This window comes from Trichosurus vulpecula, chromosome 7 (genome assembly GCF_011100635.1).
Source record: "Trichosurus vulpecula isolate mTriVul1 chromosome 7, mTriVul1.pri, whole genome shotgun sequence".
NCBI classification, from domain to species: domain Eukaryota; kingdom Metazoa; phylum Chordata; class Mammalia; order Diprotodontia; family Phalangeridae; genus Trichosurus; species Trichosurus vulpecula.
The window spans coordinates 156,216,459-156,359,482 of record NC_050579.1 but is presented as its reverse complement, the minus strand read 5'-3'; the positions used below and the strand labels follow the sequence as shown (position 1 = coordinate 156,359,482).

The 143,024-nt window shown below is 39.0% G+C and overlaps 2 protein-coding genes across 5 annotated transcripts; both read right to left on the bottom strand.

Annotated features, from left to right (window-relative positions):
* Positions 1 to 22,145: 22,145 nt before the first annotated feature.
* On the bottom strand, positions 22,146 to 43,407 carry DDO (D-aspartate oxidase). 4 transcript variants are annotated; one of them, XM_036766888.1, is made up of 5 exons: positions 43,202 to 43,407; positions 39,517 to 39,693; positions 38,328 to 38,436; positions 34,144 to 34,320; positions 22,146 to 25,731 (listed from the first exon to the last, which is right to left on the bottom strand). In XM_036766888.1, exons 2-5 carry the CDS (start codon positions 39,680 to 39,682, stop codon positions 25,164 to 25,166), a joined length of 1,020 nt encoding a protein of 339 aa, XP_036622783.1. In that variant the 5' UTR covers positions 39,683 to 39,693; positions 43,202 to 43,407; the 3' UTR covers positions 22,146 to 25,163. The 4 variants fall into 4 exon arrangements, with proteins under 4 accessions (XP_036622783.1, XP_036622784.1, XP_036622786.1 ...); XM_036766889.1 differs by having other exon boundaries at positions 43,311 to 43,407; XM_036766891.1 differs by lacking the exon at positions 39,517 to 39,693 and having other exon boundaries at positions 43,202 to 43,405.
* A 14,577-nt stretch (positions 43,408 to 57,984) lies between these two features.
* On the bottom strand, positions 57,985 to 89,744 carry SLC22A16 (solute carrier family 22 member 16). Its single transcript, XM_036768919.1, has 7 exons — positions 89,329 to 89,744; positions 87,683 to 87,800; positions 81,821 to 82,364; positions 77,144 to 77,271; positions 73,332 to 73,441; positions 70,893 to 70,992; positions 57,985 to 58,197 (listed from the first exon to the last, which is right to left on the bottom strand). The coding sequence occupies exons 1-7, from the start codon at positions 89,727 to 89,729 to the stop codon at positions 57,985 to 57,987; spliced, it is 1,614 nt and encodes a 537-aa protein (XP_036624814.1). The 5' UTR covers positions 89,730 to 89,744.
* Positions 89,745 to 143,024: the final 53,280 nt, after the last annotated feature.

Below are 143,024 nucleotides of genomic sequence, written 5' to 3'. Positions count from 1 at the left end.
AACAATTCTAAGAAATTCCACCCCTAGAGGCTGGACCCCTGTCTCTATTTGCTGGGACAGGTGGCCTCACAATCTATCCCAGAATAAGTTTACCCAGTACTAGCATAGAAACTACAGAATTACCTTATAGGGAAATTTGAATGTTAAGATGACGGCATGGGAGTAGGCTAGGGGAGGGGGAGAGGGGAAGACCACCTGATTTCCCCGAAATCATATGATTTACAGGAAAACGAAACTTAGGCCTAGTGAGGTCTACATCCTAACTAAATTTGTACTATTTGAGTATTACCTTGCCTGATTTATTCATGGGAAGCTTTCACAATCTTGTATCCCACACACCCCCTCTCACCACTTCTACTATTCTGTCAAAAGATATTTGAAAGGAAATGAAATGAAGAATTAAGTACATATGCAGGGTTTAGAGTTGATAACCCTTCCTGTATGTAACAGGCTTAAATCAATATCCCACATGCAGCCTCAATGAAATTAGATGGTCTATGCAGTGCACTATACTAGTTGACAGTCACATCAACCCTCACCCTTTTCTATCTGCTACTGATTTATTTCCGTATTAGTTCTTATTCTGTTAGAAATACCAAGAATTTGGGGCAGCCATGTGACTCAGTGAGTAGAGTACTCTGGAGTCAGGAGGACCTGAATTCAAATCTGACCTCAGGCACTTAACACACTTACTAACTGTGTGACCTTGGGCAAGTCACTTAACCCCAATTGCCCTGCCTTCCCCCCTCAAAAAAAAAAGATACCAAGAATTTTACCTGGCCATGAATGAATTTAGGAAAAAAAAAAAGATTTTTATTTCACATCATTATTTGATGGGTGACTCAGCCCCTAAACCAGGCACAAGCACACCTTAAGCTAGTTACAAAAGTCCTCTTATAATTCATCCAGATTCGAATTTCCTGCCTTGCCATTCTAGGGTTCACCAAACCCCACCCCTTGATTACATCTTCCCATTTCCACATTTCAATTCCCCCCTCCCTTCTCATCTTCACTTTTCCTTATACTTAAATAAAGGAAAGGCCAAAAATACTTCTAGTCTCCTCCCCTTTTGTCTGCATCAGATAGCATGAGAAAGGATTTTCCTCAATTGCTAAGATTACAGACAAAAGTGTGAGTATGAAGATTCAAACCCATGATATCAATGATAAAAGTCCCATTATTTGATACACCATCTGGGTTAATGGGCTTCATCCTTTGTGAATGAGACCTAGCTTGGCAGCTCTTTTTGATATAAAGGAAGAGGCCTTTTCAGAACAAAGAAAAGTAGTAGATAGGCTGATTTCCAGGTGGCCAGCATCCCCCACTGCCCCCTAAAAGCAGTTTTATCTCCTACATTAGCCATCACTATGCTTTCAAATCATATTTTCATAAAATTTCTGTGGAAACAATATTCAATCATACCTTACAATTCTAAGGACTAATAAGGGACTAACGCAATCAAGAGGAAAGTTTTGAAATTCCCTCATAAAGTAATAGAAACATACAATCCTGCTCAATTATCTAACTCCGAGCCCCCATCTCAAGTTATAAAGTGAAAAAAGTTTCTGTCTCTCTCTGTCTCTCTCTCTATAGAAATTCCTTGGTCTCTTAAACTAAAACAACATCATTGTTATTGCTAATATAGCTTATTTCACTAATAAAAAAGTAAAACAAAGCCATAAATAACCATTATAACAAGCAAAGTTCAGAGCCAGAGTCACCACTGTGCTCTTCAAAAGCAAGAGAAAGAGCTATGGAATAGAATAGTCTTACCAACACTGATACTAACTCTGCAACTCAAGAAACACTTCTCTCAGAATAATAATTCAAAGTCCCCCAAGAATTCTCTGCAGATTATATTCTCCATAACATATTCTCTCCCCAGAATAAGAGTTAAACTCAATTCTCCCAAAAAATCTCTTCAGTCTTCTGTCTCTCTTTTAAAATTTTTATTGATGTTTTGTTTCTACATTGTACTTCTAGCTTCCTATTTATTTCAAGTTGTTACCTTTTTTCCTTTAAGTCTTCTCTTCACTATCCCCTCCCTAAGCTGAGAGTCTGTTTTGCTTATGACTAATCCTTCCTCGTAACCTCCCTATTATACTCCTCTTTTCCTTCATTCTGTTCCTATCTCCATCTCTGTTGAGTTGAATATATTCCTACACTAAATTGTTTGTGCGCATTCTAACCTTTCTTGACTAGTTTGCATGAAATGTGAAATAAATGAAAATTATGTCAGAGATGCTGTGGGAAAATATTCATATCTCATACATTACTGATGTCACTGAAAACTGATTCAATCATTCTGGTGGCAATTAGTAACAGGAATTATAAAAATGTTCATATCCTTTAACCTTTTAATTCCATTTTAGAAAATAACCCAGAAAGAAATAAAAGAAAAAAAGTAATTTCTACAAAATGTTTATAACAGCACTGTTTGTAATATTGGAAAATTAGAAGGAACCTAAATGTTCCATAAAAGAGGAATGCCTATGCAAATTCTGGTGTAATAGTGTAATGAAATACACTAATAATAAGTGCGTAGATTATGCCAATAACACGTATATGACAATTTTAATGGAACAATTTTATATAACAAATTTAACCAGGAAAGGCAGAATTTAAGATAACATACACAGATAATATTAACATATATTAGCTACATAGCTAATTATAGCTACATAGGAATGCAAGCATGTACATTTTAAAAGTTAGACAATTTCTAGTGATATTAAAAGGGCAGCTAGATAGAATAGTGAATAGATCACCAGGCTTGGAGTTAGGAAGACTTAAGTTCAAATATAGCCTCAGACACGTTCTAGCTATGTGATGCTGAACAAGTGACTTAACCCTGTTTGCCTCAGTTTCCTCATCTGTAAAATGAGCTGGAGAAGGAAATGGCAAACCACTCCAGTATCTTTGCCAAAAAAAAAAAAACCAAATGGGGTCACAAAGAGTCAGACACAACTGACAACAGTAATACTAATACAGTTTGAATGGGCTAAAAGTTCATTTTTGTTCTGTAAATTTGTTTAAGTTCCTAAAATAAAAAAGTCAGCAAGTATCTAGCCCTGTTGGGCCAGGCTTTTGAGTAAACCGAATGAGTGGCCACCTAAGTTTACAATGCCTAAAATTCCCCCACTGCCTATTAATTCCTTTGTGTCTTGCAGATTCATTTATTTTTGGCCTTTAAAAGTTCCTAATTAAAATGAAAACACCTCTGGAACGAATTAATCATTTATATCTGCTAACACTATGGCGAAAGGGGTGGCTTCATTAAGAAACAAGAATAATAGCTTGTAGTTATGTAACTCATCTGACAACCATGTGAAGTAAATATTGCGAATTTTGGAATCATAAGATCACAAATGGTGACCTAGAAACCACCTCTGGCTTAAGCTCTGGCAGCTCACTGCAAGGCACTGCAGAGATAGTGCACAGAAGTAATTGTCTGCTGGGGGACTAGCATTGAAACCAAAGACAAAGTGTCTCTTACTTGACAATTTTGCCGAGTCAGGCCCCGTGCTTCTACCAAAATACGTTACTTTGCTATGATATTGCTGCAGAAGGCAATGCTAATCACTAGTTTTCAGTTCTTAAGGCAGAGGTTTTGGCTAATGGAAAACACTGTTCATGTGATTGATACTACTCCAAAGACATCACCTTCCAATCACCTGTTTTATCGTCTTTGTTGATGGAAAATTTTTTGCTGTTCGGTAATTTCTGACTCTTCATGACCCCTTTTGGGGCTTTCTTGGCAAAGATACTGCCATTTTCTTCTCCAGCTCATTCTACAGATGAGGAACTGAGGCAAACAGGGTTAAGTGACTTGCCCAGGGTCACACAGCTAAGATGTTTTTGAGGCAAGATTTGAACTCAGGAAGATGAGTCTTCCTCACCACAAGCCAGGCACTTTAGCCACTGCACCACCTGGCTTGAAGAACAGCAGGATCAGCCCTAAGATTCCATGTTTTCCTTGTCCATTTCCAATTATCGAGAGCTCACTCCTTCTTAGAAAAAACCCATTCCACCATTAGATAGTTGCAACTGTGAGAAAGTCCTTGCTTATACTGAGCCCCAAGTGGTTTTCCTGAACTTTCTTCCATTAGTCCTGAGTTCACCTACCTTCTAGAACTAATACAGAGCAAGTCTTCTTCCATGTGACAACCACTGAAATATTTGAAGACAGCTATCATTTCCCTCCTAAGCCTGTTATTTTCTGGGTGAAATATACCCACTTTCCTCAACTCATCTGCAAATGCCTGGTTTCCATCTCTTTCCTCATCCTATTTACCTTTCTAAGAATGGTGTCCAGCTTGTCAGTGTTTTTCTTAATATATAATGTTCAGAACTGGAAACAATAGTCCAGATGTGTTCTCACCAGGGCAGATTATCACCTCCTCTCCTATGAATACTATTATTAATGCAGTCTAAGCTTTTTTTTAATTTTTTCATTTTGTGCATGCTGTTAGCTCATACTGAGCTTACTCTTTTTTTACTTAATATGGGGAACACCTAGTAAGGAAACTTCTTCTGTCAAGCTGACCGACAACTATTCTATAAGATAAATCTTAGAAAATTTTACTATTATAAATACACAAATTAAAAATAAAGGACATATGAGGAGAGATGCTGTCTGAATCCAGAGAAAGAAGTGATAGATGTATAGAATAATTTTACCTATGTATGTGTGTGTATATCTATATACATATAGATATACACACCTATTTGTGTCTAATTACAGGGGGAAGAGGAAGAGGAGAAAGGGGGAAAAAGAAATTTAAACAATAACTTTTTGGATATTTGGAGAGAATAGCAAGTTGTACATAGTAGATTTGCAATCATATTTTTTTATTGTACAGTATTATGGAAATGCTTATTTTGTTCCATGAATTGAAAATAAAATATTTAAAAAAAAAAAAGAAAGAAAATTGCCTGGGGCACCAAGAGGATAAAGGACTTGCCCAGGGTCACACAGCCATTATGTGTCAAAGGAAAGACAAAAACCCAGGTTTCTCTGCCCCCAAGGTCAGCTTTCTATCTCTGTCCACACTCCAAGCTTCCGATTCAGGACCAAGTTTATAACAGGTCTCTTTCACATGAACTATTTGCTATTAAGCCAACTCTCCCCTAAAACTTATTTTTGAGTTAAAAATTGAATATTTTTTCAAACAGACACTTCTAACATTTCATTACCACATAGTCACGCTTCACATAATCGTGTCATCCAAGGAACTCAAACTTGGTTCCCTTCTGAATCCATCATGAACTAATTCACAGAGGTAATGAGGACGTGAAATTTAATCTTTCCTTGACTTTTCAGGGAATACAATTACCACCAAGCTGTAACTGGTGATTTTTGGCTGGTGGTACACACCCATACAGTGAAGATGAATTACAGTGTGCTGAAAGAGAGCATGTTTTCCCATCATGCCGTCTCCTTTCATGTGGGTAGGAAAAGAAAAATGTACAAGTGCTAAAAGGTAACACTGCTTTCTTCCCCTGGGAAATTTGTTCACTTTAAGCTAGTTTATTCTGCCAGTATTTTACTTTTTGAAATGCAGAATGTAGCAAGGAGGGGCTGGGGGGAGGAGAAAAACTAAGAGCATTTCTGCTAAATGGAAGGGAAATTAAACCTCGAGAAAATAGGAGGGAAAATGGTGAAAACATCTGCTCTCAAACTTTTATTGCTGTTCACTCAAGAAATGCATTAAAAACAAGTGAAAGCTATTTATTTCTCTGAGAAAATGATTTAAAAATCACTGTAAGAGTTTCCTAGTCTCTGTGGCACTTGGTGGAAAAAAAAGTGTTTGGCTGAGACAGCTGGAAAGTGAGTTTCAGTCTTGGCCATGTCACCAGATCCTGGAGGGTCTTAGGCAAATCCTTTAAGGTCATTGTATCTCTGTTTCCTCATTTGTAAAAGGAAGATAGCAGTACAGCTCTTAATGTGGGTTTCATCACAGAGAAGATCAGTGAAATGGAAAATGGGCAACATCTTCATGCCAAAGTCTCAGAAACTCACTACCTATCAATGTCAGAGGAGTCACAAGTAGCAAGCAAGTGGTATGTGCCAGACAAAGTCAAGTCAACAAGCATTTATTAAGCACCTACTGTGTGCGTATAAATGCTAGAATAGGTAGCCTGGTAGCCTGGATAGCCAGGCCTAAGCAAGCTGTAGCAAAGGGTAGAGGGTCATATATAAATACCGGAGGTCAGATTGCTCTGGAGTCAGTGCTGAATAGTAAAGTTCAACTCAAGTGTGCATAAGTAGCAAGGTCTAGTTAAGGAGTGATAGTAAAAAACAAGCAAATGTGGTATCCAAGGAATGGCCAAGGCAGCAGGATTAGGCGGCAAATTGAGAACCAAGAAGGAACCTAGAGTTACAAAGGCTTGAGTAAGAGCTTATCTCTGTGTCTCTTCCCTGCTCTTGGGACTCTGTAAGTTTAACTTGACTGGACAGCTATTTTTTATCAAGAGAGTAAATTCCATGAGTACAGGGACCCTATTCTCTCTAAACTTCATAGCTTCCCCTCTAATACTCAGTTCTTAGCGAAGTACTATACAGTAGGTGCCTAATAAATGTTTGTTGAGTGAATTGAATTTTCTGAATAAATGCTCCATAGAGAAAATGAATAAGATATTCTGTGGCACTACCATCATTAATATCTTCAAAAACAGCTACTTTTGGTCATCTTCAAGGTATCTCTTTGCCCTCTATTGCTGACCAGAATGAGGGTCAGAGTCTTTTGGACCTATGACTATACTAGAAACAACTGTGTGTCCTGAATTAAAGACCTGAAAATTGTGCTTACAGAACTTTATTTTTTATTTCATTTTTATTTTCAGATCCAAATTGTCTTTCTCCCTCTAACCCCTTCTCCATCCACTGAGAAGGCAAAAAATGCAATGCCCATTATGTATATGAAAGCATGCAAGGTATATTTCTTTATTGTTGTTTTCAGTCATTCCTGACTCTTTGTGACCCCATTTGGAGTTTTCTTGGCAAAGATACTGGAGTGGTTTGCCATTTCCTTCTCCAGCTCATTTTGCAATTCTGCCACATTCCAAAGAGAGGGAAAAGGCAAGAGAAATAAAAAGAAAAAAAAGATTCTTGAATCTGTACTCTGAGTCAATCAGTTCTTTATCTGGAGGTGGATAGTAGTTTTCATCCTAAGTCCTTTGGAATTGTGGGGGATCACTATAATGATCAGAATTACTAAGTCTCTCACAGAAGATTATCGTTACACTATTGCTGTTGTAAATTGTAAATTTACAAAATAGCGTATTGTAAATTTCTTCCTGCTCACTTCACTTTGCATCAGTTCATAAAAGTCTTCCCAGGTTTTTCTAAAACCATCAATCATCATTTCTTACAGCATGATAGTGTTCCATCACATTCATATACTAGTTTAGCCATTTCCCTTTTGAGGGGAACTCTCTTAGTTTCCAATTCTTTTTCACCTCAAAAAGAGCTCTTAAAAATTTAAAAGGCTATGTCACCTCAGGCATAATCTTTGCAGCAAAAGTCAAAGCCTTAGAAATAGAATTTTTTCAGAGGGATGAAAATGGTTGTTCTCCATTCTCAGAGTTTGACTGAATCATAGGATTCAGAACTGGAAGGGACCTTAGAGGTGTTCTATTCTATTCACGTTATGGATGAATGATCTGAGACTCAGAAAGGAAATATTTCAAAATGGAAATTTCTGTGGAATCTCCAAAAGTGAAAATATCTTTGCAAAAGATGGGCATCCAACCCTATGGAGCAACTGCCATCCATAAAGCCTACACCAATGACTCTTATTCTTCTATTTGGGGAGACAGACATAGCCCATAGCTAACCTAGAACACAAAAATTCCTAAGAAGTGTGGCTTCCTGGATGATTCTACTCTTCTTGGCTAATATGCTGTTATAGAACAAGGATTGGCCTTGGAGTCCAAAGACCTGGGTTCAACTCCTGATTCTGTCATTTACTAGTCATAGAACCATGATCAAGTCACAAAATCTCTCCAAGTCTCAGTTTCCTCATTTATAAAGTAGGCTTTAAGGTGGTAATGGATCCTGGAGTTAAGAAGATCTGAGTTCAGATTCAGCCTAGGACTTTTAAGTAGCTGTGTGACTTTGAGTAAATCACTTAACCTGTGCCTGCCTCAGTTTCTTCTGTAAAATGGGTATAAGAATAGCACCTACCCCAGGGTAGTTATGCTAAAAAGAGATATCAGGCAACTAGGTGGTTCAGTGGATAGACTGCTGGGCCTAGAATGAGGAAAGGCTGAGTTCAAATCTGACCTCAGACACTTACTGGCTGTGTGACTCTAGGCAAATAATTTAACTTCTATTTGCCTGTTTTCTCAACTGTAAAATGAAGATACTAAAGCTCTTATCTGCCATGGTTGTTGTGAAGATCAAATGAGATAATATTTGTAAAGCATCTAGCACAGTGCCTGGCATGCAGTAGGCACTATATAAACGCTTGCTCTTATAACACTACTTGCATTACCTAGTTCATAATTTGAAGATCAAATAAGATAACGGATATGGAAACATTTTGAAACCAAAGAGCCTTATATATGGGGAAGCATGGCATAGTGGATAGGAAGGCATCCTCAGAATCAGAAAGACCTAGATTAAATTTCTTATTCTGACATATACTAGCTGAGTGACCCTGGACAAATCACTTAACTCCTCAGAGACCCAGTCTATTCTCTGAGTATAAATTGTAGAACAGGTATCAATCTCACCCATGAAGGGAGTTTCCTTATATGTTCCCTAAATCAATAGAATCATGGGTTCTGAGCCTCAAAAAAGCAGCATTATATAAACGTCAGCTATTGTTCATTACTGTGGCCTGTGTAGGGATCCCTTTCCCTTGACTCACAAAGCCAGCTCCTCAGCTCAAGTACACATCAACTTTTGCCTTGACCATTGCAATGGTCTCCTAATTGGCCTCCCTGCCTCAAGTCTCTCCTTACTCTGATCAATCTTCCACAAAACTGTGGAGATTTTCTGCAAGTGCAGACATGACCACATCATTCCCCTGCCCAATAAATTCCAGTGGTTTGTTTCCTGTTACCTCTAGGACAAAATACCAATTTTGGTTTGGCTTTTAAAGTCCTTGACAACTTGAGGTTCCAACCTCATCATACATTATTCCTATATTACTCTTCTTACATTGCACAGTTCAACCAAACCGGTCTTCCCTCTGTGCCTAATAAATGAGATTCCATTGTCTCTGTACCACTCATCTCCCAAGCCTAGCATGCACTCCCTCTTCATCTCACCTTACTTTAGCAAAATGTGGTCTTCCTGCAGGCAGGGATTGTTTAATTTTTGTCTTTGTATGCCCAGCACCTCATACAGTGGTTACACATAGTAGGTGCTTAATAAATGCGTGTTGTTGAATGAAATTTTACTTACATGCAGTAAATCATTCAACAAGTAGCTGTGTACAATTTTTTAAAACCACACAACTTAAGTCCTTCTTCCCAATACCTTTCCTGATTTCCCCAACTGCTGGCACCCTCCCTCACTAACCACCTTCTCTCTAACAATCTTAGATTTATTTACATTTATCTTCAGAAGGGTAACCTGGAGGCTGGAAGACCTGGGTTCAAGTCCTGCCTGGATTAGTCAATTACCTTCTCAGTGCCAGGCAACTCTCTAAGACTATAAGTTGCAGGAAAGGGGCTGCCTTGCGTTGACAGAGGCAGTGTCCCTTTCTAAGAGTTCCCTATGCGGATGTAATCACAAATCCAGCCCTTACCTCTATTATAAGAGGTAGGGAGAAGAGTCCTAGGGGGAAAAAAGAGAGGACGAGTTGGAAAAGAAGGGTGACCAAGAAGAATCAAGAAATTTGGTTGGAAAGAAGTGAGCAGGTCAGTAAGATAAGCACTTATTAAGCAGCTACCACGTATTGTGCTAAGTGTCCAGGGATACAAAGAAAGGCAAAAACAGTTTCTGTCCTCAAGGAGCTTCCAAGGGGGAGAAAATATGTAAACAACGAAGAACAAACAAGATATATACAGGATAAGTTGAAGCTAATCTCAGAGAAAAGCTCCTAGAATTAAGGGGGACCAGGAAAGTTTTCCTGAGTAAGGTACGATTTTAGCTGAGATTTGAAGGAATCAAGGGAAACCAGGAGACAGAAATGAGGAGAGATAGCATTCCAGGCATGGGAGACAGCCAGTGAAAATGCAGTCAGGAGATGGAGCACCTTAAGTAAGGAACAACAAGGAAGCTATTGTCACTGGTTAGAAGAGGCACGTGGTGAGAAGTAAGATATTAGAAGACTGGAAAGGTGGGAGGGGGAAGGGAAGGGAGCAAGCCTTTATTAAGCACCTACTATGTGCCAGACACTGTGCTAAATGCTTTACAAACATTATCTCATTTGATCCTCACAACAGCCTTGTGAGGTAGGTGCTATTGTCACTCCTTTTACAATTGAGGACACTGAGACAGAAACTGAGGTTAAGTGATTTCCCAGGATCATGCAGCTAGTAAGGGTCTGAGGCCAGATTTAAACTCAAGTCTCTCTGACTCCAGATGGAGGATGAAGGCAGGTAATGAAGGGCTTTGAAAGACAGAGGATGTTAAATTTGATGCTAGAAGTGATAGGAAGCAACTGAACTTTATTGAATAAGGAAGTGATAGGATCAGACCTAAGGCAGCTAGGTGACACAATGGATGGAGTTCTGAGCCTTTAGTCAGGAAGACCCATATTCATAAGTTCAAATCTAGCCTCAGACACTTACTAGCTGTGTAACCCTGGCTAAGTCATGCAACCAATCCTATTTGCCTCAGTTTCCTTATCTATGAAATGAGCTGGAGAAGAAAACAGCAAACCACTCCAGTATCTTTATCAAGAAAATCCCAAATGGGGTCACACAGAGTCTGAAATGACTGCAAAACAAAAATGGTCAGACCTGTGTTTTAGGAAGATCAATTTTACAGCTGGATAAGAGTAGGGATAGTCTTGAGTCAGGGAGAGCACTCAAAAGGCTATTGTAGTAGTACAGGTGTGAGGTGATAAGACCCTCACCAGGGTGGTGGCAGTGGCAGAGGAGAGAAGGAAATATATACACAAGATGTTATGAAGGCAGTATCCACAGGACTTGGCAAAATATTGGATGGAGGGAGGGTGAGAGAGAGTGAGGAAGTGAGAATGACACCTAGGTTGTAAATCCAAAGGACTGGGAAGATGGCAACACCTTTGACACTAATAAGGAAATTGGGAAAAGAGAAGTGCTCAAGGGAAGATAAGTCGTGCCCTTCTGGACCCTACCCCATTTCATTCCAGACAGGGCTGCCTTCTCACTAAGGTGAGAAGGCCCCAGGGAAGATCCATTAGCAAGAAGGTTTGGGAAGGGAGAAAAGAAAGAAGCAGAGAAGTTTACCACGTTTATACAAGCTGGGTGTATTTCGGTAAAACCAATGGGTGGTGTTTGTTTGTTTTTTCCAAGACAAAGCAAAGGGAACTCATTCTTTGCTCAAGACTTTCCTAGGAATGCATCAGTGGTTAGATCCAGAGGTGTTCTAAAATCAGTTTGAACTGCCTATCCCAAGATGAATGGTTGAACACATACATCAGAAATCGGCAAACACCACAAATCAGGGCTTGATTTATTGTTTTGCTGACTATCTAGCATTAGGAAAATAATGAAGAAAATGTGACACATGAAAATGAAACTGAAAAGTGTGCCCAGCATACTTTTTTTTTGCAGTGAGCTGGTTGTTAAATATTTATCAGCGCAACCCTGGTTGGACCCCTATTTATATTCCACTTTGGCTATTCACAGGATCAAAGAATGTGACCTCAAGATCCCCCAGGTTATTGACTACAGAAATTGAAATTCCTGATAGGAGTATTTTAAAAGTCTCAGTGGAAATTGTAGTTTGTAATAGAAGGATATATTCTCAGTGTTCAAGCAGATAGAGGCATCATAACAGAATTCCATAGTAGGCAATAAAGTCCCTGTCATCCTGATGGTAGCAGTTTAGCCCTGGAGATGGTGCCAAGATGAAAGCTGTTTGTTCTGTCTGCCCATCTGGTGGAGACTGGGGGGTGAAGGAATAAGCCATGGGAAGGCTGAAAGGCTAAGAATCTCACCATTCAGAAATGTGTGATAAACCAGAAATCCTGAATGGAAGAAGAGTCATATGAGGAGCAAGGCTATGATGATAGAAAATATCTTTGAGGAATAGGCAAGTAGTTTTGATGGAAGGTCCTCTGGGCCAAGACAGAAAGTGAACGCTCTGGGACAGGGATAGGACCAAGACCCAACTAACATTACACACACACACACCCTCCATGGATAGAGAGGAACTGGCAGTCCCCTGGTCCTTAGCCTGAACTCATATTCCATTATGTACACCTGAATGGACATACCCATTAATATGTCATAGTCATAGCCACCAAAAGTCACAGATGACCTTGTATAAGGTCTTCGACAGACCTCTTCCAAACATATAAGCAAAGAGGTACAAAAGTCCATCTGAAACCAGCCCTCCCTTAGGGGTGGGCATCATGCCAACCTGATGGGTAGACAACTGGATCTAAGTATTAGTGTCCCATGCCTGTTATTCGTGGATTAATTCTAATAGCTCTGGGTTTTAGTGGCAGCCAAGCAAACAATTTATGGGAGAATCAGTCAAGGTGACTGACCCACTTGGCATCCAAATTATTATATTTTGCAACAATACATCTGCCTACCAATTGCAACATGCAAGAATGTAGATGATAATGAAGCTAAAACTAATGAAAAAGAGGAAAAACAGTATCCAGAAAATCTGTCATTGACTGAGGGGTTGGGCAATCCACAGGCACGCTAGTTTCCCGTGATCCAAATGGGTGATACTGAGCCACACCCCCTCAAAAGGATATTTCCATGACTCAGTGCAGCTATGACTAATCAGCTCCATTTCCCAAGCTACAGTAGTCTTTTCTGAATTAATCAGTTTTTAAGAAAAGTATGTCCAGTTTTAGAATATGAAGAAGTATGGTATGGCCTGGGAGAGGTCAGCCCTGACAGCAATGTTGAATGTGTTGGTTTTCTCATGGATTATTTTTGTGGATCTGAATAGTTCAAGACAGGGGCTGGGTTAAACTGGTTCTTCAGGTTGTCAACTATGCCTTCTCCCTCCAGCATCATTGGGAAGCTGGAGGGTGATCCAGCAGATCCGTAAGAGGTGCTGTTCAGGCTGAGAACCCAGAAATGAAGCTCTGTAAAGTTGGAGGAATACCCCTGCAGGTCTTACACAAAGGAGGGATCATCTGTCCCCCCCAGGCCCTTGCATCAGCTTCCCGTCATCCTCATGTGGATTCATATTCCCTGCTGACAGATTATATGACCTAAGAATGCAAACCTTCCTCAAATTTGGCATTACCCCAATATGGGAAACAGCAGATGTTCCTATAAATGTTAGATGAAGGTTTGGATTCGTTCAGCATGCTTAGCAGGATCCAAGGAGTAGATAAGAATACCATAGGGAGAAGCCACCATCCTCAGTCCAGTAGGTCCATAAACACTGAGGCTGTGACACCCTGAAAAAAACCCGTGGAGATGATGCACAAGCCTAATGACATCATCAATCAAACAATATTTATCAAGAAATTACAATGTTACAGGTATATCTAATCTTTTTATCTGTCTGTTGTCCTCACTATTTTAGAACGTAATATTCTCCTTGAGAATTGAGATTATTTCATTTTTAAAAATTTGCTCCCTGATGTACAGTACCTGGAACACAGAAGGTGCTTAATAAATACTTGTAGATTGATTGATTCAAGGGGGAAAAGACGAAATCTATCTTAGAAAACTGCAGTGACTTGGAAAATACTGAAAACCACTGGAGTGGGAGAAGCTTTAGGAAAGAAATACAATTCACTTAGTGAAGCCATTCACAAGAAAGATAGTGGAGTCATACCAATGCTGATAAATAATAGCTTTCACTTAGGTGATATTTTATAGGTATAAAGTAATTTATTTACATTACCTCACCTGATCATCCCAACATCCTTGTGAGCTAGGTAGCGTAAGTATCATTGCCTCATTTTACAGAAGATGAAACTGAGGTTCAGAAATGTCCGGAGACTTATCTAAGGTTCTGTACATAGAAAGTGGCTGATCTGAATCTGAGTTTTCTGACTTCGAATTCATTTTGCCTCCCATCATACCTATCTTACAGAGTTGTTTAGATTATAGATGATCAAAAAGCTTCTGAAAATTGAAACATTACGCTGCTTCAGGCACTGTGCTAGGTGCTAGGGACACAAATACGAAGAATAAAACAATCCTTATTCTCAAGGAGGTTACATTCTAACAGGACAATTAACCCAATATTCATCTGGGTTGTATCAACTGGGAGGCTTTCTCCCATTCATCTCCTCTTCATACATAAACTAGGCTGTAGCTTCCACCTCCACTTCCACCCAACCCAAGGTTCAATTTGGTGAATGACAGCAATCCCACTAATTAACCCAAGTAATCTGTGATCTAGTGACACTGGCCTTCTTGATGGACCCTCTATCTCCACGGGCTGTGCATTTTCACTGATTGTCCCCCACGCCTAAAATTCTCTCCTCATTTCTGCTTCCTGGCTTCCTTCAGGCTCAACTAAAACCCCACTTTCTGTAAGAAGCCTTTCCCAATCCCTCTTAATGCTAGTGCCTTACCTCCAAGATTATATCAATTTAACATATATATATCGTTTATACATAGTTGTTTGCATGTTTTCTACCCCCATTAGATTGCATGCTCCTTGCAGACAAGTACTGGATTTTTAGTTTGTTGTTGCTGTTTTGACTTTCTGTGTATCCCTGGTATTTAGCACAGTGTCTGGTACATAGTAGGCACTTAATAAATGTGTATCGACTTTGACCCATTACACTTGGGTATCGAGGGAAGGGGTACTGGCCTCAGAATGAACTTGTTGTAGACTATCATGGTAGCTTGGCTGAGCTGGAAGCAGTGAATCTGCTGCTTAGCCATCACCATTCTAACTGGCGAGCTGGGGGAGTGTCAAATATCTCCTTATGTTTTTGAAGAAACCCCTCTACATTGCCCAATGGTGTACTATTTTCAGCGAGGATGTGGGTGGCTCAGGGACAGCCTGCCTGCTTGGGTGAGACACTGCAAAAATCATGGAGAATCCCCGGGAACGTAGGTTTTAAGCAAGCATCCTGATTTTTACTTTTGAACATTTTTACATTTATTTTTCCTGCTTAAATGCCATTCTAGCAGAGAACACAGATTGCCAGGGGCTGCTGAGGCTTTTTTCTCAGCACAATCCAAATGCATACATTTCTCAAACACTGTAAAAGTGAGCTCATTTGTATTTAGAGCATATACACTCCCAAACCTCAAAACACAGTTTTGATTTCTGTTCACATACACAGAAATAAACACCTGCTATACACCTTTCATCTTCTATGAGCAATTTCTAAATTTTAAAATTCATTCGATTGAGTACATTTTGATACAAGAGCTCCCTCTTGTGGAAATCTATAGAAAATAAGGGTATATATTTAAATGTGCATGTATGTGTGTAATGAACCTTAGAAATCATTTGGTCCGATTCTCTCATTTTTACAAGTGAAGAAACTGAAGCCCAGGGAGGTCAAGCAATTAGTGGCAATATTGGAAACAGGACGACTATCTTCAAGTATTTGAGAACTGCCATGTGAAAGAATTCCAGCGCAACATAAGGAAAAAAAACCCAACAATCAGAGCAGATCCAAAACAGAATTGTCTATGATTTATCTGTCATCACAGGACTTTAGGCAATGCCCAAGTGACCCCTATTGGGGATACTATGGATGTTCAAGTAAGGATTGGATGAGACTATCTCTGGAAATCTACGAACCCAGATCCCTAGACTTCTGCCTATATCAATGTTGTTGTTTTCACTGCATAATACTAACATACAATCATAGACTGTTAGAGCTTTAAGAATCTAAAAGAGTGGTCACGTGGGACTGCTAACTACTCCCCAACCTTACCTTACCTTTTCCCCCCACCAGACATTTTCAGAAGCTATTCTCCCAGTCCTGGAAAAGATTCCCTCCACAACCATTACCACAATCAAGGAAAGGGCTAAATTGTAGCGTGGTAGACAACAGATGCTGTCAATAACCTTATCAAGGGCACACACACCCCTCCCCCTCTCTCCTTCCCTCTTCCCCCTCCCTTTCCCCCTTCACTGTCTTTCCCCCTCTCCCTCTCCCTCCACCCTTCCTTCTCCCTCTCTCCCTCTCCTCCCTCCCTTCCCCCTCTCTCCTTCTTCCTCTCCCTCCCCCTCTCCTTTTCCCTTCTTCCCCCTCTCCCACTACTTCTCTCCCTGTCCCACTCAGCCTGCCTGGAACCAGCAGATGAAAGCATAGAGAACACAAACTCCTGGACTGGTACTTTTAATATGGTCTATTAAACTGTGATTACAGACTTTGAGAGGTAGAAAGAGGACACGAGGCAGAAGAAACCGTTACACACGAAAACAACAATGCTCTTAGGGAGGTGGGGTTGTTGCTAGATGGCTTTGCCTAGGAGTCTCTGTGTTCCTGAGTATTGTTCAAAGTGAGAACCTGAAAAGGCCTTAGCCTAAAAGGGCTAGGGTCTCCCGTTGCATCCTGGGTCATCTCCAGTCATCCTGATGAATATCTGGTCACTGGATCCAGATGGCTCTGGAGGAGAAAGTGAGACTGGTGACCTTGCACAGCCCTCCTTCACTCAAATCAAAGTCAACTGCAAGTCATGTCATCATTTCCCTGATGTCATGGTCTTCTTCAAGAATGAAGGACAAACACAACAACAACATATCCATGAGGATGTCTTCTGTTGGGTCTTTGCTACAAATTCTATGAGGTCTCGGACAGAGAGTACATCAAAGTCTTGAGATAATGATTCTATGTCATAAGATCAACTCCAGGCACGTTCTTGAAAATAGCCTCTGAACCCCATTCCTGTGTCATAGGACACAGGATAGTTTCATTCATACTTGCCTCTGACACTCACTACCTGTGTGACTTTGGGCAAGTCATTTTACCTCCCTCATCCTCAGTTTCCCTCACCCGTAAAAAAGAGCAAGTTAGGCTAGATATAGTCTCTGAGGTTCCTTCAAGCTCTAAATCCTATAGTTTATGGACAGCTCAACCTATTGAAATATGTCCCTTCACATATGATGAAAAATGCTACCAATCTCCAGAGAAAGAGCAACTGGAGTCTGAATGCAGATGGAAGCATCCTTTTTTTTACTTTATTATTCTTGTGTTTTTGGTCTTCATCTTCTTTTGCAACATGGCTAATAAGGAAATGTTTTGCATGACTGGACATGTATAATCTACATCAAACTTCTTGCCATCTCAAAGTGGATGGAGAGAGGGTGAGAATTTGAAACTCACTTTTTTTTAAGAGAATGTTAAAAACATTTTGTTTACGTGTAATTGAGGGGAAAAAATTAAATGAAAAAAAAACAAAAGCAAAAAAAGAAATATTTCCCTCTCCAAGACCCAGTTCAGGTACCACTTCCCTAATGAAGCTAATTCCCCTAGGACACCTTAGTGAGAGCTGATCCTTCCTTCCAAAATATCTCATGCTTCCTGGTTCAACCTCTCCTATGAACTGACGTCATCCTAATTTGTATTATAACTATATATTTACACAGCATATCCCAACAGTTGAGTTTAGGTTCCCAGGCATTTTTTCATTTTTGTATCCCCAACACCTAGGATGATGCCTTACATAGAGTAGGCACTTATAAATGTTTTTTAGAGGAATGAAGCTACTTAGTCTAACGCCCTCATTCTACAGGTGAGATGCCCAGAATAATTAAGTCATTCAGCCAAGGTCATACAAGGGGTTATTAGTAGGAACCCCTCATTTTTAATGTAGTGCGTATTCCATTATACCACTACATAGTGGTATACATCTTTAGACTTAAAGGTCTGAAGATAATAATTTCCAAAAGTCATTTCTTAAGCATGTGGCATAGCACAAAGCTAGCCAAAATGAGTAAAGCAATACAATGACAATAATCTACTTGGCTCCCATCCCTATTTCCCATTAACCTTTGCAGCTGTAAATCTCTTGATGCCACGTTACAGAAATGGCCTCATATTTCCTAATTGACTGCCATTGACTCTAGGCCAACTTCTCCTTTGTGGGATAAATGTCGAGACAGCTTTGCAGAGGGATTAACATAGTGCCTGGTACATAGTAGGTAGCTAATAAATGCTTGTTGACTTGGATTAGAGAGGCTAATGGAGTTAATAGATAGCTCTTTCTCTCTGATCCAGTCCCAGTCATTATCTGGATTCATTCAAAACTTATGTGCATTCTTTTACTCTTTGCTCCGCATCACCTCTCAAAGTTATTTACCAAACGTTGTCAATCCTCTCTCTGCAATATTTCTTGTATATGCCCCTTCTTCTTTATTCCCACTGTTGCCGTCCTAACATGGACCTCATTTCTATCCATATCTATATCTATATTTCTCCATATCCCTATCTATAGCCTCCTAACAGGTTTTCTTAGCTCTACCTTTTCTTCTCCTTATCCATCCTTTATATTACCATATCATAATAATCTTCCTCATACGTAGATCTGGTCATGTCCATTTTCTGCTCAAAAAACCTTCAGGAGCTCCCCATTGTCTATCAAACAAAGTTCAGAGACCTTGACTTGGCATCCATTCTACAATCAAAGGCCATCCTTCTTTTCCATCTTTAGATATACACTATGCTCTAGTCAAACTGGAGTATTCTGGCCCTAGAATGTGCTTTCCTACTCTTGAGCATTTGCTCCTTCTGTTTTCTGTGCCTTGTGTGGTCTCCCTCTCCCTTTCCCACTTGTTGAATTCCTGTCCATCCTTTAAATCTCAACTTGGCTAATACCTCCTCCATGAAGTGTTTCTTGATCCCTTTTATTGGGAACAACCTTGAATAGCTCTTTTTGTCATACTTCTCTAAAGTACTTATCATGTATCCTTGGATAAGTTAGTTACTGGCCTCTATGTCTCATCTCCTTACTAATTTTGTTAGCTAGTTCCTTGAGGACAAAAGGCCCTGTCTTATCTAAACTCTCCTGGTATAGTGATTTGCACTCACCAGGCAATTGGTAAATGTTTCTTTAACTAAATTGAAAGTTTTAGAAGATTTGGAAAGGACCATCAAAACTTGAGAGTTCAGAGACCATAGTTAGATGATGCTAGCATTTAAGAAAAAACAGGCATGGGCTTCACAGACTCCTGGGAAGTCAGAGCAGAGACAGAGACAGAGGCAGGTCTGAAATCCGGGCTTCTAGGGCTCTACAGGAGCATGCTCGCTTTACACTGAGGATCCTTCAGATTTTCTTGAGCCTAACACTGAACACAGTCAGTCAACAAGCATTTATTAAGTGCCTCCTCTATTCTGGGTACTGCTGGTGATATAAAGAAAGGCAAAAACAGTCCATGCCCATAAGGAGCCTACAGTCTAATGGGAGAACAATATGCAAAAAAAAATTAGTACACACAAGATATACAGTGTAAGTAAAAGGTAATCTCAAAAGGGAGTCACTAGCAATGGAGGAGAGAAGAAGGAACCATTGACCAAACAAGTAAGGTGTGGCCCATTGAGAAGTTGGCTCTTTAGCAAGCAAAGTCAATGAACATTTAATAAACACCTACTGTGGTGATTAAAATAATTCTAAGAGACATAGTTTCTGAGTAATTTAATCATTTTATCAATAAGGCCAGCACATTATTAATGAAAGGATGGTCATTTGGCTATCTCTCTTAGATCAAAGACAATCATGGTGGCGGGGCTGCTCATAGTTTATATCCTTTCAAAAGTAGGTGTTCCTGAGGGGTGGCAATCAACTCTGGTTAACACAATGAGAGGTGGGCTATTTAAAACTAAGGGCTGAGCATGACATCATGTCACCTTTGGACAATCTCTATGTCCAGTCTACTCTCAGCCTTAGGCAATCTATTCAAAGAATTTATACCCCAACCAAGCCTGAGCAGAATGCAATGGCTAGCCTACAAGGGCGGAGTCTTAGTCCAATCTCATTATCAGCAATGTTCTTCAAGAGACTGAACTTTTTAAAATCAGGACTTTAGAAGAAGTGGAGGACTCTGGATTGCCCCAAATCATTGGTCATTTTACATATATATATATATATATATATGTGTGTGTGTGTGTGTGTGTGTGTGTGTGTGTGTGTGTGTGTATGTGTGTATATATATGTGTGTGTGTGTATGTGTGTATATATATGTGTGTGTGTGTGTATGTGTGTGTATATATATATATATATGTGTGTGTGTGTGTATGTGTATATATATATATATATAATCATTTCTCCCACTACTCTGTTCCAGGTCCTGTGCTAAATGGGCTAAATGGTGGGAATGTAAATAAAGGCAAATTCAATCCCTGTTCTCAGGGAGATTATAGTGTAATGGAGGCAACAACATGCAAGCAACCATGTACAAACAAGATATGTAGAGGACATATTGGAAATAATCTTAGGTGGAAGACTCTAGCATTAAGGGGGCCAGAGAAAAGTTTCTTTCAGAAGATGGAATTCAGTGGCACCATTGACAGAAACAGAGATGTCAGAAGAAGGCTTAAGCTTAGGGGAAAGTAATGCTGACGTGTTAAACATTGCACACCATTGGGACATCAGGACACATGTCATGCAGATGGTTAGAGGTGAAACCTTTGGATTTGCTTATTAGGAAGTCGCTGATGACCTTGGAGAGAGCAGTTTCAGCAGAGTGCTAGAAGGGCAGCCAGATTGTAAGAGGGTAAGGAGATAATATGTTGAGAGGAGAGGGAGGCATTGGGCACAGGCAACTTTGTGAGAAGAGAGCTGAGCAAGTGAAAAGTCATGATAATGCTTTTGGAAAAAAAATTAAGGGCTAGAGAGATTTGAACATGCAGGTTAAGAGGAAGGAGCCAGAGGAGAAGGAGATATTGAAGACCTTCTGTTGATGCTGCCCTTGTCAACAGTCTAGTCAACAAAACCTCACTCTTGCAGGGGCAATAAAAACTTCCTTTGCCAGGTTCTTGCAAACTTCTTCAGTGAGTCCCCGTTATGCCCTGCCAGGAATAGGGCTGGCATCCACCATCTCACCTAGGCTAGGAGAACACTCACCTATGGCAATTCAACTGCTCAAGAAACCCAAAACAGAAACATTTCTCTTTGGCCTACAGGAAAGAAACACTCAAGTAAAGTCTAACATTATGCTTAATAAGGAATATCTTGCCATAGCTGGAGGAATAAAAGGAGGCCTAAGCCAGCAGTTCATTGGTGCAAAGTGAGATTGGACTTGCAGCTGGTCCCAATTTGACCTATGCCCTGGATCCAAGAGCTAGGTTCTTACACTCCTTCCCAGTGATCACATTCTAGCCTTGAACCTTTGTACCTGATTCTTTGCCTGATATGCCAGATTCTACAGGACAGGACTCATCATTCTTTCCCCGTATTTCTGGAGACTAGATCCTTGCCCCCTGAACCCTACTTCTGGCTTGGTTCATTTCCTACTATTGGAATGCTGACTATTTAGGTGTCTGGATTTCTGCTTGTAATAGCAATTTAGATTTGAAGATCCTTGCAATACAGAACTATATAGGCATATTCAAGATCATCATTGATGTTCTGTGTATTGTCTTGCTGTTACACTGCTTACTAGCAGCCTTGCAAACCCCATTCTATCTGTTTTCCAGGTCCTGGGACTGTATTTGCACTGCCATGAATAGTAAATGAGAGAGACTTGGTATCATTTCCTTTCCTATTCCATTATAAACAGATTTCCATTAACATAATATAAATGACTATAGTACAATGTTATACATTTAGATAAAATGTAGGGTTAAGAATTTAGCCATTTCACACACAAAAAAATAAAAATGAGAGGACAACATAAGGATGGTGTGACTGAATGAATCTGTTAGCTCACTCACTTACGTCCTCTGCCCACATTATATAGACTACATTTAGCTTTACTCCACCCCATCCCAATAAATATTAATTAGTTGATAGTTTGTGTACAATTTATAAATACATATTCAGCACCTACAATGTGCCAGGCACCGGGGACACGATACAATGAATGAAACAATCCCTACAGAGAAGGAAAAGTTATTATCATCAATAAAAAAGAAACGATGGCATTTTCCATTCATAAAGGTCATTCCATCTTTATTATAAAATTTTATTTTATTACAGTTTTTATTATTTTATCATGAAATTAACCTTTTGAATATGTAATTGCAGCAGAATTTAGAAAAATGCTTAAACTAATTCACCAGCACTTGTCTATCAGATAATCACAACACAAGCAATTTTCAATTACCTATTCTAACAGAGGAGAGCATTGGGACAGATATTCCAAAACAGTTATTAAATTAATACCAACCCCTGGTGCAGGGAAAGTTTTACCAGTTACCGCCACTATCACCAGTCCTAAGCTAAGAAACATAAAGCTTCTCCTATTATTAAAATAAACAATACTTTGATTCAATTCAAATCAGCAATGATTTGAGTGTCTCTTCTGTGATTTCATCTAGGAAAAATACCACGGTAAATAGACTGCCTATTGAAAATAACAGAGGATATAAGTATGATATAGATACAGTTTTTCATCCATTACTTTCTACAGTGGAATTGAGATACAAAAGATGTCACACAAAAAAAAAACAGTCCTTGCATCTATGAAAATGAACACCTATGCTTGGCTACTGAGACTAAAATAAATTTTGCTTTTGACAAAATAATTTAAAATTGAGGTTATGTTCTACATAATTTCATAAATCTTTACTTCACACATCTACCAATGTTTGTTGCTATTGGACATACTAATACAAGTTTTCAAAATGTAGGAAAGTTAGTACTGAAAGTCTTCTTCATGTGTAAATATTCTTGGTTCTATAGCAAGACTTTAAAAACAATGTTCACACCACTGATCCAAGATATACGAAAGGGTGTTGGGTTTAGAGTCAAAAGTCTTGGGTTGAAATTGCGCCTTCCCAGCTCTTAAATTTACTAATTAGGGCACCAGGGGCAAGGCACTTCAGAGGGAACAGGTTCCAGAGGGTCATAGGTATAGCACTGAAAGGGACCTGGAGATGGGGGAAGGGGTGCCTGTAGTCTAATCACTTCATTAAATGAGGCCCAGGAGTTTGTAATTTGCCCAAGGTTACTCAGGTAGGAAGTGGGAAAGATAATAAAAGGGAGGAAGGGGACAGAAGGTTTCTTACCATGATAGCATCTAATTTCTTTGAGCTTCATTCCCCTCATCTGTAAAATAATGCTTGTACTCACAGCGTTGTTTTGAAGAGAGCATTTAACAAATTGTAAAGAACTGCGTAAAAATAATAAAGATAGCAGCTAGCTATTATATAGCTCTTTGAGGTTTGCAAAGCACTTTGTATATGTTATCTTGTTTTATCTTCACAACTCTGTGAGGGAGGGGCTATTATTATCCCCATTTTACAGATGATGAAACTGAGACTCAAAAGTATCAGTGACCTGCCCAGAGTCACACAGCTAGTAAGTGTCCAAGGCAAGATTTGATAAACTTAAGGGAACCTGTACTTCAAATCCTGACTTTGCCACTCTCTACTTACCTGACCTTGAGTGAGTCACATCACTTCTCTGAGCCTCATTTTCCCCTCTGTAAAATGAAAGGTTGGCCTTTAATGTCCCTTCTGACTTTAGAGCTATAATATTTCAATGGATAGATGAGCATGCACCCTCAATTGCCACAATCCCTTCACTCCTTTTCATCTTGGGCAATTCTTACTCCTTTCTCCCCATAAATCCTCCAGAGAGGATCTACCCAACATGTTAGATGCCTTTCTCTAGGTTGTTTGGTTATGTAACACTTGGACCATCCATCTGTTACCCTTTCTCCTCACTGGCTGGTGACCTTGTACAGCCCTCCCTCACTCAAATCAAAGTCAACTGCAAGTCATGTCATCATTTCCCTGTTGTCATGGTCCTCTTTGAGAACAAGAACAAACAGAACGATAACAACCTCCTCATCATACGACCAAGCCACTTCCTTTTCCAACCATCTGTTTCCATGGTGGTATCTTTTATACCTCATCTTTCATGCAAATCATTGTTGGCAATATGTTGCAACCAACTAGGACCCCCTTCATGCATTTTTATTGCCTTTTGTGTCACTTGTAAATTTGACTCTTCAGGGATTGGAGTATTCCACAATGATATAGTACAACAAAGAGAATGTTCTTGCTAAAAAAGATGATCTTTGTGTGTATCAGAGAGCAGCTTGAAATCATTAAAAGCATTATTACCATTTCCTAAATGTAATTCAGACCATTCTCTCATTCAATTATGGTCCCAGCTCATTATTCATCTTGCAATACCAGGCCTCAATAAATGCACTAATTAACTCAATAGGCTTTTTCTCATGATGAAGACATTAGGTATTCATCCACTTGATTTTTCCTACGTAGATTGTGAAATCTAAACTCTTTTAATTGACTATGGATTGCACTGAGGAGGTTCCATCATACTTTGAGGCTTGATGCAGCCTGCTCTGGCATCATATAGAAGCAAGAACATCTGGAAGACTTCACTGTCTACAGGGAATCCCTCTTCATTTTGTATCCTACCAAGGTGGCTAGGTGGTGCAATAGCAGATGGAGCACTGGCCCTGGAGTCAGGAGGACCCGAGTTCAAATCCAGCCTCAGACACTTGACGCTTCCCAGCTGTGTGACCCTGGGCAAGTCATTTAACCCTGACTGCCTCACAAACAAAACAAAAAGGAAAAAAAAAACAATTTGTGTCCTGACTACATCCACCATGATAGTACTGAAAACACTTAGTGAGCTTATACCTCCCAGCGTGTTATTTTATTGCTATTGTTATGATAGCTAACGTATAAGGTTTGCAGAGCACTTTACATGTGTTACCTCATTGAATCCTCACAATAACCCTGTGAGGTGGGTGCTATTATTATCCATATTTTACAGATGAGGAAGCAGAAGCCCAAAGGGGTTAAATGACTTGTCTAGCATCACATAGCCATGGAAGTATCCAAGACAGGATCCAAACACAGGTCTTTTAGATTTCAATTTTCACACTCTATGCCGTCTTAAGGATTGATTGGAATCTGGTGCTGGTGACCAATTACATGGCTCTTTATGCAGCCTCATATCACTTACAGCTTTGCCTTGGAAGTAGAGATTTTCAAGGGGCTAATTAACTTTTTGACCAGCTGAACAGCCTGGAGAGCAGTACCCCAGTGCACAGAGAAGCCGCCAGAGCCATGGCCATAGTTGTGAACCACGGGTAGTTGATGTCCATCCTGTGCTAATATCTCCGTCTGTAGTCTCACTCCTGGCCATGATGGTCGCAAGCCCACCTTCTCTTTGATATCCCAGGCTCCTTGAAGAGACGGCTCCAGAGCACAACACCTGGCAAGAATGTCTCTGCTGTTCTGTGGATCAGGGGACAGGTTCCAGTCATCTTTTTGTCTTGTTCCACCTAGTGTCACATTGAAGGCTCCTGGGTAAATATAGGTCTGTCCATCCCCATCTCGGATAAAATGCTTCACCCAGGGTGCCTGAACTTTAAGCACTTGGCCTCTCACAGGGAAAAGCTGAGAGTCACCTACTAACTCTCTGCTTCCAAGGCCTGAGCAATTGACAACAACATCATATGAACCATAAAGCTCCCACAGATCTTCTACCTTTCTGGTGTGGACTTGGCCTCCGCTTGCTCTTATCCTAGGAAAAAGAATGATGACAAGATAAGGCATGGTAGTCACTAATGCCCCCATACGTCACAGAGAAAAAACCATCAACATCCTTGAGAGAAGGGAGTTCTTTATTCTTTGTCTCTGGATCCCCAGCACCTGGCACAGTGATTGGCTCTTAATAAATGTGCTAATTGCTTGATGAATGAACCAATAAGGCAGTAAGTTAAAGGTGTTTCACAGAATCATAGCACCAAGAATTTTAGAATTTGAAGAGACCTTAGCAGCCATTCTAGACTCAACTAAAAAGAATCATCACTCTAGTATATGCAACAAGGAGTTGTGTAACTTCTGCTCGAAGACCTCTAAGGAGTGGGAACTCATCACCTCTTGAACAGCACATTTGACTTTAGGACAGTGCTAACTCGCAGGAAGCTCTTTTTTTATATCAAGCCTCAAATGGCATCATTGCAATTTCTACCCTTTGTTCCTGCCTTTTGGGCCCAAAAGAACAAATCTAATTGTTCTTCAGACTCAAGCAGGATATATTTAAGTGCAAAATTCTAATAAGCATCCTAAAGTTGAGCAGAAATGGCCATCCATTTAGATTATTCAAAGATAAGGAAACTAAGTACCCTGAGTCTTTTTATGCTTTATTCAGTTTCTGGGCTATTCTAGATGTTGAATAAATACAAAACTAATCTAATACCCTGAATACAAAACATGTATCACTTAATTAATAACATTTAATTATATATTGCTTTGTGATTTTTGTATTGTTTTCTTTACTGTTTTGTTTCATGTGAGAATGTGTTATTCTCCCAATTCAATTGTAACCTTCCTGAAGTCAGAGGGACCATGCCTTATTTCTTTTTATTTTTTAATTTTATTTACTTTATTCTGAACTTAAGAAATAAAACAAGCATTTCTAAAACATAGTAGAATAGAAAAATAGATGATTGTACATGAAACTGCAAATCTATTATGTACAACTTGCTGTTACTTTTAAATATATAATAACGTTATCATGTAACTTTCTGTTTTCCCTTTTTTCTTCCCTCCCCCCACCCTAAAGATAGCTACCATTAGACACATATATGTGTGTGCATATATATGTATGTATGTAAAATCATTCTATACATCCTTCTATTTGTCAGTTCTTTCTCTGGATGCAGATAGCATCTTCCTTCATAGGTCCTTTGTAGTTAATCTGAATATTTATAATAGTCAAAGTAACTTAGTCATTCAAAATTATGCTAGTTTGTTCAAATGTATGTCCTAAATCCTTCAAAATAGAAACTGCTAACTGTATGGCAAACTTAATGTCACCACACCTTATTTCTCTTTAAATTCACCATAGTGCCTGGCAAAGTGCTCTGGATAGAACAAAGTAAATATCTGCTGAATGAAGAAGTCTAGACTGGTAATGATTTGGGGAGAGAACAAATTATCAAGACAGAAGGCAAATGGCAACTTATTTGAACAATCTAGTTTTCCATATCTTAGGCCATCTACAGCATTCAGGCTAATTGGCAGGACAAATTGGTCTTACTGGAGCTAGGACAACCTAGCTCTTCCAAAAAGATGCTATAATTAAAGTCCTTTCAGGCCCACCAGACCCAAATAAATGGTGTCCAAATTATGTTAGTTTGTTCAAATGTATGTCCTAAATTCTTCAAAGTAGAAACTGACTTACTGTATCACAAACCTAATGTACCACCACATGTCTGGCCTTAAGAAATAAGGAAAGAATAAGCTTAAATATGAAAACAGGAATCATGTATCTCAGAGAATGCATATAACCAAGCAGTTTATTAAATGCAGGCCAACTTTTTTTAATGTGTATACAATATGTATAATCCCATTCTTCTAATTGCTACTTCTTTCTTATATTCATATCCTGTCCCCACATAGATAATAAACCCCTTGTTAGAATGCCCCCAAAGCCACAGGAGACAGGGTTCATGGTTTGTACCTCTCTGCAGCTTTGGCACTTAAAATGCCCTGTATATAACAGGATCTCAGTTAAGTGTCTGTGGCTTATGTTGGCATCTCGGTGGCAGAGTAGGTAAAGTGCTGCACTTGGAGTCTGGAAGACCAGAGTTCAAATTTGGCCTCAGACACTTACTGGATGTGTGACCTTGGGCAAATCACTTAACCTCTGTTTCCTCCAGTTTTCTTAACTGCAAGATGTGAATAATAACAGTATCTACCTCCCAGGATTGTTGTATGGATCATACGAGATAACATTTGTAAAGCACTCAACACAGTGCCTGGTACATACTATGTATATAATACATATGTATAAAATATAATGTAAGAATAAGATGATGATGATGATGGCAGTGAGTCAGGGCTGGCACTCTACTTGGGAAATGAATAACTGAAGACTTTGTAATGATGATGTGGTCTGTACCATTCCCCTCTTCTAGGGAAAAGCCCTCACCAATGCAGTTTCCCACCTCCTCAGACCTGGAGATTCTGCCACACCATGCAGGCCCTCACCAGACACCACTGGGAGAACTGTCTCCTTTGGGGAAAGGGAAACAAGCTACATGCAACACTAACCTAAAATAGATCTCTCAATGTGTATCTTTATGCTGTACCCAGCAACTGTATCCTTATAGGCCAAAGAAACATGTTCTTTTCTCGCCCTTGCTTATGTCTATCAATCATTTGTACTGTCCTAATACCTGAGCTCAGGACACCTTCCCAAGCCTTTTAACGGATTCTACTTCCTCATATACAAAGCATCTAGATTATTTCTAACGTCCTTCCCAGCTCTAAAATGCAATGGTTCTATGTTGTACCATACTTGGTAATAAATACTAACCATTGCTTTAGCCACCAACAAATATCATCAATAGTAATTTTGTTCAAGGAATTAACACAAATTTATTCCACGATCAGCTTTCAATGTGAACTGCATCAAAAAACCAGCATGACACTATATGTCTGATTACAGGAAATCAAGGAAAGGATTAGGCAGACACTATAAGCTTTGCATCCTTAGAGGAAGAAGAACGTGCTGAGCTCTTCCAAATTGAAATATAAGTAGTAATCAAGAAGGTTTAGAGCGATGATATGTTCAGAGAGAAAGACTATTACAAGTCTGGATTACTCAATGCTGTGAGACACGGTTTGAAGTTTGGAGGCCTTGACCGAGAGGAATAAACGATGGTTTTTGCTACAATCTTTAAATATGACTCATTCCAAAAGATAAAACAGAAGTGGGTGTTTGCAAAGGTAAGTGAACTTTGCAAAGTAATTTTTTTTTCTTATATGGGCACAGAAGAAAGCAAAAATAGAACTGCCTTACAGGTTGCTGTGGCTTCATATTTATTAAGAGAAATTAAAGGTTTTAAAAAGTCAAGTTTGTATAAAGGGGTTATTTTTAAGTAATATTTTTTAAATCAATACTTACAATACATAGGTCTACATACACACATACATACACACCCACACACCCCACTCATATTGAGTTTTGGAAAAGAACTTTCAGAATGGTATTTGGATTTTTATTTGCTTTGGATGAGATCTATTATTTTACTGTCATGGCGGGGGAGGGGGTGCCTCTTGGTGAGGAACTTCCTCTATCCATGGTCATAAAGTGTTTATTATTAAGTACTTACTATGTGCCAATCACTGTGCCATTGGGACTACAAAGAAAAGCAAAAACTGTCCTTAAGGAGTTCACATTCTAATGGAAAAGAACATGCCCAAGAAAACGTACCTAATAAGTTATACTCAGTATAAGTGGAAGGTAGTTTCAGAGGGAAGACACTAGACTGGAAGACAGCAGCCCCAGGGATGTGGCTGGAGCCAGCCCAGATAACAGTGGGCCACCTGAGGTATCACCAATCTGGACAGCGGGAGCCCCAGGGTAAGAGTTACAGAGCTGAAAGTATTAAGTGTTCTCTCCTGTTTCTCCTTCTAGCTATCTGATTGATCCTTCTCAGACTCCTTAGTTGGTCTCTTATCCGTGCCCCCAGGGTACCGTATAGGGCCCTTTCCTCTTCTGCTTGCTGAATGGTTCTCTCTGGAAACTGTATAGACATCTCAAACTTAGCAAGTCCCAAATGGGAAGTATTAGCCTTCTCTTAAAACCCATCCTTCTTCCCGACCTCCTTATTCCTGTTGAGGGCACCACTATTTTTCCCAGTCACCTGGGTTCAAAACCACAGTCATCCTTGACTACTTAATTGCCCAGGGAACTATAATCAAATCAACAGTACCATTGCTTCTAGAAAGGGTAAGTTGATCATCATCCCTTTCACTTCCCAGACCAACCCATTCCCCTTCCCTGGCCCCCACTCCCTTATAGTTGTTGTTTCTCTATCAGAATGTAAGCTCCTTGAGGGTAGGGGCAGTCTTGCTTTTCTATTTGTAGCCCTGGGGCTCAGCTCCTTTTTGGAAAACTCTATTGCAGGTGATAGGAAGCAATGATGCACCCCTCACCACTTAAGGCCTGCCGCTCCATTCTTTTCCTCATCAGCAACTAGCATTCTCAGCCTTGTTACTAATTATAAGACAACAGAGGAGTTAAAAAGCAGCTCCCACTCAGGTAATGGTGAGGAAATAGTGGGCTAGCAGGGGTCGGGAACCTGTTGCCTGGAGGCCACATGTAGCCTTCTAGGTCCTTGGGCACAGCCTTTTGACCGAGTCCAAGTTTTATAGAACAAATCCTTTTATTAAGGGGATTTGTTCTGTGAAGTTTGGATTCAGTCAAAGGGGCAAATTTAAGTGCCTAGAGGGCCACATGTGGCCTTGAGGCCACAGCTTCCCCACCCCTGAGCTAGGCAATTACTTCTTGGCATGTAAGCAAAAATCAGCAGCGGGGTGGTCCAGTAGATGAAGGACTGGGAGTCAGTTAGAACTGAGTTCAAATCTTGCCTCAAAGGCTTACTGGCTGCATGACCTTGGGCAAGTCACTTAACTTCTCTTGTCCTCAGTTTATACCTGCCTCTCAGGGTTGCCAGGAAGATCAGCATACATAAAGTGCTTCACAATATATATTCTATATAAATGCCAGCTATTATAATTATCTCACATGCTTACCACAAGGCAACATGCTGCCCTTGATTGTTTTGGAGAGGTTCCGTGACCCTGAGGTTAGATGCCCAATGAAAAAACACCAAGACAAGTGTCTTAAGAAGGAACACCACTTCTTACTAATAACCCTGCAGTCATAATATGCAAATGAGATTTTCTGCAGAGTACATTTCCACACAGGCCTGTGTAAGTTACATAAACATCTTCCAGAAAAACCTCACAAGTTTCTTTCCCAAGAGAACTATGTTGCATAAGACTAAGATGTGGCATGGTACAAAGATAATAATAACAGTTTTATATTGCTGTATGGTTTATAAAGCCCTTTATTCACAACAATCTCAGGAGGTGGGTTGTGCAAATATTCTATTATCCCTGTTTTACAGATGGGGAAACTAAAGGTCATTCATTATTCACAGGAAACAAGCTGGAAGTGTGAGACTTGATGAAGAAGGAAACTAGCACATGGAAGGACACAGATTAGCATTCTTTGTGCAGTCTCTGAACCACCATAGATGGAGAGATATTAGTTTCATTGGAATAAAAAGTATATGCATTTGTAACAGTGACTCTACTGGAAGAACTGGGCTTGCTTACAAATCAATCGATCAGCACTTATTAAGTACCTACTAAATGCCAAGTACTGTGGAGATAACATATAAAGAATGGAACAATACCTACTTACAAAGAGCTTACATTCTTTCCAAATATTAGAAAGATTAGCAATACCAGACAGTTCCTCCTCCTCCTCCTGCTGCTGCTGCTGCTGCTGCTACTCAGTCATGACCAACTCTTCATGACCCCTTTTGGAGTTTTCTTGGCAAAGATACTGGAGTGGTTTGCCATTTCTTTCTCTAGCTCATTTTACAGATGAGGAAACTGAGGCAAGCAAGGTAAAGTGACTTGCCCAGGGTCACACACCTAGTAAGCATCTGAGGCCACATTTGAATTCAGGTCTTCCTGAGTCCAGGCCTAATGCTCTATCCACTGCACCACCTATCCACCCTTCCTGATACATGATAGTAACTTGAATGTTTGTGGCTTGCTTAGCAAGCGAGGCTATGGTATGTATAGAGTCAAGAAGAACTGGGCTGAAAGCTTGGGTCTGCCATTTATTATATGTGTGACCCAGCGGAAGTTACCAAGCCTCTGTGATCCTCAGTCTCATCAGTAAAATGGCTAGTGGATCTCTGATCCTATGGGTGTCTCCACAAGGTTTTTAAAGAGAGAAGGAATGCCTATCCAGGATGATTTAGGTATTCTGATAGAGGAAAGGGAAGGGTCCAGATAATCTCCAAAGCTGCCTTCCCACCATGTTCTGCAGAGAGCTTCCTATAAGGGGCAAGGAGAGGGCAAGAGGAAATGCTATCTGGTCATGATCCTCGGGCTATTGCACAAATTATTAAAACAGTGACATCTTCTCCATAGTTAAAAATGAATGTCTTTAGTTCTTTGTTGAATCTAAAAGTTTGATTTGTGGTAGAAAATAAATTTTCTCAAAGTTGACATTACTTTTAAGGGAGTGATGCTTACATTGCAACTGTTGTCTGATAGCTTGTTGGGTGAAGTTAACATTGTTTACTTTGAATACTACAGTCTGAAAGTAACCATTGTAACATTGTATGAAGAAAAGAGTAGGAGGGAACCAGCTACTTACTGAGACTGCAGAAAAAACCCACGATTGTGCAGCCAATCATCTGAGCCAGCTCTATGCATAGGCAGAGTGGGTGGCTGCCTACATCTTGAGCGGTGCCTCGAGTCCCCTTCTGCCTACATATATCTCTCTGACCAACCTGTCACGGCACATGCCTCCCTCTTATCTAGAATGAAACTCCTGCTCCTTTGAGTTGGCTAAAAAGGTGAGAGCATTCACCTCCAGAAAGTCACCTATGTTACACCCTAGGAGAGAAGGGGGAGGAAAACCCTCTTCCATTCGTGTAGTAGTACAATTTCTCAACCAGTTGTCATTTGAAAGATGTCTTAAGGGTCCAAAAGGAACGGAAAATAAGATAGGGAAGTTTCAGGGGGGTGGGGGTAGAGAGGTTGAGAAAGTTCTGCATAAGGTAGAGAGGGGGAGCTCTACTCAGGAATGGCCAGCCTCAGGGGGCCCCATATTTGGGGGGGGGAAGTTTCTGGGCAAAGAAAAATGAGGGCCCTTAACACCTAAAGTTATAAATAATGATAAAAACTAATATGTATATGGTGCTTTAAGGTTTGCAAAGTACTTTTACACATAGTATGTCATTTGATCCTCACAATAGCCCATTTTACAAATGAGGAACCCGAGGCTTAGAGAAGTTAAGTGACTTGCCTAAGAGCCCACAGCTAGTTAGTAACTGGACAAGGTTTGAAATCATGACTTTCTGATGCAAATCCAGTAGCCTATCCACTAGCTGCTGAGTGGAAAACACAGATATGTTTTACAAAAACAACAGTAACAACAATAATAAAAAGGATGAATGTGAAAAATAATTCATTTGGACCCCTAGTGTATTTCAATCAGAGACAGACAGGTTCTTATAGTGGACCTCAACCTTTAAGGTAATGTCCACTGCTTGTTTACCAACTTAGGAGGCTCACTTGTGCAAGCATAAGAATGCTGACAAAGGTATCTCCATCCTGTTTTACTCACATTCCATGTCCAAACCCAGCATGGGTGGGATGCCTTGTTGCTTTGGAACGTCCCCCAGTTTATTTTTGTGCCTCCAGGTCATTTTCTCTTCTCCAACATGAGCAGGTGACCATCTTATGACTGCTTAGTCAGTTGAGATGAGCTATGCTCCATCCAACCGTCACTCACACACACACACACACACACACACACACACACACACCCCACATGTGCTAATATGTCATTTTTGGCCCTCAAGAGCAAGGTCTATCAACCAATGAGATTCTGTATTTTGCTATGCCTTCTTTGCATATTTGGCTATCAAATCCTATAAAAACAAGGTCCTGGAAGAATGGCGCATCTCAGATCATGAGGAATATCTAAGGTCCACTTCATTAGACAGGAGCATGGGTCCTTTAATAAAGTGCCATTGGCTCAGAGCTCTGCCTCAGTCTCTTTTATTGTAGGTTGGACAATTATAACCCCCACAGATGGAAGAAAGAGCACTAGCTCTGTAGTCAGAGCAGCTGGGATCGAATCCAACCTCTGACTCTTAATACCTGTGTGACCTAGGGCAAATCATTTAAATGCCCTGGGCCTCAGTTTCCCTACCTATAAAATAAAGGGAGTAGGACTAGATGGGTTCTAATGTCCCTTCCAGCTCTAATCTTAGGAGCCCATGATCTCTGAAGGTGCTCAAGAAATTCCCAAAGTCTATCATAGGAATCACTGCAAATTCTTTTGCAGAAAATAAAGTAGGAAAGAACCTTTGGGGGAACCCACCTTTTCTCCAGCCATGGCAAATAGGAGAGGCCTTCACATTTCACGGTAGTAAAGGCTTGGCCAAATACATGCTGTGGAAACTTCTTCAGTTCCAATTCAGTCATCTTTCGAAATCCCAGCACAGTGTCGGCCCAGAAGGGCCTCTCTTGGGGAGGAACGCTTCTATATATCTGCCAGCTAAAAGCCATGGGATGAAGAGAGCTCTTGAGTTTTCAAAGAACACACACACTCAACAACATCATCAAGGACAACAATGGCTTGCATTCCTATGGCCATTTAAGGTTGGCAAGGTGCTTTCCCTATGTTATCTCGCTTGCTCCCATTTGATAAGCTCTTTGCTGTTATTCTTGGCATCTCTCACTACTGAACCCAGTGGTGCCTTGTATAAACACACAACAAATATTTGTCAAGAGAGCAAACAAATGAGCCATGACTATAATGCCATGAGAGAGGGTTTTTCAAGTGGAGTTTGTAAACTGGCTCTGAAGGTAACTGCAAAAGCAGAATCCCAAAAAATGTTTTGACCAATGCAGCAGGTCAGAATCAGGATATACCCTTCCAAAGTAACTATTAACTGTCAATTATAATCAATCAATAGACGTTTATTGAACACCTATTAGGTCATATGCCAGGCACAGTGGTTTGATGTTGGGGATACACAGGCAAAAGTGAAATAATTCCTGCCCTTAGGGACCATACTTTGGAGAGGAGTATACATTCTGGTTTCTTAAAAAGGGTCTCCTGACTTTATATTTACATGAATATTGTTGTTGTGTTTGTCCTTTCTTTTTGAAGAGCACCATGGCATCAGAGAAATGATGACGTGACTTCAGTTGACTTTGATTTGAGTGAGGGAGAGCTGTGAAAGGTCAGCAGCCTCACTTTCTCTTCCAGAGCCATCTGGATCCAGTGACCAGATATTCATCAGGATGACTGAAGATGACCCAGGATGCGATGGGAGACCCTGGCCCTTTTAGGCTAAGGCCTTTTCACATATTCACTTAGAGCGAGGTAATGCCTATTCAGACTAGGCCTCTTTAAGAAGTAAGTCAAGGGATGACCACTTTAATTAGAAAAAAGAAAAAAAAATCAAGCTGGGAGGACAAGACCCTCAGGGTTGCTATTCCAAAGAGAAACAGTTACCATTGACATTTACTCTAAGCCAGGGGACCTAGCTAGTTGGGTTACTTAGCTCTTCCTCTCCCTCTCCTTCTCCTTTCCAAAGGAAGGCACATTTTGATGGCCAGAAGCTGCCCGCTTAACTTGGTGTTTACTGGCTAGATTTCTTTCTTTCCTCTTTCCTCCCCTCCTTCCTTCCTTCCTTCTTTCACAAAACCTTAAACTCAGTTCACCCTGAAGCTCATAGATTGGACCAAACTCCACATGAATATAATCTCTTTAACAAATCACCCTGGGACAACCCCTACAAATCATACCAGGGCAAGCTGTAAGAAGCAAACTGCCATTTTGGTGAAGGTAAGGGTAGTACAGGACCAAGTCCCATGGAGGGGAGACTCCAGGACATTGGATAGAAGGTATGGTGGAGGATGGAGGTGGGCCTGGGGAGGAGTGAACATCAGCCCATGTGCTAGTTTCCCTTAATTGATTATTCATGACAACTAGATGTTAAGTTCTGTTGTTTGGACTTGAAAAATTCCTCCAAATGCTGTCAGTATGCTTTATCTTTGACACATATGGGCGATTCATCCTAATTATTGAGGGACTCTGCCCCTCAATCATTTTGCCCATTTCACTGTCTTCAAGAAGAGCCACAAGTAAACGAAAAACATTTTTACTGCGTACCTTACCTACTATGTGCTCAGCACAGACAATATATCCCAAAGGGACAGGAATGGCTTCATTTCTTAAGAGTTCTCAAGGAAAATGATTGTACACCTTCCCTTTGTAACTCATTGCAGGCTCTAACAACCTTCAATGTCAGTAAATTTTCCCCTCATGCTATAATTTGTTCCCATTTTTTTCTTGTTCGAGACTGTGTAGAAATTGAAAGAACAAGATCAGAGTTCAATTATAGATCTAGAGATGGAAGAGATCGTAAAGGTCACCTAATCCAACTCCCCCATTTTAAAGATGGGGAAACTGAGGCCATTAGCATTTAGATGACTTACTCAAGATCACACTGGCCATAAATGGCAGAATCAAAATGCAAATGCAGGTCCTGTGACTCTAAGGTCAGCATTCTGTCCAAAGTATTATAAATCTAGAGCCAACTAGTCCAACACTATCATTTTACAAACAGGGGAACTGGGTCCCAGGGAGATAAAATGATTTGTCCAAATTAACACAGCTGGTAAAATTTGGTCACCAATTTCTATATATATCATGATAATAAAAAATAGCTAAAATTTGTACAACTTTTTATGGTTTACAGATTACCTAACATATATTATCTCGTTTGACACTCGTTAACAACCTTGTGGGGGAGATACTGCACTACTATTATCCCCATTTTACAGATTTGAAAACAGGTACTAGCAAGTTGGGACTTGCCCAAGGTCATATAATTAAAAAATGGTAGGGCCAATGAGGGCCCTGAGTCATTTTTTTAAAAAAGGTCAGATGGTCCTTCTTGGTATTTCTCATGAAACAGCATGAAAATTCCATCTTAAGGCTGGCCCCTTACCTGAAAGGCACTCTCTTTATTGTATCCTCTTAGAATCCCTGGTTTTCTTCCAAGTTCAGCTTTAATACCACTTCCTATGTGAGGCTTTTCCTCATCTCCTTAGCTGCTAATGCTTCTCCCTTTCCCCACCCCCAAAAAAGGTGCTCTGCTTTTATTTTGTATATATTTCACATGTATTTATATGTGTCTATGTGGTATTCCCCCTCCAGAATGGCTTAGGTCCTCAGAAACCCCTGGGTACAGTGCCTGGCACATAGTAGGCATTAATAAATGTTTGTTGATTTGGTGAAGAAAATGTTCAACTATATTCAGCATCCTCTGCTCAAGGAGCCAGGAAAGTGAATGGACAGATGTCCATTTCCATTACCACAATTATGTAAAGGAAAACACTGTAAGACTTCTTAATTCTGATCAATGCAGTGACCCATTGAGTCTTCAAAAGATAGACAAGCATGATGCCCATTTCTCAGTAGACAGGTGGCATCATGTAGTAGGTGTGGAATGAGACATACATTTTCAGACGTGGGCAATATGTTGATATATTTTTCTCGTTACTCCTAGGCTAGCTACATGAGGCGGCAAAGTGAACAGAGCACTGAACTTGGAGTCAGGAAAACCTGAGGTCAAATCTAGCCTCAATCACTTACTAGCTATGTGACCTTGGTCAAGTCAATTAACCTCAGTCTGCCTCAGTTTCCTCATCTGTAAAATGGGGATAATACTAGCACCTACTTCCCAAGGTTGTTGTGAGGATAAAATAGATAATATTTGTAAAGTGCTTTATAAGCCTTAAAGCACTATATAATTGCTAGCTAGCTATCTGTTTCAAAGGAAGGCTATTTTTTCCAGGGAGGGGTTGTTATTGAAAAATGATATAAAAAGAAAAATTATCAATAAAACATCCAAAACATGCTAGCATCTAACTTTTGGGTTTTACCAAAAAAATGCTTAACCTTACTTACTTGTAATAAGAAACATTCTCTGGCAAGTCCTTAGGAAATGACAGTGATATTTCAAAGGGTTCAATAAAACATTTTTAAACGTTCTAATTTTATCCATTTAGATGTACATTCTCATGTTTAAAATAGTTACCTAGAAGATTCACTTTTGTGGAATGCCTCTCCCCTCTACTGATGCCAGATAAATGTGGTCTTAAGATACATATGCATATTATGCATCTATTTATATATTTCAATATCATGCTATGAAAACAATTAGTCTCAATACACATAAAACCATGTTGGGTTCTTCCCTCACTATAACCATTTTTTCCACTATGTTATTCCTAACTAACCATTCCCCCAAAGAAATGCAAAATTATTTTTCATGGGAAGGAACCATAGTGATTGTTTATGGTCTTTAAAGCAGCCAAGTATTATCTTTCTATCACTTACATTTCATGAAAGAAGCCACTTTTCAAACGCTGTTTCTAATTCCCCTGGCATTCGGCACACCTCGAGCTTATCTTACGATGAAGGGCATGTTTGTTCACAGGTGTTTAGCATTCTTCTAAAGGCCCTCCTGAAATTTGCTCACTTACCCAGATACCAGGTGAACGCCAGCATCTAAAGCTTCTGATGAATTAGTGATTGCAAACAATCTGTCGAAGGTCTCTTGAAACCATTGCTTCTGCAAGTGAATTGGTGTATCTATCATTATGGCATAAGAAAAAAGAGAAAACAGATGGGGAAAATACAATTTAAAAAAAAAAACAGATCAGATCCCTGAGGATCAGAAAATGAATTAAGAAACATTTTCTTTGATCATATAGCTCCCCTGTTTAAGAGGCTTCAATGGTTCACTGTTACTTCTAGGATAAAATATAAATTGTTTTGGCATTTAAAGTCCCTCAAAATATGACATCATCTTGCTTACATGTTGGGTGAACTGGGCATGCCCAGACAAGCGTGGGTTACTCTAGAATAGACTATGGATAGAGAGCTAAAGTCAGTAGGGAAAGAGGTGAAGATTATATATTGACACCCCCCATTTCAGAGAAGCAAGGCCTCCTCTCACACTTCACAGAAATTAACCTTTGGACCACTGTCTTTACCATATCTTTCCTCTCGTCACTTGCAAAAGCCCCAACTGTCCAGGCCTAAAACTGTAGTGTCCTAACTGGGCAAAGAGAAGCCACAAAAGGACAATGGCTCAGGCTGATTCCTTTCCTGGACCAACCTGTCAATTGCAGGTGCTTCATGCTCTCCACTGCCTTGTTATTTTGCAGAGCTTTGTTCTTGTAAACTATTCATTCCCCACTAGGCTTTGGATTTGTTCCTGGGTTCTGTTCACAATCTCTCCCTCTGAATTAATTGCTTCTGCAGATTTGTGACCTTGGGTTTTCCATCTTAGATCTCTGTTTGGAACAGGCCCTTCTTTCTTCTTCCCCAATGCCCAGACAAAATGAATGAACAGAAAGGGAAACAAATATTGATTAAGTGCCTACTATGTATTAAGAGGCAGAAGTGGGGGAGGGAACTATGTACAGGATGGAAGAGGTGGAAAACGTCCTGGGTGAAGATGAGAGCCAAGAGGAGTGGTTTAGCTCCTCCCAAGCATGTTCTCAGATGGTCTGTTTGCTAAGGGCTGCTAATCCTGGGACCACATGCCCCCATTACCAATGCCACAGTCACCATCACCACACCAGCCTTGGGCAGAGAACCAAGAAAGGCCCACTCATCTTTAACAGCAGAATCTTGTCTAGCAATGCCAACTGCAGTCTCACCTACCTGGGTAAGCATGAGGAATAAGAATTCCAGCTGCTACATCACTAGTGGTGTCAGGCGTAAATTTATCAGAAATAATATCAATGGAGCATTGTGGGATGGATTCAGAAATGCAGACGGCTGTAGAAAGCCCAACCACACCTGCACCAATAACTGCAACCCTGGTCATATCCGTTGGCTCTGTGAAGGTGGGGGAAAGAGGATTCTAGAATACTGTTTAAAGATTCCATTCTTCCATTAGAAAGTGTGGTTCTGAAAAACTTTCATTAAGCATTGAATTAAACACAATACATTACAATTCAACATGATATAACGAACACATACGAAGTGCCTACACAGTTGCCTCTGACTGATGGACTCCCATTTGGATCACATTCCAGTTAAGATCAAAATTTTAAAACAACAGCATGCTAATTGTGGGATCTTGGTTGGTCATTTTTTTTCAGTTGTGCCCATTCTTGGTGACCCCATTTGGGGTTTTCTTGGCAAAGACACAGAAGTGGTTTGCCATTTTCTTCTCCAACCCACTTTACAGATGAGGAAACTGAGGCAAACAGGGTGAAGTGACTTGCCCAGGGTCACACAGCTAGTAAGTATCTGGGGCCAGACTTGAACTCATGAAGATGAGTCTTCCTGACTCCAGGCTGGCACTCTCACCACTAGGTATAGGATAGCTTCTATTAATTGTGGATCCATTTCTGATGGGATAGTTACAGTTAGAAAGCTGAGGTAGGTGTAATGAAGCTAGGATAGAATTCAGAGCTGGAATGGACATTAGGAAGGAAGGAAACAAGAATTTATTAAGTACCTACTATGTGCCAGGCACCTTACAAATGTCATCTTATTTGATCTTCCCAACAACCCTGGGAGGTAGGTGCTATTACTATCTCTATTTTACAGTTGAGGTAACTGAGGCAGACAGAGACTAAGTGACTTGCCCGAGCATAGAGCTAGTAAGTGTCTAAGGTTAAATGTAAACTTAGATACTGTGAGTCCAGGCCTAGAACTCCATTCACTGCACCACCCAGCTGCCTTGGAGATCTTGGAGTCCAACACCTTTTGTCAAATGCATCATACCCAAGACGTCTTACACATGGAATTCCAACCAGAGGTACCACCATAGGCAGTCTGGAAACAAGAGCTCTAACAGCGTTGTATTGGAAGGACACACGAGAACATTCCCATCCCAGAAGTCTCTGCAAGATTAAAATGAATCTGGTGGTGATGATACACATACTTGAAAACCCATATTGTCACTGGGACACTTCCAAGACAGGAGTTAATGAGTTCATCAGTAGGTATGTGGGGGGAACATATGGTACATGCTCAGGTCCATGAGATACACTTTTCAAGGTAAGTTTTAAGCAGCATACTATTTAAGACTACTACTACAAACCTGTAAACTTTATGGTTACAAAGTGTTCTCATAATTACTCTGATTCCCACTTTTTGTGTGTTGGAAAATGGATCTTTATTTTTCTTGACTGGATTCTAGCTCCCATACATGTATGATGAGACTCACCAAGAAAAATGTATAAACGAGGCTGTGGGAACCAGAAAAGAATGTGCAATATTCATGTGTTACTTATGTAATGGATGGAATTTTATAGGTAAAAAGGGTTCTGTAGAAATCAGTTCTCAATTTTGAAATTGTGCATGTTTTGTGCATTACCGTGGGAGAGCACTCTGTGCACACCAGGCAAAATGTTAAAATCAACCATTATCGAAATATCTAACAATAAAGCATGCAGACGGCTAATCTGCTTCCCTTTTCACCTTTGGTCGTTCCTGCTCTTCCTGGTTTCACTCAGCAAGTAGGCCAGCCCAGGAGTCTATCACATGATAATTGAGGGGAGCTCACCTGCCCCGCCCCGGCAAATTTCTTCCCTTTGGTAAAGTGAAAAGAGCATTGGATTTGAGTCGATCAATCAAAACATTCTGTGCCAGATACTGTGCTAAGTTCTAGGGATACCCTAACCTCGAGGAGCTTATATTCTAACAGGGTTGACAACATATAACTATACGGGTAAATAGGAAGTACTAGAATATAAACACAAGGTAGTTTGTGTTCTGGCTTGGCTACTTCCTACCTGTGTGATGTGGGGTAAGTTAATATGGGACAGCTAGGTGTTCCAGTGGATAGAGAGCAGAGCCTAGAGTTGGGAAAACCTGAGTTCAAACCCAACTTCAGACTAACTGTGTGACTCTGGCCAAGTCACTTAACCCTGTTTGCCTCTGTTTCTTCCTCTGTAAAATGAACTGGAGGAGGAAATCACAAACCACTCCAGTATCTTTGCCAGAAAACCCCAAATGGGGTAACAAAGATTAGGACACAACTGAACAACAACTTTTCTTCTTGTTTATAAAATGTAAACTAATGCACAGGGCCATTTCAAGGAATACACTTTGTAAATATTAAATCTACCTAATTGGGAGCTACTGTTACCCTCAGCTGAAATTTCACTATTAGAGCTCATTCCTTCGGGTTAAGGCTTTGCCAAGAGGGCCACAAGTCCACTGATAATATCTTACTCTTCCAAGAGCATTTGCACTTTACTCTTTCGAACAGGATTTCATCTGCAGATTGTTTTGGGGTGGATGGGACAACCAACCAAAAGGAAATGGGGACACAGAATAGTAAGTTTCAATGACGGCAGGAGGAGAGAAGGGGGCAGGGCACAGTTTGAAGTGGGGGAGGGGGAAGGGCTCTGCCCTGAACCAGGAACAGCATGGTCTAGTAGTAAGAATAGTCAGAGAACTTGGGTTTAAATCTTGCCTAAAACACTTACTACTTGCAGACATTTATGGGACCTTGGGAAGATCACAGAACCTCTCTGACTGTCAGTTTCCTCATCTGCAAAAAGAAAGGCCTGGATTCAATGGCTTCTGAGGTCCCCTCCACCTCTAGTTATGGTTCTTTGAAGCATTGATAGGTGCTGGGGAGAAGAGGAAGGTCCAGACAAGAAGTAGGAAAGTATCAAAGACAAGTTTTACTCCATAGTTTTTCTGTTGGGGGTCAGCTGTGACCAGCCTCAGAACTCTTGGCTATAGAATATCTAGCCAGGGATGGGGAACCTGCAGCCTCGAGGCCACATGTAGCTCTCTAGGTCCTCAAGTGAGGCCCTTTGACCAAATCCAAACTTCACAGAATAAATTCCCTTAATAGAAGACTAGTCTAACCCGTGTGGGCCTTCTGATAATGTGAGAGAGAAGCAGAGCATTGTGCCATGGAGAGAGCCATTTGGATTCAGAGTCCAAGGACCTGAATTCAGATTCCAGCTCTTCCTCCTTGGTCAATTCATTTAACCTCTCTTGGCCTCAATTTCTGCCTATGTAAAACCAAGAAGTTGGACTAGATCAGGAGTTTTTCATCTTTTGAGTGGTCATGGACCCCTCTGGTAGACTAGTAAGGTTAAGCCCTCCTCAGAATAATGTTTTTAAATGTAGAAAATAAAATATATAGGATTAGAAAAAAAACATATTGAAATACAGTTATCAAAATATTTTAAAGAAACAAATTCTTGGACAACAGGTTAAGAACCCCTAGAAATGCTCTCTAAGGAACTTCGTGTCTTGGATCCTGCCTTAAGGAGCTGGAGAATGCTAGTGGCATATTACATAATACTACTTAAAAGCAAAAGGTTAAAAAAGGGAAGGAGCTGTGATCACAAATTCTAACAGCACTCACTCGAGACTCCCAGATCACCAGCTTCTAATCCGCCTTGGAGGCACTCAGTACTCCGCAGAAGCCTCACGTTCAGACAATGCCACCTGGTTAGTAAAGGGAAGGAGAATACCTGAACTGGCACAAGTCTCTGGGGCGTCAGCCTGGGAACCCACCGAACACTTGCAAGCAAAACACTTGTTTTCCGCGATGAACCGAAGGAGCCGAGCCAGCTAGGGACAAAAGGAAAGCTGCTCCCCATTGGAGGGATTTGGACGACGCCCCCGTCGCCCTCACTCCCCATTGGCCAGTGGTTCTTTTCAGCAATCTAACCTCCTGGTGCCTCCCCCCACCCCCACCAGGGACCCGGGCTCTCCGGGAGGGAGCTTATACAACAGCGTTAGCAAAGCTGCCAGGAGATTCACAAAAACAAATTTGCCCGCATCCCTCCTTTCTCTCCACCCCCTCCCAGGTTTCATTTTTATACCCAGAGTCTAGCTATGTCCTGGAAGTACGTGAACTCTCCGGAGACCCAGGGAGCCCGGGCTGGAAGCCAACATTCCATTACTTTCCTTTGACCCTTCCTTGAGAGTCATCTCAGTTAAAATCCACCACCCAAGACCGCTTTCTTGTTAACCTCCAAGTCCAACTGGCAGAGAGCGACTCCCAGGGTAGAGCCTGTGGGTCTTAGCTTTCCGTACCTGTGGACCCCCTTCCTTGTGAACGCTCCAGGAGGATTGGTTATTTTTGTCATTTTAAACAGAGGACCAGGCGTTTGAGGTTATCAGCGGCCTTGGAAGCCCCATGTATGTATTATAGGCAACTCCCTTACAAAGAAAATCTCAAAATAGTCAAAATGATTGTGAGCAAAGGGCGACTCTGTGTGAGAGAACGTCTCACCGGAGGCCAGTCACATGACACCTGAAATTCCACCACTATTGCTCAGCTGGGGAGAAGAGTTTATTAACAATTTGTTGTTGTTGTTCAGTCAATTGTCCTACTCTTCCTGAGCCCATTTGGAGTTTTCTTGGCAAAGATACTGAAGTGGTCTGCTATTTCCTTCTCCAGCTCATTTTACATTGACTTATCCCAGGTCACACAGCTAAGTATCTGAGGCCAAATTGGGATTCATGAAGATGAGTTTTCCTGACTCCAGGCCTGGCATACTATCCACTGTGCCACCTACCTGCCCCTTAACTAACAATACTTTTCCAAATATGTTCAACAAGTGTTTGTGGTTGAGATCTTATCAGCACTTTGTGCAACACTATGTTAAATGCATTAGGGATTCTTACTCTTTGCTGTGGTCCCCTTTGGTAGGGAATCTAGGTGAAGCCTATGAATCCCTTCTCAGAATATATTTTTAAGTGAATAAAATAAAACTCATAGGATTACAAAAGAAACCAATTATATTGCAATAGTGGTCAAAAAAAATTTTTTTAAGTTCACGGACCCTGACTTAAGAACCCCTTCAAAGGATATAAGGATGTATAGGAAATACAATCCCTGCCTTCATGGAGCTTATGGATCATCACAAGGTCTAGATTTAGAGCTGAAAGAAATTCAGAGGTCATCTAATACAACCCCCTCATTTTCCAAATGAGGAAACTGAGGCCCAGAGAGGTTAAATGACCTGGTCAAGGTCACATAAGTAATACCTGCAGAATGTTACACAGCTAATAAGTTTGAGGTAGGATTCAAACCTAATTTTGATTCCTAAAATGCAGTTCTGGCCATGTCACTCCACTCTTCAATAAATTCCAGTGGCTTGCTATTATCTCCAGGATCAAATAAAACTCCTCTGCAAGGCATTCAAAGCCCTTCATAACCTGTCCCCCCTCCTACATTTCCAGTCTTCTTACACCTTACTCCCCACTCCAACACACTCTGTGAAACAGTGACTCTGAGCATTTATTTCCATTGACTGTCTCCTGCCCTTGGAATGCTTTTTTTTTTCCCTCTTCTCTGCCTCCTGCCTTCCCTGCCTTCCAGCAAGTCTCAGTTAAAATCCTAACTTCTGCAAAAAGCCTGTACTGATCCCCCTCAATGCTAGTGTCTTCTCTCTGCTGACTGTCTCTAATTTATTCTGTGTACATAGCTTATCCAGAGTTGTTTTCATTTCTCCTCCATTGGACTATGAACTCCTTGAGATAAGAGGCCAGTTTCACCCTTTTTTCTATGCCCTGTCTTTAACATAGCACTTGGCATAGAGTGGCTGTTCAATTAATTTTTGTCGACTAAATGTTTTTCTCTTGAGGTAAGTTATTAAAAGCTCACTCTTACTTGGAACTTTAAAGTTTTCAAGGAAGGCTTTATACACATAATCTCATCAGATCCTCATACCAACTCTAGGAAGTAGGTACTATTATTATCCCCATTTTACAGATAAGAAAACTTTTCCAAAAGTTTAAGTCACCTGCTGAGAGTCACACAGCTAATAAATTTGAGGTAGGATTCAAACCCAAATCTTGATTGCATGTGCAATACTCCATCCAGTAGACTTTGATTGATTTTTTATATGCTTTGTATTTATTACTCATATATTTATTGTACCTACCAGGTACAAAAAGATATAGGCTTTTTGAGAGCAGAGACAACGTCATTTTCACCTAAATATTCCCAGCACCAAGTGTCTTGCCCATAATAGAAACTTACTAAGTATTTGTTGAATAGATTTTTCTTAAATTGGGATGGGAAGTTGGACCATCTGAGTTAAGACTCGTAAGCAAGCAATTACCCAAACAAGCAATGTTTGGGGAACAGTGAAACTGGCTAGCGAAAGAGGAGAGGAGGGACTTTAAGGAATAGTAAGAAATAAGTCAGAAAAAATCAGTTGGGGCCAGTGTATAAAGGGTTGAGCAGGAAGGTAACATGTGCTTTGTGTAGTACAGTTCCTGGTGACCAAAAAGAATAGAGAGATCATCTGGGAGGCTCAAGGCTTGAGATGATAAAGGACAGAACTTGTAGTGTGACCACAGGAATGAAAGAAAAAAGGATGAATAAAAAACATATTTCAAGAGAGGAAATGACAGAATTCAGCAATTGATGGAATATGCTCAAAGAGTTCACAATCCCGTTGCAACTGATTTAGCAAAACATGATAGGATTTGATACTATAAAACATAATAAGATTAGAATTTCACAAGTTTAAACACAAAAAGATAGGCGTAACCACATTGGGTCAGAGCAATGCCCCAAAAGTGGTCTTTGACAGTGTCAGCAACGGACCTTTTAAGGGAAAATATGTCTCTAACCTCCTTGAGATCCACCTGAAAGATTAAATACATCCCTTTCCCCAAAATCTCCTGGTTTCATTTAATGGCTGTTATGGATCTGTCATCCATGAATTTATCTAAGGCTTTAAAAATCTATTCATATATTCAGCCTCTACCACCTCTTGAGTTAATGAGTCCTAAAATTTTACAACTCACAGTATGAAGCTAATATTTCTCTTATTTGACCTAAATTTCCCTTTGTTGGGTTTTCAAGGGCACAGGAGTTAGTGTTTTGGGGGTTTATGATCCAGGATTTGGAAGAAACTCATGTTTACTTTTTTTACATTGCTCATTGTTCCCCCAGAATTATGTTTCATTACTTTCCATATTAAAGATGTCAATAATTTTAGTTTACAACTTCTCCCCTGCCTCTCCCTCCAAATATAATAAAATTCGGAAGTCCTGGGATTGATCAGATCCCAAGGCCCCAAATGTGAAGGTTCAGAGATGGCATGGTTGGCTGTCATAGTGTAGAAGCCTATTATCTTGGGTCCAGGACACACCAAGAAAGGGCATATTTTCCTGTATACAGTTGACTGGCTGAGTAGTCCTAATGCCAGCTTTATGTACATTCACATTATATCATTCCAGTTTCAATTATCTTTTTTAAAATTAAATTAAATTAAATTTTTGTTACATATTTTGTTATCCCTTTTTACTTCCTTTTAGGGCGAGGTGATTTCTATATCCAACTGAGTATGTATGTTATTCTCTCTTTGAGCCAATTTTGATGAAAGTAAGGTTTTAGCTTTGTCCACCACCACCCTCTATCTTCCCCTCCCTTATAATAGCTCTTTCATGTCTCTTTTATGTGGGATAATTCACTCCATTCAATTTCTCCTCTCCTCCTTCTTTCAGTACATCTTTCTTTCTCACCCCTTTATTTTGTTTTTGGGGTATCATCCCATTAAAGTCACTTTATATCTACACCCTCTGTCTATGTATACTCCTTCTAATTACTCTTATGATAATAAAGTTGTTAAGAGTTACAAATATTATCTTGTCATATAGAATTATAGATAGTTTAACCTTATTGAATTTCTTATGTTTTCTCTTTCTTGTTTCTTTTTTATCTTTTTATATTTCCCTTGAGTCTTGTATTCGGAGGTCAAATTTTTTATTTAGTTCTGGTCTTTTAATTAGAAATGCTTGAAAGTTCTCCATTTTGTTAAATATCCATTTTTCCCCCAAAAAAATTATATTCAGTTTTGCTGGGTAGGTGATTCTTGGTTGTAATCCTAATTCCTTTGCCCTTCTGGTATATCATATCCCAAGTCCTCTGGTTCTTTAGTGTGGAAGCTACCAAATCCTGTATAATCCTGACTGTAGCTCTATGATATTTGAATTGTTTCTTTTTGACTGCTTGCAATACTTTCTTCTTGATCTTTGAGCTCTGGAATTTGGCTAGGATGTTCCTGGGAGTTTTCATTTTGGGACCTTTTTCAGGTAGTGATCAGTGGATTCTTTAAATTTCTATTTTGCCCTCTGGTTCTAAAATAGCATGGCAGTTTTCTTTGATAATTTCTTGAAAGATGATTTCCAGGCTTTTTTTATCATGACTTTCAGGTAGTCCAATAATTCTTATATTACCTCTCCTGGATCTATTTCCTAGGTCAGTTGTCTTTCTCATGACAATTTTCAATTTTTCTTCTATTTTTTTAACTTTTAAAATTTTGTTTTGTCATATCTTGATGTTTCATGGAGCCATTAGTTTCCACTTGTTCAATTCTAATTTTTAAGGAATTATTTACTTTAGTGCACTTTTGTACTTCTTTTCCAGTTGGCCAGTTCTACTTGTTAGGGAGTTATTTTCCTGAGTAAATTTTTGTATCTTTTCCCATACTATCGATTCTTTTTTCATGATTCTCTTGCATTATTCTCATTTCTTTTCTCAGTTTTTTTTCTACTTCTCTAATTTGTTTGGTAAAATACTTTTTAAGCTATTCCAGGAATTCTTTTTGGGCCTGAAACCAAATTCCATTTTTCTTTGAGGCTTCACATGTAGCCATTTTGACACTTTTGTCCTCTTCTAAGTTTATGCCTTAATCCTCCTTATCACCATAGTAACTTTATATACTCAAGTTCTTTTTTTGTGTTTTGCTCATTTTTTCTGCCTTTTTTGTGACTCGGTGTTTTTATGTGAGAGTTGGACTCTGGTCCTGCACTGTCCCAAACTTTTTGTCCTGGGGCTCTGGTTCTTACTGCTGGCTTTCACTGGGTTTCAGGACTTAGGTGCTAGCTTTCTCTGGAGGGTAGGCTTCCCTTCTTGCTTATACTGGGGAATGGGTCCTCCCCATAGGGCTCCCATTGGTGTGGAGTTTAGAGGCTGGCCTACTCCACAAGTGGGGCCTTGCTGCTAAGTTGCTACAGTAACGAAGTCTCTCTGCTGGTAGGCCCCAGGGTCAGGGTCTTGCTGTTGGTTGGCCCTAGGGTGGGGCTTCCCTACTGGTCAGCATTGGGGTCAAGGCCTGGCTAGGGGCTTGTGCTAGGAGTGGGATTGCTGGGGTAGAGCCTTGTTGCACTGCATAGACTACTCACTTGCCTAGAGACTGCTGGCTTGCAGGAGGGTGGGGCCTTGCTAGTAGATTTGCCCCAGGCTTGGAGCCTTGCTGCAGGTCTCCTCTGACCCCCCCTGCTGTGATTCTAGCTACTGCTGCTCTTGGACCTCACTCCTCTCCCACCCCAGTGAGACAGACCTTTCCTGCCTTGCTGGTAAGCTGCTTCCCTGCTCCTAGATCAATTCTGAAGCAGTTTTCTAGTTGCTTGGAGGAGAATTTGGGAGGGCTTCAGAGGGTTCCTTCCTCACTCTGCCATCTTAGCACCGGAAATCTATGATTATGATTTAAAAATAAAAGTTCTCAGTAAGAATTTTTTTATTGAAGACAGAGTAAGTAATTAGGATGGAAAGGCAACATGTACAGAGTAAAGAACACTGTATTTTGAATCAGAGGACTTGAATGCAAATCCTGGCTCTTCTATACATAAAGCTCGGTGACTTTGAGTAAGTAACTTAACCTCTCTGGGCCTCAGTTTCCTCACCTTGAACTAAATGGGTCTCCTAGAGTCCTCTTCTAGCTTTAAAATCTATTATTCTAATAAATTATCCATGTGAAGAGCTGTCTGGTAAAATCTGGTAAGGTTTTAAAACTTATTTGCAGGTGAGAAGTGTTAATGATTTTAGCTGGTAGGAAGCTAAAAATGACCTTCCCCAGCTTCCTTTGAAGGGGGTTCAGGCTAGGGAGGGAAAGAAGAAGAACCCCCTCTCACCCTAATTGGATGAGGGAATGGGAAGAGGAAGGGAACATGCTATCCTCAAGGCAAGAACTGGCCTCTGTGTTTATTTATGAAGCTAAGTAGAGAGAGTACATATTTTTTTGTTTGAAAGAGTTATCGATATGTGACTATTGGATTTTATCATTCTTCAAAACAAAAAGAGCAAAACAGATTTTGGCATCATAGAAAGTTAGGACTTTTGGAGGAAAGTGTGGTATTAATGCATAAAGCAGTAAGTAAACTTGGGCTCAGGATATCGGGGATAAAATCCTGCTTCAGACACTTACTAACTGTGAGACCCTGGGCAGGTCATTTAAGTTTCCAGAGCTTCAGTTTCCTTATCTGTAAAATGGGGATATTATCTAAGTGACTTTATACAAATGAGAGTTATTAGTATTGTTAGATCTAATGTTTTTCCTCACCAGTCACTATCCTTAATCCTTTTTGACATTATTTTCATTTAATTATTACAGCTTTTCATTATTCTTTCAATGCCTTTTTAATTCTTCTGATTAAAATCAGTGAAAAGCTTCATTTAGGTACTATTTGTCTTTAGTATCTACTATCTCCTTTAATAAGGGCAGCTAGGTAGTGAAGTGAATAGAGTGCCAGGCATGGAGTCAAGAAGACCTGAATTCAAATCCAGCTTCAGACAGGCATTAGCTGTGTGACCTTGGGCAAGTCACTTAACCCTGTTTGCCTGAGTTCCTCATCTGTAAAATATGCTGGATGAAGGAAATGGCAAACCAGTCCAGTATCTTTGCCAAGAAAACCCCAAATGGGGTCATGGAGAGTTAGACATGATTGAAACAACTGAATAATAATTCCTTTAATAAGAAAGAAGGAAACCCAGAGCAGGGTACAAAGGTATTAGGGGGACATTAAAGTGGCAGCAGGAATCAAGAAGCAGTGAAAATTCATAAACAAAAATATTGAATCCATGAATCAGAAATTCTAGGTAATTAATACTTGTGTAAGAAAGCAAAATAAATTTCTCAGGCCCATCCTCTCCTCTACCTCTGGCTTCTATTTGGGGCCTGGGAAAAAGAGAGAAATCAGACCGGAATGAAAGTACTACCCCATGACCTCAGACAGGTCACTTCATTTCTGTGGACTTCGGTTTCCTCAACTGTAAATGAAGAAGTCAGAGTAGATGGCCTCTAAGGCCCCTTCCAACTCCAGATCTATGGTCCTACAGAATGCTTTAAGTAATGCTTTTAGGAATATGCAAATAGGAACCTGATAGCTAAAAGCACGACTTTCTCAGCTACAAAGAGAAATAACTTCATAAGGATAGAAAATGAAATTAGCTTGCAGCAGCTGGGTTGTTGTTTGAATAGGATTCACAAAAACTGAAAGCCAAGAAATTGAAATTTATCACACCCCAGTTGCAAGGAGACTATTATTAGAAGACAGTAATATTGCAGATATTTTGAAATAATTTTGCAAGTAGACCATCTAGGGATAAGATCACCAGTTTTGAAATGCCTGTTGGTCAAACTCATAGTCTCAGAAGAGGAAGACTGTTTAACAAAGACCAGGTCTCCTGATTCCCTGACCTTTCTACTCTTTCTGCCAGACCCAGCTACATCCACATTAATTGAATTCACCCTTCCCTGCACAGATCTACTATTACTTGGATCAGGAAACGAATTAGATTAAAGGCCTTTTCAAATGCCAAAAGTCAGCCAATTTTAAATCTCTGTTCATAATGGACTCTTAAAATTAGCATCCGCTGACTAAATCTTACAGTTGTTAACCATCACATTGATCAGAAGAATTCAACTATTCCATAAGAACAACATGCCACCATTAGTTTTGAGTTTGCCAATGAAACCTTTAAAGAGGTAAGTTTAAAAAAAGGACACACTTATGAAAGAGTTAACAACTGTTCCCAGAAAGTATATGCAAAACTTGGAGAAAGTTTTGGTTGTGGAGTCAGAAAACCTTGGTTAGAATTTTGCTTCTAATATTTACTACCTGAATGACATTGGACAAGTCGTAATATCTGGGCCTCAATTTTTCCTGAGCTCTAAAACGAGGGAGGTTGGCCTAGATGATCTTTAAGGTCCTTTCTAGACCTAAATCTATGGTCCTAAGTTAACCAAGGTCAAGATGTTGTGGGTTTGCCTTCAAAATGCATAAGGGTAGAAACTTTTGGACTCCATTTGATTTTACTCATGCTATAGGACAAGCACCAAGAGTTGATATTATTTATCTTGTATCTGGAGAGATATGAAATAACTCTAAAAATCTCTTAGGAACAATATCTCAAAAGATAATATTGCTTCTTAAGGAAAGATCTCCTTATCCATTTAGCCTTTCTCTTTTAACATCCTTCTGTTATGGATATATGTCAATGTTTTCAGGTTCCTCTGTCTCTTGCTCTGTTTCTCATTCTGTTGCTTTGTGTCTCAGCTCATTTTCATTCTATATCTCTTAACCCATTGTCCTTTTGGAGTGAGTTTCTATAGTTATTGAATGGTTTGTGTTCCTTATTCTTAAAGTTAGAGGAACATTTTCTATTTCACTCCCTTAAAAAAAATTAAGTTCTAGAAGTCATGTTACAGGAAGGACAAGGAAAAGCTGGAATAGATCTTGAAGAACAAGGTCAAGGAGTGTTAGAGGACTAGAGAATATGTCTTATGAGACCTGGTTGAAGGAGCTGAGGGTAGAAGTCTGGCCAACAGATGACACTTTAGCTTTTTTGAAGTAGTTGGAGTGGATGAGAGATTAGATTTCTGCTTGGCCCTAGAGGGCAGAACAAAGAGCAATCAGTCTAAGCTGCAGAGAGAAATAAAGACTTGATATAAGGAAAAACTCCCTATTAATTAGAAGTGTCCCAAAATGGAAAGAGCTACCTCAGGACTCAGTGCAATGCATCTCACTAGAGTTCTGAAAACAGAGGTTGGTTCACCAAGTATGTTGTTGAGGGGATTATGGTCCTAGTTCAAGTTGAAAAAGATGGCCTCTCTTCATTGCTCAAATATATAGAGAACCAAGTCAAATTTATAAGAATACAAGTCATTCTCCAATTGATAAATGGTCAAAGTATATGAAGAGTCAGTTTTCAGATGAAGAAATTAAAGCTACCTACAGTGATATGAAAAAAATGTTCTAAATCACTATTGATTATAGATACAAAAATTAAAACAACTCTGAAATACTACCTCACACCTATCAGATTGGCTAATATAACAGAAAAGGAAAATGATAAATATTGGAGAGGATGTGGGAAAAGTGGGATGCTAATGCACTGATGAACTGATCCAACCATTCTGGAGAGCAATTTGGAACTACACCCAAAGGGCAATCACACTGTGCATACCTTTGGATCCAGCAATACCATTACTAGGTCTGTATCCCAAAGGGAAAAAAAAAAGGAAAAGGACTCACTTGTACAAAAATATTTACAGCAGCTCTTTTTGTGGTAGTAAAGAATTGGAAGTTGAGGGGATGCCCATCAATTGGGGAACAAGCTATGGTGGATGAATGTAATAGAATACTATTATGCTATAAGAAATGATGAGTAGGTGAATTTCAGAAAAACCTGGAAAGACTTACATGAACAAAGTGAAATGAGCAGAACCAGGAGAACATCATATGCTGTAACAGCAACATTATATGATAATCAACTGTGATAGACTTAACTCTTCTCAGTAATATGACAACCTAAGACAATTCCAAGGGACTCATGATGAAAAGTGCTATCTACATCCAGAGAAAGAACTGATGGAGTGTGAATGTAGATCAAACCATACTATTTTCAGTTTCTTCATCTTTGCCTTTTTTTTCTTTTGGTCAGTTCCTTCTTTTACAACATGATTAATATGGAAATATGTTTTACATGATCATACATATATGACCCATATAAAATTGCTCACTGTCTTAGGAAGGGGGGAGGAAAGGGAGGGAGAAAATTTGAAACTCAAAAATTTTAAAAGATGAATATTAAAAATTGTCTTTACATGTAATTAGAAAAAAATTAAATTCTATTTAAAAAGAAAAAGGAAAAAAGATAACTTACAAGGTCCTTTTTCAACTCTAAGATTCTGGGATTTCTAAAGACAACGTTCTTAATTTTTTTGTGTCATACACCCTTTGGTAGTCTGGTGAAGCCTATGGACTCCTCAGAATAATGTTTTTAAAAGCATAAAATAAAATTTAAAAGGATATGAAGGAAGTCAATTCTATTGAAACACAGTTATGAAGTTTTAAAAAAAGTTCATACACACCATACACCCCAAGTGAAGAACTCCTATCATTGAAAAAATTGCTTTTTACTTATATGCTTCACATAAAATACAAATGTTCATGGGTATACGTCACATACTCCCTTCACCGAAGTCCCACTCTGATGCCAGGCAAGTCCTGGAAGTGCTTACCAGCCTATTCTTCTGAAGGTGGGCTCAGTGATGGGTATACTTATTGTTTGACCAACCTCACTAAATTCAAGGGAACTCGAGAAGTTATCAGAAAGGTGTTGCATTTTTCTCAGTCACAGTACTGCTTAAGACTTCACCTATGGCACGGAGGAATTGCAATCTGCATCAACTGAAGGAGTGTCCGTATGAAGGAAATCACAATACTAAGAATGAAGTTTATATGTGCATATGTATTTGTTACTGTTCAGTCATTTCACTCAGATCTGACTCTATCTTACCCCATTTGGGGTTTTCTTGTCGAAAATATTGGAGTGGTTCACCATTTCCTTCTCTAGCTCTTTTTACAGATGAGGAAATTGAGGCAAACAGGGCTAAGTGACTTGCCCTGGGTCTCACAACTAGTAAATGTCTGAGGCCAGATTTAAAGTGGGGAAAGTGGGTCTTCCTGATTTCAGGCCTGGCACTTTATCCACTGTGCACTAGCTGCCCTTGTGCTATAATATATAACATATGTGTACATGTACGTGTATATGTATAAATGTGTGTATATACATATATACATTTTTTAAATGTATATGTATCATTTCTCTAGTCTTTTAGTTTAGAAAGGTTTTTAAAAATTTTATATGCCTATGTGTATATATATGTATGTGTATATCTATATGTCTGTGTATACATTTTTTAAAAAATAGCTCAAATTTCCATTTCTTGAGTCTTTTATTTAGAAAGGACAGGTTCACGTAAGCATTTTCCAAACTTGAAATATAACATCGAGAAGCAGCATGGCATTGTGTATAGAGGGCTGGTACTAAAGTCAGAAAAACCTTGGTTCAATCCATACCTCTGACACATACCAGCTTCATGACCATGAGTAAGTCACTTAAACTCTTGTGACTCAGGCAACTTTGTGAGACTAAGTTACAGATAAGATGATCTGTGTTAGTAAAAGAAGTTTCCAAATGAATTTCCCACATTGATGAAATCACAGGTCTGGACCCAAAAATGAAAATATGTCTGTCTATGTCTATGTGATATATAGGCAATGTGTTTATATATGTATAAATGTATGTGTGTATGTATTTATGTGGATACACATATATTATATGTGTGTGTATATGTGTGTGTATAAATGTATTTTTTTTAAGTTTGAAACAGTTAATAGTAGCTACACATAATTTTTTTGTAATATGTTTGTGGACTCCCACCTAGGAAGATCTCAACTTATCTACAGCTTACTGTTTCAGAGAGTTTTTTGAGGCCTGTTGAGGTTAAGTGACTTTCTCTGGGTTTTCCAGTTTGAAAATGTCAAGAACTGGGACTTATACCCAGGTCCTTCTGATTCCATGTACATCAGCAGTCTATTCTCTTCTGGTTTCTACCCAATGAATTTAGTATCAAAGTGTCAAATAAAGAATGGATTATCAACGAAATGTTGATCACACCATGAACAAAATGTTGCAGCTAACAATACCTCCTCCCACCTCATCCCTAACTGCCCTGGTCAATATAGCTTTGCTGTGATTTTGAGACCAATCTCAAGTCACCGAGTAACTCCCTATCAGGTCAGGACACTCTCAGGGCATTTAGGATCATACCGTTGTTGCCTTAAGAGTGTCCAGTTGAATCAGATCACTGAAAAATGATGGCAGATCTCTACTGCAGAGGGGATGATTTGTCTATTGTCTTCCCAGCCTGCTGCTTCAGGTTAAATGGAAGTCAATGAGATGATGGAAGGTGACCAGTAATGAGATGTTTCTTGTCAGGGTAGTGAGACTGACAAAGGACACAGGACAATGAAAATCAAAAATGGATTGATAATGAAGAAAAAATGAAAGAGATTTTTTTTAAAAATAGAAATAGGAGAACAACAGAAGGAAAACTTACCTTCTTCATTTGCATAGGAGAAACTAATTTTTTTAAAGTTTAAATGAAATGGAGAAATTGAGAATTCAGCATTTACCCAGAAAAGTCAATCATTATTTAAAAGCAGTACTAGTCTTGGTCCCAGAATACATAGGCTTGAGCCCTAGTAACAATGCTTGCAGTATAAACGTGGGCAAGTCGCTTAATCTACCTAAGCCTCATTTCTCAGCATCCATAAAATTGGAGACAATGATATACTTGCACTGCCTATCTCACAGGGAGGCTTAGGGAAAAGTAGTACTTAAACATGAAGGTTCTAGCTTGGTTTATTGTTCAATGTAAGAAGTCAGTGCTGATGAGGTTTTTCTCAATAGCTTGAACACCCGAATTTCCCAGACAACCAAACAAGCTGCATAACTTGTCAACCCTCTGCTTCATTTAGAATATTTCCAATAGCTTTGTCTCTCTATTCAATTAACTAAAGATAAAAGAATCCATTCCTGAAGATCAAGAAACCCACTGACAGCTGCAAATCAATTCACCTGGGAGAAAATGTGCACCTCAGTCCTAGCAAAAAGGATTAGAATGCAATGATAGTAATGATGGAATTGAAAGGGCCAGGATGGTAATGTAAGTTTTAAAATCCAGCCAGAATTGAGGAAAGAAAAAAAAAACATGAAAAGGAATGACATCGTCATGCAAATTGCTAAGAACAAAAGCCCTTAGAAATAATCAAATTGACATTAGTTCAGTCAGCATGCTGACCCCAACTCTGTGCAGTGAAAACTTGCAGAGATCTTTGAAGCACTGAGTTGTCGCCAGCTTCAAAGGGAACTTGGCGTGTGAAGGAGACTCATGGGGAAAACCTGGCTGGAAGATAAAGGGAGAATTGGCAAGTTCACTCAGTCATTAATTATATGATAAAAATCACAGAATTGGGCTTTCGAATTCAAAAATCAAACCACCCAGAGGGCTAGAAAACCATAAGCATAGCGAGAGGATCAGGACACCCTGACTGGACTTAAAACAAGGGGAGCTGTCATATTTAATTCTCTGTTAACTGGGAACAAAAGAGCCAAACAAACTTGTTCTACTCTCAGTTGTTTCACAGGTAGGTGGTGAAAGGGAGCCAGGAAGACCTGAGTTCAATTCCAGCCTCAGATACTTAACTGAGTTGTGTGACCCTGTTGGTGTGTTTCTGCCATCTGCATTTATATTTGAAGAATTGTTGTTGTTATTTCAGTCAGGTCCTACTCTCCATGACCCCATTTGGGGTTTTCTTGGCAAAGAAAAATGGTTTGCCATTTCCTTCTTCAGCTCATTCTTTCATATGGGGAAGCTGACACAAACAGGGTTAAGTGACTTGCCCAGGGCCACATAGCTAAATAAGTGTCTGAGTCCAGATTTGAAATTTAAAAGGTGAGTATTTCTGACTCCAGGCCTGGTACTCTATCACTTCAACACTGAGCTGCCTGTGTGACCCTGGGCAAATTATTTAACCTCTCTCGGTCTCGGCTTCCTCATCTGTAAAATGGGGGTGATAATCTCCCAGGATTGTTGTGAGGACAAAAATGAGATAGCATTTGTAAAGCACTTTGCAAACCTAAAGATGACTCTTAAGTGCTAGTTGGTATAATATTATTATTACTGCTTTAAATCCATCCTCAAAATGAATTTATTATCTGAGAAAGCATTTAAGAGAAAAAATCTTAAAGCTTAAAAAGTAAAGAAGAAAGAGAAATGGGGGAGGGGGGAACTGCAAAGGGAAAATATATCCCCTTCCTATTAGCAATAAATCGATTAAAGAAACAAACTGAAAGTATTTGCATATGTTTAATCTATTAGCAAGCAAGACATTGTTTTAATAAAATTTATTTATTCATAGAAAATAGTTTCCAAAATTCCTTATAAAATTAAAAAGGGACAAGGCAAATATGTAGGAGAGGGGTTCTAATAAAATGGCATTAATGGTTAATGATTTTTCAAATGATAGCCAACATATAAAACACTCCTACCCATGAGCACCAGCTGCCCCTTGATGGATCATCTCTATTTTCCCTGAGTCTGTATTATTTATTGTGGGAAGCGATTTGGCAGGAGAAGTTACTTTCTTCACTCCTAGACCTTCAGCCTCCTCCCAGGTGTTGGTCAAAGGTTTCCCCAGAGTTTCAGGGAGCATCAGTGTTAACATTCCTGTTAGGAAGGCCATAATACCAACCAGCAACTAGAAGAGATTAAATAAATTAGCAGGTCATCAACAAACCAATTAACAGGCATTTAATAAATACCTACTATGTGCCAGACATTGGGCTAAGCCAGGGGTGGGGAACCTGGGGCCTCGAGGCCACATGTGACCCTCTAGGTCCTCAAGTGCAGCCTTTGACTAAATCCTAACTTCACAGAGCAAATTCCCTTAATGAAAGGATTTGTTCTCTAAAACTTGGACTCAATCAAAAGACTACCCAAGGACCCCCTCGAGGTCACAGATAAAGATAAAATAAAGGATAAACAGGTCTTTCCAAGGGGGGGTGGGGAAGAGCTTTGGAATTTATTTCAGAAGGAGATGAAGATGCTGTCCTACTTTGCTATGATTTTTACAACTGTGAGAAAGTTTGTTTCCTCCAAACCTACCAGGTTTCTGGGTAGGTGGAAGCTATTGGGGTCACTGCAGTTTATCAGGGAGGAACACACTAGGGGGCAGTGTGCAACCATTTCCCTACAAATGTTCAATGTGGATTTTGACTTTCCAACTCAAGCTGAACATGAAAATAGAAATCTGAACTGATACATTAATAATTTATGTTTATAGAGTATTTTAACATTTCTCATCCTTCCAATATCCCTGATTTCAAATTTGAAAAAGAACTGATGAATTCAATAAAAGAAAGGAACATTATATATTGATTAGAAAAGGGAGGGAAATACGGTTCCTTAATTCCTAAGAATGAAACATTTTTTAATGACCTGGATGAGTTAAATTAGAAGGATAAAGATAGAACTAAACTGTGAGACATACCTCTCAGCAATAGGAAAAATACTTAGTCTACACTGAGCATCCATGGTGTTCAGAGCATTATATTTGCTGGGAAGTAAAGGCTTGTTCTTCTTTAATACTAGAGAATAGCACTGTATTTGTGATTTTATTGGTTCAAGGAATTCCCTTAAGGGAAGTTCCCTCTATCAATGCGGATCAGCCAATTGAGGCAGAGCGTTATCTAAAGTAGAGGTGTGTAATTCAAATAGAAACAGATCCCTGAAGGCACATGTTGGCAGCCCACAAATTAAAATTATCTACATTGTATTGTATTTTTATTTCATTAAATATTTCCCAATTACCTTTTAACATACCAGGGTATGTTACAAGCTGCATATTTGATATCTGTGGCCAAGAGCACTGAGAGATTAAGTGAATTACTCAATATGACACAGGCACGTGTATCACAGGCAAGACTTGAACCCAGGTCTAACCTAGCTCCAAGACCGGCTCTACATCCACCAAGCCATGCTGCCTTCCAAAGTTATTATTATTTAAAATAGGCCAGACCCTACTATGAAACTCTTTTCTCATGTGAGACATGGAACCTATTTCCTTAACCTGCTCTCTTTTGGGTCAGTGTTTATGTTTTTCCCCCAGCCCCTAGCATGGATGGGACCTGGGAGCCACATAGACCAACTCCCACCATTGGGGAGACTGAGGACAGGAGCAGTTAAATGACTTGTCTGAGGTAGCATCAGATCTCGGGTTTGACCCAGCTCTTCTGACTCCAGAATCAGTGCTATTTTACAAGAATCCCTGTTGTGGGTATAGTTCACAGATAAAGACACATTTATAAGACTTAGAGATACTTATGAGATCATTGATTTAAAGCTTGAAGGAATCCAGAAGTCATTCAATACAACTTCCCCCTATCCTTTACCCAATTCGGTGATTTTCTATTTCCTGTCAATAGAATGGAAGTACACATCTTCACACTGCTTAAAAACAAACTATTGGCTCCTTGGCATTATGACAACCACACACAAACTTCACAAGAAATTTTACATTATTATTCTACAAATTGCACTTTTTAAAAAATCAAAATAAAGCATAAAACCTAAGTTAATTGAGTTGCGTTAACTGGCCAAAGAAAGTATGCTCAATTACACAAAAGTGAAAGATATTGTTTAAAAATATATCAGGTTGATTAGATTGCTTGCTATCTTGGGGAAGGGGGTGGGGAGGGAGGGAGGGAAAAAATTTGAACTCAAATCTTATAAAAATGAATGTTGAAAAATATCTTCACATGTAATCAGAAAAAATAAATAATATTTACAAATACATATATGTGTGTATACATATATATAGTGTGTAGATAGACAGAGAGACAGATAGATAGATACATAGATAGATAGATACATAGATAGATAGTTGAGATTCAAACACACCTCCCCCCCCCAACCCTGCTTCCCCAAAAAACCCTACTTTATCCAAATATAGGCTAAGGTTAGAATGACGATAGGAAGGGGGAAAAATGTGTGTGTACATATGTGTATATGTATAGAGAGGGATAGGGATTGGACATGTGATTTCCTTGGTACAAGGAACTTTTGCACCAGGAAACTACCTCCAACCACGAAAGTCAGGACTTTCTCTGCAACTTTTAGTCGTGTGGGTACTGAAAAACAATTTATTAAAAACCACATAGCTTTTAAAACAAGCCAATTGAGGTGGAGGGGGTAGATGGGGGATGAAGCCTATATTTCAACTAATAGGATGCTACTTTTAATTAAGGATCCATTTGAATTTAAGAAACTTGAGAAATACCACCCCCGCACATACAGACCCAACACACACAGCAATCAGGCTTCTCTGATGCCAAGTGTAAAGAAACAACTGCAATTAGCAGTTATCAAGAAAATCAATTATCAAGAAAAACTGGTTTAAATAGGAATCTGCCAAATGGCTTGATTCTGCAGCACACGCCTTGTTGGGTCTAGTAGTTTCTACACCCTGCCCCAATCCCACCTGGTGGCATCTGCAGGATCACATGAGAATGCCTTGCCTTCTGCTTTCCTATGGTGAGGTTTTGCAGTGTTTGTCCCACGTGAAAAAAAAAAACGGTGTTTTTAGCACTATTGAAGAAGCAACTAAGGCATCTAGATGGTTCAGTGGATAGAGCATTGGTCACTCTGAGAGTTTCTGCAAAGGGACAAGTCAAAACCACTGTGATCTGAAGCATTGTTTTCTCCTCCTTTCATGCTCGCAGAGAGAGGCAGAGAATTTCATTGTCTCGCTCGCACCATCAGCATGAAGTGCCTTTCAGGAGTCTGGGGCAAGTCTTAACAGTGAGGGAGAGCAAATGCCAAGCTACTCCTCGCAAAGGGCTGGCCCGAACAAAGTCAGACAGTGAAATATTTAGTCAACATTTTTCTTGAATGCTGCTTCTTGTTGTTCAGTTGTTTCAGTCATGTCCTGAATCTTCATGACCCTAATTTGGGGTTTTCTTGGCAAAGATACTGGAGTGATTTGCCATTTCCTTCTCCAGCTCATTTTACAGGTGAGGAAACTGAGGCAAACAGGGCTAAGTGCCCTGCCCAGGGTCACACATTGTAAGTGTCTGAAGCCAGATTTGAACTCAGGAAGATGAGTCTTTCTGACTTCAGGCCTGGCACTCTATCCGCTGCACCACTTACCTTCTCTTGCTTGAAAGCAAGCAGGATCAACTCTGAAATTCCATGTTTTACTTGTCCAATTCCAATTACTGAGAGCTCCCTTCCTTCTTAGAAAAACCTATTTCACCATTGTTATTTAGTTGTTTTTCAGTTGTGTCTGACTCTTCGTGACCCCATTTGGGGTTTTCTTGGCAAAGATACTGAAATGGTTTGCTTTCCTTTCTCCAGTTAATTTTACAGAGGAAAAAAACAGGCAAACGGGGTTAAATGACTTGCCCAGGGTCACACAGCTACTAAGTGTCTATAGCCAGATTTTGAACTCAGGAAGAAGAGTCTTCCTGACTTTAGGCCCAACCATCTAGCTTCCTCGGTTACTTCTTCAACAAAGCTAAAACCATGGATTTTTTTTTTCCACGTGGGGCAAACACTGCAAAATCTCACCATAAGAAAGCAAAAAGCAAGGCATTGTCATGTGATCCTGCAGATGCCACCAGGTCACCAGGTGGGAGTGGGGCAGAGTGCAGAAACTACTAGACCCAACAAGGCGTGTGCTGCAGAATTGAGCCATTTGGCAGATTCCTATTTAAACCAATTTTTTCTTGATAATCAGTGCTAATGGTAATTGTTTGTTTACACTTGTCACACCTGGCATCAGAGAAGCCTTATCACTGTGTGTGTTGAGTTTGTATGTGGGGGAGGGAGGGGAGTGGTATCCTTTACCAAAAACAGGTAGAAGCTTTTGGGGAAGGCGCTTAAAGAGGGTCTGAAGCCCAATCCAAACTCTCACCCTGGAAAGCTCAAAGTAGCCAGTTAGAGCAGGATGGAAGCTGAGGGGTTATCTAATTCAACCCTTTGATTTTACAGGACAGGAAATTGAGGCACCCAAGAGGGGTGGTGACTTGGCCAAGGACACAAAGATTCAACAAAGCTTTACCGAAATTGAGGCTGACTTAGGGTGGAGTCAAATAGACCCTAAATCTCTGAAATGGACCATTAGAATTGTAGGAGACCTCAGAGAATGCCTGGGCCAACTCCCTCATTTTGCGGAGAAGGAAATAGATTCAGAGCTAATGTCAGAGCAGGCACTAGTACCCAGGTCTCCTGACTCCCAGGCCTGCCCTTTTAGCCTCGTTGTTGATAGATGGTCACCTTGAGGGCACAGGGAACTGGCCCTTCCAATACAGCAGTGATCAGTCTAATGATAAATGGCAAGCAGCTAAGCAGAGACAGGGACCTTCAATCCTGCCAGGCACACCCTGAACCAAAGATTACTCTGCTTCCTCTTCTTGTTTGTTTGTTTTTTTGGAAGGGGGAAGGCAAGGCAATTGGGGTTAAGTGACTTGCCCAAGGTCACCCAGCTAGTGTCAAGTGTCTGAGGCCACATTTGAACTCAGGTCCTTCTGACTTCAGGCCGGTGCTACCTGCTTCCTCTTCTTGGTGGGAAACTTTCAGCAGTTTAGGAGGGCAAAGCTGAAAAGTCCTAGAGATGGGGTTGGGGTTGGGCGGGGAAGTAGATGAATATCCAAGAAGAAATGGACCTTCATGGACATTCCTTGCCTTGCCTTGCCTCGTCCCCAGTGGCCCTACTCCCCACTCTCTAGTCTGGGGCAGACCCTGCTGCACTGATAGAAACCTCCTAATCCTGGGCAAACATCTTCTCCTTGGGGCAGCCCAGTCCCTGTCTTCTGAAGGACTAAAGGCCCCGAAAATGCCCCTCTCAAGTCACCATAATTTCAACCTGGCCCTCTGCCGCTCACCAAACTCATTATATCTAACCTACCACTATAAATCAGTAATAGAAAAATAGAAATTAAAACAATTTTGAGGTCCTACTTCATATCCATCAGAATGGCAAACATGACAAAAGAGAAAAACGATAAACGTAGGAGTGGTTGGAGGGGAAAAGAGACACAATATCAACGACCCTCTCCTCTTTGGTATCTTCTTCTCTCTCGAGTGGGGAACCTGCAGCCTTGAGGCTGCACTCGAAGACCTGGAGGGCCACATATGGCCTCAAGGCTGCAGGTTCCCTACCCCTGCTAGGTTTTCATGTTGCTGCTTTCTCTTGGTTTTACTCCAATCTACACAACTGCTCCTTCTAAGTCTCCTTTGCTAGATTTTTATCCAGGTCATTTTTACCAACAACCATGGGTGTCCCCCAAGGTTCTGTCCTGGACCCTTCTCTCTTCTCCCTCTATACTGTTTCATTTGGTGAGCTCCTCACCTCCCATGGATTCAATGATCATTTCTATGCAGATGAGGCTCAGTTCTTATATGGTCCTAACCTCTAGTCTCACATCTCCAGCTTCTTACTGGACATCTTAAACTGGATGTTGCACAAATATTTTAAATTTAACATATCCAGAACTAAATTCATTATCTTCCTCCTTCCCCCTGTCAAAAAAAATCCTCCCCTCTCCCAAATTCCCCTATTACTCTAATGGGTACCACCATGCTCTCAGTTACCCAGGCTCACAACCTAGGCATCACCCCTCCCCCCATGTCCAATTTGGTGCCAAGTCCTCTTAGTTCTACATCTCTTGTATACAACCCTTTATCTCCTCTGACTCTGACATTACCCTGGTCCAGGCCCTCTTCACCTCATACATAAACTACAGCAATAGTCTACTGGCAGATATCCCTGCCTCCAGTCTCTACCCATTCCAGTCTATTCTCTACTTAGCCATCAAAGTGATCTTCCTAAAGCCCAGGTCTGACCATGTGACCCTATCTGCCTATCCAAAAAACTCCAGTGGCTTCCTATTACCTCAAGGATTGGATATTTAAGCTTCATTAAAGCTTAAGTAGGTAGATGGCCCACCAGGCCTGGAGTCAGGAAGACCTGCATTCAAATCTGGCCTCAGACACTAGCTAAGTGACCCTGGGCAAGTCACTTAACCCTCTTTGCCTCAGTTTCTTCATCTGTAAAATGAGCTGCAGAAGGAAACTGCAAACTACTCCAATATCTTTGCCAAGAAAACATTAAATGGGGTCACAAAGAGTCAGAAACAACTGAACAACAACAAAGCTTAAAACTGCACTGAGATTTTGGGACACCCTGTCTAAAATCCTCTATTTAATAAGTTCTCCTTCAAAACCTTATCTCCCCTTACTTTTCCAGTCTTCTAACACATTAGTCTCCTCCACTTAATATTTCTTTCAATGACAGTGGCATTGCTGTTTCTTCCACAGGGCATCACCCCTCTCAGAGCATTTTCACTACCTGGAACACTCTCCCTCCTCAAACCTATCTCCTAGCTTCCCAGGCTTCCTTAAAGTCCCAATTAAAATCTCACCTCGACTTCCGCAAGAAGCCTTTCCTAACTACCCTTCCCCATGCTATATTTTATCAAAGGCTTTCTCTATATCTAATGATAAAATCACATATTCTTCTTATTCTTCTCTTGCTGATAAGATTTCTTATATAATCATTCCCTTGCTAGTAAGCCAACCTTGTACTCCAGTTATAAATACTTCTTAGTCATGCTGGTTAATTTTTTATGTACTGCTGTATTCTATTTTGGGGCATTTTAATATCTTTGCATTAATATTCATTTATCATAGTGGTCCATCATTTTCTCTCTTAGCCTTGTCTTGTCAGGCTTAGTGATCAAAACCATATTTCCCTTGCTGAAGGAAATTGCTAGGCAACCATCTTTCTCTCCATACTGAAACAATCTCTATACTAGAGTATAGGTCCTATACTGTAGGAGTTACCAGTTCTTTAAGAGTTTGGTGAAATTTACATGCGAATCTGTCTGAACCCCATGTCTTTTTTTGTGGAACAGCACTATACCAATTTCTACCCAGACATGTCCATTTACATTTTCCATTTATTGCTTTGCTAATATTTGTATTTTATGTCTTTCTAAATTATTATTAATTTCCTTTCATTTATAGGTTAGAGCTATATGTAGTAATTTCTGATAATTTTCTTGATTTCTTTGCTCTTATAAACCCTTCTTTCTCCTTTTCATTTTAATCATTTGGACTAAACTCTCTCCTCTTTTTAAAAAGTTTTTGGATTTACCATTTGAATTTGCTTATTTCAATTGGTTAAATTCTGCTCTATCTTATTTACTTCTCTTTTTCTGTTAGTTAGCTTTGTTCATTTTCTAGATTTTTTTAAGTATAGATTCAACTTTTTTATCTTGGCATTCATGCTTTAAATTTGCCTCTGAGTACTGCTTTGGCTGCTTCCCAGGGGATTTTGAAATGTCATGTCTGTATTGTAATAATCTTTTATGTAATGATGCTATTATTCTTATACTTTCTTCTTATGCTCAGGAAATTTGTTTATATTTTATATTACATATTTTTATTTTATATCTTTAATGTTTAATAAAATTACCTTGGCTACATATGGGCCTACTCCTTTTATGGATTGTATAATTATTTGCCAGCAACTTTATTGCATTCTGATCTGTAAACATAATGTATACAAGCTCTTCTTTTCTACATCTACCTCTACTTCTTTGTGAGTCAGTATGTTATCAATGTTTCTGGATATTCCATTTGTTCTTAGAAAAATCTGTACTTTTTTTCTCCCCATTAAGTTCTTTCCTTACAGCAATTGCATATAGTTTGCTGGGTTTTTTGAGTTTACAAAAAAAACCCTTCCTTTATTGAAAAAAATCTGTTTCGTTGGTAACTTTTGTTTCCATATTCTCTACATTTCCAAGTGTATCCCTCCTCACTGAGCCTTCCTTTAAAAAAAAAGTTTTTCCTGATGTTCTTTTTTTTACATCATTTTAATCTCCCAATGGTTTACTGCTCCCTACTCTCCCTACACTCATCCTTGTAACAAATAAGTATAGTCAAGTAAAACAAATCAATACATTGGCTATGTCTAAAAATAGATGCCTCCTTCTGTACCTATTTGGTGGGAAGAATGCTTTACCATCAATTTCTCTGAAACAATGGTCACTGCTTTGATCAAAATTCTGGGGTCTTTCCATATTATTTTCCTTTACACTATTATGATTATTATGTAAATGGTTTTCTTCATTCTTATTTTTCCATTTGGTCAATTCTGCTTTTTAAGGAGTACTTTTCTTTAGTGAATTTTTATGCCTCTTTTACCAATGAGCCAATTCTGTTTTCTTAAGGTGTTAGTTTTTTTCATTATTGTTATGCTTCTTTTTCTAAGCCATTTTTAATATATATTTTTTGCATTATTCTCATTTCTTTTCCCAATCTCTCCTCTACCACTCATCTCTTTCTTTTTAACTCAGGAATTCTTGTGGGGCATGGGTCCAATTAGCATTTTTCTTTGAGGTTTTGCTTTTACCTAATTTCACATTGTTACTTTCTTCTGAGTTTATATCTTAGTCTTCCCTGACACTATAGCAGCTTTTTAATGGTCAAGTTCTTTTTTTCTCATTTGCTCATTTTTCCAACCTATTTCTTGACTTTGAACTGTATGTTAAAGTTGAGTTCTGCTTACCTGGGGATGGGAAGCTATTGGCCAAGCTTCAGGCTTTTTCATGCTGCCATTTTCATGTTATTTATTTATTTAATATTTTTTAGTTTTCAGCATTAATTTTCACAAGAGTTTGAATTACAGATTTTCTCCCCATTTCTACCCTCCCCCCACTCCAAGATGGCATACATTCTGATTGCCCCGTTCCCCAGTCAACCCTCCCTTCTGTCACCCCCATGCTGCCATTTTCAGAGCAAGCTCTGAGGGTTTGCATGTTTTCAGTGCTTCTAAGATGGTGTGATTTGGGGAGAGATGGAATCACTGCTCTCTCCTAGTCTCAGCTCTCATCTTTATTCAAGAAGGATTCCTGCTCCCCTGTAGCCATAAGCACTAGTACTCCTTTCTGCCTTGGAACTGAGACTAAGGCCACAGCACTCTTGTGACCAGAAGCACTCCTCTCTGTTCTGAAACTGTGAACCAGAATTACATATGAGCAACAGGGTCACCAATCAGCACTGGCTGCACCCAGCAAAGGGTTCCCTGTAATCTCCTTCTGACCACTTGTCTGATCCCCTTACTGTCTCTGGGCTGAGAGCTCCCAAAGTCACTGCTGTTGCTGTTTTCACAGTGGCCTCCAAGGCAGTGATGCTGCACTCTGGGCCTCTCCTGCTGACTAAGTTGTCTCAGGCTGGGAAAATTCTCACTTTGACCTTTTGTTGGCTCTGCCACTCCAAAATTTGATTCAGGGAGTTATTTTAAAGTTGTCTGGAAGGGAATGTTGGGAGATCAGCTGGGTTGCTTAGTTCCACCCCCATCTAGCTTGTTTAGTATTCTGTAGGGCTCTGTATTTTCTTTCTTATTTGTCCTCTCTTTAGATTTGCCCTATTCTGATAATGGGGTGTTGAAATCTCACTATAATTTATTTTATTTTTTGCTATTCCTTCTTGTAACACCCTCAGCTTTTCTTTTACAAATTTTACTGCAGAACTATTAGGTACATCCATATTTTAAATTGGTTTTCTCTCATTTGAATAGAAACTTTTAACATAACATAGTATCTTTGATAATCTTTTCTAAAACTTTCTGGTTAAAATTTGACCTTGATATTTTTCTCGCTATTCTTGTTTTTGTGATTTTCTAATAGCATGGGAAACTTTATAACACTTTTCATATTAAATACAAAGCTATCTAACTTAAATGGAAAACAACATATTGTTCTATTCTATTTTATGCCATTCTAGAATTCATTCTTTTACTAAAGAATTCAGTTTACATTAAGCATTACAACTGTTAGATTTTTCTTTTCTTCTGACATTCTATTTCCTTGTCAAAATTGAATAACAATTCAAAAAACTTTTATTGTTATTAATAACCTAAAGACAATTAAAAACATTGAAATCAAAATTCTTGTTTTATACTGGTAACATACTAGAATGTTTCTTTAATTTAGACTTTGCTTTCTTTTTTTCCCTGAGAATTATTCTCTCATGTTCCTTTGTACTCATCTTATTTTTCCCTTTTTTCTGTTTATATAAAAAAGTCACATTTTCATTAACATCTATTTCTTCTTAATTCGAGAAGTATTAGTTATTTAAAATTTTTATGTTTTGCATTTGGAGGCTTACTTATTTAAAGACTTCACTGACATCTTTGAATAATCTCCATAAGTGAGACTCTATAAATTAAATTAAATTTCCCAATACATTTTAACTTTGTATACATCATATTTTTTCTCATCAACCTACATTTTTCTTGAGAATTAAAAAATTGCATTTCCTTGATATAGTTATTTCTTTTGGTAACTTACATGTTTTTTTTTCCTTTTCATCAGAGCATTAAAAGTTAACTGTAAATTGGATTCAAACCCTGGCTCCTCCACTTTATATTTATGTGATGTTGGTCAAATGGTTTAATTTCTCTGAGTCAGTTTCATCTGTAAAATAGTGGGGAAGTGAGGGGGAGGGTGCATTGAATGGAATGATTTCGGAAGTTTTTTTCTAGTCTTAAATATATGATTTTATTATTTTGAAGAATTGAATCTTGTCATTTTCTTTGTTAGGGCAGCTAGGTGGTACAGTGGATAAAGTGCCAGGCTTGAGGTCAAGAATACTCATCTTCCTGAGTTCAAATCTGGCCTCAGACCCTTATTAGCTTTGTGACCCTGAACAACCACTCCACAGTATCTTTGCCAAGAAAACCCCAAATGGGGTCACGAAGAGTTGGAAACAACTGAAATGACTAAATAACAATTTTCTTTGTCAGTGTTATGTGGGTCCTTTCTATTTACATTTAGTCATTAGCCTGTTCATTCTGAAAAGTTTTATTTCCAGGAACATAGTATTAAAATTTTTTTGCTTTTCTAACTTTGGAGAGATGTTAGTAATTCCAAAGTCTTAAACTGTTGACTTTAATCACTTGAATCTGAGTATTTTGCAGTTCTTTTAATAATATGACCGTTTGATGAGCTTGTTTTCCAGCTTTTCTGTGGAGTTCACAATTCTGTTTTATACAATGATAAGCCTGTTTTTAGCTGCCTCATAGATTTTGAGCTCTTTCAGGCATGTTCTCCATTCTAAATATTATTTCCTTCCAATCTTTTAAAGGTATCCTTTAATTCTAGTTTCAATTCCTTTCTCCCTATAGTTAATTACAAAATTTCCAATTTGAGGGAGACTGAAAGGCCGGCCTGCTTCAAAATGCCTTCCTTACCTGCCTAAAATCCCTACTACTCTCTGACTCTGCTGGGTTAGACAATAGCAGTGGAGTTATCTCCAGAAAACTATAGTTAAAATAAACACCTGTTACTTCAGAGAAACCACCTCTCCTCTTGGCATATTAGCCAACAAGAGGATTTGCTTATCAGATAATAATAGTTGAGAATTTGGACCCTAAAGGGTTCAGCCACAGAACAGATTGGTTTCAATGACAGAAGCCTTGGCTGGTCAAAGGCAAGCAATGAGGATGTCTGACCACAGAAGAATTTGTTCTGGCTATGATGTGACAAAAGATGAGGAAGGCAATGGAGGTGAAAAAGAACAAATCTACTCTGTTTGCCTAGAATAGACCCTGATTCCAGATCTAATGAAGTGATGGGGAGATGATCATTTTGATAATATAAACAATGATTTGTTACCGTTGTTTATCATTTCAGTCATTTCTGACTCTCCATGACCCTGTTTGGGGTTTTCTTGGCAAATATACTGGAGTGGTTTGCCATTTTCTTCTCTAACTCATTTTACAGATGGGGAACTGAGGCAAACAGGATTAAGTGACTTACCCAGGGTCACACAGCTAGTAAGTGTCTGAGACCAGATTTGAACTCAGGTCCTGATTCTGGGCTCGGTGTATACACTTAACCACCTTGCTGCCCCACATAATGATCATCATGATGTAAATATTGAGAACTCTAAAACGAATCCAAACTTATGTGCTTGTAATAACCAAATTTGACTCAAGAGAACAATGAAAGCTACCTGCCTCCTCTTAGCAGACTGGTGAGGGACTGTGGGGGAAGCATGCTGCATATGCTTTCAGAGGTTGTCAGTGTCACATTTTGGAAGATTTAATTCCAGAGGATGGTGGGGCTGCCTACATCTGAAAATTATGGTATAAAAACAAGGCACTAGTAAACTTTGTTTTAAAAAGGAAAGATCGTCTGCCTACATCTGAAAATTACTGTAATATAAAAACAAGATACCAATAAAACATTTTTAAAAGACATGATCATTTCTAGGAATAAGAAAAAAGAATCATAAAAAAACCAAGTTTTTTTAATTAGTCATCTCACCGATTACTATTATTAAATTCTAAATTAGCATTATCAATAAAATGCTGTCAATTGATACCTGAGGCATGAAGATCCACACACTCGCGAGGTAAACACAGAAAGGTGCAATCACGCTTCCTATACGGCACATCATGCTACCACTTCCTACAGCAAGGGACCTAAAAATGTTAAGAAATGTCAAAAAAGCCACAGCACAGGAAGTAAGTAGGAGATACAAGATAGAAAACAATGTTTATGGCTTTTGCTTTGGGAAATATATTGGAACATTGCTGCAGTTTCATAGGTGGAAGAAATATACAGGCCAAACTGCACTGAAAAATGGATTTCTCTCAACCCACACGGTTAATGGATCCCTCGACACCTTCAAAACAGGTTGTTTAAGAGTTGCTGTGGTCACAAATATTTATCACCTGGTGGCCAGCTTTCTGACAATGAGCCATTCAGAACTCAGCTAGCATGGGCCATAGATTGTAGACCCACAATGTGCCTATGCTTGAGATGTCTCTGGTTTGGTAGAGGTCACCAGAACTCCCACACCATTGGCATAGCCTCATTGAACCCAGAGAGCTCTCCAGTCTGGAAGGACACTGGAGGAGGACTTCGGTAGAGGAAAGGACACATAAGAGAAATATTAGATGAATTCAATCCAGAAGGAATTTTAAGACAAAATTTTTCAAGAATATAGATATGAAACAAAGCCAATGCATGAGGTTTTGCAACTGTAGGAGTCACCGATAGCATTCTGCCTAAATTTACACGAGTGACGGGTAGCTGAAAAGTTGTACATAAATCCAATTTTTCTTTCACATCAAATAGTATTTTAAATGTGTGACCACTATCTAAGGAAAACATTAGCAAAATTTTTTATAAAGAAAAAGTTTCTTTTAAAAGTAAATTATCCCTCCCTAATAAATAGTACTGTTTCACAAGTTTGAATGTTCACCTGTTGACTTTTTCTTCAAGTGGGATGTACCTCTAGTTGAAAAGAGACCACCTACTTTTCTAAAATTCATACCAACTGCCATTTTATTAGACACTTCATAAATGCTGGTTGATGGTGGTGGACACAGCGCTTTGAAGTTGGCAAAGCACTTCACAAAGCTGACTTCATAACAACTCTATGAGGGAAGATACTCTCATAATCCCCATTATATAGATAAGAAAACTGATGCTTGACGAGATAAACAAAGTGGCTTGCCCATCATGACATAACTAGTTAAGTGTCAGGGCAGGAATCATACCTCTTCTCTTCCTGTCTCCAATTCTAGCATACTATCTCTTATGACCACACAGCACAACCATGAGTAACACACATCCACACCAGTGGTTCAGGGCAATCCCTTTTCTCCCTCAGCCAGTGGAGATTGTTCAAATTCTTCTCTGCCCTGAATTATGGAAAATGCCCCACACAAAGAATTTTTGGAATTTGTGTTTACTTCTGGTCCTAGGATTAGGTCTTGTCTCATTGAAGGTGAATGGATTTCCTTATACTCTATAACTGGGCACATTACTTAGATCTCTCCCACCCCCTTTCCTGCCCATAGTCATATCTGGGTTCACAAATGAGGCCTAAGGGCCTCAGAATACAAGGAGTTATAGCACCATTGGCATCGCTTTCATCTAGAGGAGGGTATAGCCAATTACACCCCACAAGGCCACCACCTATTTTTGAACAGCCCATGAGTAAGGAAGGTTTCTACGTTTAGGTTGCAGTTTACCAAATATTAAAAGAACAGCAGTGATATATTATTAGAAAATAGGCCTCCTGTGGCAAGAAATATAGGCAGTCATAGGATATTGGGATTTAAAGCTAGAAGAAGCCCAAGACAATTGAGCTTTAAAGTTCTTTAGGACAATGCACACCTTCAGAAAGTGATTTTTTAAAACAAATGTTTCAAAATCATTTTTTTTTTAGTTTTTCAGTGCCAATGAACCATAATCAGCACTTAGCATAATACCTGGCACACAGTAGGTGCATAATAAATGTTTACTGATTGATCGATAACCACAGCCTTAGAGTTATAATACACCAGAATTTCTTTTACCTCAGGCTCTCTTTCTATATAAAAGATACCTGGATTTATTGAGTAGCCAATTAAACAAATGATGCCTAGCTGCAATGTCCACTAAAGTCTTCTTCCAATGTCTCATCGTAGAGTAGAGGTGAGTTTGGGTTCTCATCAACTATGCCAGCAGAATGAGAACCCTGGTATGCCCAATGGAGTGATTTACCAACTGGAAAGGTTGTGAGTTTAGGCCTGGCAACTTGGATGACTGTCTTCTGTCATCATTTGGCAACAAGCCAAGTGAAATTCAGAGAGGTTCATCACTAGGTTTAGTCATAATAAATCACAAAGCTCACCTTCTTTGGCCTAGAGGAGAGTCGCTATCTGCATCAGGGAAGGCAGTACCCCCAAACAAGTCATATCTTTGGAGTATCAAAGGATGTACATTCAACAGTAACAGGAAAACAGGAAGATAAATTGCCAACTCTCACCTTATGAATGTTGGATACAGCTCTGCCGTATACAGGTAAATGAGGCCAAACGCAACACCAATGGTGAACTTTCCTGCCATATTTGCCAAAACAACCAAAACACTGCAATGCTGTGGAGACAATGCAAATGTGTCATTCTAAGGAGTAGTCCTTTGGACTCTATCTTCTTTGAAGCTCATGATAACTCTGAAAGATGAGCACTGGTCCCCCATTTTACAGACGAAGGAACTGACAGAGAACCCAATTTACATTATAGCTAACAAGTGTTAGAGCTGGGATCCTAACCCAAGGATCTCCTGACTCCAAGTCCAGCATGCTTGTCTCCACCTCAGGCTGCCTCTCTCTTTTTCTGTTCCTCCTTCATTCACACTGCCACCATCCCAGGGGTCCCTGGAGCCTAGAGGTGGCTAGGTGGTAAAATGGACACAGTGCCATATCAGGAGTCAGAAAGACCTCACTTCAAAACCTGATTCAAACACTTACTAGTTGTATGACCTTGGACAAGTCACTTAACTTCTGTTTGCCTCAATTTTCTCATCTGTAAAATGAGGCTAATAATAGCTCCTGCTTCACAGAGTTATTGTGTGGATCAAATGAGACAATATTTGTAAAGCACTTAACACAATGCCTGGTACATAGTAGGCACTTGATAAATGCTTATTCTTTCCCTCCCCAATGCAAACTTGCATCATCACTTCTCTTTTAGACTATTTGATGAGCTTCATAACTAGTTTCCCTGTCTTTCCTCTCTCCAGTGCCTCCTTTGCACCACTTCAAAATGATTTCCCTAATGCATAGCTCTGATTACATCCCTCCACTGCTCAAAAATCCTCAGTGGCTCCCTATTGCCTTTAGGATAAAATTTCAACTCAGACGGACATGTGAGGGTCAAAAAAGCCCCAAGATAAGTCTGCAGTTTTATTCCCCTCTTCAGTAACTACATTCCAGTCAAACTAGACCCTGCTCTCATTCTGCATGCTCCCACCTGGTGGAAGAGCATTTCATTAATGCAGCAAATCCCCTCTGACCCAGAACATTCTCCTTCCTCATTTCGCTGACTCACCAACCAGTCTTTCTTATTTAAGGCACACCAAAGGGGATGGTTCTTCCATGGTACATTTCCTGTTTCCTGCCACCTGAATGCATTTTCTTAGAATACTTTGGTTCTCTCCTTTGCCCCTAATATACTCTAACCCTGGATTATACCTGTTTGTATGGTACATTCCTCCTTAAGCAGCTAGGTGGTAGGTGGTGCATTGGATAGAGAGCGAGGCCTGGAGTCAAGAAGATTCCAATCTGGCCTCAGGCACTTACTAGCTGTGTGACCCTGGGAAAGTCATTTACTTCTGTCTGCTTCAGTTTCCTCACCTACAAGATAGCATCTGTATTCATACCAGGGTAGTCGTGATAATAAAGTGAGATAATATTCATAAAATGCTTTGCAAAGTACATACAGCTTAAAGAGCTATATGCATCATTACTGTTAGTTATTATTACATGCATAAGTGTTACAAGGCCCAAGTGAATTTAACTTGAATATATTTTATTTTGAGAATGTGAAAACATCACAACACTGCCCGATCCAACACTGAGGTGTCACAAAGCCAGTGCTAAAAAGCACAGCCCTCTATAGGTGATTTCCTAAGGGGAAAGCCTGTTCCATAATTTGAAAAAGACACAAAAATATGGAGAACCTGGAGGAAAATATTGCCTATTAGAGATCAAGTGAAATGAATAGTCTAAAAAGTCTCCCATTAAAAGCATTACAACCATGTCTGGATCACCCATCGGTGTAATTCTATCCCCGAAAGAAAAACTCAGGATAGTAGTCCCCATCAATCAATCAACAAGCATTTATTAAGTGCTTACTATGTGCCAGGGATTGTGTGAGGTGATGCAGATACAAAGACAAAGGATGAGACAATCCCTAAGAGGAACTTTCATTCTAACAGGGAAGCAACAAGGGCATATATAAGGAGATACCAAATAAATATAAAAAGAATAAATATAAAGTAGTTAAGGAGAGGGTAGTCCGGGAGGGAGGGAGGTAGCAGTTAAGGGCATCAGGAAAGGTCGAGGCCAAGCTATCCAGCTCAGAGATGGACTATTGTGTGTGAGGAACAATGGTCAGTTTGCCTGCATTGTAGAGTCAAGAAGGCTGAGGAATACAGAGGGAGATGGGAAAGATCAGCTGGGCCCAGGTTGTAATGGACTTTAAAAGCTAAACAGAAGAGTTTATAGTTTATCCTGGAGCCAATAGGGAGCCATTGCAGTTGATTGAGTACAGGAATAGTAGGGTCAGACTTGGGCTAATGGAAAATCACTTTGGCCGCTGTATGGAACATCCTAGATTTGGACAATTCCATCGTGGACATGGGATAATTATCATTTAAAGGGGAAACACAGACAAAGAGAACATATATTCTCTCAATCTTGATGAGCAAAGCTTTCTATAGCTCCCTATTGCCTTCAGGATACAATATGCACTCTGTAGGGCATTTAAGGCCCTCTCCACTCTGGCTCTCCACCTCCCTTCCTAGCCTTATTTGACATTATTCCCTTCTATGTGCTCAATATTCCAGCTAAAATGGACTACTACCCATTCTTGTATGAGATATTTCATTTCTCACCTCTGCCATAACTCAGCACCTACAACAGATTCTATCTTCTCAAAATTTGCCTCTCTGAGGCCTCATCTTTCTTCTAGGCTCAGTACGTGAGCCGCTTCCTACTTTGGGAAGCCTTTCCCATTTGCCCAGAATTATTCTTTCTCTCTTTCACTGAACAGATTATCTTGTACTTATTTATCGATGTGCATGTTTTAGCCAACAGAGTAGAAGCTCCCTGAGGGCAGGAACTGTCTCAATTTTATCTTTGTATCCCCAAGGCCTAGCACAGTGTCTGGCACTTCAGAAATATTTTTTAATTGAGTGAACTTCAACCCTGCTCTGCATAGAAGTTATACTTAAATCTCAAGTAATTTGGCTTCCAAAAAACCGCAGACTCATTTAGAACTATTAGATCATGCTATGTCATATATTTCTAATGTCTAATTCTTGGGGAGCACACAGCTATCACTAAAATATTCCCAATCCCTGGATAATGTCTATTGTTGAATAAGGAAAGAAAGCTCATGGGTATAAACCCACTTACTTTCCTTTACCTCTAATAAGCATTTATGTAGCACCTACTGTGTGCTAGGCACTATGCTAAGTGCTTTATAAATATAATTCATTTGATCTTCACAGCAACCCTGTGAGGTAGATGTTATTATTAGTCCAATTTTGTAGCTGAAGAAACCAAGGTAAACAGAGGTCAAGTGGCTTGAGGAAGGTCACATAGCTAATAAGGGTCCAAGTCTAGATTTGAATTCGAGTCTTCCTAACTCCAGGCCTGGTACTCTATCCAAATGGCAGGCTCATTTCTTAGCAGATAAGATTGAAAACGTAGTTCTCTAAGTATGAGATAGGAGTTTCCCTAGGTGAGCCATGAAATTTTGGGTGTTATGCTATTTCACAAAAATATATAAATAATTTAATATGAATTTTACTTAGCCAGCATGCCTTTTTTAAAAAAAAAATAAACAAAACACGCCTAATATTATGTAGGCATTCACCTTGAAATACACCAGACCTTGAACTGACAAAGAATTCTGCTCTCACACAAAGGGAATTGGGCCAGTGAGAGTCAGCCAATTTTTCTGAGTGCGAACTTAAGCAGTCATTGAGTCTTGATTCCTCCCAGCAAAGAATACTGAGCCTTAAACCAAGAAAAGCTGGAGAACCACTGATTTAAGATAACAAACAACTCACCTGAGGGATCAGCATAATCATGGCACAGAGCAGGGCACTAGCAATAAGAAACGGTGTCAGAGTGTTTCTTCTCCCAATTCTGTCCATTCCGATGCAAGCAATAACATAAGCAGGGAGTTCCACGGCACCTGTCAATGGGAAATTTAGCAAACTGTAGTGTAAGATAAGGGCAGCCAGGTGATGCAGGGGACAGAGTGCCAGGTCTGGGGTCAGGAAGACCTGAGTTCAATTTCAGCCTCAAACACTTACTAGCTGTGTGACCCTAGGCAAGTCACCTAACCCTGTTTGCCTCAGTTTCCTCATCTGTCAAATGAGCTGGAGAAGAAAATGACAAACCACTGCAGTACTTTTGCCAGGAAAACCCCAAATGGGGTCACAAAGAGTCAGATAAGACTGAAATGACTGAACAAAACAAGAGCAAGAAGACAGGCCTCTATTTGTCAAAAACAGGAAAGAAGCTGTGGTTCCCTTCCCTATAGGAGCAGGCAGTATAACGGGAAGAGCTCTAGATTTGGCCTCAAAGCACCAGGATTCAAATCTTACTACATGCCACTGTCCATCTGTCTAACCTTGGACAAGCCAATCTCTCCGGACCTCCCCTTCCTCATCTGTAAAGTGAGTGGGTGAACCTAGATGAGCTCCAAGGTTCCTCCTGGCTCTAACTCCTATGACTGACATAAAATAAAGAACTCTTCTGAAGCTATTTTTAACTGGATTCACTTTTATTTAGGCCACTGGCCACAGGCCCATGGTTCTTCTGACCCTTTTGCAAACATTGATTCTAGAATAATAATCATATCCTTAAAAAAGACAACCTCTAAACTTGCAGATGTTCTGCCTGTAGTTTAACAAAGGTTATAAGTAAGGATAGCATTTTCGTGGGAAAATAAATTTTAGCTACAAAGCAAACCCTTCAATCCTGGGATCCCAAATGAATCTTTCCAAAGGGACTCCTCCCCTGACCCTCATCCCTCCTTCCCAGCACCACAAAAAAAAATATCTTCATTGGCACTGGCATAGAAAGTAGGCCCTCCAAGCAATGTAGTTTGTCTGGGAGCTAGCTTATTAATGTTTCTAGGGGGCAGCTAGGTGGCACAGTGAATAGAGCACCAGCCCTGGAGTCAGGAGGACCTGAGTTCAAATATGGCCTCAGACATTTGACATACTTACTAGCTATGTGACCTTGGGCAAGTCACTTAACCCCAATTGCCCTGCCTTCCTCCCACCAAAATAAATAAATAAATGTTTCTATAACAATTTTGGTGGCGCAGTAGGTAAGAGTGCCGGGCCTAGAGTCAGGAAGACTCATCTTCCTGAGTTCAAATCTGGCCTGAGACACTTACTAACCACGTGACCCTAGGCAAGTCGCTTAACCCTGTTTGCCTCAGTTTCCTCATCTGTAAAATGAGCTGGAGAAGGAAACGGCAAACCATGCCAGTATCTTTGCCAAGAAAATCCCAAATGGAGTCGCAAAGAGTCAGACACGACCGAAACAACTGAACAACAATTTTTACAGCATCATGGAATCACAAGCTAGGAGCTCCCATTTTACAGAGGAGAAAAGTAATTCAGAGCCTGTGACTCGTCCAAGGTCACACATTTAGGACATAAGAAAGGACTCAGATTCAGCCTTTCTGACTCCTGGTCCAGATCTCTTTGCCTCCCTGATACCATATCAAAGAGAGAGAAGGAGAGAAGTTTTACCAAAGGGATTAAGCTTACTGAATACAAGAAGAATTTCTGGACAACAAAGACAGCCAAGCACCAGAATGCTTCACCAACGGTGACTGTTGAGACTCTTTCTTTCAATGGTCTTCCGAGCGAGGACCATTTAATAAAAAGAGCTAGCATTTCTATAGCATTGTAAGGTTTGCAAAGCACTTAACAAATATCATACGGTATCTTCCCAATAATCCTGGGAGCTAGGTTCCATTGTCATCCTCATTTTACAGAAGAAGAAACCAAGGCTAAAACAGGTTAAGACTCAGGGGTGGGGAACCTGTGGCCTCGAGGCTACATGTGGCCCTCTAGATCCTCGGGTGCGGTCTTTTGACTGAGTCCAAGTTTTACAGAACAAATCCTTTTATTAAGGAGATTTGTTCTGTGAAGTTTGGGTGCAGTCAAAGGGCCACACCCGAGGACCTAGAGGGCCACATGTGACCTTGAGGCCTCAGGTTCCCCACCCCTGTATTTGCCCGGGGTCATATAGCTAATAAGCATCTGAAGCTGGATTTGAACTTAGGTCTTCTTAACTCCAGGCCCAATGCTCCATCCACTATGCCACCAAGCTGAAAGAGATATATTTTGAAATACAGGTAATGTAAAAACATAAATTTTGTGGGTTTTTTTTTAAATTAAGGGTTTTTAAATAAATTTTTAAATAAATAAAAATAATTTAAATAAACGTGAGAAGGAAAGGGAGGAAAAGGTAGAAAGGGAGTAGAGAAGAGGAGAGGGTGATAAATGATATAACCTAGGCTGGCTGCTTTATTCTGTAATTATTTGCATACACGTCTTAGCCCTCACACTAGAATGCCAACCTAGAGGCCAAAAACCATGGTGATTAGTAATTACTGAACGATACTAGTTCAACGAATCAATAATACTATTTTTATCACTCTAAAGAATTAGCTCCCAAAAAATTGCCTTAGTGGAAAAAATTTAATATTCTGGGGGTCCTAAATAAACACTGAAGATCTATCTTTTACTTTTTGTTATAAGGGATGATTTGTTAAGTAGGGAGGGGACAGAGAAAAAAATTTACTAAGTACCTACTATGTGCCAGACACTGTGTTAAGTGCTTTACAAATATTGTCTCATGTTATCCTCAGAACAAGCCTGCAAGGTAGGTGCCATTACAAACTGAAGAAACTGAGGCAGATAGCAGTTAAGGGGCTTGCCCAGGATCACACAGCTAGGAAGTGTCTGAACTCAGTTCTTCCTCACTCCAGTGCTGTCTGTATTCATTGTGCCATCTACTTGCCCCTAAGTGCCTCAAGAGGGGAAAAACATATTCAGAAATAAATATGACATAAAAATAAAATCCATCAATAAAAATAAGAAAATGTTTGAAGAACAGAAGGTGCCCTTTAGCTGTCCTTTAGTGAAAAATAAATAGACCTTCTGAGGAGAAGATCCTCCTTCTCTCACAAGTATAACTGTTGTGCATGGATCCTTTGGGTAGCACACGTGTTGTTAGTCTCAGAGGCTCTCCAAGCTACAAAACAACATGTTGAGGCACTGATAATTATTCTGGTGTCATGTGAAGCTGGGGTCAGGGTTGGTGAGAGTGGTGAATGTTTAATAGCTTGAGAGAAATTAGCAATATGCCTAGGCGGTCCTGACTGGTTAGGGTGCAGAGGCATTGTCCGCATGTATTTGCTAGTTTTGTCTTTCCACTTAGGATCTGAACCCTGACTATGTCATCAACAATGCCCGCCTCTTTTGTAGTAACCTCCAGCCTTTGTGAAAAGAGAATTAATCCTTTTACTCTGAAAAAATGGGAACATATCACAACAAATCCTGAGATCATCAGAGATATCCCAGTGTGTCGAAAGACCAGGCCCAAGCATCATAACCATACCCAAGCAATTTCAGAAAAATGAATACCTAATCTGTAAAGTCAAAGGTTTACATATGCATAGATTGAGGGGGAAAATATTGACTACAATCATTGCTCAATTATCTGCATGAATGGCACAGACATTGAATGATGCAAGACAGTAAATAAGCCAAAATAATTTGCATCCACTTTTCAAAAGAATTTTGGTGATTACATGGGGAGTACTTGATCATCTGGGAATTTACGCCACTAACCAATACAGCAAATGTCTCCCTTATCTTCTCCTTTTCTTGACTTTGAAACCTGTATAGGGCTTTCCTCATGATAACTCCATGAGATACCTTTATTACCAGGTTATAAATGGAACTGCGCTTCTGAGAGGATTGGTCACAGTCACATAGCTATGTGTCTGAGCTGGGATCTGAGCCCAAGTCTCTGTACACTTCCCAAACAGATTCACAAGACAGTCTGAAGCAGAGATGGTCCATCTCTTGCAGACTTGCTGGTTCACCCATTCCTTGGATAAAGGAATCCAGTAATTATTTTGCCTTAAAAGGCTATTCTCTGGTTCCTCCTTCAGTAAACAGAATCACATTTATGACAATAAACTACCTAGTAAACCAAGAAGGTAAAAATAACCAGAATTCAAGATTTTACATGGAAAATCCACAATGCAAATAAATCTTCATACAGATAATCAGGAGTGCATCATAGCATATGCAGAAAATGAGGATTGCTAAGTTTTCAATAGTTTACAAATCTATACTTTTGTCTAAACTGGGACTTGCATGCTGAGTACTACAATAGTAACACTGGAAGCAATTCTATCATGCCACTACAATGGAATAAAATATGCCTCATATTCAGTAGCAAGATAACATGCAATTTGATCCACTGCACTTTGGAGAGTAAAGGTGGAAATATCATTTTATTGGCTAAACGGCTAAAGCAAAAATAAATGGCATTTTTGAGATCGGACAGATGCCACGATAATGTGGTTAGCAGTCATGTTCCTGGAATAAAAGGACAATGAAACTATACTGCACAGATCTGTTGAAATCCCCAAGTGATTAACTAGTCACATGACTGTCACCATAAAATAGTTCACTATTTACCTATGAGGAAGAGGTTTAAATATTCACTGCCTCCCAGGTTAACAGAACTCAAAGAGAATACATAGTATCCCAAACTGCCGGTAAACCAAATGAGCCAGACTGTGAGGGTCCTTCTTGCAATATTCCAGTTACAAAACAGATGAAGTATATTGTGACTCTTGGGTCCAGACACAACATCCCCAGTGGTGTTGCCAATGCCACCACCCTGTTCCACCAAAAGCAGGTCAGACACTTTACAAGAGCTCGTTCCATTCCATTTTGCCATCATATCAATTACTGTCTGTGCTTCTTCATATCTTCCTTCAGAGAGAAGCCAAAACGGTGTTTCAGGCAAAGCCCAGCAGCATAAGACAAAGGGAAGAGTTGTCATGGAAAGAAAAATCTGATAGAGCCACCAGGTCCGGACCAAATATCCCATCAGAGCCACTACCATAATGCCAACCGCAAAAAAGGCATGAACGTGCATAGACGCCCATGTCCGTGCTTTAATACCGATGAATTCTGTCACATAAACAAATACCACCACCAGATACCCGCTGGCAGCCTGGGTGGGGAAAAGAAAGAGAAATTAGTTCAGCCACAGCAGCTTGATAAAGGAACAAAAAGGGTTGCCAGCCAAGATTATGATTATCTTTACTCTAGTAATGGAGAACATCCACTTGCAAATGACATTGACCTGATAGGCTATGTAGGGAAGAAAGAAAAAAATGCCAAGAAAAGATTGTTAATGTTTTCAGATAGAATTCAATTCTCATTCTCCTTAAGTACTCGCAAATAGCATTCAAGTTTCTCCTTTCTCCTTAATTACCTGAATTACCCGAATTACCCTTCTTTACATAATGATCTTCTCACCACCTCTCTAAATCCCTCCCTTATATTTACTTAGTAATTCTCTTTGCAGGACATGAAACACGTTGTTGTTCAGTTGTTTCAGTCATGCCCAAACGCTTCACGATCCCATCTGGCGTTTTTGTAGCAAAGATACTGGAGCCGTTTCCTTTTCCAGCTCATTTTACAGATGAGGAAACTGAGGCAAACAGGGTTAAGTGGCTTGGCCAGCGTCACACAGCTAGTATCTGAGGCCAGAATCTTCCTGACGCCAGGCTCGGCACTCTATCCCACTGCATCACCTAGCTGCCCAACATGCAGTGTACACAGCTCCTAACAAGGCAAGTTAAGCGTTAGATCCAGAGGTAAACAACTGTTTCTGCTGTTAAAGGGCTGACAGTCTAAGAGGTAGTTTTGACAACTATGTACAAACAAGACAGATACAGGCTACATTGGAAATAAGCCCCAAGGGAAGGCACTAAGCTTGAAGAAGGTGGGATTTCAGCTGAGACTTGCAGAAAGCTAGAGTAAAGTCAGGAGGCAGAAAAGAAGAGAGAGAGCATTCCAAACGTGGGGGACATCCAAGTAAACATGGGGAGTGAGGAGATGACATGGCGCCTGCAAGGAACAGCAAGGAGTCCAGTGTCATTTGATCACATTGGAGGGCATAGCAAAATATATAGAATATATATTTTTTGGAGAACATGAATGTTAGAAGACATTTATCTTTTGTTTTTAAACAAAATGCCATAGAATTTGTTTTAGCTAGCTTCTTATTAATGTCCATTTATATTCATCTCTCATCTAGTGTCCTCCTGCATCTCCACAAATGACGTTCAATAAATGTTTGCTGCTGGGAATGATAACCTTTTATTCAGTCATTTCAGTCACGTCTGACTCTTTGTGATCCTATTCGGGGTTTTCTTGGCAGGGATACTGGAGTGGTTTGCCATTTCCTTCTCCAGCTCATTTTACAGATGTGGAAACTGTGGCAAATAGAGTTAAGAGACTTGCCCAGGGTCACACAGCTAGTAAATGGCTGAGGCTGGATTTGCACAGATCTTCCTGACTCCAAGCCTAGTACTCTATCCACTGCACCACCTAGCTGCCTGTAGGGATAATAAAGAGGAGAACTAATGGACAAATTTCATTCATCTTCCCTCCATTAGCAATTTATTATCCTCTAGACTAGCCCATGAGGCAGGCATTAGTACCATTCACATTTACTAGAGCTACCTCTTCTTCACTGCTTCAACTCTTTCCTCCTTCCTACTGACTGTCTCTATCTCTAGGCTTAGAAAATTGAACCATCTGTGTGTCCTTCATAAACAAAAATTTTCATGAGAATTAAAGAAAACAGAGGAAAGAGAAGAAGAAAAGGAAGCATTTATTAAGCACCTACTAAGTGCCAGGCACTACACTAAGTGATTTACAGATATCTTATTTGATCCTCATAACCAACCTAGGAGGTAGGTGCTATTATGATCTTCATTTTACAGATGAGGAAACTGAGGCAGATGAGGTTAAGGGACTTGCCTAGGGTCACACAGCTAGTAAGTGGCTGAGGCTGGATTTGAATTCAAGTCTCCTTGACTCCTGGACCAGCACTCTAGCCCCTGTACCATTTAGCTGCTCCTATAAAGGATGAGGAAACAAGTCAGAAGACCAAGATTTTAATTCTGCTTCAGGATTACCTTTGTGATTGCAGGCAAGTCAATTAAGAGCTCAGTGCCTCAGTTCCCTTTTCTTTAAAATGGAGAATTAGACTCACACCAGGTTGCTGTGAGGAAACCCCTTGCAAAGCTCACGGTGCCAATTTTTATTATTATTACACCTCACAAATGGATTATTTCTCAGGAACTCTACAAGCACAATTGACTAGTCAATTATAATTTAACAAAGCTGGGAGACCAAGAAGAATGATTTCAAGAAGAATTCAGAGACATTTGGTAACACTAGTTTGAACATATTCAGAGCAAAATGATCAAAACCAAAAGTGAAAATCAATAACCACGGTAATGTAGAGGAAAGCGACAACAAAAAAAATGCTTCAGAACTATAGTCACGGCAGTAACCAAGAGTGACTTCAGAGGACTGACATTGACCCATTCCCCGTAGCTTTTAGCAAAGGGGTGGCAGACTACATATGCAGAATGCAGCATGCATTCTCGGACATAATCAGCTTTAATTTGATTTACTTAACTGTACTTAATTGTTACAAGGGAGAGTTCCATTGGAGAGGAGCAGACAAGAATGATTTCAATTTTATATATAGCAAAACAAAGTCATAGGTGACCAGTCATTTTGGGATAAGAAAGTGGGAACAGTCTCTGGGAATAGGTACAGAGTTAGGAACAGAAGCTAGGCATACCACTTTTCAATCTTCTTACAAAAGCCACTAGTTTCTTTTCCTGAAGAGAGAGTGGTTACACTTTAGCATCATAGCTTCTGAAGTACATGAGGGATAATAGGGGAAGGATTTCATCTTTCACTGGGAGACAGACAGGTGAAAAAAACAGATTTCTAGAATGCTAAGAATGGTAGGGACCTGAAAAAGCCAACTAACCTATCCAGCATCCCTTAGGAAAGAGAATACTTGCAGGGTAGTTTAAAATATTTAACGACTGGCTCCCCAGGAGGAAAAATGACCTCACAACATATTTTTAAGCTTATTCTGCATTTTTCACGTTTTCCCTATCACTTTCTGAAATCTGAATAATTGACAAAACAATAAAACGAGCCCTGATTATTAGCATTTGCCAATTGCCAAGATGCAAATGCTTACCCTGAAAATTTAATCGGCTCTGGTGAGTAGGTTCAAGCTAGCTCTAGGATAGCCTGTAAGCATATACACACAGCCATATGATGCCAAGATGTTATTTATGTTATTTAGTCCGAAAAGGAAATGATACAAAATCTCTTATTAACCTGTTGTGCTGCTTTAATGAGCCTTGCCATCAGAACATTTCTTTTTCATTTGATCTCATCCTGCAAAATAAGAACATTTTCCTTTTCTTCTGTCTATAGGGGAGTTACAAAAATAATGAAAGAATATCCTTTGAATAAAAAGACTTCATGGACCAAAAGAAAATTATCAAGTCATCCCTAAGTCCTTTCTCTAAGGTTTAATACTTAATTCTTCTTCACTGGCTATATCTGCCAGCTCTTTAATCATCGGATGGAAACAATCTTGGCCTATTGAGTAACAATTTTTCATTTTAATGAATTCCATCTTCAAACATGAATAAACAGAAGAATATTTTGTTGCAAGGCAAGCAAAGATTATTGCCAGCTCATTTGTCATAGACCAAAAGAGTTTGGTGCATATATGTATGCCTTGCAGTGACAAAGATCATAGAGAGATTTAATGCTGGAAGGGACTTGGAGATCATCTTGTCCAACCCCCTCATTTAACAGACAAACAAACTGGGACCCAGAGAGATTAAGTAACTTGCTCAATGTCACACAGGTGGTAAGTGGCAGAAATGGGAACTGACCCCAGGTCTGTTAATTGTAAATCCAGCATTCTTTCCACTGTCCCACAAGATACTCAGACCTTGGGTCTTAAGCCACGTGTAACTTTTGCAGATGTAAGATGAGGTGTTTTTTTTTTTAAAAAGTCCAATTCTTATATTAAACTATTATGGAAAATTCTTAAGGGCACACAATAAGTCCCATGATTCCTTTGATTAATGTTGATGGCAAAGGGCAGTTTAGAGGCACATAATTACTGCCCCAATTCTCCACTTCCAAATCTCTCCATCACTAAGTCAACTACAGCTGTAATTTTAGAGAAACACCTTTTCTTGATCTACTAAAGATAAAACAGGAGGGTAATTCCCAAGTATGTATTTTTGGTAAAGTATATGGGATTGAATTCAATCCAACATTTATGAAGTGCCACTATGATGCCATAGTTTCCTCATCTGAAAAATGGGATTGTAATAGCCCCCACTTCTGAGTTGTTGTGAGGATCAATTGAGACGACACAAACCTTAAAGCCTTATATGTATACATGTTAATTATATCATCATTATTGCTATCATTATTACTATTATTTCTGTGGTTGTTATCATCAGGATGTCATTTCCCTGCTCAATAAACTCCAGTAATTCCCTACTGGTTCTAGAATCAATAAGGCACTGTGTTTGGTGCTAGGGGTAGGAAGACAAGAAACAAAAAAATAGTCCCTGGGCTCAAGGATTTTATATTCTACCTGTAGGAAGGCACTAACCCTCACCATATAAACTATAAAGAACAGATGAGAGGCAGAGTGGCGTCATGGGTAGAGTGCTAGACAAGAAATCAGGAAGACCTGGCTTCAGAGTTTGCCTCAGATACTTACTTGCTGGTACAAGCATGCATATGTGGTTGCCTGGGCAACCTTAAGGTCTCGAAAATATATTAGTATGTTGTTTATTGCTTAAGTAAAATTTAGTAGTTAATTTTTATAATTTTGTTGTTTTAGTTTCTTTCCTTTGATAAGTAAAAACAATATCCTTATGACTGAATATTCAATAAATAGTCACCTTAAAACAATAAAATTCCTTTAATATACACCCAAATGAAATGTGTTTTATACTACGCTGATTCTGCAATCCTGGGTAAGTCCCTTACTTGCTCTTATCCTTAGTTTTTTTTCATTTATAAAACTGGAAGAGTAGTACTACTTACCTTACAGTCTTGCTGTGGAAGACCAAATGAAATTATACTTTACTTACGTAAAGCACTTTGTAAACCTAAGAATGCTACACCGATTCTGGCTTTTATCATTTCTATGTAAAGTGGCAGCTTTGGAGAGAAAGGGACAAAAAGAAACAATAGGACCAGGTGGGGAGCCAGTGGCCTCGGGGCCACAACTGAGGGCCACATGTGGCCTTGAGGCCTCAGGTTCCCCACCCCTGCAACAGGAGGCTTTCTTGTAATGTACAGGTTTCAATTTTCTGACTTTCTACCACCTGCAGGATGGCACAACTAAGCTTAAATTAAGAAACATGCCAGAATGGAAGAGTTGTATTTTTTCCAGACACTCACCATTGCAAGAAGAACGCGTACAGCTATGAAGCTGTAATAGTCAAATGTAAAAGCCACTGCTACTCCCAAGAAGAACTGCCCAGTGCTTGTGAACCACATCACAAACCGCCTTCCTAACCTGAGAATCACACAATGGAAGAAACAAAGCATTGGTATACAACCACATTAAACACCGACTCCATTTGTCACGGACAAATGTCACACCATATATTAATCAATGAAGAATACGACAAGCCCCTGACAGGACAGAGCTGGAACTTTTTTGCTTCTAAAGCAGGCTTACCTTCCAATTTCTAGGAAAGCATTGCCTAATCAGGAAATATACAACACATTATCTCTGACTCAATTTCTCTCTCTCAATCTCTTTCCTTCCCCCCCTCAATTTCTCTCTCAATCTCTTTCCTTCCCCCCCCACTCAATTTCTCTCTCTCACATAGTTTCTATGTATATTTCTCTATCTATCTATCTATCTATCTTTCTGTCACTCTCTCTCTCTCTCTCTCTGTCTCTCTGTCTCTGTTTGTCTTTGTCCACATACTTCATGATATAGCTACACTGGCCTACTTTCTATTTCTTTTACACAGCACTCCATCTCCCACCTTCATATCTTTGCACTGGCTGTTCTCCATATCCAAAACGTTCGCCCTTTTCACCTCTGCATCTTAGCTTTTGTGGCTGCCTTCAAGATTCAGCTCAAATCCCACCTTCTCTATCCCTGAAGCTGCTAGAGCTTTCCCCTGTGATATTACTTTCTATCTACTCTATCTATATCTTGTTGTTTACATTTGTTTTCTCTGTTTGAATGTGAACTCCCTGAAGAAGGGGACTGTTTTGTTTTGGCATCCCCTAGCATACTGCTTAGCATGTAGTAGGAACTTAGTAAATGCTTTTTGAATTGATAATAGTCACTTCAGAGGCCTTTTATATAAATATGAGATACTATCTAATTTTAATAGTTTTTACTTTAACATTCTCCTTGATGTGGGTACTCAGTCCAAGGGTATCATACCAGGAGTGGGGAACCTGTGGCCTCAAGGCCACATGTCACCTCTAGGTACTCAAGTGTAGCCCTTTACTGAATCCAAATTTTGTGGCCTCTAGGTCACAGGTTCCCCAGCCTAGGATACTTTCTTATCCTAAGTGGCACAGTGGATGGAGCACTGGATCTGGAGTCAAGAAGACCTGAGTTCAAATCAGGCCTAAGACACTCACTACATGACTTAAAGAAATATCATTTAACTTCTGTCTGCATTGACCTCTCCAGGTTGATTGTGAGCATAAAATATGCCACTTTGGATAAGACAGGATGTACCTTTGGACAGGGTACCCACACTGAAGAGATGACAAATCCATGAAAGTGTTAAAGTAAAAACTGCTAAAATTAGATAGGATCTTATATTTAACACTGTTTCTTTTAGGTCTCGTATAATAAGGACATTGAGGAAGATGGAACTAGGAAATGTACCAATGATTATCTTATTGGTATAAAAAGTTTAAATAACCCTAAATCACACTTCCTAGTAGACAAATCTGAGTGACAAACTTGGTGAAAGAAATGTTAGAAAAATATTTGAGCACACAATAAAAAAGGGCTGTAGAAGGTTGCACAGATATTGTGTTGCAAAGGCATAACATCTATACTTTACCTATCTGAAAGATCACCAAAAATTACTGCTCCCAGAAGGACTCCAAGCATGAAAGTCGGCTGGATGGATTTTGCAAACCACTCCCGGTGACAGACCAGATCCCATTCAGTCACCACAGTGCTCTTCCACTTGGTCTGGTCATAAAAGTAGCCATCAGTGCAAGCAAAGTCAGATTTGTTACCATCATATTGGTATTCAAAATAAGGGTCCTCCCTTTTGGACCTGCTGCACTGAGCAAGTTCCCAAACATCTCCGTTCTGCAACTGCACTACCATGTAATCCTCTTTGCTTGGTGTGAACAACGCCCAAGCATCCTCTATCTGCAGGACAGATGAATTATAAAAGAGGACCTGACTTATGTTTCCCAGGACCCCGCAGGAAAACTTAGGGGTAACAGCCATGAACACAGAAGCCAAGTAATGGATGCCACAAGAGATGGTTTGGAAGACTGATGAGAAATAGACAAATGCCTGGAATCTGCAAGAGAGGAAAAGATAGTTACTAACTGCCCACTGAAACATAAAAGATCTCTCAAATCAGAGAATGATAGCTCTGGTTTGGAAATCAAATTTATTCCATGGAGAAGGTCAGTCTCTAATGGTGGCAAATCAATCTATGGCAGTCAGGGGAGAACCCTTCACTGTTGTTCTTTCATTATTAAAGGAAATAGAAGAATCTTCCCTATCAGGATAGGCTTACCCAGAATTGTGAAGGAGACAAAACTTGTCTTTACGCATCTTTTCCATTAGAAGGAAACATCAATACTCTTTGTATTAATGTATATAGCAATACTTGTCATCATTATATGTATATGTATATATATATATCTTTGATTCTTCTTACTCAGAGCCGTTTCACCTCCAATTCATAGAATCATAGATTTAAGGCTGAAATAAAACTTTAAAATCTTTCATTTCATGGGGACAAGAGGAGTGAAATGGTTTGCCCAAGGTTGCAGAGGTAGTAAAGGGCAGAGCCCATCTTTGAACCCGGGTTCTCTGACTCCAGACCCAGGGCTCTTTCCTCTGCACCACTCTACTTCTTATTAGGCTCCAACTGCTCCCTTTTTCTTTCTCATGGAATTCCATAACTTTTGCTATGTCCCTCTCCCTTCCTCCTCTTCTCTAAATTCTTCTCTCTGCTTGGGTCTCCTTTTCCTTTTTCTCTCTGATTCCTTCTTTATTCTTCTTCCCCTCCCTCAAAGTCTCTCCATTCTTCTCAGTCTCTTTCCCCTGCCCTTTTCTTTCCTTCAGCCTCTCTCTCTGTTCCTTACTCAGGCATCATCATCAACATCATCACAATAATATAACAATAGCTAACATTTATAAAGCACTTTAATGTTTACGAAGTACTTTACATATATATATATATATGTATATATGTGTGTATATATATATATATATTTGATTTTCACAACAACCCCATGATAACAATAATATTATCCCCATTTTATAGAGAAGGAAAGTGAATCTGAAGGAGGTTAAGTGACTTGCCCAGGATCACCCAACTGGTAAATGTCTGAGGGAGGATTTGAACCCAAGTCTTCCTGACTCCAAGTCTAATACTCCATCCACTGTACCACCTAGCTATTATATAGAACCGAAGGATGGACTCCATCATGTGTATTTACTGAAAAGTCCTAAACAGCACAGATTGAAGCACATTTTTTCTTTACTTTTCTTGTTTTTTTTTTTAACAACATGGTTAATATGGAAATGACATGGTAGCAAATGACCATAGTAACCTAGTGTTTGACAAACCCAAAGATCCAAGATGTTGGGACAAGAACTTGCTATTTGCCAAAACTTGCTGGGAAAATTGGAAAGAAAATCAGCAGAAACTAGTAATAGATCAACATTTCACACCATACACGAAGATAAGGTCAAACTAGGTACATGATAGACATAAAGGTTAATAGCATAAGCAAATTAAGGGAACACAGAATAGTTTACCTGTCAGATCAATGGATAAGGGAAGAATTTATGACCAAACAAGAGATAGCATTAGGTGATGCGAAATGGATAATTTTTATTATATTAAATTAGAAAAGTTTTGTATAAACAAAATCAATGCAGCCAAGATTAAAAGAAAAGCAGAAAACAGGGGGGTGGGCAGATTTAACAGTAAGTTTCTCTGATTAAGACCTTATCTCTCAAATATATAGAGAACTGAGTCAAATTTATAATAATAAATTCATTTCCCAATTGATAAATGGTCAAAGGATATGAACAGGTACTTTTCAAAAGAAGATATGAAAGGTATCTACAGTCATATGAAAAAATGCTCTAAATCATATTGGTTAGAGAAATGTACATTAAAGCAACTGAGGTGCCACCTCTCACCTATCAAATTGGCTAATATGACAAAAAAAATGACAAATGTTGGAGGGGATATGGGAAAAATTGGGATTCTAATGTAGTGTTAGTGGAGTTGTGAACTGATTCAACCATTCTGGAGAGCAATTTCGAGCTATGACCAAAGGGGTACAAAACTGTGCATACCCCTTGACCCAGAAAAGGCACTAGTAGGTCTATATCCCAAAGAAATAATAAAATAAAAAGGACTTATATGTACAAAAATATTTATAGCAGTTCTTTTTGTGGTGGCAAAGAATTAGAAATTGAAGGGATTCCCATCAGCTGGGGAATGGCTGAACCAGTTGTGGTATATGAATGTAATAGAAAACTATTGTACTATAAGAAACAATGAACAGGGTGCTCTCAAAACCAGGAAAGGCTTACATGAACAGATGTAAAGTGAAATGAGTAGAACCAGGAGAACATTGTACACAGTACCAGCAATATTGTAAGATGATCAACTGTGAATGACTTAGCTATTCTCAGTGATACAATGACCCAAGACAACTCTGAAGGACTTATGATGAAAAATGCTATCCATCCCCAGAGAAACAACTGATGGAGTCTGAATACAGATCAAAGTATACTATTTTAACTTTCTTTATTTTTCTTGGGTGGGTCTTTTTTGGTCTATGTTTTCTTTTGCAACATGACAAATATGGAAATATGTTTTGCATGACTACACATGCATAATCTATATCAAATTGCTTGCCTTCTCAATGAGGAGGGTGGGGAGAGAAAGAGAATTTAAAACTCAAAATTTTAAAAAGAATTTTAATTTTTTATATGTAATTGTGGGAAAATAAAATACTAAATTTTTTAAAAAAGGTATTATATTGGCAGTCCAGATGGGCTCTTAGCACTTATTCAACCAACTGCCCTTGAAGAGTTTGGCCTTTGTTTCCTTGATTAAACTAGGAGTCCTTGATGACCTCCTTGCCTCAAGGGAAAGCCTAGTTTATATGGGTTTGAATGACATGTTTGTGACATCAGAGGCTTTTAGACCACGTGGGTTTATGTTGCATTTTTGTGACAATTTTAGGTCACATGGGTGAGTCGCATTGTGACTCGCCTTTGATCCTGAACAAGATATATAAACCCAGAGATTGGTTTTCTCTTCTGGAGCTCTGAGCCACAGCAGGAGTGGCACGTGACTCTGGGCTAGCCATTGTTATGAGCTCCCCGACTTTGGAGAAAGCTCAGATGTTGAAGCTTTTTTGTCAGACGAAAATCTGTCTGTTGATTCATGTTTATTTGCTCTGAAGCTCAGGGTGCTGGCTTTTCCCCCTGAGCTGAGTGAATGATATTTGTATGTTGGATTAAAGTAAGATTGTTAACCCCTTAACATTGCTTTCCTTAGTAAAGCAGATCAAAAGAACCTGTGTTGGCAGCTTTCTATGTGCTGGCTGTTGGTCGGTCATACACCCCTTCAGCAGCCGCTAGCAGATTGTTGCAACAGGTATTCATCCTTGAAAACAAAAGATGAAACACGATACCTCCTGACAAAAGGATGATAGACTCAAAATGCAGAATAATACATGTATTTTTGGACACAGCCAATGACAGAATTTGTTTCACTCGACTATGATTATCTAAGGGTTTCATTTTTTATTTTTTTGTTTAATTGGGGGGTAGGGAAATAGAGAGGAAGAGAATAAATGCTTTATAACTGACAAACCTTTTTTTAAAAACCATCCTCAAGTCTTCATTGGCTCAAGGTACTAAAGATTTGGACCACTGACATAGCTATAACTTCCCAGTTTCCTGAGTACAAAAAAAACCAGCATAAAAGGAAGCAAACAACCTCAAAGTTCCTTTGAAGCTCGAAATCCATGATCGTGTAAGAATGACAAAACCAAAAATACACCAGCATTATAAATTGTTTCCTCCATAGTCAATACAGTAGTGATGATGATGATGATGATGAAGATGATGACAATAACATAATGGGTTTGTGCTAAATTCATCTATGTCATAAGAAATAATGATGCTTTGATGTCTTTGAGCTAAAGGTACAAGAACGATAGCCAGCGGTTCTGGTATCTAGGGCAAGTAGAACAAAGAAAACACCATCTTTATAATTTCAACTTTATTTTTTATATAATTTGTATAATTACATACAATTTATAATGCCAGCTTTATAATTCATGATGTGAAAATAGTAGAAAGAATCATGATAAATCTATTTCAGTGGTAGGTGAGAACCCAGAACATTTCCATCTAGGGAGAAGAGGCCTCAGAATGCATGTTCAGTCAAAATATAAATATAATAAAATTATATTTTGTTACTATTAAATTTAAATTATCCAAAGGAATTTTTGAAAGTTTATGCAAAACTAGTAAAACTACAACAGGAAAAGAAAATCTTTGTATCAAACACACACCCACATACATGTACATATGTATATGTGTGTGTGCATATATATATATATATATATATATATGTATGTATGTATACATCTTGGATATCAAAGCTTTATCAGAAATGTTGTCATCTATTTGCAATATGAGAACAAGACCTCCCCCACAATAGATAAATGGTCCTTAAGGGATATAAAACAGACAGTTTTCAAAAAAAAAGAAATATAAGCTATCAACGACCATACAATTCAGTGTTCCAAATCACTAATAAAAGAAAATCAAACTAACCTCATATCCATTAGACTGGTAAAAGATGACAAAAGACGACAACGGTCAGTGTTGTCAAGGTTATGGGAAAACTAGTATGTTATCAGAAGAGCTGTGAACTGATACAAAAATTATGAAAATCAATTTGAAATTATAAAAAAGTGATATGGAGCAAAATAATCAGAACCAGGAGAACAGCTTACATGATGATCACAATTCTGTTATATTTTTAAAAATTGAAAGACTTTAAAATTTTTATCACAGAGACCAATTATGGCTTTGGAGGACTAAAGATACAGCATGCCTCCTGCCTCTCAGCAGAGATGGTAGGCTACAGGTACAGAGTGAGGCAGACATTTTCAAATATGGCCAACTTAATGTTTTGCTTATATTTCTTTGTTATAAAGGAAGGTTCTATTAGGGGTAGGGGGATTATATGAGTTTCTGGGAAATGATAGCTGTGCTTTTTCAAAAGAGTATCAATGAAGTATTTTTTAAATGTAAATTTAACAAAAATTCAAATCATATACTCTTTTAAAATCATTATTTTAAATTTGCATTCCCTCTAAATGTTCCCTCTGATTACCCTACTCCAGTTACCACTCGGAAAGGTACTACATATAAGTCAAAGGTACAATATCCATTATTTTTGTTTCTTTCCTGAACTCATTTTCTGTGAGAAACAGAGGAAGGAGTTCTGTTTCTACAGAAGTGACATGTACACACACTCCCAGCCTTGCAGGAAAGATAACAGGATGTAAGTCAGAAATACCGTGACTTAGTAGAACCAGGCCTCTGATGGGGCAGAAGGTCAGAGGCTTGTATGCATGCTTAATGAGCTGTTTAATATTAACAAACACACACCCCCAGGGTGGAGCAAGCTAATTTGAATGCACATGCAATGCATGACAAGGAAAGGGGAACACATCCAGGAGAAAAACATGGAAAAGGCAGTTCAGGAAGTTGTATCCAGTCAATAAGAGGGGAGGGACCTCACGGTCATGAATGGCAATTAAAAGCCCGCTACACCTAGCACTTGGGGCACCCTAGGCATAGGGTGCCCACTCTTGCAAGAGTGTAATAAAGTGCTTTCCTGGTCTCATCAGTTAAGACCTTATTTCTCTACAAGCACTTTTCTTACATTTTCCATAAGCTAACCTGTTTCTTGGATAAAACTGCATAGAAATGAAAGAAATTATATTTGTTCAGTTTCAGCAGGTTCTGTTGCTCAATTTAATGCCTGTGTTAAGCCTTTTAAAAAAAGATCACACGAACCTTTTGAGAAATTTTCCAAAATGATAGCCCACTATAATTTCAACTTCTTCATTTCCAAGTTTTGCTCCATTATGAAGTAGATTTATGAGTCAAATTGTTAATATGCTTGCTCTTTAACCTCAGGGTAAACTAGTCTAACCGCCTTCATTTAACGGGTGAGTGAGGCCCCAGTCATCCAGGGAATAAGTGCCAGAACTGAGACTAGACACAAGGTCCTCTGACCCCAAATCCAGTACTTTCTCTCTGATTTATATTTTACTTGACATTGAGGCTATATTTACACAGCACAAATGTAATTTGCCAATACCGTGAAAAATAAATCAAATCAGTTATTTGAAATAATGGAAACAAAACAACTGGATGATTGGTTGCTTGGACACCTTTGGACAGTTTCATTCTGGCCTTCATTGGCTCTGTGTGTGTGTGTGTGTGTGTGTGAGAGAGAGAGAGAGAGAGAGAGAGAGAGAGAGAGAGAGAGAAACAGGGACAGAGACAGAGAAATAGAGAGAGAGTATCCAAAGATTTAAAACATCTCTAAAACATAGAAAATTATTGCAACTCTAGACCTATCTTGAATAACTGGTGATCTGTCGGAAAAACATATTTCCCTAAAAACATATATAGTTAAATTAGGTCCTAAGTTTCTGGAGGTAGCAGGTTAAGGACCAAGACAATATAGCTAGAAAGGAACAGCTGGGAGGTAGCAGGGTATGTGGATGAAAAATATTGGACTTGAAGTCAGAAGACCTGACTTCAAGAAAAACCCCAGCAACTCACTTAACCTCTCTGGGCCTCAGTTTCCTCATCTGCAGAGTTAGAGGGTTGGATTAGATGACCTCTAAGGTTCCTTCCTAGCTCTAAATCTGAATTTATGAGCAATATTGTTTTTGTCCTTTCTTTAATGCCTAAAGAATCTATTAATATTAGGGAGGGCTATTTTTTTTAAAAAAAAGAAGGATTTGGGGTAAAGAATTATATTTTTTAAAAATGTTTCCTATAGTCTGAGTGGTACATTAGTATATATGAGATAGTAAAAGAAACCTTGGAAGACCTACAGCATTTTTTAAAGCAAATTCTATGGAAAGTTTTTGGAAGAGCATGCAAAAGAAAGACAGAGGATAACAATCCAGGAGGTGCTACTCAAAAATCACTGAATCTGAATCTGAAGTGTCAAGGTTTATTTGAATGCATAACAAATAGACAAACTTTAGACCTTGAACTGGGTGCATAAAACACATCATTAAGGCCTATCCTGACAATAATCTGTGGCTCATGTTTCTAAAAACCACAAAAATTTACCAGTTGCTACAGCCAATTGACACAGTTTAAATTTTTCATTTTTGTCATCCAAATATTTTGCCTATATGAACCATTAGCTACTCCTTGATCTTATCCTGCTAGGGCAGCTAGGTGGGTCAGTGAATAGAGTGCTAGGGCTTAGAGTAAGAAAGACTTCTTCCTGAGTTCAAATCTGGCCTCAGATACTAGCTATGTGACCCTGGGCAAGTCACTTAACTCTGTTTGCCTCATCTGTAAAATGAAGTGGAGAAGGAAATGGCCAACCACTCCAATATTTTTGCCAAGAAAACCCCAAATGGGTTCACAAAGAGTCAGACACAACCAAACAACAGCAACGTAATCTCAGACTACATTAACACAATCCTAGCCTCTAGAAAGAGGAGCGTGGTAATCCTGCCACATTCTGATCTTGAGATACTCTCTCTGAAGTACTAGTTCTGGACACATTTTAGGCAGGGCAGTGGAAAGCAGTAGTCTGGCTAGAGGAGAGTGAAGGTACTGGAAATCATACCATGCAAGGATCTGTTTAAGAAATTTGGGGTATAATGTCACAGGCAGCCATGTGCACCTGCCATTTGCTGGAGACATCTACAATGAGGATTGATGACAGCAGCTTTTTCCAGGCCTCAGGACTTTGCAAGAGCTTCGCATACATCCAGAGTTACCAAAACAAATATGGGTTTTTCTTTGCTTTGTAACACTGTATGTTATAGGTTAAGTGGATAGTCTCATAGTATTATTTTTGTGCATTGTTGAAAAGTGAAGCAAACATAAATATACCAACAAAAAAAATTAAAAATATTTAAAATGTTGGGCTTTTCCCATTTTATTGGCAAATTAACATCACAATTTAAAAATTGACCTCTATATGTTAATATGTTCACAAAGAAGTGATTATTTTAAAAAGATCCTTTTATGTATTTTTTGATCCAGGGCCCTGTGAGAAACTAAAACCTTTCTATTTTTCTTTATGTAATTTTGAAGGCTCTTCTTTATGTTTCTACTAATTACATGTGAATGTAACATCAATATCTAATCACTGTACAATGTGTAATTTCTTTAGGAAAGAACTAATCTGGAGGTTGGGACATTATTCTCATATATTATAGGGATTTGATGGTAAAGAGGACATAAAGTTGACAGATTAAGGCTAAGCTTACCCTGGTCTATCAACCCCACTTTCTCCTTGTCTGTGCCTTTCAGTGCTTTTGATTCAACACACATGAAAATGGAAATCACTTTGTGAGTCAAACTGAGGACATTCACAACCTAAGGGTGATATTTAAACCAACAAGAAAGTAATTTTTCTGAACTTACTGAAAATTTGTTTAATATTACAAGAATATGAAAACAAGTCAGAGTATCCCAGAAGAGACTTCAGTTATCACCCCAACTCACTGTGTCCCTGAGCACATAGATGTTCCATTTACATGTAGTCAGCGGGACAGTAGAAGAGTCGAATTTGCTTATTGCCTATTAAAAAGCATAACCTTGTTTATCTTAATTCATCAACTCTCCATGTAGGAAAAGCAGCATCCTTAATTGGGTATATACATTGAGTGTGCCACCATTTATTACTTGAATAAACAAACTTGGAAATGCTTTGTGGAAATTCGTTGATTCAAAGAGTTGATCCCTCAATATATGCTTGATTCTGGAGCTAATTTCATATGGTATAAATCTTTATCTCCCATCCATGGAATTAATCCAAGCTTTATTTTAAGTATGGTTGATCTCATTAATGTGAAGAAATCTATAAAATCAATTGGACTATAAAAACACATTTTATGACTTTTCTTAATTATAAAACCTTAAAAGCTTTAGTGTCATTTTTAGCTCCAATATCCAGACAATACTACAAACAGGACACTGTAGATGAGTTGTACTGTTCTGTGTAATTGCTTAGAACACTTTTAATGTCCCCTCAAAGTTTTTCAATAAAAAACAGTGCTACAGGGTAGATTTGGTATACTTTGCATATATCCAGAGTTACCAAAACAAATATGGGTTTTTCTTTGCTTTGTAACACTGTATGTTAGAGCTATTGGATCCCATGCTTCTTTTTAAAGTACATTTTTAGCAATGGATTTGTACCAGGTAATAGCCATTTTAGCATAATTGTTCATGACATTGTCAATAAATGGTGGAAATTTTCCATTTTGTGTATTGCTTTGCAGATTAGACATTTTCATTTCCATTGTAAGTATATAGGGCCTAGAATAGATGATAAATTATCATCTCTTTTTACATCTTAAAAAAAGGAAGTTTGGGGTATTCACATGTTGATGATGAAAGTATTTATATAGTGCTTTTAGGTTTGCAAAGCACTGTATATGTTTACTCATTTGGAACCTCCCAAAAAATCCTGCACAGAAATTGTTATTATGAGCATCATTTTACAGATGAGGAAACCAAGTGACGGGGGCTGTGAATTCAGGCCTTGAGAACAGAAAATTTACAGGATCATATATTTAGAACCAGATAGGATCTTAGAGGCCCTTAAGTCTAATTTCCTTATGTTCAGTAACTTGTAACTTGAATTCAGGTCCCAGGTGCTGCCAAAATCAGTATTCATTCCACTACTATACCTTACTACTTCCCCAAGGTTTGGTGAGTGGGGGTGGATGATGGATATCTTCAAGTCTTTGAAAAGCTGTTATATAGAAATAGAATCAAGTTTTAGGGGCTTGGCACCAAGGACAGAGGGAGAAGAAATTGCCAGAAATTACAGAAGTGCAGATTTTGGTTCACTACAAGGAAAAACTTTCCAACTAGGGGAGCAACTCAAAAAATATAATGGGCTTCCTTTTATAGGCAGTGAACACCACCCCCACCCCCACCCCACATCAGTCAGGATCTTCCAGCAGAATTTGATGTCTACTAATCAAGGAGATTGTAGAGGGTATTCCTACTCAGGTACAAGTTAGACCAGATGACCACTAAAAGTCACTTTTAACCCTGAGGATATATGACTTTATAAAAGACTAAAGGAAATGAAATGACAAATTTTTTCAGGCTTCATGTGGTACTAATGGAAAGAAGCAAAATTATTAAAATGAGCGGAAAATGTAATTTTTATCCTGAAACTAAACTTAGGCTTTCTTCTTTGATTTTGCATCCAATTCTCAAAGTTAATAAGAGCATCCTCTTTCCCTAGACCACAGGCATTTGTACAGGATGGAAATTAAGACTGTGAGGTTCCGGTTTCCCACTACATTCAAGAAGCAACCAATGGAAAGCTGTTATTTCCTTCATGCATTTTTAAGTCCAGCAGGGAAAATAATGGGTTTAAATCAAGAGGCCAGCCAAAGAAAATATAATGAAGAAAAGAATAATACACTCAAACTGATGCAACATTGAGCCTGCAACTGTTTACTATTTGTTGTCTTCTGGAATGATTATTTCTTCCAGTTAAGATTAAGATTTCAAGACAAAAATACACTTCCAGCTAATTTACTGAATTTTCCCTTTGATCATATTTTCATCTTTTTCTCTCTGGCTTTCCATCAGTCTAATTTTTCAACTCAAAGACAATAGGTAGAAATTATAGGCATAACTCGGAGACATTATAGGTTCAGTTCCAGACCACTGCAATAAAGCAAATATCACAATAGAGCGAGTCACATAAATTTTTTGGCTTCCCAGTGTATATAAACATTATTTTTACACTGTACTACAGTCTATTAAGGGCAGCCAGCTGGTGCAGTGGGTAGAGTGCCAGACCTGAGTCAGGAAGACCCCCTCCTCCTGAGTTCAAATCTGGCCTCAGATCCTTATTAGCTTTGTTACCTCGGGCAAGCTACTTAACCCTGTTTGCCTCAGTTTCCTCATCTGTAAAATGAACTGGAGAAGGAAATGGAAAACCATTCCAGTATCTTCACCAAGAAAATCTCAAATGGGGTCACGAAGAGCCAGACATAACTGAAAAACAACTGAACAGCAACAATAACCTATTAAGTGTGCAATCGTATTATGGCTAAAAAAAACAGCACACATACCTTAATTTTAAAATATTTTATTGCTAAAAATACTAACCATCATCTGAGACTTCAGCAAGTTGTAATCTTTTTGCCAGTGGAGGTTCTTATGGCCGCTGACTTATCGGGTTGGTGCTTGCTGAGGGTTTGGGCGGCTTTTGCAGTTTCTTAAACTAAGACAACAATGGAGAGGATTCTGGGAAGATGGCAGAGTAGCTCAGAAAATTCCAGGCTCTCCAAATTAACTCCATAAAAAACGAACAGTGCCTCAAAGTGAACATAAAACAGCAAAAATAAATAAAAATTGGATAAAGCAGTTGTCCTCCTAAGTCCCCTTGAGAGGACCTCAGGAAAAGACCCAACTTCCTGGGACTGAAAGACGAAGTGCAAACACCTCCAGACAGACTTCATTGAGTCCACAAACAGCAAGCCCTGGGAGCGGCTCTAAATCATTATTGATGAGAGAAATGCAAATTAAAACAATTTTGAGATATTATATAACACCTCAGATTGGTTAAAAAAGATAGGCACCCTTCAACTGGAGAATGGCTAAAGAAATTGTGGCATATGATTGTGATGGAATACGTTATAAGAAATCATGAACTGGTTGGTTTTAGAAAAACAAGGAAAGATTTGGACCTATGAAGAAAGATGCTATCCACCCCCAGAAAGAAAGAACTCATAAACAGAAGTATGTGTAGTATAGTTTTACATATATACAATATATATTTATATGTGTGTATGTGTGTTTGTATTTAATTGTAGCCTCTTCTGGGGTGGGGTGGGGAGAAAAAAAGTACACAGCAGAGAACAAAAGAAAACTTAAAAGGGAGCACAGAAAAGCTAGATAGCTTTGAAAACAATGTGTAGCATTTATTAAATAGTTTTTTTTAAAAAAGTAAACTGTGAAATGAAAATTTATGGTTTTATATTGAATTGTTTCTTTATGTTCTGTCGTGTCTGCTGTGTATGTGGAAATGTTCTTTTCTGGGGTTTTTTTTTTTGAGTTTAAAATGAATAAAATTTTTTTTAAAATAAGACAACAACGAAGGTTGCTAAATCAATGGACTCTCTCTTTCACTTCAAAACTTAGAAACCATTGTAAGATTGTTAATTGGCCTGGTTTTAATACTGTGGTGTCTCAGGGAATAAGGAGGTCCAAGGAGAGGGAAAGAGACAGGGAACAGAATAGCCAGTAAGTGGAGTGGAGCAGTCAGAATATATTCATTTATTGATGAAGTTCACTGTCTTATATGGGTAGTGCTCCAAAACAATTAAAGGAAAGACTTGAGCTTATGAAGAAAGATTCCATTCACCTCCAGAGAGAAAGAACTCATAAATAGAAGTATCCATAGTATAGTTTTACATATATACAATATATATGTGTATATGTGTGTGTTTATGTGTGTGTGATCACAGATCACAGATCATCATAAAAAATATGATAATAATAATGAAAAAGTTTGAAATACTGCAAGAATGATCAATGTATGGCACAGAGACATGATACGAGCACATGCTGTTGGAAGAATGGCACCAGTAGACTGGCTTGATGCAGGGCTGCCACAAACCTTCAATTCATAAAATATACAATATCAGCAAAGCGCGATAAAAAGCAATATGCCTGCATACGTAGTTCCAGGTTCTGGATATAGAGTTTTGCTGCAAGTAATAAGAGCACTTACCACCCAGGGTTGGCAGGATCAATTAAGATAATATTTGTAAAGTGCTTACAGAATTCCTGGCACATAGTAGATGGTTAATAAATGCTTTTTCTTTCCTTCCTAGACCACGCTGGATTTCTAAATGTAAACCTTTTGATTTCTTCCTCTCACCTGCTTAGTTCCTTTTCTTTTACCCCATTTCATTTTTTCCTTTTGTTTCACTTTTTTCTTTTATCAAGAAGCAGCCTCTGTGGTCAAAAGACTTAGATTTAAATCTGATTTTGATGATTCGTTTATGACCTTGGGCAAATCGCTTATTCTCTTTGGGTCTCCTTTTTCATCTGTAAAAGCAGGGGTTTGGACTATATAACCATTGCAATTCCCTGTAGATCAATGATTTCCCCTCTCCACCCTCTCCCACTCCCTTTTATGAGTGGCAAAGAATTTGTCATTTTTTCCCTCATTCTTTTCCTTTCTTCCACAATGTTGTTTCTTCCTTTCCCTCCTCAATTAGCCACATTGTTGATGTCTAGAACCAAAGGTAGTTGTTATTCATAATTTATAAAGCACTTTATTACATGTTTTGCATTATTAATTCAATATGAAACTGCTAACCATACAAAACCAGAGCAATAAACTCATCTGTCAAGTTTGTTCAGTAATTTCAGTCATGTCTGACTCTTGGTGACCCCATTTGGGGGAATCTGAGGCAAGCAGGATTAAATTACTTGTCCAGGGTCACATAGCTAGTGTCTAAGACCAGATTTGAACTCAGGTCTTCCTGACTCCAGTCTCAGGGCTCTATCCACTGCACCACCTAACTGCCCTGATGTGTAAAGTTTACAATTATCATAACTTTCCCCATAATTACCCTATGAAATGAGATAGGTAATGTAATTATCAGCCTCATTTTATAGAGAGAAAACTGAAGCTCAGAAGGGTTAAGTAGTTTGCCTACTGAATGCTCAAACTAATTTCTGTTAAATTTTACTGTGTAATATTAGATCCCAGGACAAGAACAGGTACTAGACTTGTGATTTCACTGGTGCAGGGATTTTAGATGAGGAAACTCCCTCTACCAACTTCTCTGTAATTCGAAGTCTTAAGAGAGTTGCCTAGAGCACTTCTTAGCGCTCTTTTCAGTCATGTCAGACTCTTCATGATCCCATTTGGGGTTTTCTTGGCAAAGACACTGGAGGAGTTTGCCATTTCCTTCTGCAGCTCATTTTTTAGATGAGGAAACTGAGGCAAGAAGGGTTAGGTGACTAGCCCAACGTCACAAAGCCTATATATGACAGGGGCTGAACCTGAATCCAAGTCCTTTTGCTGTCTTAAAATTATGGCAGATCTTCTTCCCTAAAATGCCATACTTGCTCTCCAAACCCAGCTGAGAATAAAAATTTTAAAGTTCTTATTGAAGTATGTAGGGAATACTTTAGACTTTCAGAAATATTCCTTTAATGAAGATAATAAGTAACACTTTGCACAAAGGGAGGTAGGCTAATCAACCACCATCTCAAGAGTTGAGAGACTCTTTAACTTGATGGACCTTTTCATCCATTTTTTAAACTAAGCCAATGGAGAGGTACAAAGTCTGAAAAGTTGAAAATTAAAAAGCTCTCAAATTTTATTGTGCAGAGAGTTTGATGAGAAAATAATGGCTCATCTTCTAAACTTCTGCCAAGGATACCATTAATTCACTTTCCCTCCTTAAACTTTTCCTTTTCTCAAATTGACAGCACAGTAAAGAAAGTGGTGATACACAAAGGAAAATGGCAGAGTCTTATTAAGTATAAAGAGTCATTTATCATAAAAATGGGATAATGGTTTTTAAAGTGCTACTCAACAGCAAAGGGAGATATTAATGATAGCTAATATCATTAATTCACAAACCTTCCCTATAATCCTTCAGCCAAGGATCACATTGACGAAAGGTGGTGGTCAGCATGGGGTTTAGAGGGCACCCTGAGCACTAGTGTCTAATCCATTGGGAAAGCATATCCTAACAGCAAAGAATAATGCTCCCAATCTGATTCAGTTATGGCACCTTTTTCTTAGCCAAGATAAAATACAGATGACTAAGTCACAGCTTATTTTAAACTGGTTAATATCTTAGATTGGTATACTAGAGAGAGATCCTCATTTCATTAACAATTCATTTATACTCAAGATGGTCGATAACAGAAAGAACCCATCCCATTACGTACTGAAACAGTCATAAAAGCACTGTTTGTAATAGCAAAAAGCAGGAAACAAGTGTATGCCCAAGATTTGGCGAATGGGTGAACAGATTGCGGAATGTGAATGTAATGGAATACCATCACAACATAAAAGACGGATATGAAGAACTCAGAGAAATGTGGGAAGACCAGTATGAATTGGTACAGATCAACAAGATGTATAATGACTACAATAATAGGAATAAAAAGAACAGAAAAAGAATTCAGTTCAAGTCAAATATAATAATCAATGTGGGCACCTATTAACTAAAGTTAAAACATAGTTTTCTTTTTTCTTAAGGAATGATAAATATAAGAGGCTTGAAGTCCTGCCTCTGACACTTAAAAGACACATAATGTCTCAATGTCCCAGTCAACTGTCCAAAACTACAAATTATAGAGGAATTGCTCATTTGCATCAGAAATGAGAGTTTCCACGTTTATATGAACTCACCTGCACCACCCTGGCAAGCCTGGGAAAAGTCCCTTTTGCTAACAGTCTCTTATTTTATAGAGTTTAGTTTAAATGTTTGTTTAAGGGAGAGTTTGAAGAGGAGTAATTTATTGGGAAGTGATTTACCAAAATAAAATTTATTAATATGTAAAATGAAATTAGCATCAGGACTTTTTTTTTAAAAATCTATTTACATCATCTCTGAGAAAGCTAATCCTGCTCAACATATATTGATTGTTAGCTTCATTCAGACAAATGCTTTCCTGAGCCATTCTACTGTCTTGGAGTTTTAATTGGGGAGGGAGAAGGGAAAAAATTTGCACAGGAGAGAAATACAGAAGGGCAAGAAGAGAAAGTACTCCATATAGCAAGAATGCATATATCAGGTTTTTAAATAGCTTTTTAAATGTTGGCCACAAATATCTGCTGAGTGGTCACTGTGCATAGAATACTTCCCAGCAATGCAAGGAGATACATATAAAATGACTATGATCCTAACTAAGCACCCCTAGAGGGTGACTGGAGAACAAAGCCAGATATACATAAGAAGGCATAGTCTTTCTTATATAAATTGAGATTTATGGGGTTTTTTTTTTAGATTTAATGGGCATCTGTGTAACACACATGTTATATGTTTACCATCTGTGATCCCTCATTCTCTTACATGAGCAGCCCAAAGGTATTCTTTTCAGCACTTCTCGAGCATGCATAGTTCATCCTTAGAAATATGTTGCAGTCTAATTGTGCCCACCATCCATGCATAGCACGTTTCATTAACATAGACCTAGAGAATTCATATTTTTAAGGAAAACATTTATTGAATATCTAATAATAAAGGACATTTTTATTCATCAAACTAAATAAACAAAAATTTAATTTTTAAAATTAACTTTACTTAAAATACACACTTAAAAACAAGACACACAGTACTGAAATAAATAGTTTTGAGACATTAGCATATGCTTGGGGAAATCACAGCCCACACTGTGCACATAACACACCACACACACACACACACACACACACACACACACACACACACACTCCTAGGTTCTTTCTCCATTTTCCTTTGGTTGACAACAATTTCATTTCTTCAGCAACTGAGACATCCTAACCACACAACTTCAAAAACATCATACATTTGGGAAGATGCTCTGTGATGTGTCTTTGAGGGAACAGAAAGAAGAATCTCAAGAGATGAGAAAGCAAAGAAAGGCTGCACTAATGGAGGAAGGAAACTGATACAGATGAGATCCCAGATCCACTGAAGTAAATGTTTCATCATTTGAGTGACTTTTGATTAGGAATAGAGATGGAATACACATTACCCTTATAATCAGGACACATTCTGACTTGGGTTTTGTACTTTTCAAAGTGTTTTCATTAACTAAATCAATCTAAATCAAAAAACAAGCATTTATTAAGCCTTTACCATGCTAATGTTCTAGAGACACCAATGAAAAACAAAAACAATCCCGGACTCCAAAGAGCTTACATTCTAATGAGGGAAACAATGGATATAAACAGGCATATAAACAAAAGATAAATACAGAAAAGAAGGAAGGCACTAGGAGCTGATGGGACCAGGCCTGCTGCTGAAGGTGACATGTGAGCTGAGTCTTGAAGGAAGCCAGGGATTCTAAGAAGCAGAGAAGAGAAGTAAGGAATTCATCAGTACAATGGTACAGAGATAAGGGAGAACATCTTGAATGAAAAACAAGAAGACCAGCATGGCTGGGCCATAGATGGCACTGAGGGGATTAATGTGTAAGAAGAGCAGAAATATAGACAGGATGAGGTTATTAAGAGCTCTAAATGCCAAACAGACAAGTTTATATTTGATCCCAAAGGTAATAGGGAGTTCCTAGAGTTTATTGAATAGAAGGGTAATGTGATCAGACCAATGTTTTAGGAAAATCATTTTAGCAGTTGTGGGAAACCATTTAGAAGGCTATTGCAATAGTTGAATTGAAAGGTTATGAGGATCTCAATAAAGGTGGTGTTTGTATGTGTAATTGGAGAGATGAGGAAGGATTCAAGAGATGTTGTAGAGGTAGAAACAACAAGATTTGGCAACTGATTGAATTTGCAGAGTGAATGAAAATGAAGAATTGAGGATGACCCTGAGGTCTTGAATTTGAGTGACTAGGAAAATATAGGTGAAGGATGTAGGTAAAGAAATTCAGAAGAGAGATGAGTTTAAGGGGAAAGATAATGAGTTCAGTTTTGTACATAAAAAGTTTGAGATGCCTACACGCGATCCAGATTGAAATGTCCAATAGGCAGTTGGTATGGGACTGAGCTCAGGAGAGAGGTTAGTAATGAATATATAGAACTGGGAATTCTCTGCATAACTGAATCCATTGGAGCTGATGAGGTACTCAAGTGACACAGAGTATGAGATTGAGAGAGAGAGAGAGAGAGAGAGAGAGAGAGAGAGAGAGAGAGAGAAGAGGGCTCAGATCAGAGTTAGAGAGCATGACATGGAGAAAGACTCAGCAAAGAAGTGTGAAGAGCAGTCAGACAGGTAGGGGAATAACCAAGAGAGAACAGTGATGATCAACAGTGTCAATTACTGCAGAGATGTTTAAAAAGATGCATATTCAGAAAGGGTCGTCAGATTTGGCTGTTATGAGACCGCTGATAACTTGATAACTCTGGAGATGGCAGATTAAATTGAATGATGAGATCAGAAGTTTGATTTCGGATGGTATAAAAGAGATTCAGAAGTAGAAGCACCAAGAGTAGCCAGATTTTTCAAGTTTAGCTGAAAGGGAGAGGTGAGGTATAGGACAATAGCTAATAAGGATGAAAGAATCTGAGGCGGCTAGGTGGGTCAGTGGATAGAGTGTTGGGACTGGAGTCAGGAAGATCTCAATTCAAATCTGGCCTCAGACACTTACTAGCTGTGCGATACTGGGCAAGTCACTTAACCTCTGTTTGCCTTAATCCACTGGAGAAGGAAATGGCAGACCACTCCAGTATCTTTACCAAGAAAACCCCATGGACATTTAGAGTCAGACATGACTGAACGACATGATAGAATCTAGTGAGGATTTTTTTAAGGATGAAGGAGACATGGGAATATTTGTAGGCAGTCAAAAAACAAGTCAAAAGATAGAGAGATTGAAGATTGTTGGGAAAGAGGATGAACATGGGGACCAATCTATTAGATAAAACAGGAAAGGATGGGATCAAGAATAGAGATGGATGGGTTGGCCTTGGCAAGGAGAAGGGCCATCTCTTTATCAGAGACTGGAGTGAAGGAGGATATTGTATAGAAAGATGTCAAAGGGATGTGAGATAAGAGGAGGAGACAGAGGCGCTCTAGGCAAATGTCCTCAATTCATCTGATTCTATTCCTTACAACGACACTGTGGAGTAGAGGCAGGGTAAGGACTATTGTCCCTATTTCATGTTGTAGAGGAAAAACCCCACAAATTTTGGGGAGACACCCCTTTGATTTCTAACCATTGACTTTGATTGGTTTGGGGAAGTACCCTGAAACTCTTCTAGGGTAACTGGGAGAAGGGCAGAGGTCATCTAAAATATCCTCTTCCCACCAGACCCTACTTCCTTTCTTCAAGGAGAAGCTAAAATATGCTTAAAAGTCTTCCTCTCCCTTTGGGCAATAAGAGATTAATACAAATCATTTTAACACTCTTCCAGAGAAAAGATAGCTTTTATTAAAAGTTATCCTTTTCCTAAATGACATCAGAATACAAGTTTTATGGAAGAAATAGCACATATGAGTAGGCTGAAGCATATAACAAATGATAACTTGCATGCAATAAGGGATGTAAGAAGACATCATTAAATACCTATGTGACCAGAAATAGAAGTGGGCCAGGCACATTCAACAGCTAGCTGATGAATAATAGCTAATGATGCTTTTAATATTTGCAAAGCATTTTACAAACATTGTCTCATTATTGACATTCACAACAGCCCTGGGGAGGCAGGTGCTCCCTAGGCTACCTACCCAGGGATGTAGGTGCTATTATTACTCCCATTTTACAGATGAGAAAATTAAGGCAAAAAGAGTTGCAATGATTTGCCCAGAGTCATACAGTTAGTAAGTGTCTGAGGCCACCTTTGAACTCAGGTCTTCCTAACTCCAGGTTGTATGTTCTATCCATTGCAACACTTACCTGCCTATCAAGAGCAAAAGATGACAGAGGGACAATCTGAGTATTACACTGTTATCCATGAAATATTAGAAGACTCAGTGAAATCACTCTGATCCTCAAGCTGGTATAGATACTCTATAGAGAATTTATGGAAGGGCATGGGAGAGAATTACACTAGGTAAGAAGCCACTAATAAGTCACAATGTGTACTAAAGAACAAACCACCTTCATGACTGAGAGATCACGGAGTTGAATATAAAATGATCACAACTAAGGACTGGAATTATACATACTCTGGGTGTCCACTTCAAACACATAAATGCAACCTATTATAATAAGAAACATTTTTAATGCCACTGTGGACTCAGAGAGAAACAAAGAATTTGAATGTATTCAAGAGAAACCTCAATTACTTTGTTAAATGAGATTTGCCTAGGTTGTCAAATTTAAAACCGATTCAAGAGAACTGGGAAAAACAAGCTAGCATTTTGCTCAATTTCTCAGATTTTTTCTGACCTATTAATCTGGAAGAAAAGGAAAATATTTCAGCTGGAAAATCTAGGCCAAATGTTCTTCATCACATCATGGAGAATCATGGAACACCAGCCCTGGGAGACTTTAGAAAGTATCTAGTCCAACCTCACTCCTCACCTCCCTGCGCCCCATCATTTTACAGATGAGAAGATGAAGGCTTGAAGATGAAGTGCCTTCACCCTCTCTATGCCACCATTTCCTCATGATGGAGGGAATGAAGTTGGTATATGTAACTGAAAGCTTCGAGACTAAGATGCCATTAGGCTGCCCGCATACCATCAGGTGATGGATGGTGATGCCATCTACTAATGAAGCAATTACTGCACAATCAACTGGGAAAAAAATACATTTGAGAACTACAGAAAGAGATGAATATCTAGGAACTAGTAAGGCTGAGCACAGAATTTTAGGACTGGAAAGCATCTCAGTGGCCTCCTAGTCTACCCCATACCCAAAAGGAATCCCCTACAACAGACCGGACAAGCAGTCAGCCTCTGAAAGAAGACTGCCAAGAAGGTGGATCCCACCACTCTCTAAGCAGCCCATTCCACCTTTGGAAAGACCTCACTGCTGGGAGGTTTTCCCAATATCAAGCCTAAATCTGCCTCTTTGTAACTTCCTCCCATTGTTCCTGGTTAGGGGAATGAGGAGGTGGGGAGAGGAAAGGGAGGTAGAGCTCAGTTCTGGTAATTAAGAGCAATCACCAGGACCAAAATGAAGAACCAACTAGAAGGAAAGGGAGGTGAGATTCAAGTCTAATTAAAGAGAGACTAGCCCCTAAGCTAGACCATCTTCGCCATAGTAGCCAAAGTAATATTCCTAAAATACAGATCTAATTATGTCACTTCCCAGTTCAATAAATTTCTATTACCTCTAAGATTAATAAATAAATAATAAATAATTAAAATAATAAATAAAAATTCAAATAATTAAAATAAAGATTAATAAATAATAAATAATTTAAATAATAAACATCCTAAAATAAAATAATAAAAAATAAAAATACAAACAAATAATTAAAAAATAAAATCACCTCTAAAATCTATTTAAAGGCATTTAAAGTCTCTTACAATCCACCTTTCCATTGTTATCATATATTAATCCCCTTCAGCCAGACTAACCTGACCCAGCTGTCCCTCACATACAACAGTCTATTTCGCTTCTCCATGCTTTTTCATTCCACACAGCTTTTAAATCATTGGGTGATTTCTTAAAAGTAACAAAAATGTCATTGAATAATGTGACAAAATGACTTGTAGTCGTTGTAATGTTGCCTATATTTCAGCTATGGTAATAACTCCAGAGGAAGGACCCTGTAATGGAGAGGAAAGAGATATGAAGTTTCTGCTGTCAGAGAAAAATGTGGAGTATCACAAAATATATTTCTACCTAAAACTTTGGACTCTGTAAAGTATGTGCTTTTGGCCAAATTACTACCATCTCACAAGTTGTTTTCCAAACGGTGAAAACCCATGCTTCCTGTTAATCTCACAAGAATGTTTGAATAAGAAACTTATGATAATAATAATAATTCACATTTTTCAGCAACCCAGGAGTTCCTCCTCACCGCCTTGTGATGTGGATAGTACATTATTCTTTCCATTCTACAGATGATGACACTGAGGTTTGGGGAGGCAAGGTGAATTGACTGTGGTCCCAGGGACTGATTTGGAACCCACATCTAGTTTTCTTTCCATATACCAAGAGTTTAGAACCCTTTGGAATTGGACAATAGAAAAATACCATATGGGCATTGAGAAGACTAACTTTTGAGACTGATTCATTTTTCTCCAACCTTATCTTTATTCTGTGCATCAACTACGATGCAAAAGGAAACATAGCCAAGACACAGCTGACTACGCATTTCAAAACTGCCTCATGTTATTCAACGGAAATGGGGGTGAGAAAAAAAGGATAAGTAGTCTGGAAGATGAAAGAAAAAAAGTGGAGGGAGTGGGAAGGCAGAGAGAAAAATAAGGAAATAGACAAGGCAGAAGATGATATGACAGCTGAAAACACCAACCACAGAATCCTCACCTTTCTAGAACATTTATAAAGCCCCTTCTTCACAACAACCCCATAAGGTTGATACTTTCCAGCATGATCCCTATTTAACAGTTGAGGAAACAGACTAAGTGGTTACAACTCTACATAGTTTCTAGAAGCAGGACTTAAACCCTAATCCCCCAACAAGTCCAGTGCCCTTATCACTAAACCATGTTTCTTCTTCACCCAAAATTACTATCAGTCGGGCAACATTTATCAAACCTTTATTCTGTGCCAAGCACTGTGCTAAGTGCAAAGAAAGGCAAAAACACTTGTCCCTGACTTTAAGGAGCTCAGTATCTAATGGGGAAGACAACATGCAAATAACTTATGTGTGATGCATGTGTATGTGTGCATGTGTGCACAGAAGAGATGGAGGGTAATATTAGATTGGAGGGAAGGCTCTGGGGGCACGGTGGGGCAGAGAGAGTGGGAGAGGCTGGGATTTGAGCTCAGTCTTGAAGGAAGCTAGGGAAGTCAAAAGGCAGAGGGAAGAAGAGAGAGAATTCAAGGCCTGGAAGACAGCGAGTGTGAAGTTAGGAATCAGGACATGGGGTGACATGTTTAAGGAACAGCTAATAGGCCAGTCAGCATAGCTGGATCATAAAGTGAGTAAGTAGAGGAGAGCAAAGTGAGAGAAGATAGAAAAGGGAGGAAGGAGCCAAGCTGTAAAGGGCACTGAACGTCATACAGAGGGTTCTATATTTGATGCTAAAGGAAACAGAGAGCCACCAGAGTTTAATGAGTGGGGGTGGGAGAGATAAGGTGAGAGCCGTACTTTAGGAAGATCCCTTTGGCAGTATCATGAGAATTTACAAAGTCTTTTTCCCTACATTATTTCATTGGATCTTCACAACCACTCTGAAGGACAAACAAATAGGGGCAGCTGAAGAAACAGGCTGAGAAACCACTCAGTTATATAGAGAGTGGAAAAAACAAACAAACAAATAATAACAAGAAGTTACTATTTTGTACAGTTCTCCCTTCCACACCACAGGCACAGCCCCTCAGCAATCTGGAAAATCTGCATAAAATTTTTTGGCGCTCCCTTTGTACCAGAGAAGTCTGAATTTTTTCTTTTTCTTTTATGGAGTATATACAGCACTTTATTGTAAAAATTGGGTTAAGTGTTCGGTCATAGGCTCTTGCATCCTCTGTTGGTCTTCGTGTGTTTTTTGCAGTTTCTGTAAAACTCCCCCAAAATTCCCATTTAATTTCTTATGCCAACCCACAATATATTGAAACTGTAAGACTGAGCTCAAATCCCAGCCTTTCCCACTCTCTCTGCCCCACCGTGCCCCCAGAGCCTTCCCTCCAATCTAAAGATGTGATGTGGAAGGGATAACTATATTCCACTTCCCATCTCTTTAGTTTCCAGACTGCTTTGATAAAGACTGCTTTGATAGATCAGCCCACCATAAGCTATTCCTCGTCAACCTCATACACATTCTTAAACAGGACTTTTAGCTAGGTAAGCTTCCTTACACCAATTTGAGTAAAGAAGCTATTAGAAAAGTTACAGGTCAAATTTAAATCCTGGTATCTCATTCTTGTGTGGATGGATGGATGAATGGATGACGAATAGAAATGAGGTATTCGTCATATGGAGAAGGCAGTGTAGGGCAAGGGAAACCAAGCTGGACTTGGAATCAGGCATGATCTCTGCCCTACAAGTCTAGTAGGAAATAAGACACAATCACAGTAAGAATTTATATTGATGAGGATGAATTAAACTATTCAACGACAACAACAAATTCCATAGAGCTGTGGGTCAGGAGCAGTGGTAAACTAAAGAGAGTCAACAATAAAAACCACCACAAAAACCCAATCCCCAGTCTCAAGGAGCTTACATCCTACTAGGGGATACCATAGTCCAATCAATCAGCCAACCAATAAGATTTTACTCAGACTGTTACCAGGCAGGATGAAGATAAGAAGTGATAGCCTGACTTACCAATGGAGAGAAAGGGGATAGATGTTAAAGCTGTAGTGACAATAGAATTGACAAGATTTGGAAACTGATTAGATAAGGAAGGAAAAGCATTTATTAATCACTTACTATGTGCCAAGCATTATGCTAAGCCTTGTACAAATACAAAAGAAAAATGGTCCTGGCCTTCAAGAAGCATACATTCTGATGGGGGAGACAAGATATATAGAGGAGAGATGTCTGGGGAATGGATTTATGGTCTGAGAAGTCTTTTTCATCTTACAGGGATAGGGGGTGGAGACATAGAAAAGTCAATTGGCATACCCTTTCCAGAAGCAATGGTAGTGTTGACTTGAGAGTGACTTCCCAGAGCAAATGAGGAAGAGTGAGGTGTGAAAAATGACCCCAAAGTTCTAAACCTGGGTGACTGGAAGAATGGTGGTATCTTCAAGAGAAATAGGGAAGTTGTGAGGACAGATGGGTAAATGAGGAAGCGAACACCTTTCATTTTGAACATGTGTTTGAAATGTCTATAGAAAATCCAAGTCAAGATTCCCAGCTGGCAGCAGAGGGCCCAGGACAATACCCAGAGATACGCCCACACAGTGGGGATAGGACTCTCTCCTTTACCCCACAGCGGTCAATTGTCAAATCTTGTCCGCACCTCCACAGTATCTCTCATATCTGTCCCATACTTTCCACTCAGCCACCACTTGAGTTCAGGCACTCATGCCTAGAATATTCTCCCTCCTCAACTCCAACTCTTAGAATCTCTGACTTCTTTTAAGGCTCAGCTCAAGAACCACCATCCTCCAAGAGGCCTTTCCTGATCCTCCCAGCAGCTAATGCATTCTCTCTGTGTTATCTTCCAGAATTGATTTCATTACATATTAAATAAAGGCTATGGGAAGTTTACTAAAAACCAACAGCAAGAGGACTGGAAAAAAAATTTAGAACCCTTGGCTTAAAACAATGCTTATTCAATTAAATTACATAGTACTTCCTCGATGAAAGGATCCTTTGTTTTTCATCTTATTTACTCAATCTCTTTACGTCCAGATAAAGCTAACTCTAAACTACCTAGTTTCTTTCATTCTTTTTTATAGAACTACCAGAAAGATGCCCCCTTACCTTCCTCAATCTGACTTTCAATCATTACTCTGTAAAATGTTATTTTTATATATAACATAAATACCTCATATTATGCTTATACTTATTTCTTCTGTTTCTTGAAAAAGGGAACCACAGTTAACCACCACCATTTTACAAAAACTCTTCATATGCTTGGGAAAATACTTAGTCTTTGAGCTTCCGCAACAAACAAAACTAAGTCCTTTAACCTTTTCCCAAAGATCCTCTTTTCCAAGTCTTTCATCATCTCTGTGGTTCTCCTGTGACCTCTCTCCCAATGTTACATTCCTTGTTTTCCTTCAGCGGGGTCTTCCTTCCACCCATTCCTCCACCCCGTCCAGTGCACCAAGTCAACAGAAATCGCCTATTCTTGCCAACAATATAAAAAGATATCTCAAAGGAAAAGAAACAAGTACAAGAGCAGCAACCAAGAGAGTGCTTGATGGAAAATCTGCTTTGGAAGGATCATCCCATCCCACCTCCCTCACAAAAAATACTCCATTAAACAAGGGTATAATATTCAGTTCCTCTCAACAAACTACAACATGCAAGTCATTGGGAATATAAAGACAAAAATGAAACAATCCTCACTCTTTGAGGAACTGATAAGTTAATAAGCCAGTTAACAAGTTAATTAATAAGCATTAAGTACTTTCTATGTGCCTGGCACTGTGCTAAGCACCAAGATGGGGAAAACAACAAATTTGCAAATAATATGTAAAATACATATAAAGTAAATACAATATAAGGCCATTTTGGTGTAGAGAAGGAACTAACAGCTGTGGGAGAGGGAATGGTAGTGATCAGGAAAGGCTTCATATAGGATGTTAGAAAGGGAGGTCTAAATTTTAGGAGGTGGATCTGAAGAGGAAGAGTATTGCAGGAAAAAGAGACAGTCTATGCAAAGGCTTAGAGACTAGAGTTGGAATGTCTTGTGTGAAAAGCAGTTTGGGGGTAATGTAGCTTACATGAAGTAGAGCAATATTTACACAATATTATTAAGTCTGGAAAGGTAGGTTGGACTGCTGTTCCAGAGGACCAATGATGAAACATGCTACTTACCTCCTGAGATGCCTAGGAGGGGCAGTGAGTTCTGGGACTAGAATTAGTAGACCTGAGTGTTCAAATCTAGCCTCAGACACTTACTAGCTGGGTGACCCTGGGCAAATGATTTAACCTCCTCTGTCTCAGTTTGTTTATCTGTAAGATGGAGATAATAATAAGCACAGGGTTGTTATGAAATCAAATGAAATAATATGTGTTAAGCATTTAGCACACTGCCTGGCACATATTAGGAGCTTAATAACTGCTTTGTTCCTTTCTGACAGCAAGGTAATGATGGAGAGGGGAAATTCTATGAGGAATTGGGTATAAAATGTATAAAATGAGAAATATATCTTTTTGGACATGACAAGTGGGGAGAATTTGTTTTGCTTGACTATGTCTAATTAATTGTCCAAGAGTTCTTTTTTTCAATGGGGATAATACAAGGGAGGTAAAATAGATTTTTGTTTATAAAAAATGAATTTAAAATTAAATAAACTAATGTTGAAAAGGAAAGAATTGAAGTCAAACTATGAAGGGCTTTTAGATGCATACAGGTGCGTTGGTATTTTACTCTAGGGATAATAGGATACCACTGGAGCTTTTCAAACAGGGCAGTGATATGTTCAAACCTGTGCTTTAGGAATATCACTGGCTGCTGTGTGGAGGACAGATAGGAAAGACTCGAGGCAGAGAACCCAATGTGGAAACCATTGGAAAGGTCAAGATAATATATGATGAGCAGTAGTAGTTATGAGTTGGAAGGCGAATGAAGAGAGTATGTTACAGAGTTAGAATCATGGTAAGTTGGTTGTGAATATAGGTGAAGGTGACGGAATACAGGTTTTCAAGGATAGTATCGCCTTCAACAAAAATAGCAAGTTGGAAAGAGGGATGGATTTGGTGGGAAACATAGTGAGTTTTAAAGACAATGAATTTGGTCAACCATTCCCGTATCTCTGCCAAGAAAACCCCAAATGGGGTCATGAAGAGTCAGGACTGAAATAACTGAACAACAAAAATCAATGATACAGCACGGGCAATGTCCAATAGGCAAATTGTGATATGGGACTAGAACTCAGGAGAAAGGCAAGGGATGGATATATAGATCTGGAGTAATCTGCATATAGATGATAAGTCTGCTACTCCAAGGTCCAAACCACACCTCTGACACTTACTAATTGTAATACACCCTGCCCTACCCAACTCACTAAATCACTCAGAACTTCAATTTCTCATTCATGAAATGGAGATCGATAAAACCTGTATTCCCCTCCTCATCAGGTTAAGCTCAAATGAAATAACAGAAGAAAAGAGCTTTGCAAACTTTAAAGCTATGCGAATTAGATTGATTTTTACTCCAGATATATTTCTTTGGACAACCTCAATCCATTCCACTTTGGGTGCTAGGACATATGACCCCTGTTGTTTTTTCAACAAATGTACTTCTAGACACTATCTTAAATCATATTAAGGTGAAATAACCCTAACTCTAACCCATATTAAGGTAAAATCTTAACTGTATCCCACCTGTATGTGCCTGTTTTCCCAAGATTCTTTGGCATCATCCTGAGAACAGGGACAGGTGTCCAGAAGTAAATCTTTTATTATGCAAAGAAAAAACATAAGTAAGAGAAACAGGCACCATTTATTCAGGTGTTAAATACACCATACACACATTTCTATTGGATCACTAAGGCCCCTTGGTTTGGCCTATATATGCCATCTTTGTCCAACTGACCAGGGCCAAGCCCCACCTGTCCACTTCTCTGATCTCTCCAACAGAATTTCCACAAACAAAACAGAACAACCCAAACCTGGCCCTGGGGAAAAGATAGAAACATTAAGTTAAACATGGTTCCTGCTGTCAAGGTCTTAAAGTGACTGTACTCTGAATTGTCACTACCTCTGCCCCAGATATGCTCTTCCTGTCCCTCATTAGCACTCCCCAAGATTTAAGACTTCTAAAAGAAGAAACAGTTGGTCAGGTCCTTTTCTCACTTCTGTGTAGTCATAAAGCACTTGCTTTAAAAGTGAAGGTACTTTGCCTTCATTTCATTCATTCATTCATTCTACAACATTTACTTATAGAACCCCCACTACAAGAAAAGCAGCAGTGTGGAAAATAAAAAGTGAAGACCAAGAGATGTCCCCCTCACAGTCGAAAAGTCATTGATTCAACAAATATTTGCTGAGCCCCTACTCAGGACAAGGCAATGGGAGAGACTCTAGAAGTCTGAAGAGTTAGCAAGGCTTTGAAAAAGCAGCATTTGTTAGAGTAAGTTTGAAAGAGAAGGCAGCATCGACCGTCTTAGATGTTAGAGGAAGGATCTGAGCTATGCAGAGAAGGGAGTAAAGTCACACCTGTAACGCATCTACTCTGAGCTAGGGACTTAAAAAAAAAGTTATATTGCCAAGGCCTAACCAAACGTTTTGCTTTCCTGGAACTCATCCTTGACCTGAAAGTTAGGGGAGAGGCATTCTTTCCCTGCCCTAACATCTGTAAGCTTTTTCCAGCGCCTCCCTTTCCTCCAGTCCTACACCAAGAACCAGAGTCAAGTGAGGACAACACCCGCCTAGAGCCTTGGAAGGGAATCTGGGGTGATGACTCTCCAGCAGAGGTAGAGCTGTTCCCAGCCAAAGTCCTCAGCAGCAAGTCTAATTGGGTACCAGAAGTCCCCGCACGCACAGACCCAAACATACCACGCGCCAACGGGGACAACGGGGAAAACGTCCTATACTCCCTGACCCATTTTTTTTTCTCTTTTTCTGTTGAAGGAAAGCATGGAGGAGAATAAGGAAGAAGAGAAAAAGAAGGGAAATAGAATGGGAAACGAAGGAAGGGACAAGTTACAAGGAGTGGGAAAGGGAGATGGGGAGGAAAGAAAGGGAGGGAAGAAAAGGTAGAGGAAGAGAAAAAGAAAGGAAGGAAAGAGAAGTTGGAGAGAACAGGAAGAGAGGACGGAAGGTGACTGGAAGAGGGTTAGGGAAGGAAAAAAAAGAGGGGAAAAGATAGGAAGGGAGAGATAGAGAGGAAGCGGGGGAGGGGAAGAAGGTAAAAGCCAAGAAGGGGCAGGTCCCTCTCTTCTTTTTTCTCTCCCCCTTTCCCAAGAAAGGAAAGAAGTTAGAGGAAAAGGAGAGGGAGCTCCTTCAGGGAAGAGGATTTTGGTGCCAAGGTAGGAACTAGTGCACCAACCCCTGTACCTGCCAAAGTGTCCGACTTGGTCGAAGATCAGCTCGAAGTTGCTGGAACTCATCTTGCCTGGTTGCCGGCTCCAAGGGAGTGAGCGCCCCAAAGGCAAGCAGCTTGGAGTGCTCTAGTCGGCCCGCCTTCCCTTCTTATCCCGCCCAGCCCAGCCCAGCCTAGGGCGTCGCCTTTAGAGACCACCCCCAAACCTCCCTCCCAGCTCCGAGCGTAAGCCCTTGGGCTTGCAGACATAATGACAGACTGGCCCCCTAGTCTGCTCGTCACGCTCTGGGGTGGCCCGCCTCCCTAGTGCCCGAAGCCCTTGATCTGAGTGCTTGGCTGTTCCCTTCAGAAGTTGTGCGGCCAGCTGCGTGACTGTGTGTGTGTGTGTGCGTGTGTGTGTGTGTGTGTGTGTGTGCATGTCCGTGTCTGTCCGTGTCTGTGTCTGTGTGTCTGTGAGAGGGGAAGGGGGCGTGACTTTATCATCCTTTGGCACCTTGAAAGCCAGGGTTGGACAAGCTGGCTTGGGGCGAAGGTCCTCCTGTCTAGTGTTTCTGGCTGCCGCCCTCGCCTACCCAACTGTCTTTCGTTTTCCCCTTGCCCTGTGTTGCCTATTTTCTGTGGTCTCCCTACTGTCCTCTGCAGAGCCTCTCTGTCTCCGTCAGTTGCACCCCCCTGCAACCCTCCTCCACTGGCCCGCTGGCGCAATAAATGTAGTGTATGACCTGAGTTCAAATTCGACCTCAGATATATACTAGCTGTGTGACGCTAGGGCACGTCACTTTAAATCTCCCAGCATCAGTAAAATGGGAATAATAAAAGCATCTATCTCACAGGGTTGCCAGGAGGATCAAATGAGATTTTATACACACACACACACACACACACACACACACACATACATATATATGTGTGTATACATATATATACATATACAGATATGTGTGTGTGTGTGTATGTATGTGTATATAGAGAGAGTGTTTCCAAACTTCCAGTGAGGTGCAGAGGAAGAAGAGGGTAGTAGTGATTCACTGCTCCGGGGAACTGAAGAAGCTATTTGTCCACCTGATAAAAGAGGTCTGTTGTCTTCCTGGGTCATGAATCCAAGATCCAACAGAGAACACCCCAATTCTTAGCAAAAGAGATGAGGACTACCCATTTTGAGTGATCCGTGTGGATACAAATGGTACTGCCAGACGGAACCTAAAACGTATTTGCCAATGATGAAAAAGTGTGGGGCAAAAAAACTGAAGACCACAAGGAAATGGATGGTGCTCTCCTCGCTGTTGATTATTGAAGGCTAGGGATGCTGAAGAGAAAAATTAATTTGGGATGTGAACCTGGCTAAGAAGGTGGTGCCTGAAAATAATATTTGGATTTCTGGATCATGGCTTACAACATAGTGTTGGCAGATCCCTGGACCAAGATGGAAGACATCTAGGAATGTATTTGCTGGACGATTTTGATTGAAAAAAACTGAAAATTTTTGGTGCAAACAAAATCAATGAAGTTAAAATTAAAAGAGAAAAAGTTAACTGGAAAAAAATTTGCAGCGTTTCTCTGATAAATGTTCTAATTCCAAGTCATATAAGGAATGGATTCAAATTTATAAGAATAAGACCCAATCCCCAATTAATAAATGGTTCAAACATTAACAGGCAATTCCAAAAAGAAGAAATCTAAGAAATCTAAGCGGAGGCAGCTAAGTGGTGCAGTGGATAGAGCACAGGCCCTGGAGTCAGGACCTGAGTTCAAATCCAACCTCAGACACTTACTAACTGTGTAATCCTGGGCAAGTCACTTAATTTCAATTGCCTCCCAAGAAAGAAAGAAATCTTAAGTTACCAACAACCATAGAAAATGCTTCAAATAATAATTAAAGAGCAGCTAGGTGGCATAGTGGATAGCACACCAACCCTTCAGTCAAGAGGACCTGAGTTCAAATCTAGCTTCAAATACTTACTAGCTGTGTGAACTTGGGTAAATCGATTAACCCCAATTGCCTCATAATAATAGAAATGCAAATTAAAGCTACTTATCAGATTGGCAAAGATGATCCCCCCCAAAAAAGAGGAAACTGACAAATGTTGAGGGAACAAAGGGGGAACAAGCAAATTAATGCCTTGTTATCGGATCTATGAAAAATGGTCCAGCCATTCTAGAAAACAATTCGCAACTATGACTGACCCAAAAGACACTAAATTGTGCATTCCTTTTGAACCAGCAATACCACTATTAAGTCTATATCCCCAAAAAGATGAAAGAAAGAGGAAAAGGACCCATATATAAAAAATGTTTATAGCACCTTTTTGTGGTGGCAAAGAAATGGAAATTAAGGAATCATAAGAATGTAACCGAATATTATTATGCCTAAGAAATGAAGGAAGGGATGTTTTCAGACAAAGCTAGAAATACATGTATGAACTGATGCAGAGTGAAATAAGCAGACCCAAGGGAGTAATTTATACAATAACAACATTGTCAAGACAAACAACTTTGAAAGACTTAAGAACCCAGACCAAGAAAATGACCAATCACAATTCCAGAGGATCCATGCTAAAAGATGCTCCCCACTTCCTGACAGAGAGGTGATGAAAGGAACTTAAAGTGTAGACTAACATATCTATTATATGGGCATGACCACATGTTTTTTTCTGACTATTCATATCTGTCACAAGAGTTGTTTTTCTTTTCCTTTTTCCAATAGGTGGAGGAGGTGGGAGGGAGAGATAACATATTTTTGTTAATTGAAAAAATTAAATTAAATTTTAAAAAAATACTACTACTATGCTTATGCCTCAAAAAGATCAAAGAAAGAACAAAAGGATCCCTATGTACAAAAACATTTTTATCAGCTCAAAGAAATGGAAACTAAGAAGATGCCCATCAATGGGGGAACAAATTGTGGTATATTAATATAATGTAATATTATTGCACTTTAAGACATGATGAAAAAAATCAAGGAGCCTTAGACACTTGAGACTTACTATCTGTGTGACTCCAGGCAAGTTACTTAACTCCAGTTGCCTCACACACACAAAAAAGAAAGAAAGAAAGAAAAAATAAATTATGAGAAACCTAGGAAGATTTGCATGAACTGAAGCACAGTGAAGTGAGCAAACCCTGAACAATTTATACAATAACCACAATTGTAAAGACAAATAGTTTTGAAAGACTTAAGAACTCTGATCGTTGCAGTGACCAATTACAATTCTAGGGGACTCATGATGAGGCATGCTACCTAAGTCCTAACAGAGAAGCAAGGGACCGGGCAGGGGTGGGGACCCTGCGGCCTCGAGGCCACATGTGGCCCTCTAGGTTCTCAAGTGTGGCCCTTTGAATCCAAACACATTCTGTGAAGTTTGGATTTAGTCAAAGGGCCACACTTGAGGACCTAGAGGGCCACATGTGGCCTCGAAGCCGCAGGGTCCCCACCCCTGCAATGGACTCAAGATGCAGAATGAGACATACTATGTAGGACATTATTTCACTTGACTATATAAATTTGTTACAAGTTTTTTTTGTTTTCCTTTTTCCTTTCTAATGGTGGCATGAGGGAGGAGAGCAGGTGAGAGGAAGAGAAAATAAGTTCTTGATAATATTTTTAAAAGGTTTTTTAAAATGTATTTATTGGGTGTCTTGCAAGTTTAATTAAAAGTTCTTTGAACTAAAAAAGATGGCTAAAGGAGAGGACTGCCCATATATATTCATGGAGTTAGATACTATAATCCCAAAGAAAGAAGACTAGCAAGTTGAATGCTCACCAGAGATAAAACTCAAGAAAAGAGCTGATGTTACAACCCATGGCATCAAGAATCTATAAACAAAGGCCCAAAGTTTAGGCAACAGACAAGAGGTACAGAAGTCTTGATGGAAGGAGGGCAAATTTGATCTCATAGGTATTGCTGAGACTTGCTGAGGTGAATCCTATAACTTGATCACATCTCTGGATGGATATGCCTTACTTCAAAGAAAGGATAAGTTGAGGAAAGGGGGGAATGGATGATTGTATATTAAAAAGACATGCTCATGGGAGGAAATCCAGTAACCAGAGGAAGGAAGCATGAAAGGAGGGTATTTGGGTGTAAATTAAAGAGGGAGAAAGAAAGAGACAGAATTTTGTCATTGGAGCCTGCTACAGAATCTCTAGATAGAAAGAAGAAATAGATGAAGAATATGGAAAATGTCACAAATCTGGAACAGAAGATGATATATTAGTTATGGAGGACTTCAATTATCCACATTTTTGCTGAAGCTCTTCCTCTTCTGCCAAAAACAGAGCATCTAGTTGACCTGTCCTACTGAAAATTTTCTCTTTCAAACGGTGGAAAAACCAACAAGGGGAAATTGTGTTCTGGATATTGTTACTAACAGAACTGGCACTGAAATGAGGTGGACCTTGTGAAGAAGTGACTAATCTATCCTAGAATTTATGGTAGAAATGGACAGGAGAAGTGGGTATAATCTGATATGCACCCTGGATCTAGGGAAGGGAGATTTCAGTGGGTTCAGAGGAAAGACAGATAGGATGACAAAGACTAAAGTGTTTTAGGGGGAGTCAGTTTAGGAGGGATGAGAGATGCTTAGGAATAAAATTCTGAAGACACAAAGGTTAGTAGTTCCAAGGAAGAGGAAAAATGGAATTTGTCTGAAGAGACAAATGAGGATGCGCAGAATACTCACCAACCAATTCAGATTTAAGAAAGAAGTACAAAGAAGTTGGAAGCAAGTCCAGGTAGTAGGGAATGAATAAGACTGTGGTATGGTCCTGTAAAAAGAGTGTGAGAATACTGAAGTTCAGAATGTGCAGAGGTTTATGAGGGAACCTAAAGACAACCGCCAAAAAAGGGGTCTTTTTACTTATATTAGGAGGAAATGGAGGATTGGAGAAGGGTTAGATGTTCACTTGGGGGTGGGTCATGCAAAGATAACTAACAGTAAAGAGAAGGTAGAGCTGCTCAATACTTATTTTGTTCAAAGGTGAATGGCCTTTACATTGAAAATGACAGAACAAAAATGATTAAGATAGTAAGAGAGAACCGAGCTACCCACAATGAATTTTGTCACCTGGCCAAGAACTGTATCTCAGATCTTAAAAGGACTGGCAGATATGATGGCTGAACCACTCAGTCAGGATATTTAAAATACGGTGGAAAATGAAGGAGGTACCACAAGACTGGAGAAGATCAAATGTCCTGGTTTTCAAGAAATGGAAAAGAACAGAGTTTCTATAAGCCAGTGATTTGACTTGCATTCTTGGGAAAATTCTAGCCTGCATCCTTAAAGAGATGGCTGGCAAATATCTAGAAAGGAAGTCAGTGATTACAAAGAGCCAGCACAGCCCCATCAATCAAAGATCATGTCAGACTAGCCTCATTTCATTTTTTCCAAGATTACTAAACTAATTGATGAGGAGAATGCTAAAAATTTAATTTACTTAGTTTTTGGCAAAGCTTTTGATAAAATATCTCATCTTATTCTTGTGGAAAAGATAGAAAGATATAAATTAAACAAATATACAATCACATGAACTGTTAGATGAACAGATTCAAAGAATAGCTGTTAATGGTACACTGGCAAGAGGTCTCCAGTGGAGTATCCCAAGGATCCATACTTGGCACTGTGCCATGTTAACACTTTTATTAATGACTTGGATAAGGTATAAATGGTATGTCTTATTTGCAGATAACACAGAGTAGGGAGGAATAGCTAACACACTGGATGACAGTCAGGATCCAAAAGGATTTGAAAGACTAGAGCTTTAGGCTAAATCTAAAAGGTGAAACCCAATAGGTATAAATTTAAAATATTACACTTGGATATCAAAAAAGAAAAAATGAACTCCACAAATATAAGATGGAAGAGATAGAGAGAGCAAGTGTTCTGAAAAATATCTGGAGGCTTTAGTGAAGTGCAAGTTTAGTATGAATTAATAATGTGATGTGGTAGCCACAAAAACTAATGTAACCTTGGGCTGCACTAAGAGGGGCATAGCTTTCAGGAATAGGGAGGTGATAGTTTCAGTGAACTCTGCCCTCATCAGACCTCATCTGTAATATTGTGTTCAGTTCATGAACAACAAGGTTTAAGGACATTTATAAGTTGTAGAGTGTCCAGAGAAAGGCAGCCAAGTTGCTGAGGGGCCTTGATTTCGGAACATATGAAACTTGGCTGAAGGAAATGGGCATGTGTAGCCTGGAGAAAAGAATACTTATAAGGGACATGAGAGCTGGGTTCAAAAATTTAATGACCTATAATTCAAAAGTATTAGACTTGTTCTATTTGGCTCCAAAGGGCAGATCCAGGAGTAATCGACAGAAATCTCAAAGAGGTAGATTTAGGCTTGATATTAAGAAAAACAATCCAACAATCAAAGCTATCCAAAAATGAGATGGCTTGCCCCAAAGAGGTGGTGGGTTCCTTCTCCTTGGAAGTCTTCAAACAGACTGAACAACCACTTGTTGGAAATGTTATATTGGGAATTCCTTTCATGTATGGGTAAGACTAGATGGCCACTAAGGTCCCTTCCAACTCTCAAATTCTGTGATTCTACAATTCCAAATCACTATAGAGCAATAAAACTGCTTTCTCCTTGAACTGAAGCTTCATCTATTGCAGGCCTGTACAACCTGTGACCCACCAAAGGATTTCCAGAGGCCCACAAAAAAACATAGAGGAAAACATCGTGGATATTTTTTACAGGCTGCTCAAAATCCTTTGGAGTGCCCATGGGCTACTTATGGCCCATGGGCTGCAGGTTTTGCAAGTTTGATCTATTGTCATGCCACCTTTCCTTCAAAGTCCAGTCAAATATCATCTTTTCCATGAACTTTTCCTAATTGCCTCCTTCCAATTCAACAAGCAATTATTAGGAGCCTATTATATGCAAGGAACTGTGATGATGGAAAGCAGGGGCAGGGTACAATAATATAATATGTACACAAGTAAATAAGCACCAAATATATATTATACAAAAGAGTACAAACTATTTTTAAGAGAGAGTGCTAACTACTAGGGAAATAGAAAAGGCCTGATATAGAAGCTGGCACCAGAGCATTAAAGGAAATGAAGCATTCTAGGAAGTAGAGGTAAGGAAGTTACACATTTCAAATATGGGGGGTGGGGGGTGGGGAGGGTCACTTGTACAAAGGTACTGAAGCCAGAGATGGAGTGTTTCCTAAGGGGAACTGGTAGCAAGTCAGCTGGAACAGTTGAAGAAGGTGAGTAACATGAAATAATAGGAAAGGTCCATCCTAGAGACACTAGCAAGATACTGAAGATTATTGAGTTTGTGTATGCAACATGGTTAGGTAGCTGTGTTTAGTAATATGGATCTGACAGCCATGTGGAGGATAGATTGATTATAGGAGAGCCTGGAGGCTGAAAGGCCAATTTGGAGACCATTGCAGTAGTCTAGGAAAGAGATGATAATATAACCTTAACTAAAGTAGAGTCTATCTGGATAGAGAGAAGGGGACAGATTCCAGGGAATGTGTAGAGGTAAGACTGACAGGAGTTGGCAACAAATTGGACATGAAGAGGGAAGAAGAGGACAGCTTCAAGGTTGTGAACCTGGGTGGGTAGAAGGAAGGGTAGCCGTGCCATAAACAGAAATAGGGAAGATTGAGAAAGGATGTATTTTGGGGAAAATATGTTATTATTTTTGGACATGTTGAATTAGACATGCCTCCTGATATCCAAATGAAGAGACCCAGTAGGCAGTTGGTGATACAGGAGGGAAGTTCAGGAGGGAAATTAAGGGTAGATACATATATCTGGGAGTGTGCAGAGTGATGATAGCTGAACCCAACATGAAAAATGAGATCACTGGGACAGAAAGGGTAGAGAAAGATAAATGGCCTTTTTGAACTTCTTGCTGGAAATGTTGTCACTAATATAATCTCATAGCTCCCTGTGCCACATCCTGTGGCGTATAAACTGTAAGTTTATAATGTGCATCGTATTATGATAATACTGTATCAGAGTACATGTCTTATTACACCTATTAAATTTTCGGTTGTTTGAGGACAAGATGTATTTTTGTTTGGTTTTTGTATTCCAATGCCAGCACAATGCCAACTGCATAGTATGAAGGATAGTCAGCTCCTTGGTGGAAAGAGAGAAGGAAAACAAAAGTGAAGGTCTGGAAATACTACTGTTCTGGGAAAATACTGGCCTGGAGCAAGGGTCCAAGAGGAATTTCAGTATAAAGGTAATGAAAGAAGGAAACAAATATTTATTAAGTGCCTACTACAACCCTGGGAGGTAGGTGCTATTATTATACTCAATTTCCAGATGAAGAGATTGAGGCATACAGAAGTTAAATCACTTGCTCAGGGTCACCTGCCTAGTGTCTGAGGGTGGATTTGAACTCATATCTCACTGACTTCAGAAGTAGCACTCCATCCACTGTGCTACATAGCTGGATCGTCAAATCTCAAAAGAGTACAGTTGGCAGATCTGCCTCGGCCAAGCTTCCTAGACCAGGATTTGGAGTTAGGAGACCTTAGAAAGCGCGAGTGTGTTGAATGTGTTTTGTCACCTATAACATGAGCAGAATAATACTTGCATTGCTAATCTCAGAGAGTGTTGTGAGTAAAGAGCGTTGCCATCTGTAAGTGGCTATGCTAATGTGAGTGGCTGCCAATATGATTAGTTTACAGATGAGGATGGTGAGGCCAGAGAAATTAAGTCACTTAAGATCAGACCTAGTTTGATTCAGAACACCAAGCACCCAGATCTCTTAGCTGCTAATCCAAAATTTAATAAGATACAGAAGGGAAGTAAATCATGGAATTTTAGAGCTGGAAGGGACTTTAGAGATAATTTACACCATCTCCTCCACTTTAGAGATGAGAAAACTGAAACTTACAGAAAGCAAGTGAATCATCCAGGGCCATAGTAAGAGCTAGTCTTCTCATCCCATGCCCCTCAGAACGGTGAAGAGGGCAGGATTTCAGCTTGGTGAACTAAATTGTGATGTCCAAGGGGAGATGTAACATAGAAAAGGCACTAGATTTAGATTTAGAGGGCCTTGGTTCAAATCCTCACTCTCTTTACTTTTGTATGATCTTTTAAACTCTCAAGTCTTCGTTTCCCTACATGTAAAATGAAGGGGTGGGATTGGATCTTAAGATCCCTTCCCATTTGAAGACCTGGGATCTCTCCATGTGATCCTATAGAAAAGATACTGGCCGCCTTCCAAAGATATCTATCTCACTCAGGTACCTGAAATTCCATCCTCAAAAGATTTATTTCACTGCCTCGTCTATAGGCATCATATTTTAAAATACAGGTGTTCAAAGAGGAGTAACAAACTTAATTAAACACGGTAGCATAAAATAGTTTATTGCTTGTTTTCCCCATACACTGGAAAGCTTTGGAGAAGTACGGCGATTCTGAGTTCCTTGAGGATAGCTCTGAAAGTGGAGAAAGGCAAATGCTTTATGGAGAAATAAAAAAGGCATTCTGAAGTTCCTCCCTGACCCAGGCAGTGGGGGCTGCCAGAAATCTCCTAGGAAGAGGTCAAGTCAAAATCCTATTTTTTCATCCTGAGGCCTGAAATGTTCCTTATGGGTCTGAGGACTGGGGAGTGAACAAGGAAGGGATATGAATTCTGCTCCCTTCTGGAGGATACAACCCACAGAAATAAGAGACTTTGAAAAGAGGAGGAGATCTAGAAGATGGAGCTGAGTCAGGGTGCAACTAAGAAGGCATAAGGTCCGGTTCTTCTGCCACTACAATTAATTAATAAACCAGTTGTATAAATTTGGGAATTTTCTATTTTCCTCTGTAAGTATTCTTTCTTTAGTGATTTGGCAGAATCTGGGTTAGGAAATAGTAGAATTGCAGGGTTAGAAGGAACCTTAGAGGGAATTGAGGTTAGCCTAGAGTTAGAACCTGTATCAGTGAGATCACAGAGTCATCAGAGCATCTTTTCCACTGACAGCAACACCTTGCATGTACTTTGATGGGTCTGTGTTGTCATTTATGTGTGTATTCCTTCTGATGATACACATCATAGTCCATCCACGACTGCCCACCCTAGGCAATAACCATCCATGTCCTCCCATAAGATTGCCATAGGAGATCCACCCAAAATGCTTAGAGTCTTCCTCAGTTTCTCCTGAAGCTGTGAGGAAACTGATGCATTAACATGCATTAACATCAGTTATCCCTCATGCTCATTATTTGACCAGCCTATCTTCTTTTTCCTCTTTATTTCTCTAATGACTCTACGTCTCCTGCATAAATCTTTAGGTTTTTTAGTGTTACAGCCTATTCACATCCATCACACACCTCTTCATGGCCCATTGGGTAGTCTTCAACTTGAATTTTTTGGAGAAAATAGCATGCTGTGACTCAAAGGTTGCATCATACAATGGAACAACTTCCAGACTTGGAGTCAGAGGCTGCAGGCTCAAATCCTGTCTCAATCACTTACTACCTGTGTGACCTTGGGGAAGTCACTTTTATTCTCTGGGTCTTAGTTTCTTCATCTGTAAAATGAGGGGCTTGGAGTAAATGATCTCTAAATCTATGATTCTATTACAGTAAACCCTTGCTTCCCAAGTGAAAGGCATGGGGAGGAAGGGGCTGCTACACTCAGGACATCACCAAAAAAAAGTATAGGTACTAAAAAGATGGACCTTTGCTTCTGGCAGAAGCTTGGATCATTAAAAGTCCTTGATAGACCATGGGAAAAAGAGGTACATTGATGTACTTCTTGGTGGAGTTTTGAAATGGTCCAGTCATTCTGCAAAGCAATTTGGAACTATTCCCCCAAAGGTATTTAATTGAGCATACCCTTTGATTCCACCATACCACTGCTGTGCCTATATCCCAAAGAGATCAAATAAGGAAGAAAATGGCACATATACAAAAATATTTATAGCAGCTCTTTTTTGTGGTGTCAAAGAACTGGAGGGTAAGGGGGGGAATATTCATCAATTTGATAATGGCTAAACAAATTGTGGTATATTAATGTAATATAATACTATTATGCTTTTAAAAATTATAAAAGAGAGGATTTCAGAGAAACCTGGGGAGATTTATATGAACTAATGAAAAGGAAAGTGAAAAGAACCAAGAGAACAATTACATAGTAACAACGATGGTAAAGAAAAACAGCTTTGAAATACTTAAGAACTCTCATCAACACAATGAGTAACCACCATTCCAATTGTAAAGTATGCCTAATAGAGAGGTGATAGATGCAGGGGGGCACAGTGAGGTTCACATGTTTTGGATATGACCAATGTAGCAAATTGTTTTGCTTAACTATGTAAATTTATAATAAGGGCTTTATTTTTCCTTTTTTTTCCAATGGTGGGGGGAGGCAATAGGGAGAGAGAACAAATAGATTTTCATTAATTGAAAAAACTCAATGTATTTTTAAAATTTATTTATTTTTAATTTTCATTCATTTTAAACTTAAACGTAAAATAAAAAAGAACATTTCCATATGCACAGTAGAATATAAAAAGAGGTTCAATATAAAACCACAAATTTCCATTTCAGATGACTACTTTAGAAAAAACTGTGTAAAAAATACTGTTTTCAAAACTCGGTTTTTCTGATTTTTTTCTGTATTTTTCTGTTCTCAGGTTTCTTTGGTTCTTTGCTGCACACTTTTTTTCTCCCTCCCTCCCCAATCCCCCCTAGGGAAAGTGACAATTAAATGTGAATATATATATATATATATATATATATATATATACACACATACACGTATGTATGTATGTATGTATGTACATACATATACAGATACATACATATACAGATACACACATGCACATATACATATATGTAAAACCATACTATACATACTTCTATTCATCAGTTCTTTCTCTGAAGGTGGATAGCATCTTCCTTCATAGGTCCAAGTCTTTCCATGTTTTTTTTTTTTAAATCAACCAGTTCATCGTTTCTTATAGCATAGGAGTATTCCATCACAATCATATACCACAACTTGTTTAGTCTTTCCCCAGTTGAAGGGCATCTATCATTTTAGCCCATCTGATTGGTATAAGATAATATCTCAAAGTTGTTTTAATTTGCATTTCTCTAATGAATGATTCATAGCATTTTTACGTGGCTCTATATAATTTTGATTTCTTCATTAAAAAACTGCCTAGCCATATCCTTTGAGCATTTATCAATTGGGGAATGACTCATATTCTTGTAAATTTGACAAAGTTCTTGATATATTTGAGAAATGAGCTCTTTATTTAAGAGACTGTTTATGAAAATTTTTCCCACTTTTCTGCTTTCCTTCTAATCTTGGCTAAATTAATTTTATTTGCACAAGAACTTTTTAATTTAATATAATTGAAATTATCAATTTTACACCTCACAATGCTCTCTATCTTTTGTTTCTTCATGAATTGTTCTCCTATCCATGAGTCTGATAAGTAATATGTTCCATGTTCTTCTAATTTTCTTGTGATATCTCCCTTCATATCTCTAAGTCATGTATCCATTTTGACCTTATTTTGGTACATGGTAACTGATCTATGTCCAGTTTCTGCCAGACTGTTTTTCCAGCTTTCCTAACCATTTTTACCAAATAATGAATACTTATCCCAAAAACTTAAATCTTTGCATTTGTCAAACACAAGGGTACTATAATCCTTTACTACTTTGGACTGTATGTCTACTGTTTCACTGACCTACCTTTCTATTTTTTAACCAGTGCCACATAGTTTTGATATTTGCTGCCTTATGATATAGCTTAAGGTCTGGTGCTGTTGAACCTCTTTCCTTTACATTTTTTTTCATTCATTTCTCTGAAATTTTTGGCCTTTTGTTCTTCCAAAGAATTTTGTTATTGTTTTTTCTAACTCAGTAAAATAATTTTTTAGTAATTTAATTGGGATGGCATTGAATAAATAGATTAGCTAGGTAAAATTGTCATTTTTATTATATTCGCTGAGCCTAGCCATGAACAATCAATATTTCTCCAATTATTTAAATCTGACTTTATTTGTATAAAGAGTATTTTATAAGCCTGGAGAGACTTTCATGAGCTGAGGCAAAATGAAATATACTACATACAAAGTAACAGCAAAATTGTGAGATGATCAGCTGTGAATGACTTAGCTGTTCTCAGCAATACAATGATCCAAGACAATTCTGAAGGATTTACAACAAAAAATGCAATCCATTCGCAAAGAAAAAACCGATAGTGTCTGAATACAAATTGAAACATATTTTTTCACTTTCTTTATTTTTCTTGAAGGTTTTTTTTGGTCTATGTTTTCTTTTACAACATGACTATTATGGAAATGTTTTGCATGACTACACATGTATAACCTATATTAAATTTCTTGCCTTCTCAATGGGGGAGAGATGGGAAGGGAGGAAGGTGGAGAATTTGGAACTCAAAGTTTTAAAAATAAATGTTAAAAAATAATTTTTATATGTAACTGGGGAAAAATAAAATACTAAATAAAAATTAAAATAAAGAGTGTTTTATAATTATGTTTGTGTAGTCCCTGAGTCTATTTTGGCAGGTATACTCTCAGGCATTTTATACTATCTCAAGTTGTTTTAAATGGGGTATCTCTTGCTATTTCTTCTTACAGGGTTTTGTTGGTGATATATAAGAATGCTGATGATTTGTGTGGGTTTATTTTATATCCTACTACTTTGCTAACATTATTGTTTTGGTGAATTTTTTAGTTGAAGCTTTAGGATTTTCCAAATATATCACCATATTATCTTCAAAAAGAGATAGTTTATTACCTCATTTCCCCTTCTGATTCTTTCAATTTCTTTGTCTTTTATTGCTATTGCTAGCATTTCTAAAACAATATTGAACAATATTGGTGACACATAGCATAGTTTCCCTGTTTCTCTCTTTTAATTAAATCTATTTAGCTTTAGCTTTATCTGAGATCATGATTGCTGCCCCTGCTTTTTTTTTTCCATCAGCTGAAGCATGATAAATTCTACTCCAGCCTTTTATTTTAACTCTGAATGTATCTCTCATTTTTAATTGTGTCATTTGTAAACAAGATATTTTACGATTCTGATTTTTAATGCATTTTACTATTCTTTTCTATTTTATAGGTAAATCCATCCCATTCACATTCAAAGTTATAATTACTGGTTGCGTATTTCCCTCCATCTTATTTTTCCTCACTATTTATCCTTTTTACCCTATCCCTCCTCATGGGTCTAATTTACTTCTAACCAGTGCCATGCACTTCTATTCCTTAATCTATCCACCCCTCTAAGAGTCCCTCTCTTAACCTCTTCCCCCACCCTCCTAATTCTTAATCTACACACTCTTCTAAAAATCCATGCCTTTTTTTATCCCCTCTCCCTTTTATTTATTTATTAATTTATAAAACATTTATAGCTTTCTAGATGTATATGTTGTTTCCTCTTTAACCCAACTCCCATGAGAGTAAGGTTCCAGCACTTCCAGTCCTCCACCCCCAATTTGTTTCTTCTATATCAGTTTTTCCTTTCACACCTCATTTGTATGAGATAAGTGTTCGTTTTTACCTCCCGCTGCCCAGCTGTATTTTTTGGAATCACTCCATCATACTAAGCTCAGCCCAAGCCTTTCTTTTAAAAGGCTTTTAAAACTAATGATGACAGGCTTAAGAGTACTGATAACATTTTCATATATAAGAAGTAAATGTTTTAACCATATTGAGTCCCTTATAATTGGTCTTTAATGTTTACCTTACATTTCTCCCGAGTCTTATATGTTGAATTTTCCTTTGAGTTCTGGTCTTTTTGTCACAAACACCTGAAAGTCTTTCAGTTCATTGGATGAACTTTATCATTATCATTATTATTATTATTATTCAGGATTATACTCAACTTTGCTGGGTAAGTTATTTTTGGTCACATCCCCAGCTCTCTTTTGCTCTTCAAAATACAATGTTCCAAGACCTGCACTCTTTTAATGAAGAAGCTGCTAGGTCTTGTGTGATCCTGATTGTAGCTTGACAGTATTTAAATTATTTTTTTTCTTGTTGCTTGTAATATTTTCTCCTTAATTTGGGAGCTTTGAAACTGGGCTATATATTCCTGTAAATTTTTGTCTTGGGATCTCTTTCAAGTGGTGATCATTGGATTTTTTTTTCTATTTCTGCTTTACCTTCTTATTCTAGAACTTCAGGGCAATTTTCCTCAATAATTTCTTGTAATATTGTATCAAGATTCTTTCCCGGCGGGGCGGGGGGGGGGGGGGGAGGGCAGGTAGGTGGCACAGTGGATAGAGCACTGGCCCTGGAGTCAGAAGGACCTGAATTCAAATCTGGCTTTCAACACTTACTAGCTGTGTGACCCTGGGCAAGTCATTTAACCCTTGCTGCCTCATCAAAAAAAAAAATTCTTTTTTTAATCATAACTTTCAGGTAGTTCAATGATTCTTATGTTGTCTGTCCTCGATCAGTTCTCCAGATCAGTTGTTTTTCTAATGAGATGTTTCACATTCCCTTCTATTTTTTCATTCTTTTTTATTTTGTTTTATTATTTCTTAGTATCTTATTATGTCATTAGCTTCCCCCTGCCTAATTCTAATTTTCAAGGAGTTATTTTCTTCCATAAGTTTTTGGATCTCCTTTTCTAGTTGGTTGACTTTCTTTTCATGATTTTATTGGATTGCTCTTATTTTTTTCCTAATTTTTCCTCAATCCCACTTATTTGATTTTTGAAGTCCTTTTTAAGTTCTTCTAAGAACTCTTTTAGGGCTTGTGAATTGGGAGTGGCTTTTTTAACTTCACTATCTTCCTCTGAATATGAATCCAAATCTTTTCTATCCCTGTAGCAGCTGTCTGTGGTTGGGTTCTTTCTCCTTTGCTTACTCATTTTTGTTTTTATTTTGTTTTCTCTTTAGCAGCTTATTATTGTAATAGGCTCTTGTCCTGGGGTGTGATGAACGGTGCCCCAAGCCTCAGGCCCTTCTTACTATTATTTTCTGAGCTCCATTCAGAGGCCCAACCTCAAGCACTCTTCTTCATTCCCAAGCCATGGCTTGGGACCAGCCATGCTGTCCCACAAATACCCTTGCTCCCCCCGTGTTCCTCCAAGTAGCTGCAAACTTCAGCTCTTCCTCTCTGCCTGTGGGCCAAAACCAGGAACTCAGCTCTCCTGCAAATGCCCACAGCCGGCAGGAGCCCTGCCACACCACACTCAGCACAGGCATGGGCTTGCTCTTTCTTACTCTGCCTCAGCCAGGATTGTGATTGGTCAACACAGCTGGGCCTGGTATCACAAAATAGCAGAGGGTCCTTCAATCAGCTGTAGGACCCACTGTCTGGGAGGTAAGGCTACTTCCCTGACCCAGTTGCCCCCAGGACTTAGTGTTTATTCATTCAGAGAAGTGTGCCTGGAGGTGGTGTTTGTACTTAACCCCTCTACCCCTGGAAATGGGGTTTTTCCTGGGGTCCTCTCAGGTCATCTTAGGAGGACAACTGCTTTACCCCAACTTTTATTTATTTCTGCAGCTCTACCTTCACTTTGAGGTGATGTTCTGCCTTTTTGTGAAGGAAATTTGGAGAGCCTGGAATTTTCTGACCTACTCTGCCATCTTCCCAGAATTCTCCCTCAATGTATTTTTCCCTCCATAAAATCCCTCATTAGAGTGAGTAAAGCATCTTAATGAAAGAAATTATGTTTAGTACCTAATTATAAATCCCTTTAATGAAGAAATGACCTAAAGAAGAGTTGTGCGTAAAGCTAAATAAAAGACAAAGGGAAAACACTCCAAAGCTTTTCCACAGGCTGAGTGATGAAGAAGTGGTAACAGTAAGAAACCAGAAGGGGGAGCCAGCCAGGCAAACCCAAGGATTTGCTAGAAGGAAAAGGGTGGGCAAGGTAAGAATCTAACCTGTGTAAGTAAAGTTTCCTTTACTTGACACTTTTTCCAAGGATTACCATGAAAAAGAAAATGGGCTTAGGTGTCAGGGTAGAAGACCCTAATTGGCTTCCAACAACCAAGTTTTGACACAAAAAGTTTGAGAACTATTGATTTAAAAAGAGATGAGCTTTTCTCCTTGGTTCTCATTAGAAGTTTCCTCAGTGATGGCAGGAAATATTAACAAGAGATGCATAAAACGGACTCACACACAAAATTCCCTTCACCTCTCTTAAATCCACTGTCTTAATATCAAGCTGTGCCCTATTGCCTCTAGGATAAAATACCAATTCCTCCATATGGTATTTAAAGCCCTCCTCAACCCGGCACCAGCCTATCTTTCCAGGCTGATTTCACAGCACTCCTCTTCAGGGACTTTTTATATTCCAGTCAGACTGGACTATTTGCTCTTCCTCTTTTATTACCTCCCATCACCTACCTTTACACAGACAGTCCTCCATATTTAGAATGCTTTTTAGAACTGAGTATCTCCTCAATTGATGGCAGCTAAGTGGTGCAGTGGATAGAGTGCGGACCTGGAGTCAGGAAGACTCATTTTTGTAAGCTCAAATCTGGCCTCAGACATTTACTAGTTGTGCATCTCTGGACAAGTCACTTAACCCTGTTTGCTTCAGTTTCTTCATCTGTAAAATGAGCTGGAGAAGGAAATGGCAAACCATTCCACTATCTTTGCCAAGAAAAACCCAAATGTGGTCACAAAGATTTAGACACAACTGAAATGACTGAACATTTCCTCTCTTCATCTTAATATTCTTACTTTCCTTCAGGGCTAACTTCTAGCTCCACCTCTTACAAGTCTCAATTAGGCAATCAACAAACATTTTATTAAGCTCTTAATGGCCTGGTGCTTTGCCTGAGGAAGACAAAGAAATGTAAAAACAACAAATCATTACTGTCAAGAAGCAAGCATTCTAATGGGGAGGCCGTTCCTGATGCCTCAGGCCACCAAGTTATTAATGCCTCTTTCCTGAAATTAGTCTGTATTTACCTGGTATATATTTGTATTGAGTTACAGGTATATAATACATGTTGTCTCTCCCCATCCCCATTAGAATGTAAGCTCCTGGAGTGCAGAGACTATTTTTAACCTGGGGTCTGGCTCATTACTTTGCATACATTAGGCACTTAATAAATGCATCCATTTAGGCATATTTTCCACCAACCTTGCAACAATGATTGTACATCAGAGATAGAAGATTATTTTGTCTAGAAGTATATTAAAAAGTTTTTCTTGACTCTAAAGTCATAAATTAAGATTAGAGAGAAATTACTGTGTAATTATACTGGAATCCCAGCATAGGAAGGGACCTTAGCCGGCCACTTCTATATTTTGCAGTACTAAAATGTCTCAGATAATTGTTGTTCAGTTGCTTTTCAGTCATGTCTGACTCTTCATGACTCCATTCGGGATTTTCTTGGCAAAGATACTGGAGTGGTTTGCCTCTTCCTTCTCCAGCTCACTTTACAGAAAAGGAAACTGAGATAAACAGGATTAAATAATTTACCCACGGTTACATAGCTAGTAAGTATCTGAAGTTAGATTTGAACTCAGGTGCTCCTGACTCCAGGGCCAGCATTCTATCTACTATGCCACTTCATTGCCCCATCTCATGTAATAGCTGTTTAAAAAAACTCTTTAGAAATGCATTGGAATCAGTCAATTTCATTTCCGCAACAAAAAAACCTTCCCTTTCAGTTACTTCTTTTATCTAATCTCACAGTGCAAAATAATTGCTAGGGATTTTGCTAGTGGACCACATCAAAATATTCTCTTGAATTCCAGGCTGTAGCACAGTGGGAAAAGTGCCAGGTCTGGAATCAGGAAGACCTGAGCTCAAATTCAGCCTCAGACACCTACTACATATACTAACTCTGTGACCTTAGGCAAGTCACTTAAGCTCTGTTGGTCTCAGTTTCCTCATCTATAAAATGGAAATAATATCATGTCCTTCCCAGAGTTGTTGTAGGCATCAAATAAGATAATATTTGCAAAATGTACAGTGCCTCACATGCTAATACATAACATTATTAGCATTATATAAAGATAACTTTAATTGTTATATTCCTATAGCATTTTGAGTTGCATATAAAATTTCTTTCATTTTGCCACTTCACTTTTTGCCTTATTCCAGTCATTTGTAAACATCAAGTCATGTTTTAGGCCTTCAGAGGGCAAGTATCTATCTATCTATCTATCTATCTATATCTATGTATGTATGTGTGTGTGCATATACACATATATATATATATAATACACACACACACACACATATACACATGTGTGGTGGGTGTGTGTGTGTGTGTGTGTGTGTGTGTGTGTGTATGGAGACAGAGACAGAGAGAGAGAGAGAGAGGAGAAAAGAGTTACTGAATAGATTGCTGCATGAAATCTTTTGTTTTCCTTGTATAAGTTCCATATAGGGCAAAGTCTAAACTTTTACAAGTGTGCCTCACTTTGCACAATACCCATATTCAAGACAAGTTGCATGTAAATTAAAACATAACAAATTGAATGCTATGTAAAAAGGCAGGGCAAGGTTATAATCATCCAATTATGCAGAGATTCCTTTTAAATGTTAATACTGACTCCCTGATTTATCTGCTTTATAAAATGCCTGCTTCTCAGTGGCTTGTGGAAAGCCAATAAACATATAGATCATTGGCTGACTTTGTTGACGTGGTATTTTTAATAAATAAGTTTAAGGGATGCCTGATGTTTTTTATACCACAATTATGTTGAGAAACAGCCTCACCTGCCACTGAGAAGAGAGCCTCTTCCCCTTTCAAAATGGATTCCTTGCTTGTATCAAAGAAAAACAGACAAAAATACCCAATTTTGCATTCTTGACATATTTGAAAGAAAAAAAAGGACAGAGTATTGGTCCAGGCTGCCATGGGTGCTTAAATGAATTCCATGTATGAACAAGTTAGAGTTCACAAGGATTATGTTACAATGAAACATGATAAGGTACATGGGTGAAATAAAAAACCAGAGCATATGTTACATTAAAACAGCTGCTTGTTTTATGATATTAAAAGCACTAAGTATGTCGAATTATATATCTACCATTTATCTTAGTGCTTCATCTCATGTTTTATTGAATTATTTTGTCTATTTCACACCTGTCTTGTTCTATTAGAACGTGTCTTCAGGAGGTTTGAGCCACGTCTTCACTATGTACACTTTACAGTACCAAGTGAAGTGCTTAGCTCTTTGTACATTTTTAATAAACATGAATTGAATGAATGATCTCATTTGTTCTTGAGGGGTCAGTTTAGTGGTGGAAATTGTTGGACCTGGCATCAATACACCCTAATCTAAATATCTAGCTTCAAAACCTATTAACTCTGTGACAGTGGGCATGTTACTTATGAGTTTGTTTCTCCAGTCATAAACTGGGGATAATAATCCTGTCACTATCTACTTCACAAGGGACCACTAGGTGGTGTTGTGGTTACAGCGCTGGGTTTGGAATCAGAAAGACTCATCTTCATGAGTTCAAATCTAGCCTCAGACACTTACTCGCTGTGTGACCCTGGGCAAGTCACTTAACACCAATAGCCTCAGTTCCTCATCTGTAAAATAAGCTAGAAAAGAAAATGGCAAACTACTCCAGTATCTTTGCCAAGAAAACCCCAAATGGAGTCATGATGAGTTAGACACAACTGAACAACAACATGTACTTCACAGCAGAACCTTAATTTAGTGGTCTTAGAGCCTGGGGCAGCACTAAGTTCATCTTCAAATTCAAATAGAATCTACCCACATTGCTCTTCAGGCAAGGGGTAGAAAAAGTCTCTGGGACACTTTGAGATCGCTGCTGGTGAGACCAGAGCCTAGGAGGTACAGACCTGGTTTGTAGGCTGCCAAAGAAGTGTGCCTTCTGGTAGCTTATTCTTGCCAATCAGTCTCTGTTCTGCTGAAGTGGTGAAAGTCCTGCCAACATGTAAATGTAACCAATATAAAGACTGTGTAATCTTTAAAAATGATTTTTAAAGACATTTTGGATGCTTGCAGGTCAGGCCTCAGCCATCCCCACCTTAGTTATATTTCTGACTCAGAGTTGCTTTGCAACTCTTCCAGTACAATGAAATGTGAGTTATTATCAATTACAGGCAAACAAAGCTGAGGTCAAAAGCATTCAATTATACAACACAGCAAACTCTTCAAATGAAGTAACATATACAAAGGGCTTTGCAAACCTCCAACGTGCTTTACAAAAGCTAATTGTTAATAGTTTCTTTAAAATAAATGTTGAACTAAATGAACTCTAATATTCCTTCAAACTTTAGAGCCTGTAACCCTGACATTTTATTTACTTATTAATTAGCAGGTTTATTTAGCAGGTTTGTTAATTAGCAGGTTTGTTTCTGAATTTTATGTGTGGTAATGATCCAAGTTCCAATTTGGAGCCATTTTGCTTTGTTTCCAATTCTTTGCTATCCAAAAAGTATTGCTATAAATGTCTTGGTGTATGTAAAAGTTTCCTTCCAAAATAATTTCTCTATGGAGAGAAGGAAAGGTCATTGAGTGTGGTTGGGAGCTCAGAGAGAGGAGGGCTAATTTCCAGCTTGATGGAGGAAAGAGTGTGTGCCGGAAGACTTTATGGAAGAAGTACTATTTGAAATGACTCCTAAAGTATGGGTAGAAATTGGACTATTGGAGGTAGGGATAAAAGAAATTGAAGGCAATGGGTACAGAAATGAGAAAGCTTAGAGTACGTTCAGGAAGCCAGCAGCGTATATGAACAGCAGTGAAGATGAGAAATGGAAAATAAGGCCAGGAAAAAATTGGGATTAGGCAGTTCAGAGCTTCAAAAGGCCAGCTAAGGATTTTAAAATTTTTATTTGGTAGGCAATGGGAAGCCATACTTATTAAAAACTCTTTTTAAAAAGTAATTTTTCTACTTGTATTGTCTGATGACTTTAGGCTTTAACTATTCAAGCATATGTTAATATGCATGGCTATATTGTACAGATGCTAATCATGATTTAAAAGCTAAAATACACCCAATAAATGTAGTTAGGTATAGCTCAACTTTGCTAGCATTTATATTGAGATTCTTTTTTTATGCTTCTCTATTTTTTAAGTTTTTGTTGAATTTTATTTTCAGTTCCAAATTCTCCCCACCCATTGAGAAGGCAAGAAATGAAAAATATGAAATACAAAATTATAAATATGAAGTCATATAAACAAATGCCCACATTAGCCATGTTCAAAAAAGAAAGGGAAAAAATGCTTTAATATGCACTCCGAGTCCATCGGTTCTCTATTTGGAAGCAGATAGCATATTTTACTTCATGAGTCCTTTGGAGTTGTGGTGGATTATTATATTGATCAGTTACTGAGTTGATCTTCTTTACAATATTGCTGTTATTAAATAAATTGCTCTCCTAGTTCTGCTCACTTCACTTTGCATCAGTTCATATAAGTCTTCCCAAGTTTTTTTCTGAAATCATCCCCTTCATCATTTCTTTTAGCATAATAATATTCCATCGCATTCATAAACTGTAATTTGTTCAGCTATTCCCCAGTTGAGGGGCTTCCCCTCAGTTTCCAATTCATTGTCCCTAAAAAAATAGAGCTGCTATAAATATTTTTATACGTATGGGTTCTTTTCTTTTTTCTTTGATCTCTTTGGGATATAGAACTAGCAGTGGCATCAAAGGGTATGCCTAGTTTAATAGCTTTTGGGGCATAGTTCCAAATTGCTTTCTAGAATAACACTAGTGCATAGCTCCACCAAACATACATTAATGTATCTATTTCCCTATATCCCCCCCCCAGCATTTGTCATTTACCTTTTCTGTTATCTTAGCTAATCTGATGTGTATGAGGTAGTACCTCAGAGTTGTTTTACTATGTATTTCTCTATTATTTAGAGCATTTTTTCATGTGACTATTAATAGCTTCGATTTCATCCCCTTCAAAATCCTGTTCATTTCTCTGGATAATTTATCAACTGGGAAATGGCTCTTGTTCTTATAAATTTGGCTTAGTTCCCTATGTATTTGAGAAATGAGACTTTATTAAAGAAACTGCAAACATTTTCTTCCCACTTTCCTGTTCTCCTTCCAATTTTGGTTGCATTGGTTTTGTTTGAACAAAACCTTTTTGATTTTATGTAATCAAAATTATCCATTTTATCTTCTATGAAACTATCTCTTGTTTGGTCATGAACTCTTCCCCTATCCACAGATCTGACAGGTAATTTATTCCATACTCTAGTCATTCATGTATGATATCACCCTTTATATGCTGAACTTTAATGTTTGTGAAGCATTTTACATGTTATCTCATAATAACCCTATTGTGTAGGTGATGTTATTATCCTCATTTTACAGATAATGGAATTGAGGCTGAGAGAGATTAAATGCCTTGTCTAGGATTACATGGCTATTAAGTGTCTGAGACAGGATTCAAACTCAGGTCTTCCTGATTCTAGATGGAACACTCTTTGTCTACTTTGCTGTCTATAAATTAAAAACAAAGGGGGAAATTATACAAATATTTCATTCCAAATGAAACATGAAATTCCAGGGTACCATTTTTGGCTATATACCTCAGAGAATGTTTTTTCATTCTTAATTTCTACAAAGGACATAGGGAACTAATTTCGTGTACTTTATCTACCATAATATTTTGAGTAAAGGGACTTACATCAAGAGGCTTCTTTGTTTCTTATCTGCTAGTAATTCCTTTCATTGATAATTGGTAACATAAGTAGTGTATTCTGAAGATATAAAACTGTAGAATAAAAATCAGAAATTTGTATATAAGCTGCTAAAAATTTCCTCTGGGTTTCAGCCCCATATGCAAATCACAAGATTTTGGAGCTGGGAGGAATCTTAAAGATCACCTTATCTAACCCTTTCATTTTACAGAAAAATAAATTGAGACTCAGAGAGGTTAAGCAATTT

What these genes read in the sequence shown, in the direction of transcription:
- SLC22A16 (XM_036768919.1), bottom strand. Translation starts at nt 89,729, where the DNA reads ATGGCTGTTACCCCTAAGTTTTCCTGCGGGGTCCTGGGAAACATAAGT. An exon ending in TTTAAACCTCTTCCTCATAG is followed by an intron (nt 77,272 to 81,820) that starts GTAAATAGTGAA and finishes TCCCATTGACAG; the next exon opens with GTGCCGTGGAACTCCCTGCT. An exon ending in CTGTATCCAACATTCATAAG is followed by an intron (nt 70,993 to 73,331) that starts GTGAGAGTTGGC and finishes TAACATTTTTAG; the next exon opens with GTCCCTTGCTGTAGGAAGTG.
- DDO (XM_036766888.1), bottom strand. Translation starts at nt 39,682, where the DNA reads ATGACCAGGGTTGCAGTTATTGGTGCAGGTGTGGTTGGGCTTTCTACA. An exon ending in TATTCCTCATGCTTACCCAG is followed by an intron (nt 38,437 to 39,516) that starts GTAGGTGAGACT and finishes CCATAATGATAG; the next exon opens with ATACACCAATTCACTTGCAG. An exon ending in GGCGTTCACCTGGTATCTGG is followed by an intron (nt 34,321 to 38,327) that starts GTAAGTGAGCAA and finishes CATGGCTTTTAG; the next exon opens with CTGGCAGATATATAGAAGCG.